This window comes from Molothrus aeneus, chromosome 2 (genome assembly GCF_037042795.1).
Source record: "Molothrus aeneus isolate 106 chromosome 2, BPBGC_Maene_1.0, whole genome shotgun sequence".
In the NCBI taxonomy this organism is placed as follows: domain Eukaryota; kingdom Metazoa; phylum Chordata; class Aves; order Passeriformes; family Icteridae; genus Molothrus; species Molothrus aeneus.
Window position 1 is genome coordinate 53,562,919 of NC_089647.1, and position 144,179 is coordinate 53,707,097.

The 144,179-nt window shown below is 39.1% G+C and overlaps 2 protein-coding genes across 4 annotated transcripts; both read right to left on the reverse strand.

Annotated features, from left to right (window-relative positions):
* Positions 1–5,710: 5,710 nt before the first annotated feature.
* On the reverse strand, positions 5,711–8,717 carry MLNR (motilin receptor). Its single transcript, XM_066571229.1, has 2 exons — positions 7,943–8,717; positions 5,711–6,116 (listed from the first exon to the last, which is right to left on the reverse strand). The coding sequence occupies exons 1-2, from the start codon at positions 8,715–8,717 to the stop codon at positions 5,809–5,811; spliced, it is 1,083 nt and encodes a 360-aa protein (XP_066427326.1). The 3' UTR covers positions 5,711–5,808.
* A 208-nt stretch (positions 8,718–8,925) lies between these two features.
* FNDC3A (fibronectin type III domain containing 3A) lies at positions 8,926–120,133 on the reverse strand. Of its 3 annotated transcripts, none has more exons than XM_066544990.1 (26): positions 120,098–120,133; positions 103,065–103,193; positions 83,101–83,176; positions 58,277–58,353; positions 53,284–53,521; positions 50,570–50,842; positions 48,466–48,524; positions 42,675–42,832; positions 41,442–41,501; positions 37,343–37,481; positions 36,839–36,892; positions 36,101–36,225; positions 32,698–32,872; positions 32,007–32,093; positions 26,762–26,900; positions 25,066–25,134; positions 23,653–23,771; positions 21,516–21,621; positions 21,249–21,424; positions 20,070–20,183; positions 18,712–18,861; positions 18,344–18,627; positions 16,224–16,433; positions 14,687–14,853; positions 13,988–14,115; positions 8,926–11,446 (listed from the first exon to the last, which is right to left on the reverse strand). In XM_066544990.1, the coding sequence occupies exons 2-26, from the start codon at positions 103,164–103,166 to the stop codon at positions 11,132–11,134; spliced, it is 3,600 nt and encodes a 1,199-aa protein (XP_066401087.1). In that variant the 5' UTR covers positions 103,167–103,193; positions 120,098–120,133; the 3' UTR covers positions 8,926–11,131. The 3 variants fall into 3 exon arrangements, with proteins under 3 accessions (XP_066401087.1, XP_066401086.1, XP_066401088.1); XM_066544989.1 differs by lacking the exon at positions 120,098–120,133 and adding an exon at positions 119,944–120,021; XM_066544991.1 differs by lacking the exons at positions 103,065–103,193; positions 120,098–120,133 and adding an exon at positions 92,432–92,718.
* Between the last annotated feature and the right edge of the window lie 24,046 nt (positions 120,134–144,179).

Here is a 144,179-nt window from a genome sequence, read left to right on the forward strand (position 1 = left end):
GCTGTGGACAGCTTGTGCTTCCACAGTTGTTCAAAACACAACTTGTCTTTGGGGTGTATTTGCACAGCACAGACAAAAAGCAGACCTATACTCAAATTAAGGAACTGATTTCCTTGTTAAGATGGGGAAAATTTGTTGCACAGGAGCCACACATTTGTTGGGCATATGCTTCCCTTTATAATCAGTTTAGCTGCAAGCTGGGCAGTGGTGGTATCCTTGATTTATAGCAGACATCAGATCATTTTTGTTCCTTTCAAGGTTTCCTGACATTGCTTTGCAACCTCTGCAAAGCTTCAGAGTGCAGAAACATTACACAGAATTACACAGAGTACTCTGAGCTGGCCCACAAGGATCATTGAGTCTAACCCTTAAGGGAATGGCGCAAACAGGGATTGAACCCACTTGCAGAGTCCTGCTGTGTTTGGATCCCCCTGATACAGCAACAGGCTTATGGAACTGTCAGGGGCTCTGTGAGATGACACCACACCTGAGTTTCTAAGAGCACTCTGAGACACAGAGCTGACTTGCTTTTGCTGTGGTGAAATGCTGCTCCTTGTCATGGGGGATGATGTTAAATAAGTTCTGGAGGGGGGAAAAGGTTACTTTTATTCTTTCTCTGCCTTTTCTCTCTTACTCTGGCCAGAGCAGCTGTCACCTCTGATACAGCAACTGCACCAACCTCCGCAGGGATTTGAGTGCCTCATGTTGCAACAACACACTGGTTGTGGTTCTTCCATTCCAGGTAAATACACCCTCCCATGTGGCTTGCACTCCTGTCACTTTATACTGGTTTTAGTGATTGCCAGTGGTTTAGTGATGCATCTAAAACCATCTCAGGCTGGTTCACTGTGCTGAATTTGGGCTCTTTGCTAAGGACAGTGGTATTTGATGGAGTCTCAGGTTTAGGACACCTGACTTCAGCCCACACTGAAGGCTGACCTTGTGGATACATCCCTGGTTGCCTGCAGGGGACATGCTGGGGTTGAGGGAAAACACTCTGAATTTCCTCTCCTGCCCTGCCTGTGGGCCCTAAGACAGTGTCCATGAGGGGCTATGGGGAGCAATGGAACCTGTGCAAGGGCTTTACATGGCCTTCATATCTTGGGAAAAAATTGACCCAGCTGTTCTTAAGGGTTAATCTTTTTTTAAGATTAGCTCACACACAGAGGTGCTGTTAAAACTTTAAACAACTTCAATGTGAGCTCATACAGGCTCATGGCTGACAGGGACAGGCTGTGGTTGAAGCATCTGGCTCCCTACCAATCCCTGGCAGCCTGGATGAGCCCCTTGGCAAAGATGTTCATCACAGACAGCTTCTGAAAGAGAAATAAATGAATCCATCTGGTGAATTCTGGCTGGGAGAAGGAAAGGGAAAAGGAGGGAAAGCAGACAGCATTATCTGTCCTCCACAGCAGGGGAAGGAAGATGAAGTCCAAAAGTGGAGATAGAAGGAGCAGGGACTCATCTTCGAAAAGGGGCAGCATGCAAATGGGGTGATCTGAGGGGAAGATGAGGCAAGTGAGAGGCAGGACAGAGCAGTCAGCCCCACTGTCCTCTCTGAGGACATATACCACCCCTATCCTGGGTATATACCCTTGGAGTTCTGCTGTTCCAGGGGACCTGGAAGCCCCCAGCCACTGGGAAGGAGACTGAGATAATGTGTAGGGCAGCTCTGATCCTGGCTATGGGGAACTGAAGACATGGACCCTTGGATGTGTGCAGCCCCAGGAAAAACAAAGCAGTGTTGCTGCTTGGAGCTGCTGCAGGAGGAGATTCCAGACTCATCTCTGTTAGGTACTTCCCAACCTGGACAGCCATTTTCTGATCCAAAACTGGCTTTCCTAAACACTCTGGAAAACTTAGGCTTTGGTGGCATGCTTGAAGATGTGTGTGGCCCACAGAAGCACTGGATGACATCAGCCTTAACATTTTGGGTCACCAGAGTAGGGTTCCCACAGTAGGGACACTGAGCAGAAGACAGCACTGCTTTTGCTTCCCAGTGTTTTGAGGCTCAGTTTGAGGTTCCATCAGTGATGTCTGGGCAGGCACCAGAGATCTTTGGTGCCTTGATATTCATCCAAATGTTGCAAGCCCTCATCTGCCTTGTCATGAGAAGCACCAAGCCTGCCTCAGCAGTAAACAACAATGCAACAACTGGACTTGAGGCTGTGGAAAATGCTGTGCTTTGCCTGATGGGAAAATCTTTTAGCATCTACTGGTACCAAGTGAACAGGTGGTTAAATTTTATGTCTGCCCCCCAACTCCTCAAATGCAAACCTTTTCCCCACTTGCAGTGTTTTCCCCCAATTTTCTTCTGAGTTCCAGGAAATCCCCACCAAAGCTCAAGTGCAGCATCACAGGTAACCAGGAGCATATAGCAACAGTAAACCAGTTTGTACATAGTTCCCTAAAGCAGTGAAATATACTTCTGGATACTAATTTTATAATAGAATTGGCCTATTTTGGCAATGTTAAGCCTGCTCCTAAATCATATAGGAAGTGGCACCCCAGGGATGCTGGGGCTTGTTCCCATCAGACTCGATTGATCCAAGACCAAGACCATGTTTGTTGGTTTAACTAATTCAGAGCACTTTGGGCCATTTTATACCTATTTGCTTTCCCTCTTACTTTGTATAATCCCTTTGTTTGCTGAGACAGCCTTAGGCTTTGTGTTTCCTGTGGGAGTGATGGAGCACAGTGACAAATGGAATTTTAAGGGGATGACTGTGGGAAGGGAACGTGTCCCTGCACCTCTCTGTTTGCCAGGCCAGCTGCACATGGCCCTTGGAGACACCATCACTCCAGCAAGTACAAGAGCAGCTTTAAACTTGAGAGGTCTTTGTTCACATGAGTGCAGCAAACCTGTCTAAAACATCTTTTCCTCCCTCCCTCCCTCCCATCCATCCATCTATCTCAGAGCTCTGTCAAATTTCTGATTTTCTATCCTGTGATTTTCAATGTAACTACATACATGCTTTAAAAAAGAGAGTATCTCACCATGCTTCCCTTTTTATCATCTGGTTTCTGTGCTTTTCTTTTACATCCCTGCCTCATTTTCTCTCTCCTTCTGGTCTGCTTTCTTTTGTATCTTATAGGCTTTGTGGTGTGGAAACTACTTCTGAAATACTTGGTATTTCATTTACAGCATCCCTGCTTACACATTCCAGTACTGAATGCCAGAGACAGCAGTGCCAGGCCTGGTTAATGCTAAACACTCAACCTTCATCTATTTCTTAAACCTTTGTTCTGGTGGGGAGGGAGCATTAACAAGAAGGCACTGCAAGCTCACAGGTGGGATTTTGCTGCCTGTGTTACTCTACCAAGCGTGCAAGGGGGATACCTTTTAACAGGGATACGACGACTTTCCCAAAAAACCTGATCACTTCAATGGGGTCTGCCAGCAGAGCAGAAGCCTACTGCTGCAGCATCTGATGCAGGAGCAGCCCAAGCCTGGAGCTCCCTGCAGAAATGCAGTCACTCCAGGAGCAGCCTGGGAGCAGCGAGCTGAAGTCCTGGCTGAGAAGGACCTGCCTTGGACACCCAGCACACACACAGAGCAGAGCACAGCATTGCCAGGGCTGTCTGTGGCAGGGAGGGCACCCTAGAAAAGCAGGCTCAGGGCAGCAGCCCACCAGGGCATTTCCCTCCTTCCTCCACCAATCCTGTGCTTCGGGTACCTATGCGATTGCTTTTGGGGAAATTTCTGATGAGCAAGTATTTCACTCCCAGTGCAATTTAGCAGCAACTGATAAAGGAAAAGCCATTATCAGGAGACTGCAGGCATGCAGAAGCAGCTCCATGGCCACATAACTATGTGATAAAGCTTTTTTCCCTGCTTTGGTCTACATACACGTACAAAGATTACTGTTTATTATTACTTGTCCAACCCCCCCCCCCCCCCAAAAAAAAACCCAGCTGTTTCTTTATGATAACTGAACATCTTAATGTCACCTCCCAGCAAAAGCAACCTAACCCAAGCCTTGCAGACAACTGCTCTCCACCGGTATGAAGCTGATAGAAAAAGAAAACTTTATGTGTATGCAGTAAAATAGATTTTTTTCTGTCTTTAGATTTTTTTTTTAGTTTTTATTCAGTGACTCAGAGTTACAGACTCTTTAATGGATAACTGGTCATATTTTTAAAACTTGGTGAAGACTTGGGTTCAACTTTGCTGCCCTGAGATCTCTGAGCTACCTGTTGAATTCTTTTGAATTTATCTGCACAGGCTGGCTTGATGGGCTGAGGCTCAATAAGGCCAAGTGCTGGGTCCTGTATTTTGGCCACAACAGCCCCAGGCAGTGACACAGGCTTAGGGAAGAGTGGCTGCAAAGTGGCCCAGCAGAAAATGACCTGGGGGTGCTGGTCAGCAGCAGCTGAACATGAGCCAGAGTGTGCCCAGGGGGCCAAGAAGGCCAATGGCATCCTGGCCTGGATCAGCCATAGTGTGTCAATCAGGACCAGGGCAGGGATTGTCCCCTCATACTCAGCCACTTCATACGGTGAAGCCACACCTCAAATCCTGTGTCTAGTTCTGGGCCACTCACTACAAGAAGGACGTTGTGTTGCTGGAGCATGTCCAGAGAAAGGCAGTGGAGCTGATAAAGGCTCTGGAACAAAACTCAGGAGCGGCTGAGGGAGACGGGGGTGTTTAGCCTATACAAAAGGAGGCTCAGAGGGGATTGTATCACTCTCTACAACTGCCTGAAAGGAGAAGCTAACAGAGAACTAAGGGCAAGCATGGACAGTGATGGCAAGCATCAGTGATGCTCTTGTAAGTGCAGTGCCACATCACTGATTTTGGTCCAGATTTACACCACTAGAGCCAATAATGTAACAAGTAAAATGTACAGAGGCAATGATCCTCCACAGAAAACACTGCTGCATCTTCTTCTAGCTCTTCCTCACAACTAGCCTCCTTCTTAAGTTGTACAGTTGAAATTTCCAATTAAAATCTTTTGGAGCAGAATTAGTGAGTTGGTTTTTGACTTGCAGTGCAGCGTTATGCAGCATGAAGTCCTGGGCATAGTCCAGCACATTCAGTGATGGGTCTTGTTTGTGGCAAGGTGGGTTAATTTGGTGTATCATTTGCAAATGTAATACACAATGTGTAGACACACTGCTACCAATTGCCAAACACTGCTCATCTATTCTAAGGGAAGTGATCTGGGATATCTCAAGTTTTACAAGTTGTTAATATATAAGTAAAAGACCTTATTTGAACCTGTGGGATCAAATAGGGTTAAGCCCAGAGACTGCTGTGTGCAGCAGATGCTTTCCAAAGGGAAATTAGTGAAACTGCCCAGGAAAGTCCCCTTCATGATTACAAGACCAGGTACTAAAAGCATGTGCCTCTTCTTCCAGGGCTGTTAAGGTTGGTGGGTGATTTTTTTTGCGTCCATCTCCTTGCAAGACTGTGTTTTGTAAAATCTCGTTTATGAGAAAACCATTTTAAAATGGTGAAGGCTGTCTGGGAATTTTACCCATTACAGCTCCCAAGAAGTGCTCCTTTGCAGACCTTGGTATGATTTGAAATAGTGCAATGAACACTATGTAATAAAGCAAACCTGTGGTTTTACTGGGATGTTACTCCAGCTTTTCCTATTGACTTAACATCTTCCATGAGTTGCACTTCATTCTTCATACTTTGTGGCGCCTGCTTGCTCTGTTACCAAAAATACAGGTATCCCACAATAAGACAGTTATGAAACACCACATGCCCTAACAAATGTCCAACCTTTTGTGACTCTCCTGTGAGAAGGAAGTTCTCTTCCTTAGGCAAGAATGCCTGAAGAAGTGCGGGCTGCAGTCTCAGAAGCTGGTGGTGTACTCGTGCCTTGTGCTGGTCTCTGTGTAGCCCCCAGCATCTTTTGTTCCTGTGAGAGCCCTTTCTGCAGCTCGGTGTGGCAGCAGCAGCTTGCAGGCTGCTGCCCTGTACTTCTTGGAAACGAGGTTGTAGAGGACAGGGTTGATGGATGCGCTCAGGTAGAAAAGCTGCAGGGCGAATATATTAAAGTACTGGGAGAACAGCATTGTCCTCATGTCCCGGGTGTTTATAAATATGATCCTGCCAATGTGGAAAGGCAACCAGCAAATTACAAAGGCCAGAACCACCACAGCTATAAGACAAAATAACACATGCGGCAGTTAAGGAGTGAATTAACTTTTCAACCATCCAGTAAACTAAACTATATGTGGCTGATTTTGCAGGTTCTTCTAACTGATACAAATGATATATACAAATAATGGCATTAAATTGTTGGAAAAACCATGAAAATGGGAATAGCATCAAGTCTGACTGTTAGTCTTTGAAGTAAAAGGTAAAATTTTAAGCTAAACTGTGAGATGAGGTTTGCTGAGAAAAATGTGAACAACAGTGGAGTAACATCTGTATAATAACATCAGGCACTACAGAAATTGCCCCTGGTTATGTCTGTAATGCCACATATGAGACAGGAAAACAAAAGTCAGAAAGCAGAGTTTTTGTGGAAGCTCCACAGCAGCTCCAATTGCTGCAGAGCTGTTGTTTAACTTGCCTGCATCACCGAAAAAGACCCAGGCTGCACCTCAGTCACCCAAGCTCCCACAGCATTTGCTCTATTGTGATGGGCTGGTATCTAACATAAAGACTTTAAAGTGTAGTTGAGCTATTGATTTTTTTCCACTAAAGCTTTTTCATGCATCCCCAGACCATTACTGCTGGAGACAGCTATTTGCCTGGATGGATCTCTAGCCTGAGTCACTTCAGCTGTTCGCCTGGTGCTGTGTTGCATTTTAGGATAATGAGAACAAATACAAACCCTCTTGCAATGGCAACACAGCAGGAGCAGATGAGGAACAATTACATAAGTGTATTATTGCATCCATACTTTTAATTATTTTTGTTTATAAATGCATGTAACTAAAAAAATCATTTGCAGAGCATCCTCCGTGTTTCTCACAGCTTAAATAAAAGGGATGCAGCCAAAGAAAGTTTTCTTCTGAAAAACACCACAGACGTAGTGGTGCAGGATCTTTGAGATAAGGGGGCACTGGTCTCATTCAGTGGGTTCTGAGATCATGGATATGGGTGTTTCTGTTGGAAAACCTTGTGCCTACTTCAGTGTAAGTACCTTCCTCAAATAAGTTGGTGAAATTCTCTCAGGCTTATTCGTTTCTTTCCTTTGCGCTATGCTATTTCCATCCAGATGATTACACTCTCAGTATAAGAAGTCTCCCATGTGACATGTAAAAACTATACTAAAGGTAGGCAATAATAATTGAGGCATTTTGTTTTATGTTCCTTAGTCTATAGCTGGATTCCTTTTTTCTTTCCCTTCAGATTGGTCACTACTTACAAACATTAAAGCCCCAAAGCAGACTAAGAACTAATTTTCCGGAGTCTGATGCTGGGTTACTGAATGTATGACTAGGAAAATGAACTAAAATTTATCAGCATCTTACACCTGTAGGAAGTGCTTTGGTATTATGGGATTTGTCTCCAAACAGCTCGTAGGGGCTAAGTTATTGTTTTTCAGCCTCCTTGTCCAACCAGTGGATTTACTCCTTGGAGAGCTACAAATGACCACTAAGAACTTAGTTTTCAGAAGCAGAAATTTTCTATGCATAGTTGTTGCTGCCGACTGGAAGAGACTGCTGATGTTACCACAGTTTTTCTGAAATTGCAGGCTGGTAGCCTGTACTTGATTCTGCTTGGTAAAATTCAGGAAACGGGTATTTCTATGGAAGGCAGTCCTGCTGATGGATGTGCAATGCCACGAGGGTGAAGCCTCAGTTGGGAGGGAGTGAAATCCCTGCCGTGGCATTCCCGGGAGCGTGCCTGGGATGTCCCCCTGTGCTATTCCCTATCCTGAACTGGAGCTGCGGGTGCTTCAGCCCTGCCATGGCCCCCCAGCCCCGGTCCTTGCCCCAGCCACAGTCCGTGGGGGATGGTAGGGGGACTCACCCAAGATCCTGACAGTCTGGCGGTGCCCCTTCTCCCGGAGGAGCGAGCTGGGGCCCCGCAGGCGGGTGTTGCTCCGCCACAGCTCGCGGCCAATGCAGCCGTAGAGGACGCTGAGGCAGGTGACGGGCAGCACGAAGTAGCAGGTGGTGACCCAGAACATGGTGGCCAGCAGGCCGGACTGCAACGCCTGCGGGGTGGGCTTGCACTCGCGGCTGAAGTCAGTGTGGTTCTCGGGCTGCTCCACGCCGACCAGGAAGAAGAAGGGGCTGGCGGAGAGCAAGGCGAAGGCCCAAAGGACGCCGATGGTGGCTTTCACCCGGCGCTTGGTGACGACCACCTTGGCCTTGAGGGGGAAGCAGATGGCGAGGTAGCGCTCCACGGTGAGGGCGGTGATGTGGAGGATGGTGCAGTAGGTGCAGCCCTCGCTCAGGTAGTGCGAGAGGCGGCACAGCAGCTGCCCGAAGATCCAGGGTCGGGAGCGCCAGAGGCGGTAGAGGTCGAAGGGCAGCCCCATGAGGATGAGCAGGTCCGAGACGGCCATGCTGCTCAGGTAGAGGTTGGTGGTGGTCTTCATGTCGCGGTAGCTGCGGATGACCAGCACCGTGAGGACATTGCCCGCCACGCCGACCACGAAGAGCCCCAGGCAGACGGCCGTGATGGGAACGAGCACCCGCATGGGCAGCGCCAAGCACAGCCGCTCGTCGCAGGGCGGCCACGGCCACGGCCACTCGGGCTCGCCCTCGCTGCCGTTCCCGCCGCCGCCGCCGCGCCGCATCCCGCCGGGGGCCGCGCCGTGCCCGGGGCAGCGCCGCTCCTTCCTCCGGGCCCGCCCCGCCCCGCCCCGCCCGCGGCTGCCCCGCCCGCGCAGGTACCGCGCCCCCGGCCCGCCCCGCGGAACCGGCCGGCACTCAGGGAGCCAGCAAGGGGAGGAGGGAGGGGAGAGGGGCGGCGGCGGTGCGCGCACAGGACTGACCACCAGCAGCGAAAAAGAAGGTACTTTTATTGTCCACAGACTCTTAAAGGTACTTTGCTACATCGTTTTATGTATTTTCTATCAGACTATACAGGTTCGTCTTCATGGAGCCCGACGTTGTACAACCGTAAAGTGATATGTTTGGTAGTGTATCTATAGCGTTTTAAAAACTTTAGAGTTTCTCTTTTTCTTTTATTTATTTATTTTTGGAATGTACAGTATATGAGGTAAAATTAAGATTACATTAAAAACTGTCTTCAATGCAGTAATATGCACTGAGGCTCAAATGGCAAATACACTATTAAATGACTATCAAAAATAGGAGCTCATTTGAATTTTACTATGAAAAACGTAAGTCACTGCAGGTTGCCTGCAGTAACAAATCTTACCGTTTTAGACATTCAACCATAAGAAATCTCTGGGCTGTGACACGCAACCTCATTTGCACTGCCAAACATGGCACTTTTAAGAAGGTTCTAGAAAACATCAGTTATCGCGGTATCCTGCGGGAAGGTATCAGCCTATACGTACAAATGACAAATTAGAAATAAAATGTAAACATACAGTACATTTTAAAGACAGATCGTTCTTGCCACGTGGAGGCCAAGTTCTTCGCCATTTCTCCTTTTTTTTTCTTTAAAAAAACGAAACTCAGCAACATTATTCTACAGCACAGATCATTGGACGTATAAACAATTACAATACATGCCCGTTCTAATATAAGAGAAATTCTTCAGAGATCTTCAAAGCACAAGACAGAGGTTCCTTTTTTTATTATTATTAAGACTGACAGAAGTGTTTAATACTATTAAAAATGCTAAACTGAACACAACTAGAAGTCATTAATGATCCACTATCTTGTAACTCAAATAAATTAAAAGTAGCTAATTACAAAGTGTATAACAAATAACATAAGTGTGATGAGACAAGGATTTTTTTTAAAGATAGTTTCACTACAAGCTTTGTGTCACTGGCAATCATTGACATCTAGCAAGATGTTCAATGGGATACTTGTTAAAATTCAGTCTGGTCATTCAAGAACTCACAAATGCAAGCTCACAAAACATTGATGAGTTATGCAATTGCAAAGTGCTCTAATGCAACATTAACTACATGCAATCAACAATTTGGTACAGTATCCAAAGAGACATTACATTAAACATTAGGATCTCAAGAAAAAAGCAGCTTTAAGTTTTCTGGTGCAAATTACTACACTTCGTCTTCTGATTTGGTGCCCCAAAGAAAGAGAGAAGGAAAGAAAAAAAGGAAGAGGAAAAAGAGAAAGAAAGATAGAAACAAAACAAACAAAAAAAGGCAGTGCTTATTTCTGGTGGATATGGCAAGTGAATGTTGGGGAAACAGCAAAAATTCAATAATGAATTTTATCTCAAAATTCTGTTGACTAGCCAAAATCAGAGGGCACAGACATCTGTATAAACTGCATCCAATCAAAGGTCAACTTTGGAAATGTGTTTTTCAATTTAAGTAACAAATCTAAGAAGGTCTCTCACACTCTCCCTTCTATATTCAGAAGAAGTAAAAGAGGCATTTTTTTAAGTAAACACCAAATCCTGGGGGTAAGATAAACCACTTGTGCCATCTCCTTGTAGTCTTTCGAAAACATCTACTTGCAGTGAAGAACTCCACATTTATCAGATAAGAAGCTTCCTTCATGCATACTCTTCCATCCAGTTTATTATTTGCTGCCTGAGAAAAGCCCCTTCTGTTTTTCAGCATAAATCCTGCTTCCCAAATAATTAAGACAAATGAGGAGGTAGAAATACAGCGCTAAATTGCTTTCACAGCATCAGATTAATATTGTGTACAGCACAAGTTTGTTAGTGTAAGTTTTAAATGCGATCTACACATTCTTCCCTGTTATGTTAGCAAACCTTAGAAGTGTGGGCCAGGAAATCACCTTTACACTTGTGTTTACTGGTCAAACCCTTTTCCTTAAACACTGCGTGCCTGCCCCATATTGAGTTTGTACTGCATGAAGGCATATAAAGAAAAGATTATATTTCTGTGGCTTGCATTTAATAACATGTGTCAGCCTATACCTACGAGTAAGCATTTTAAAGTGGCTGAGAAAGTTTGCATCAGTCCCAATGCCGGTGCAAAATGCCTGGTTTTGTAAAAGCAAGAGAACAGAATTACTTTTAGATTATGAGAAAGTAAAATGTAATGGGCAGCATTATAAAATAGATCTCTTTTCTTCACTTTATGACGAAGTACTGAATGATAACAGCAATCAGAATGGAAAAGATAGCAAAAAGTGCAAGGATGACAGCAGCACACACTTGGTCACTCTGTGACCATTGTGTCCTTGTGGTTTGCACAGTGTCCTTGTTGGTGCTTGCTGGAGGCTCAGTCCTCTGAGAGATGAATAGCACTGGGGAGCTGTAGGGGCCCACCAGGTCCTGGTGACCCGTGGCCTCTTGGCACTGGCGAATGGCACACGCGCGGAATCGGTATTCACAGTTCAGCTGCAGGCCTGTGTATCGGAACGAGCAGTCCGGGCCCTTGTAAATCTGGAAATAAGGGGAGAAAAAGGGATACTTCAAGTAAAAAACTACTGTAGACACACATGTATCTTAGTATGGTTTTGTTTATGGTGAAGGTAACTAAAAAGGATGACAACTCACCAGTGTTTTCACCCATGCAAAGAAAAATGGACAAAAAGCTCAAACACACTGATTTAAATACCAGATGAAGTCTCCAGTTATTTTGGTGAAACACAAGAACTATGCTTGCTTGTGTGGAGTGATGAGTACACATCAAATAAACTCTGTCACAAGCCCCAGCCTTCAGGTGTTTTAGTTACCACTCACAATGTGATGCAATATACAATATTGTATCATGGGATTTTAGGCAGTTAACTCCATGTCAAGCCAATTCATTAAGTCTAATCCAATCCAATGTACTTTGTTGTAGTTATCTGTACTTAAAATATTATGATTTATCCCAATAAACACTGGATCGGGAAAGCCACAGAGTCCTCTTTGTGATTTTTAATTTCATCATATTCGCAAGACAGAGATAACTTGTGAGGGTGCTCTTCAGAAGTGTCTCAGTTGGCAGGTTAACATGAGTTCACAATGCTTCTGCATGGAGCCCCTATTTCAGTGAAATCTAAACTCCAGATTTTAAACTCCTAATTAATTTCTCAAATTAATTAAATTTGCAGCTATGTAAAGGTTCTGTGAAAGCCAACAAAACCTCACAGGGGTGCAGTTATAGGTACTTCAATAGTTAGGGAGGTATTAGGTGAGTAGCACAGTGCAATTTGATTTCTCTCTTTAAACCCCTTCACCCTCCCACCTCCAAATATCTGGATTTGCTTTATTTAACTGGAAGCACGATACAGAAATATCACATCATCAGGAGCTTTCCTACAGTTACCATACTGTTAGACAGTATCCTGAAAATGCACCCTAGAAATGTAAAGAAACAGGAAATCCCTTCTGATTCTGCTGTTTGAAGAGCTCTTGTTGTGCCTGAGGCACAGAGTTCTCTGACAAGCTGAGCTTTACTGGAATCTACAACCTAGAGACTTTTCTCTCTGAGGCAGGGCAGGCCATCAGAAGTGCAGCTTCCTCAAAATTCTGCTAATGTGGATCATGCATTTGGGAGTGAGCAAACAGGCCACTGACAAACACCCTACTCCAGCTCCAGCTATGCCAGCTAGCAGGGGTTACCATCCTCAGCTGCTTGTCCCCAGTGCCTTGCCAGAAGTTGCCTTCCCCTCCAGTGTGTTTCCTGGGGTATTTATATGGTTGCTTCCTAAGCCCTTTAAGATCTTTGACGGATGTATACAGCTCAAACAGCACATTATTAACTTATTTTGTCTGTAGCATGGAGGGAACAATGACATGAGCAATTTGGATGACAGATCAGGAAGAAGGAGGAGAGGAGAGTGAAGTTTTGGCAGTGAAATAGCAGGGAACAGCTCAGAGCAGACTTCCAGGCAGTTTATTTTTTGTCCATGTCAAATAAAATTGCCACCATCATGTCTAAGTGTCTTAAAGGCTGTTTTCATACTGTTTACTTCTTGATTGTTCTAATTTTAGTTTCTGCAAATTAGTCTTTTCATTTTATTCTAATTTGCTATGATAGACTGCTCTGCAGAGGCAAAAGCAATCACACACCTCAGCCTACTTTGTTACTGCCATATTCAAAGAGCCAACTTTATTATCTTGCCCAGGCCATTTGGCAACACACACTGATAATCAAAGTGTGATTTGACTTGGTGTCTAAAAGCAACACAGACCACACCTCAGGTACCTAATGTTGCATTTACAATGTGGAAGTTACAAAAAAGACCATCCACATGGCAAGACATCTCGGTTTATGGTTCATCTTTTATTGAAAAATTTAACAAATGGCCATAATAAACACAGTGTTGCGTTAAAAGTTATGAAAATATTAAGGCCTATAATCTACCAAAACACAGGTGAAACTTATTTAATATTGAACTATAATAAAATGATAACATACTAGAATTAACTGTTTCTGTCCTGGAAGGAAAGTTCCTTAGCTTAATAATATGAAACAGTTTTCAAGCCTAATTTCATGTCAAATATCAGGCAGTTTAAACTGTGAAGCAAAAAAAAAAAAAAAAAAAAAACCAAACTGGGAAGCAAAATTAGCACTGAATGCAGGATAATTTGTACCTTGGCATTTCAAACTGCTTCTTTACTCTTAGTGTAAAGAGAACCCTTTGCCCCTTTTCTCCCCAGTCTCAATTCTGTACCATTAGGTAAAAGATTTCTTTTTGTCAGTTGTTCCATCAGTGGATGGCTTTCTCACCACTTGATGTGTCAAGCTGTATTTAGTGAACATCAGTGTAACCCAGAGAGGCTGTAATTTAGTGCAGAACCTCCTTCTGAAATGAAGGAGATGGGTTTAGGAGATATAACCTTATATTATTTAGTAACAAAAAAGTTTACACTGTGACTAAAACCATGCTGGAACACAATAAGCTTTCCTAAATCTGATCTCAACTAGTTTTACTAAACTAGTTATCACAAAGAATAATCAAAGAAAACTACAATAACTTAAACACATCATACCTGTTTGAATTCTGAGTCTTTTCCCACCATGACCTGAAGACAGTAGATAACTGGATCACCCTTCATGGGCTGCAGAACCTCCCATGTGATTTCACAAGTGTGATCATTTATTCTCTCTATCCTTGGTGCTGAAGGAAGGAAGGAAGGAAGCATAAAAATGACAGCTAGCTCTGCTTTCCCCATCACATCTTGTCATATTCTAATATCTTTAAAATTATATATTCTACCTCCTATCTTATCTCAGAGAAACAAAAGATTCATATTCAAGTTTATTCTTCCTCCAGTGTTTTCTGGAGCAGCAACTAATAATTCATATAGGCCTCTCTTCCTAGTTTAGGTAACACCCAAGAGAAAGCAAATAAAATGTACTAACTGTAAGTCTGCATCATATACCAGAAAAAACCCAAACAATGCTTAAAATTATTCTAAACATGCTAGAAAGCATTTTCACCTTAACTTGCCACTCTCCTGGTAAGCAGAAGAACAAACTACAAACTTCTTAGGTCAAAGAATGCATAAACCTCAAGTTTTCCATTTTTGGAGTGAATATTTTAGGCAACTACATGAAAGGAGCCTTCTCCCACTATCCCCACCTGCACTTGAAAAGGGCTTAATATTCTCAATATCCCAAATACAACATAATACCAAAATCAACCTGCTATCCTCCCACCACTCAAATGAAAAAAGAAGAACTCTTACCTTTCAAGGCAGCTGGAACAGATTTGGGAGTAGTGAAAATATATTCTTGAGAAAGGGGACCTTCACCAGCTTCATTACATGCCTGAATACAAAATTTGTATGATGTTGACTCACTGAGTCTTTGAACTTTGTATGTATGACACGGTCCTCTGTATAAGGATACAAACCTGAAAATGGAACAAGCAGCTTATTTTGAACACAGACAAGGACTTCCGAAGCAGTATTGTCTTGAAATGTGTTCCCATAATTTCCCAGAATCTAATGAAAAGCCCAGAAACACTTATTTCACAGTTAAACAGTGTTCTGGCTGCTATAAAACAGTAAGCTCATTTTCCAGGGGCAAGTTTTTATTTCTTATGTCTTTGAAATAAAAATCTCTTGCACAAAGAACACTACAGATTCTCTCTTACCAAAAATGTTCTTAAGCATTTTAAGAAACTATTTTGCATTTGAAACAATAAGAAAAGACAGCAGTTGTGTTTCTCAATGAACTGCATTTTTTTTCTGCTTGGCCATCTACTCCTCCAACATCTTTAGCTTTTCAAAATTAGGTAACTAGATTTTAGCTTTTTGCCCCTTTTCAACTCTCCCTTACTACACCTAAAAAATGTGCCATGGATCCAGTTGCTTTTGTACATCATTGTTGGAGATGGTCTCAAGCAGACCTGCACAGGAGGGCAGAGTGACACTTTTAGTGCACACCAAATCTGTTTCTGGGAGTTTTGTACAGTGGCCACAGTCCTTCATGTGACAATTCTTGCACAAACTGATCATGGCAACTCTTGTTCGATTTTCAGTCTTGGTGTCCCCAGGATACAGCACAAATTTCTCTCTTCCTGCAGGGGTTGTCATCTACTTTTGGCTTTTTCTTGTCTTTCAGATTGAAACAGATGGTACCTGCACATGACCTAGTCTTTAAGAATGGCAATGAATTTCCTTCCACTTAAAGAGTCTAATTTATTTTCCTTCTTACAGCACAGCAATTTCACATAGTGGATCTCTGTTATCTTTCTTTTCAAGCTAAAGCTGCTCATCAGACATGAAACACTTTGTAGCAGTACTGCTTATTTTACCATTTGGGCAAGGGTTCTTGCTGTACCACCTCAGATGACATTCTGTTTAACATGAGAGAAGGAATCCCTCAAAGTAAATGGTATTAATTTCCACTAAAATAACTGCATATAAGGCAACAGGGAGTAAAGCATTCATCCCTTCTGATATTAAGTTTATAAAATTTACAACACTGATTGGACTTGTTACTTTGACAAATATTCAACCAAAAGTGAGGGAGAAAAGCGTGCTGGTACGAAACACAGCATTAAACTCTTCATGTTGAACTGTAAGTAAAAAACAATGAAGTTTTTTGTCTTGCACTTCTCTGCACAGACCTTAGAGCCCTTCTTGCCTTGCCAGAAGAGATGACCTCCTACATCTGCTGTAAATTCACCAAAGCATAAAGGAATTTTCCCTTTGCTGCCATCTCCCAAGCATCAGACCACAGCAACACTGGGCAGATTAAAGCAATGCCAAAACCAACCTTCCATTTTTATCCTCCATTTGAAGGTGGTACTGGATGGAGTCAGTTAATGCTTTTGCAGTTCCCTCTCCCCACTTCAGCTTGAGAGTCTGAGAACTGTATGCAGCACATTCCAGGCGAGGTGGATCTGGGGGGAGAGGCTTTGTTTTCAGTTTTATGGTGTGGCTGAAAGGACCTGCTCCAAGACTATTTAGGGCTTGAATTCGTACCCTAGCATTTGGAAAAAGAGAAAATAAATTAACTTGAAATTAGATTCTAAAAATAACTGTCATTATATAGAGAATAATGGTACTATCTACAATAAAGACTTTTATCAATATTATGCTTTGATAGACTGTCAAGAATATGCAGGTGCATCACTTTCCGTACATTTTAAGGAGCTGGCTTGATTAGAAATAGAAAATACTCAAAGTAAATTCACATTACATGAAAAGATGTAAAAGCTCTGTGAGTTACTTCAAGAGTGGTCCATCTTTCTGACTGTGCAGGCCTCAAACCAAAATTTTGATAGCCACACTGCAGTGATGAGGGAAGGTCAAAAAACCCACCCCAAAGAGGGGATACCATATCTGTGACTGCTTTATCAAGTGAGTTCAAGGATGACTATCAGCCATTTTTATGGACTTTTTTTAACAGATCCTATTCGTGTGAAAATAAAGCAATGGTACCCAGCCACCTCTCTTGCTGTTTCCACCAGTAACACATCTCTGGGCACTTGCAAACACAAGCCCCCTTGGGTCTGCCTGCAAAGTGAGACATGAAAACCAGAAGTCGCCAAAGGACACAAAGCTGAGGAAACTGTAGAACTTGATATTTGGGGATAAGGTAGGGTTTTGGTTTTTTCTTCTTTGATACTCCAAGGAAGACAATGTACATTAGATTTGTAAGTAAGAATTAAAAGACTTAGCTAAGAAATTTATTTCTGAAAAGGAAAAAGCAGAAAACAGAGGCTCTTTACATATTTCACAGGTAGCCACAGGGAGCAAACTGTGTCTAATTTAATTTTGCTGACTTAACATTTGCTTGTCCAAAATAGTATCTAGGTAACTGGAAAAAAGTAATCACACTAATTAAATTTTGAAACAGTCAACCATTCAACTGCAAAATGTGGAAACACAAATGTGTATGCAGGCTAGAGAATAAATATTTCTCCTTCACTGCAGTAATTTTTAACATTATGGTAATTTATTACAGCCCAGGACTAAGGTTAATACATGCAATTTTTCATTTGCACAAGGAGTTGACAATGTATTCTATTAAAAAAAAACTTATGTGGGCAGAGTATTGACCTATCTCTGCAATGGGAATGACTCTTTCTTTCAGTCTACTGACACACAGAGCAACAGCTCTTCAGATTGCCAGCATTATTGTTAAATAATTATAAGGCACAAAGAAACACTGTATTCTCACATATAACCATAAAACAGTAATTAAGGATTCAGAAAACTGCATAGCCACATGATATCCCAATTATACTGAAATCAGAGGGTGTTAAAAGTCTGACTTCAGTGGGACTGCCATTCTCCTTTTACACTGAGGACATGTATTTGTAACAGAGATGTAGTGCCTTCAGGAAAAACTACTGATTTTTGCATTTATATTTTTCAGTAACCCTTGGACTGAACATAAGGGATGATTTCAGCAATCATCCCTTGATGATTTTTCAAAAGAGATGCATAGCTGGTTGATTTTTCAAACTGATACTGTTCATGCTGACTTCCACTTTCTCTGAGATAAGGCACTGCAAGTTGCCATGAGCTGTCATTAGATCAGACTGGGCATAGTCCTTCCTTGGATGGATTTTACCTTTTCAAACAAAGAAGCAACCAATCCAAAATCAGTTATGCATCTGAATATGTGATGTGAATTCAGTTAAATTGACACATTAACCAGACAGATACAACAATACCGCAATAAACTAACATAAATTAGTTTTTGGAAGAAAATAAAAATAGCATGTCTATTTATGATGATCATCATTACAAAACTTCTTTTTGCTCCATGGCTGTGCACTAATGTGTCTCTGAGAGTAATAATGAAGACAATAAAAAACCAAGGAAACAAAGCATCTGCTCTTGTGGAAGAAACAGTAGGCTGTCAAGTAGCTGTGCATCACATACCTGTAGGTAGTATCTGGCTGTAAGCCATCTAGCAAATAGGTCAGATCCTTCCCAACAGTTATTGGCTGCTTATCTCCAAAGTCTATGCTGTAGCCAAGGATTTCAGATCCATGGTCACATGGTTCTTCCCAGCTTATAGCAAGGCATGTGGAAGGAGAATAGTGTGGACTTTCAACTTCATCTTCACTTAGTCCACGAAGACAGGTCACAACTGCAGGTACAGAGGCTGGAGTCATACATGCCACTACTTCACTGAAAGGGCCTGCACCCGCAACATTCACTGCCTGCAAATCCAAAGCAGACCATGTTTATATGGCAGAGTCAATTCCCGTTTCCAGATTTCATTAACAACAGTTTTACATCTTTACCTGAACCCTGCAATAGTATATAGTGGCAGGCAAAAGCCCTTTCACTTCACAGCTGAGCCCAGGCCCACAATAGGAGATTTGCATGCATCCTTCCACACCGCCCCACTCCAGTCGATACTCCGTGACATCAGCTCCATTACTCACTGGCACCTTTAAAATGGACAGCAACAATTAGAAGCTAAATATACTGACATAAGAGTAAAAATTAACAAAACTCACCACATCTATATTTTGGTTTTGTTCCAGAGGAGTCTTACACTCCCATTTCTTTGCTGATTTTTAATTTAGTACAATACAAATAACAGGCAGAATCTGATACAAACTTCAGGAAGTTCAACTAAGACAATTGCAAACACAAAGTCCTGGACTGCTACAAAAAAGTACAGGCTGAGGAGCAACCTATAACAAAAAAAACCCCTGTGTGTCCTGGAGAGAAAGTTGAATAACAATCAGCACTGTATGTCTGATGAAGGTTAACTACATATTGGTTGTATTACCAAATGAGCAGCAAGAAGGGTAAAAGGAATAATGGTTCCCCCCTACTCAGCACTTGTGAGGTTGCATCTCCAGTACCATGTCCTGTCTTGGGATCCCCAAAAGGAGATGGACATTGACAATTACTGTGTGACTCTGTAAAACAGACATCTAACATCACTCAAATTAACTCTACCTGAATGTTTTATGGTATTTTTTAAAAAAGGTTTTGCCTTGTAGGTATTTAAGGAGTGCTCCTCTGACATTCCTCCAGTAGGAAGCACGAACACTCCTTTCCAGTTTAATTTTTTTCTGTACAGTTCTGTAACTCAGATACTTCACCCCATCTCTAAGCCACTGAAAAGCTGTGTTTAAAGAGTATTCCCAGATAGAATCTTTCTTTTTACAAGCTTAATTTTTATCTATTGCATTTTTTAAAATCAGATATCTAAATACTATGGGTTTATAGGAAGTCTGTGAGGCTTTTGCTACATTATTACTGATGTAATTATATAAAATTAAATCAGATTATAAAACCAAGAAGCGCACAATAATCCATTGTATTATGTGGATACATTGTCTCTGAGGAACTATAACTATGTTAAAGAAAAATTTTAAGAGAGACTGCATCACTCAGAAATGCAGAGCAGCAGCTGTGGCAAAACTTTTAAACAAAAGAACACAGTAAGATCCAGTACCTGCAGCCTGCCAACTTACTGCTGCCTTATATGGGCATGATGAATGACCAAAGTTTTACCTATTGGATAATCAGGTAAGTTTGCTTACAAATAAAGTGATTAAAACACAGTACTAGACTTTTCAAGCTGAACTCAAAAATGCAGAAGACCATTAAGTTAAGACAAGTGTTAGCATGGCACTCTTACCTCCCATGACACCTGAGCACAGGCAGCAGATCTGCATGCCACTTGAGGGGGCTTGCACTGATCCGGGGGTCCAGGTGCTGTAGTTATTTCACATTTTTCTGAGTAAGGTCCAAACTGTTAAAAAGGGAGTTGATACAACTACATTGTAAAAATGAAAATACTACTTTAAAAAAAAAACAGTTTACCACAGTAGGGACATGTAACTGCAACCTGAAACGTATTATTTCTTTATAAAATAAATTTCTGTGGATTGTGGACTCCAGATTTATTTCAGTATCTGACTATTGTCCAAAACAGCTATAAATTTTTCTTCACTCCAGCAAATGCAATGTGAATAAATTTGACACTTCAAAGGTCTCTTGGGAAAACCAGGGAAGTACTATCCAAAGCCTTATTCTGAAGTTACATCATGGCTGCACTGGAACATAAACCAATTGGTACTGCCTATTTATACCTATGTAAAAGAAATAAAGGATTCAAAAACTGCTGAACAATGAACCATTCTTTGCAGGGTGGAGGGAAGATAAAAGTTAGGATAGTGCTTTAATGGCTTAAGCTGCAGATCTCTCCACAAAGTGTCAACGCACCCTGACAGTTTTCAATGAAGTGTACATTATTGAACAAATCAGGACATTGGGTACATAACGAAAAAGCTTGTTCTACAGCAACAATTGATTTAAACACATTTAATACTCCAAAAAGGGAAAATAGTCTTGTATCTGATAGAACATGTACTCAGAAGTTAAACTAAATATAAAAATGGAGAGTCAGGAAACACTAATTATTATGTTCTGGACATCACCAGCTGTAAAAATAAAGGTCAATCAATTTAAAAAGCTGCATACAAAAATAATATGCTACCTTACTTTACCTGAGAATAGTGAAGTTGTAACAGTGCTTTAATAAAGTACTTAGCATTTCCTAATGATTTCCTAATATTATTTTTCAGATAAAAGACATAATTAGCTATTTTCTCTTCCCTTCATCTAAAAATCCCCTTCATTATAAACTGATGTTTAACTGTCTGTTCCCACACAACAATAAGCTACATGACCCAAATGACTCCACATTTGGAAATCCTAATTTTAAAATTACTGTTAAATGCTTCATTTGAAATTAAAAATCCTTAATAGTGATTGCAGTCTCAGTAACGAATTTCATTTCAGACTGCCTCCTTACCCCAGCCTTGTTAGCTGCTCTCAATCTGAAGCTGTACATCCTCCCTGGAAGAAGGCTGCCCACAGTGCATTCAACATCAGAACCCTGGTAAACCTCTCTGTGTTCATCGTTTTCTGCCTGAAACATTTCCAGACCATAACAGGTAATGGGTGAACCACCATCTACCTGAGGCGGTCCTAGAAATAAGAGAGAAAGAAAAGCTCATTCAATTTTAACATGTAATACATTTGGATCCCTTACAATCTCTAACACTTGTAATAAAATTACCCCAACGCAGCTGAATTTCTCTTGCTCTTGGTCTACCCTGTAGCCTTGGAGGCTGGCATGGACCAGGAACCACTGCTGGTGTCTGCACCAGTAAGGAATCAGTTACCTAAAAAAGAAAGATAGATTAATGAAGTTATCCAGGCCAAACCAAGAACTATCAGCTATGTCATAAGTTAAGGCAAACACCTCAGTCAGAAACAAGATCATCCCCTTTTTTAATGACATCTTCAAATATGTGAAGATATTGAAGTGATCTAGTATGTATTTCTCATAATATAAACCATGCTAAAATAATCACACAATATGCAAAATTTGCTTTTGTATTTGGGTACATATGCAAGGCGTAGAATTAAAAACAATGGCTAATTATCAGTACAACCTAGTACAGATGCTTGAAATATGACTTATTCAATGTAAATTCAATCTATTTTGCATCAGACTGCAGTTTAGTGAGTTCTAAACCCTTACTCTAAGGGTTATGTACTTTCCATGGAAAAACCTCTCAGAAAGCAAAGTGGGCAGAAGTGTCAACCAGAAGAGATTAAAAAAAAAGATATTTCAATTTTTTCATTGCTTAGCAATACCTAATGAGCAACAAGTTTCCACCTCTGATTTGAAGTTTGGGCAAAAATTACCTAAGAACATAACACATGCAGCAGATGGCACTGACTGTTCTGGATGCAGACAGAAGTGAGCAGAGACATTGAGGGGTTATTAGCTTCAGCTTGATATAGAAGAAACAGGAAGTTGGAAAGCCTTCAGGTTTACAGAAGAAATTAATCTCAGAATCTCATTTCACAGCTGGATTCTATGTGTGTTCAAGAAAGAGTGGACTGGATGATCTGCTGCTTTTCAGCTCCTTTGAATATACTGTTGCACTGAACAACTGCTGCTACTTAAAAGTTTTGCATATGTTAATGAGAAGCTGCAGAAGAGTTAATTACATCTTCATAGATCTTCTGTTGATTTCTGACACCTTCAGAAAGTATAAGAACTTTCTGGAAATTATTTTTCTCTTTGGTACTTAAGGTTAATTCTAAAATCATGGGGTTGGGCTGTAGGGAAGTACAGAACAAAAGGCAGAACAAAAGTCTCCAAAGACTTGTGGACTGATGACCGGGAAAGCCCTGCAAGCCAAGCCAGCATTGAAGGAGTCCAGATTTATTCTTAAGGCAAGGTGGCTGTAGTCAAGGTTATCCTTGCAGGAGACTTCTATGTAGAGGAAGAGCACATACATTTCATGTCACAAGGCAGGGCTGGGTAGAAATCACACACACCAAGAATGGAAGACATTAAGGTTTTTTTGAGAGCAGCTTGCCGGGAAAGCCCTGCTGGAAGTCGGCAGAGAGCCAGGGCTGGCTTTGTTGCACTTGTTGCTGAGAACGCAGAGCAAATACAGCAAGACATTTTGGCACTGGCAGTTGAATTACACCACAGAACTTACAGTGCATGTGTGTGTGTGTGCAATGTGTGTGTATAAAGGAGAATAGTATGGCACAGCAAATTGTGTGGGAATACTGAAAAGCAGGGCAATCTAAACATTTTAACTGTGCTTGAGAGAGCAAGGGAAGCACAACCTTGTAAAGCTTGAGTGAAGACATCTTCCCCTGCCTGCTGGGGTAACTTGGCTACTCAGACAAGTAGGAAATACATTAAATTCATAGAATCACAGAATCTTCTGAGCTGGAAGGGATCTACAAGGATCATCAAAGTCGAGCTCCTGGCCCCAAGAATCACACTATGTGAGAAACCATTGTCCAAATGCTTCGTGAACTCTGTTATGCTTGGTGCTGTGACCAATTCCATGGGGAGCCTTTTCAAGTACCCTTCTTAACTGCTGTACTGGGATAGGCCTTAATAAATAACATTGTATAAATGTATCACATAGGAAAAGTATCTGTTTCTGTAAATAAGACTATCATGTCGAACACAATATATCAGGAAAGAATACTTAGATATTTTTCTTTAACAAATGAGCAGAAACTCGAACCACTGTGCAGCAATACTGGAACTTCTCTGATGTTCTAATTATGGCTATTTTGTTAGGCACTTCTGCACAATATTTGCTTAAATATCTACTGGACCAGATTTTCTTACAGAGAGAATTTTATTTAATAAAAATATTAGCTGATATTACCGTGCTTTGTCCTCCTTCTCCAACGCAATATACACGTAACCGGTAGGAAGAGCCCGGATTTAGACGGTCACACACATGTTCCCTAGCGGCTCCGCTGTATATTGTATCCCACTTGTTTCCTGAAAGGTTAGGAATAAGCGGGCAATGAGCCAAAGTGGAATTTGCCACACTTCAGTACCAGCCACAGCAGGTATCCAAATTTCACTAAAATAAATGTGTGCCTGATGTTTATGAAAAAAATGGAAATTGAGACTGGTTTGAATTTCCTGGAAGATTCTATAATTTCATAACGTTTCTTACATGTAGATCTGCTGAAGTGAAATAGCTTCCTTATTTGGGATTTACCTTAACTAGAAAAGAACTTACTGGGTCAGCAAGCACATTCAACATCATTACCAAATAAACAGGAAAGATACAAAAGTAATATTTTTCATGGAAAACAAGCTTCAAATTACATTATAATTTTGCAGGCTGTAACTACAGTTTACAATTGGTGAAGTTCGTTCCTTGGGTTCCTGAATGGTTCAGAACCATGTGAAATTCTGATTCCATTATTTGCTACTCTTAAATCAGAAACTCTTGAGCATTCTGTCTTTCTTTTTAAGATATTAAGCAGGGAACCTGGGGACTTTTAATTAAATCTCCAACAACTCGATATACCACAGAATTTAGAAGGCTGGGAATGAAACGTAATGCACAGCTCACTAAATTTGCATGAAAGGCTTAGGTGCATCATTCCAAAGTGGCTTAATGTGGACATGTGACAGAGAGAGGAAAGCAATAGACTAACAGCCTGAGAGGGCTCCCATCATATCTAGGGGCAGTGCTCTGTCTTAATCTGACACAGCACTGAAGAAGTTTAAACTTTCATTTTTGATGTAACTGTGTTTCTGAACTCAATATGGCTACTTAACTAGATTTTTAAATAATTTAGCAAGATAGGTTTATGTCCAGTTTAGAAATACTGTCAGTTTCCTTTCTGTATGAAAGAACAGAAAAGCAAATAGCAGAAAGTTACCCCAGATGCGTCATTGTTCTCTTTTAATAGTGATAAATGGAGTACAAGCTTTTCTTTCATCAGCCATGCAGACAACAAAGCTATATGTCCCTGTCTTCTTGCCCTAAAATGTCTCAAGTGTGTCATTTCATTTCCAAAACTGAATAGACCTAATTAGTAAGTTTAACAAAAAGCATCTCTTGCGTCACAGAATTTTGTGGCATCTCTCTTTTCTAAATCAGAGAAAAAGAACTTCTTGTGTACAAGCATCAATGTGCCTCTATTTTCTTTTTGATGTCAGTCCTGGGCATTAACTTTCCCAGTAATAATACACATTTTATTCTTCCCACATGCACACAGAGACAGGAAAAAAATCCCCAGACAAGTGAATGCCAATGTATGATCCTAATACTTACCACTTAAGCCTTCAGACATTTCCACAACGTATGTATGTATTGCTGCTCCTCCATTGTCTTTTGGTGGATCTGTAAAAAACAGCAATATTCCCACTAAGTGAGGTAAGTGAAATGGCTTTATAGCTTTTGGGGAGAATTTCCCAATGGCAAAATCAACAGACAGCTGGAGATGGGTGCTTATTTAGACAGAGAGCATACTAGTCCAGGGCAGCAGCAAATGATTCCAAGTCCTGTTGTGTGAAAGCCAGCCCTCAGCCCTTCTGAACACTCTACACAGGAGAAGGGACAAGGGAATCACCCCTGGGAGATGCCACAACAAACATTTCAGTCCTAAGTGCCTGAGTATGGATTCAGGGTCACAGACTCTAATGTAATTTGGACCATTATCATATGGATTTATATATAAAAATATTTTGAAATTTAAGGGCAGAATTTCAAAAACCTAACTATTTTGGGACAGAATAAAATAGTCAAGAGCTCTACACTTAAGACTTATCACTTCTAATATATCACTAGAAATTGAGTGTACTATCCTCCCTGGTACAGTATTCAAGTACAAGATACAAATCTACAGACCTTTCTTTGACATATTATCCTAATACTGTTTCTCAAAGATGACTTAGAAAAAGCAAAATTAAAGTAATGTGAAACAACATTTTGAACAAATATAAAGACAGCATTATACTTCAACACAGAAGGGTACTCCTGCCTAAACATCACATTATGCTTGTGCTGGATGAAATTATGTTGGCTCTTAGGCAAGGGTTATGTATCATAAAATGCCAGCTGAATAAAATGAGATTTAGATGGCAGATAGCACTTTTTTGGTTGGAAGGAAATTATTCCAAATGGAAAATAAAATTGTCATGATAATTACCACATAGAAAGAGCATCACTTTTCCAAATAAAGACAATTAACAGTTTTATATATAAATTGATATTTTAGATCATTTTTGATATACAAATCAGGTATTTTCAATAACCTAATACATTATGCATCGTACATAAAAGATCAAGTATCAAGTCCTGAGGTAGCAAAGCACTCTGGGAAGATACAAGGCTGGACCTGCTGAGTACTATTTGTACTCTACAAGTAAATTTCTTATTACTGATGCTAAAAAATTAAAAGCATTATTAAATGGAAATAGGTAAAAAGTGACAATAAATGTAGTATTTTACTGTTTGATTTTCTGCTAAAGCACTGCATGGCACAGTACTGTTTAACCTTCTCCTATTTTACAGGATAAGGCTAAAAATTCCTGAGCTTAAGGAAAAGTTTCTCAACATCCTTAGCAAATAAAAATTTATCTCTCAAAACCAAATAGTTTGAAGATACAGGTTGAACTTCAATCTTCTCTTTCAATAAGAATCCAGAATGACATGCACCTACTTTTTGTGCCAGAGAAACAGAACTTCTTAGTACGTCAATTAACCACACTTTTTGAAGAGTTGCAGTCCTCTGCAGTAACAGTCCCTATCACAGTAAGCGTATTATTTTTCCCATATAATTAGCTGTACTGTCCCCACTTAGTATTTCGAGACAGTATTTCTCAATATAAATGGATCATAATGGCTCAGTTGACTGAAGTGTTACTAAAGTAAAACCTGACCTTCTGTATAAAAAATATCTTACATATATAATATATAATAAAAATACAGAAGAAATACTCCAATTAGAGCTGGAAAACATTCTCACCCCAGATTATTTTAAAACACTGTGCATGAATTTTTCCTTTCACTGTGGGTTTTGAAGGTACTCCAGGTTTGTCTGGACAAGTAATGTACTCCACTGTCTCACTTGGACTGCTTTTCCCTTCTGAGTTATAAGCAATGACCTGCAAATATATATGAAATACTATAAACACATTGGATAGTGGTATGCTATTCACTGTTTATGGTAAGGACAAATTAATTTATATTGTATATATTGACAGACACATAACAAATTAACACAAAAACTAAAGTTATTATACACATTCATTTTACATTTTCCTTAGTCTCATAGTTAAACAACCACTATACTGAAAATATAAATGCATGCAAGTTGCCAGAAAAAACCAAATCCTTAAAAAAATTCCTTCCATGCTAGTATAGCACCTTCTTTTACAAAAATACTGAGATAGAAAAGGTATTTATATGGGTAAGTTGTATTAACAACAGCAAAGGGATTTTATAAACTCTTCAGTCCTGAGGATCATTATGGCAAAGGTTGTCATGAAAGTCATGTGAAGGACAAGGAATTATATTTGTCAAGGGTAAATAGTGTTTAACCAACCTGAGTGCTTCCATGATGAAACAACTTGCTTAACAAATGGGGGAGAGCTGGGGACATCATCTAGCCTAATTTTAGTTTGATCTCCACAACATCTATGTAGACAAGCTGGTTAAGATAGAACAGATGGACCACAAGATGGCTGTAGAAAACCTGACAGAATGCCAGGCTCAAAGAGTGTTGACTAATGGTTTGAAGAAAAATTAGCAGCAGCTCATGAGTGGGCAATCAAATGTCAGCAGCCAATCCAGTGTCAGATTCTGTTCATTATCCTTAGAAGTGATCCCGATGACAGGAGTGAGTGATGCTCCCAGATTTGCATATAGCACCAAACTAGGAGAAGACAAACATATGCTGGAGGGAAGAGCCATCATACAGACTTTAATAGGCTGAAATATTGCATGAACAAGAACTGGATGAGCTTTGGACAAAGAAAGGTCTTGCACTTGGGATGGAATAATCCCAGCACCAGTGCAGTCTGGGGTCTGACTCTACCCAGTTCTTTTTTCAGCTCTGCTAAGAAGGACATTGGCATTTGAGTAGGAGCAAGCCAAATTAATCAGCAAAGCATACTGGCAGTAGCAAAACCAAATTGTTTCATGGGCTGCATCAGTAAGAATTTACCCAGCAGAACAAAGGATTTAATTATGTCATTTTACTCAGCACTTTTAAAACCATGCTTGGAATGCTGTGTCCAGTTTTGGTCCTCCCAGTTCAAGAGACACTGGGAAACTGGAAAGAGTTCAGAATAGGGCCAGCATGATGATCAGAGGATTAGAGAACCTGACATTGGAAAAAAGCTTTGTTTTATTCTGCCTGAGTAAAATGAAGTTTTATTGGGAAGGATCTAATCACAGCCTTCCAATATCTAAGAGACATTTACAGAAAAGATGAAGACATTGCTTTCCAAAGGATCTGCAATGACAGGACAAGGGCCAGCAGACACAAAGTGTGTTAGAGGAAATTCTAGCTGGATATAAGAAAAGAAATTAATTACCATTAGAACAGACAGCCCAAAGAAGTGGTTGAATCATCCTTGCTGGAGTACTGAAATCTCAGCTCAGCAGGGCTGGGACAGGGTTGAACTGCCTAAGATAAGGCCTGGCTTTCTACACAAATTTGACCTAGATGATCACTAAGAGTCCCCTCCGACCTAGACTTTTCTGTGATTCTAGGAAAACAAATTCTTGCTACTCTTTACTTTGTAGTTTAGTTTAGTAAAAAGCTAAACCACCTAGGAAAAAATAAAAAAGGGGAAAAGAAAGAGGTTTTTTCAGCTTTTATATCTATTTTAAAAATGAGCAGAATCTAAATGATAGCAGTGATGTTAGTAGACTAGATGAGGAAATGCAAGCTAACATGTCTCTCAGACATTAAGTCTCCCAATACAGTTTACAGGATTAATAATCATCTGGTTGTCTTTGTGCCCTTACAAATCAAGTTAAACAGGCAGTTAGCATTTACGTATTATAATAAGGTTTCCAATGGTTATAAAGCTTCTTTCAAAAGCCTTAAGGAATATTACTACTAATTAAGTCTTTCCCCTGTATAATAAAAATTAAAGACCTAATCAACATAACATTTGCTTCTCCTTTATGTTCCATGAATGCGTGAACAGACTTCTGTTTATTGTTTTGCTAATAAAAATAGGGTATAAACATTGGTGTTTATTATAATGAGAAACTTAGGATGTTTAAGTAACTATACATTTACTAGTAATGAGTATAAATCATGTGTAGTATTACTTTCAAAGGAAGACTATGTTCATGTCCTGCAAAAGCTAGTTTCAAGAGAATTAGCTATTCTTTAGTTCATGTGTAGCCATAATAGTGCTAGAAACTTACTGTATATTTGAAATTATTTAAATACTAAGTTATGCAAAAATCCCAACAAAATCATATTCAGAAGTGCAAAATATCATCTGAAAAGGAGTACTTACATGCTTTAGTGTTAACTCAAAACAAATCAACCAACACTTAAACGATTGCCATTCATATTGCAAAGAGAAGCTGTTCTTCAACAGTTCCCAATTCTTCCTTAAGTATTTTACTTAGTATTCTTCCTTAGTATTTTAGGTGTATGTGTGACAACAGCTATCAATATTTTTCACTGCAGACAGATGAGGTTATTCTGACTCTGCCTCAAATTCCACCAGAAGAAGTGTAAATTGAATATTAGGAAAAATTCCTTCACAGAAAGAGCAGTCAATCATTGGCAAGGCTGCCCAGGGAAGTGGTTGAGTCACCACCCCTGGAGGTATTTCAAAGATGTGCAGATATGTCGCTTAGGGACATGGTTTAGTGCTGGGTTAAGAGGTGGACTTGATCTTAAAGGTCTTTTCCAACCTAAATGATTCTGCGATTCATACTGTCAGACATGTCTTTAGCTTTGTTCCAAAACCCAAGCAACTATTCAAGAGTAACTGAGAACATAGAATAGCCCAGGCTGGAAGGGACCTGAAAGATCATCTGGTTCAACCCTTAGGGGAAAGTGAGCCTAGACGAGATTATCTAACACACTCTCCAGTCACATCTTGAAATCATCCAGTAATGGAGATTCCACTACATTTCTAGGGAGGTTGTTCCAGTGATTACTTGATCTCACTGGAAAATTTCTTTCCTATACCAAGATGAAACCCCTTCCAGTGCACCTTGCAACTACTGCCCCTTGCCATCTCAAGGGGGCTTCCTGTGAAGGGAGAACATCCCTCCTCCCTGTAGGTCAGGCTTTAGGTACTGGCAAACTGTGATGAGGTCTCTCTCAGCCTTCTCCAATGAGAAAATAGGTAATTCCTTTAGACTTTCATTAAAGGGCAGGTTCTCCAGCCCTTTTATAATTTTTGTGACTCTCCTTTGGACCAACTCCCACTCTGCCCGTCTTTTGTGAATTGGGTGGATCAGAACTGGACACAGTTCTCCAGGTGTGATCTGACACAAGCTGAATACAGGGAAGATCTCTTATCTCTGCTAGCAATGCCACTACTGAGTCAGCCCAGGATCCAGTTTGCCTGAAGGTCCCTTTCAGCAAGGTTGCTCCAAGGTTGCCCTATAGTGGGCTCCTTGGTTATTCCAGCCCAAGTGCAGAACTTGGCACTTGTCTTTATTGAACTTCATACTGTTTTTGCTACCTCACTCTTCTAGCCTGTCCAGGTGTTTCTGTAAGATAGCTTTGCCTTCTGATGTGTTCATCTGACCACTCTGTGTGGTGGCACCAGCAAACTTGGTGAGGGTGTTTTCAATCCCCTCCTCAAGATCAGTTGTGAAAATGAACAGCATGGGGCCTCCTATCCCTAGGAGTTCCTAATTCAGACAGACTGCCAGACTGACTAGAAACCATTGATCACCACCCTCTGAGTGTGGCCTGTTGGCCAGTTTTCTATTCGTCTCACATACCACCCGTCCAGTTTGTGTCTTGCCAATTTGGCCAGGGAGAAGGCTGTAGGAAACTGCTGAATGCTTGCTGAAGTTCAGGTAAAGAACATCCACTGATCTCCTTGGACCAACTGGAAGTGTTACCTTGATGTAGGACATGATCAGTCTAGTCAGACATCTTTTACTTTTGGTGTAGGCTATTCCCAACTGCCTGCTTTGTCTGGTTTGTAGTATTTCCTAGGAAGACTCTTCCACTTATTTTCCAGGGACCGAAGTAAGATTAATGGGTCTGTAGCTCCCTGAGTCCTCTTTTGGGCCCCTCTTGTAGATGGGGTGTTACTACATTTGCCCTCTTTCAGACATGAGGGATATCCCTTGACCTGCATAACTTTTCAAATGTTATAGATAGGGGTCTTGCAGCAATGTCAGCCACTTCTCTTAAGATCCAGATATGGACTGTGCCCTTCCAAGACAGCAAACTCCAGCCTTGTCACAGCTACCTTATCCTGTGATCTGGGGTCCAGTTATGCTGGTAAGGCAGAGGCAAAAAAGGTACTGAGAACTTCTGCTTTATTGGCATTATTAGTAACTTGCCTCTTTGCTCTGTTTAGGAATGGCCTCTGTATGTATTCCTTGCGCTTCTACTTCTCACATATCTGAAGAAGCATTTTATGCCATTCTTCTTATCTTTGGCCAATTTCAGTTCTAGTTGACCCTAAGCTTTCTTTACTTTAACTCTGCCTGTCCTGGCAAAGTTCTCATAGTCCTTGGTGGCTATTTGATCATCTTCCTAGGGCCAGTATGCTTCTTTCTACCTTTTAACCAAACCAAAAAGCTCATAGTTTGGCTAGAATTCTTCCTGAACTAAAAGTTCAGCCCTCAAGCTTATTAGAACAGGCTCTGCACCGTGGTAATATGGATGACTTCCTAACAATTTTTTTTTCAATCAAGGCTGCTCCTTACCCAAACACCTCCATTGTGTTTACTATCAAAGAACCCATAGCTACAGTAAGTAATATCACCCATGGACATGAAACAAACCAGCCAAATAAAAAACCCTGGCTGTTAAGAACATGTACTTTTGACTTGGAATTTCAAGACACCTGCAACTGTGTTATACCCTTGCAGAGGTTCTTATTGCTTCTGCAGAAAAAATAATCAGGTGTTCAGCCAACAGTTTTAAGAGATTGAAATTGTGAGAAACTGTCATCAAATTCTGTTTTCCTTAAAAAAGGCCCTCCCCACTTCTGAGTCATCTCAAACTTGTCTGGTCCCCAAACATATGAAAAAAATCTTACCCTAAATTTATATTTTGTACTACGCCTCAAATTCTTCACCGTGTAGGTAAGATCATCACCATCATATTTTGGCTTGAAACCATATCCCTGCAGAATTAAATAGGATTATTTGAAACATTATCTTTGCACACCAGAGGATCTAACATACTTCATACAAATAAATTACTATTTCAAACTGTAATTATTATGCTTCTCTGACAAAATAATAAGAGTGCCTTCATTGTGCAAACACAATTTTTTTTAAAGCGGTGCAAATTCATTAACCATTTTCCAATCAGAAGAGGACAAAACATCAGTAAGAAAGACATATACAGTGCCACTGGAAATTTTAGCTAACACTTTCAAAGGGTAGAACAGTACTGATTTTAAAGCAAATGTTTTTAGTCTGAAATGAATCTAGAAGGACCACACTTCATGATGCAATTGCTTTGCTCCAGCTCTTACAAGGCTTAACTTGCACACACAGATTCACAAAGTTATAACCAATTTAAAAGTCTTTGCTGAAATGGGGCTTAATAACACTAAACACAATTAAAAGAAGAAAGCTAGGTGGCCTGGTCACAGCAATGACAAGTCATTAGCTTAATTTCAGAAAACACAATTCCTTGTAGAATATTCTAACAAAAATAATCATTGCTACACTAATACAATAATGTATCAAACATAGTGAGAATAAGTATTCTAAACTTACTGAGTTCTCATCCTCCATCTCTAATATATATGAGATTCCTTCATCTGATGGTGTTCCTGAGGGTTTTGTCCATTGAAGGGATAACCAAGTAACTCCAGCATTAATCAGCAAAGGACTTGCTGGTGTGGTTGGGGCAGTGCCTGAGGTATGATACAGGACTTCTTCACTAAAATCACTGTTTAAAACAGACAGTATGTAAACTAACTAGACACAATAATTAATAGCTAAAAACCAAAATTCTTACTAAAAACAGCTATGACAGTTTCTTGGAGATATGCACAATGAAAATTGCAAGCTCTTACACGCAAACAACTTAACTTGCCCATGAGTCTGTCAGTAACAAAATATCTGAACAAGGTTAACATGTTCATAATTGAAAGATTCCTTTGTATGATGTAATTAAAATGTTTTGCTAACCAAAACGTTTTGCTTTTTCATATTAACTCACTATTCTAAAACACTAAAGCTCTATATGCAATAATATACTAACACCACAGTGTCCTTCCTTTACAAAGTGAAAACATGAAGGCATAAAAACATTTAGGCAAGACTTCAAAACAAACTTTGCTGATGTGTTCTGAGCTTACTTTGAAGTACTGGTTTCTCTAGAGATCCAGAAAAAAATAGAATAGTCTCATTCAGTGGTGAGCTACTTTAAGAGATGATAAAAATGAAAGTCCTATTGCAGAAAAAGAAGTAGAGTGTATACCAGTAAATCTCCTAACACAACTGCTACCCTTATCTGATTTAGATTAGAATCACCTTGTGGTGAAAATACAAACAAATTACATATAAAGAGCTACTGTAAAACAGGGGGATGCAAAAGTCAGTGAACAGGTAGCACGCTTGCACAGATAGCCTGACATGCATCCAGCTATACTAAAAACGCCCACCTGCTCTGAGCTGGCTTTGCTGCTTTACATCAGATCTGAAGAATCACAAGCCTAAAGCTAGTCTAGTTTTTTTAATCATATGAAACTAATTTTAAAGATGTAATTTTAAGGACTACCTAAGTGACTATCAGGAAGCCCTGAAAATAAAACCCTCAGTATAGCTTAAACAAAGATACCAGTAAAATATCTCACGTGTTTTGAACTCCACTTGCCTGAATAATCTCAATAAAAAGATAACTCCATTTCACTTTCTCTCTTACTCAACCTATATTATAGTGATGCACATGTTATCATTTTGGTCTGCTTTGAGGTATTTTTTGGCATTTAAAGGAAAAAAAATCTTACAGACAGCATATTATCAAGAGTGTTGACAGCACAGAAAACAAACATATTGTCTGTGAGGACTGCCAAAGAGATGTGCAGCAAGAAGGGAAAAAGTAAAAAACAAGAGAAAACTTCCAAATTTGTGGGAATAGTAGTGTATTTTCTTGTAAGAAGCCACAAACAAGAAAATTTCTGGAATGAAAATCAGGTGATACCTGCAATATATTTACTAAAAAAATTAAAATTTTATAGGGAGCCTGAAGAAAGCATGAAGAGAGGTTAGATACAAGTAGTATGTGTAACTCTTTTCAAAACAAACTATTGAAGGAGTCATCTTACAAGCAGATATAAGGTAAAAAACCCCACATCTTAAAAAGATTTCATCTCTGAACTTGCTTGAACTGCTCCAAAATACACCGAAATGAACTAAGAGTTCCAGCCATAGCCATATTTGAACAATTAAATGACTATTAAACAATGCCCTCAGAAGTACAGTACTATCTTTGAAAATAGATTTTATTTTTCCAGTTTTCTTTAACCATTATTTCATGTGGGTTAGAATTAAATTTAAACATTATTAACTTAGAGATAAAATATCTGTTCTTCTTGGTAAAATTATTTAGACAAAATTCTGTCTCCAGATGCCTAATGTTCTCAACACTCTTCATAAGGGATAAACAGGCACTCTACGCTAATAAATATTATTTCAAGAGACTTAATTAAATAATATCACAAAGACAATAAAGCACATCTTCACAACACTATGAAATACTGATTTAAAAATCTATTCAGTGTGATTAGTTTAAGAAGGGTACTTAACCGATCAGTGTCTTCAAAGCTTATGCTGGAGGAATCTGTAATATGTGCAGCTATTCCTACAGGGTACAGCTACACTCAGATGTAAAAGGGGAACAGAAAGAGAGCCCAAGCACTGGACCTGCTTAACTGCCAGCTCCCTTCCTGTCTTTATTTTTAACAGTTCCAACTGAATCTCAACAAGACAAAGTCCAGGAGCAACTCAAGAGAATAATTAATTCCAGGAACATCATCCAGAAGGCAGTAATGTAATAAAGACTATTGGAGCACACCAAAAGTCATTCTAGTCCACTACAGTGTCCTCTGACAGTAGCACAAAGCAGGTACTTAAGAAAAGACATAGGAACAGGCACCTTATGCAATGCATTCCCTGAGTACTCTCCAAAGCCTCCCTACACATGCTTCAGATCCCCTGAGCCAGCTGTATTTTTCACATACTTAATAGTCTGCAGTAGATTCCTTCTGCCCTGCATGAATTATGACCCTGGGTGTGGCTCCCTACTCTTTACAGTGTCCTTTAACACTGGCCAATCAGGCAGCGTTCCTTCAAGCACCTCCTTCTGCCAGATAAAGGACACACAGCACACATCCTCTATTTCATGCTATAAGACCACTTTAGTGAGCTGCAGCACAGTGTTCATAATATTTGAATTTAAAAAAGAAACACAAAAAGCAATTTTATGTTGATGGTGAGAGAAGCTCCATTCTTGCCCCACAGGAGCTCAAGGTCCAAGTACTACTAGGTAGCATGGACACCAGGAGTCTGCTGTAGAGGAGATGAGCTCTGGCACTGTGATTGTTAGCCAGATGCATCTACTTTGCCTGATGACCAAGAAGCCCACTCAAGAACTAATGCACCCAGTAATGCAAGCATAACTTCACAAAATATTTTTTTCCAAGTTCTTACTTATATTCTCCACTGAAGTAGCATGTCATTAATTCAAGAATTCAAAACAAAGTTTGGTGCTCTATAACATCTGAAAAGTAGTAATTAAAAGCATGAACCACATATCCTAAGCATTGATAATAAGGGCTAAAACTTCCAAAGAATTCTTTGATATGGTAATGTCATATTCTGTCTATTTCCCAGGGTAACAGGAGACTAAAACACAGATGAAGGGACAATATCCCAATAGCACAAAGGCTATCTGCAAAAAGAATAATCCAATCACATACTGTGATTTAACTAAGCAGTTGGACTAGATGATCACTCTAGGTCTCTTCCAACTGAAATATTATATATTTTATATTCCTTTTCAGACCATTTGGACAAAAGACCTTTTTCTTTAAATGCCACCACATTTTATTCCTAAAGTAGCACACACATGGATGCATATGCTTCTCATATTTAGGTAAGTAATAGCATTTACCTCATTCCCATGTCATTTTTGGCTGCTAGCCTAAAGGTGTACCCCATTGCTGGTGATAGTTTAGTGATCCTGTACTGCTTCTGTTGACCGTAATAACACTGGCAAAACTCTCCATTTCCTTTTCCCTAAAAAGTAATAAGTTAATCATATTATTGACCTTAATACATATGCATCCATCAATTAAAGTACATACAAACATGAAGTAAAATCTTTTCTGAAATTAAATATAACTCAAGAATCTCCATATGGTGAGGCACTAGCATATGAAACTTTGTATTAAATTAGCAGTTTTTTTCCTTCCTTTCCATTTCCCAGCTCCTTGGGGCTGAAAGAATAAAAGCCATGAAGATACTGCACCTCTACCATCTCAGGATAGCTGTCCAGATAGAGACTGCAAGATCATTGCAGGGCCATAGTTGCTCCACCCACTTATTAAAAAAGAAAGACTGCTAGAGGAGAATGACCCTTCCATGTCAGCTCTTGAACATGGTATTGGACTATGAGTGAAAAAGCCACTATTAAGAATGGCAGAATCATGCAATTAAGATCCTTTTATTTTATATCCCCCGAAAAAAACCACTGAGCAGTAACTGAATTTTAGTAATTGCTTCAGGAATTACATTATTGTCACATGCCTCTAATCAGAAATCTTAATTTTCACATAACTTAATGTGCACAGTCACATACAGCTGCTTAAAAAAATAGAAGACTAAAAATACAATAGAATAACTTGCTTACTTCATCCCATTCTAAAAGGTAACTGTGGATTTTGGAACCATTATCACAAGATGCCTGTAACAGGAAAACAGGGAAATTAGAATTCTAACTCGACACAAGAACTCTTAAAATGCATGTATGGACCAAACCATAAGAAGAACAGTGGAAGACAAGTAATGCTCCCCTTATATAATTCACTTGCCAAGACATTCCTAGTTTAGTCGCCATACAACAAATGCCTGTTCCATGTTTATGGTTGTTTTCCTAATTTAGTCCTTGAAATGCATTGGGTACTGCACTCAGTAATTTTAACTTGAAAGACTCCTGCTTTTCTGTGAATTCTTCTCTTTTTACTGAAGCCCACATTTAACCCAGTAAATCTATTTCTAATCACGGAACTGTGACTCAAATTAATAAGTTTGACAAAAATTTTCAGTTTCAATAAACTGGTATTTTATTGATAAATCCACAGCAATTCTGAAGAGTTTAAAGTATTTCTTTTAAAGGCTGTAAAGCAATCCTTACCTTCCACTGAAGAGTAAGAGAATTTTTGGTCCGATTAGTTATCCTGGGCAGATTTGGAGCATCAGGTTCACAACTCGCTGTGGTAAAACTCTCTGTTTCTGAAGGGCTCCCCTTTACACAGTTGCATTCTACTTGGACTCTAAAGTGGAAGAGAGTCAATAACATTTTGCTTCAAAATCTGTATAGTTTCCAAAGAAAATCAAGCATTTGAAATTAAGTTGCTGCCTTGCTGCTTCATTATTAAAATATCACTGTTATAAATAAATACCTGGGGGAAACATCTTGGTCAATAAAGGCAATAAGAAAGAAAAGAGTCCTTTACTTCGGATGTACATCATTACCATTGGTCAGCTTTAGTCTCACAATTATATTTGAAATATGTCTGTTATTAGCTGTACTTTGGTTGGAAAATAATTGTAGCATTTTGCAGGCTCATTATCTATTGTAGAGACATAAACTTATATAATGAATAATTCTTCTGCAAGTGCTTTCGTCAGATGAGCACAACGAAGCTGCTGATGTATTTTCAGAGTATCCTCTGCACTCAAATGAGTGTCCTGCTGAGTGTGTTCACCTTGTCCTTTCCTTTAGTAAGGCTATGAATTAGCTCTCCACATACTTCAAAAGAGTGAATTTTGCTTCTGTCTCAAAGAGAAATGGCTTGTTTTTCAAAAGGCTTGTCTCCAAAAGGAAATACATGATAATCGTCTGGTTCTGCCCCTGTCCCCCAAGCTGTGCAGCTACGTCTTGCCTCTTCTTTGGGTCAATGGCACATTACTCTCTTCTTAATCATCTGTTCCTTTGGAAAAAAAACCCCAAACCAAAACTCTCCAAAAACCCCTTTCCTCTGATTACCAATGTAAGATCTGAGTTGCCAGCTGAAGAAGATACAAAAATCCTGATAAATTTTTGATGCATGAACAGCAAATCACAGTAAATTTGGCTTTACAGATTTCACAAACAGAGAGAAGACATTCAAACAGTGACTAAAGTTGAACACAAAGTTGTTGGTGCTTGCATACAATTGCAAGTATGTAATATGTCGGTTATCTTGGTGGTTGAGTCATTCCAGTCTTTGTTGATTTTCTGCAGTGTTCATACTGGCAGAATTCTGTTTAGGAAGAGCTTGGATGGCCAAGCCACTGATTCCCATGTTCTCTCTACAAACAACCAGAATTATGCAAGAAAAAATATGAATGCAGCCTGACAGAAGAGCACTCAGACAGAAAAAAAAATAATTCTAGGCACTAACCCGAAAAATATACCTAAAACCACTAAAAACAGGAACAAAATCACAGGTAAACACTTTCATAGGAAAGAGTTTAGAGCCAACTTATCATTCATCCTTCTCCTGACCTTGTGCTCCAGGCAATATAGGGGCTCAAATTAAATGAGGGGTGTGATAAAAACAGACCAACCTCTTTTGCTTTAAGTTTAACAACCAAGACAACACACTGGAAAACAGCTCTGGAGGTGTAGATCTCTTCACACCTTCAAGTGGGAACCTAGCTCTCCCACTTGAGCAAATGTCAAAAAGGCTATTGTACAAGGCAAATCCTACCCTAAACTCGAAGTGGAAGGAGGCAGAACATTGTTAACTGGGACCTTTCTGTTCCCTGTGCTTCCTGCTAGCTGCCTCTAAATTGCTTCCCTTGGTCAGTACACAGGGATCCTGGGGTTCTCCACACAGTCAAGAGAGGCAGGACATTCAGTCATGCCTAAGAAGGTACTCTACACTTGCCATTACCTCCTGAAAAGGCACTTCTTTTAAGGAGGCCTTCATTTCTGCCTTCACAATGTTATTTCTTTGTAAACTGCTGTATTCACACTATTTTTTTTTCAACCAAGAATCACAGAGTAGTTTGGGCTGGAAGAGACCTTTAAAGGTCAACTTGTCCAAACTCCCCTGCAATAAACAGCAACATCTTTAACTAGATCAGGCTGCTAAGAGCCCTGCCCAATCTCTCCCTGAACGGTTTCCAGGGATGGGGCATCCACCACCTCTCTGGGCAAGCTGTTCCAGTATTTTACCACCCTCAGTGCAAAAAATTTCTTCCATATATCTAGTCTAAATCTACCCTCTTCTAGTTCTAAACCACTATCTCTTGTGCTATCACAACAGGCCCTACTAAAAAGTCTGTCTCCATCTTTCTTACAGGCCCCCTTTAAGTACTGAGATTTCTCCAGGCTGAATAACTTTTGTGGCCCTCCTCCAGAGCTACTCTAGCAGGTGACCATCCTTCTCATGATGGGGATCCCAGAGCTGAACACAGGACTCTGGGTGGGGTCTCACCAGAGTGGAGCAGAAGGGCAGAACCACCTCCCTCACCCTGCTGGCCATGCTGTTTTTGATGCTGCCCAGGACACAACTGGCTTTTTGGGCTGCAAATGCACATTGTCAGGTCATGTGCAGCTCTCTATCCACCAGTACCACCACATACTTCTTGGCAGGGCTGCTCTCAATTCCTTCATCCTGTAGCCTGTGTTGATAACAGGGCTGCCCAGACTCAAGGGCAGCACCTTGCATTTGGCCTTGTTGAACCTCATGAGGTTCCCGTGGCCTCACTGCTCAAGCTTGTCCAGGTCTCTTGGGATGGCATCCCATCCTCCAGGTGTGTCAACTGCACCACTTGGTGGCTGACACTGCAACTGCTTGGTGTTTTCTGCTGGAAGCTCACTCAATCCCACTGTCCATGTCACTGATGAAGATATTCGACAGTACCAGTCCAAGACAGGCCCCTGTGGGACACCACTTGTTACTAATCTCCATCTGGACATTGGACCATTGACCACTATTCTGTGAATGTGACTGACCAAACAACTCCTCATCCACCGTGAAGGATACTGTGGGCGACTATCTCAAAGGTCTTACAGAAGTCCAGGCAGCTAACATCTGCAGACTCCTTGTCCACTGAATACAAGTCACTTGTTCAATAGGCCACTTGATTCTTCAGGCAAGACTTGCCCTTGGTGAAGCTGTGCTGGCTGTCCCAAATCACCTCCTTGTCCTTCATGTGCCTCAGCATGGCTTTTAGAAGGATCTGTTCCATGATCTTGCACATGGAACATGTTCTATGTTCTTGATCACGCACAGAAGTGAGGCTGACAGGTTGGTAGCTCCCACAGTCTTCCTTCCTAATCTTTAAAAATATTGGTGCAGTGTTTTCCTTTTTCAAGGCACACAGGACTTCACCTGGTTGCCATGATGGAGAGGCTTGGCAACTACATTAGCTAAGTCCCTCAGGACTCTGGGATGAATCTCATCGGATGCAGACTTATGCAGGTTCCTCAGATGGTCTCAAACCTGATCTTCTCTCACTGTGGGAGGGACTTTCCTCCCTCAGTCCCTGTCCTGCTGCCCATCCACTGGAGAGGTGTGAGAAAAGTTGCCAGTGAAGACTAAGGCAAAAAGGTTAAGTACCTCAGCCTCTTCCTCATTCATAGTTACCAGTTTTCCAGTTGTGTTCGTTTGGGAGGATACACTTTCTCTGACCTTTGTTTCTGGCTGACAAAGCTATAGAAGCCTTGAGTCTTTGCATCCCTTGCCAAGTTCAGCTCCAGATGACCCTCTAATACTTAAAAAAAAAGAGGGAAGAATGACACCTAACCACATCTTCCCAATCCTCTGCTATTTCTTCTGACCTACTGAAGTAGTCAATTCTGCTAGCAGGGTAGAATTACACTGAGCTGGGGGCACATTTTGTCATGCATATGGGGTCAGGTTCTCTGATCTACTGGAGCCAAGCAAAAGAGCAAGATATGACTTTCAGGTCGCCAATGAGGGAGCATCTTCCAGGGCAAGGTACATTCCTCTGCTGCTTGTGGAAAATTGAAAAGCAGCATCTGTGCCTGGCTCCAAGGACAGAAAAGGTGACTGTGCTAGCATAAAGAAAAGACCATGAATGTAGGATGAATGTGCACCAATCTTGTCTTATGTTGTCCAAAATGGACTGAGTGGTCAGCTAAGTCAAAAATGTTGATTGTGACTCAAAAGATGGTGAGAAGTTGTTAAGACCATCTCTAAAGACTTAGGCAAATACACAATGAAACTTCTAAAACACTTCCACTGAATTTAATGAAGAGAAAGTGAGATACTCACTTTGCATGGTAATCAGTTGCTGGCCTGAGATCATTTACAGTAACATTATTTTCTTCTCCACTGGAAAGAGATACAAGTTTGTTTTAAAGACTGTTTCAGAATTCCGCACATTTATAAAAAAAGACATGTATCATCTAACTTAACATACCTTCTATGGAATGTATTTGCTAAGAGTTTGTCTTTTGCTGAATATAGCAATGTGTAAAAGCATTTATCTCTGAATTTTAGAGGTTTCTTGTGTTATTCCTGTTCTTTTGCCCTGGTGGTTTCGAGGCACTTTTTGGTTTGCTGTTTTCTAAAGAGTAGCAATTATTTTCTTCTTTACTTAGTAAGACAAGCTGCATGTGCATGCTTGTATGTTATTACTCAAAAAAACATTGAAGTACTGGAGCACACAGCAGCTCAGTCCAGCCTTGCAAAAACCATTATCTAAAACTGTACCTGACTGCACATACCTACTTGTTAGAGCCTAGGAAACAAAAAAGGCACCAAAATCTGTTAGTCTGCTTTTGCTGACATCAGCTTATCTTAGTACAGATAATTTCTCTGCTGCTAGTTTCTTGGATAGGGATACTCAACTTTCAATTGCATGAAATCCATGGAGGGTGACTAAGATAAAACTAGCTAGATACACAGGTTTATAACTGTTAGAGAACTCTACACCCTTAATTCTATATTTTACTGTCATATTTCTCCAAATTGCAAAAAACTGACTGAAAACCATTGTGTTAGGAATGAAACAAGTGAAGAGTTTTGTTTGCTTTGCTGCTGCTATGAGCTGTGCTCTGTGTGAATTTGCCTATTTTTTTTTTTAATATCATAAGACTGTCTCCTACCAAGATCAATGTTAGTGAAGGGAGGGATAACCTTACTGGGAGGAGGAGCATGTGCTGACATAAAAAGTAATAAATACAATTTATTTTTCTCACTACCTGTATGTCTCACTATGTGAGAACTCATGGATGTCTAGTGCAGCTGGTTGAAATACAGCAAAAGTGGCACTAAAATATGCCTCCAACATGTAAGAACAAAATCTTTACATTCCAGTTGATGGCAGCGACTTCAGTATGAATGAAACAAATTGTACTAAAAAAAAAGGTAGCTAATTTCAAAACAGAAGTTACACAAAACTCCTGATTATTTAACTTTCTGGACAAAAGGCAGATTTTTAATGAGGTTTTAAGCCACATATTTCAATGCAGCAGTGTCTAAATTAAAATAGCCAACACCTACATGTACACAGTTTTGTACTTTCCATCTTTTCCAGTACTTGAAATCATCACTTCATATGTATAAACCTCTGGTGTGTCATTCTTGTCTGTGTCTTCTCCAGTATCACTGGATGGAGGGGACCACATCAGCAGTGCTGTTCTTGCCTGAATATCTGATACCTGTAGAAACATAAAGTTTTGAGATATCTGCCATTTAAATTCTGTTGTATCTAAATGTTACTTTGCAACAAATGATCAAAGAAGAGAAAGCAAAGTCACATACTGTTAGCAAATCAGAGTATTTATACTGACACAATAGCTACTAACTAGTTTTTACAGATGAAATCAGGTTGGAAATGCAAGGAATGCAATGAGAAAAATGCAAAGCCAGGTAGGGGGCTGAGGGCAGAGACACCTGTTGGTACGTAACGCCACCCAGTGGGCTGCTGAAACATGGACCAGAGCGTTGGCCGGGCACAGGGACGGCAAAGCACATCCCGGGACATCAGGCACTCCATTAAACCATGCTTCAGGCACCTTTTTCTTGGAAGTGACCAGTACTACGACTTTTTTAACACTTTCTTGTTTCTTATGAAATCCAAGGAGATGAAGGGATGTTCACAAGGTCCCCGTACGTACACATAGAGACAATATCCTGAAGAATTTCTGTGGTCCTGTTTGCCTGAGCATCCCACCCATTGCAAAAAGGCCTGGATAAGACCAGTTGGTGTGACAGAAATAGCAATATAACCAGCGTGTGTGACCTCCAACTATCCAACAAGTGGTCCCAGTAGACTAATCATGCTTAAAGTGCAGTGACCCTCAAGTGGGCTAAATGGAAACAGAGAATCACAAGGCGCTCCTGAAACAGAGAAGTCATTATCTTTAGAAGTGCAGAGGTAGCATGAAAATTGGTAATGGGAGAGGTGGGTAAGAGATGCTGGAGAGGAACAGAGCCATAATCAAAAATGGCCTAAAAAAAAATCTGGCCTAACAGTGTGAGAAATTGCCCTGCCAAGCACTGCTGCCTCCATCCAGGCCTGATGGACATTGTGCACCCCAGCTGGTGCAACAGCATTTTAAGGCACAGCAGGCATGGATTTGCAGCTCAGGTGAGTGCATGTGACCTGGTGGAGAGCCTTCTCAATGGCCTGTGGATTAGCAGACTGTAGGGAACAACAGATTCTAGGGAACAATGCAGTCACACACAAAGCTATTAAAGCAGCCACGTCTTCCAAAGGAGATACACGACTAGGGGCACCCATACTCCCAAAAGAGTGAGTACTGTCTGAAACCCATATGTGCTGCAAGGGGCGGAGGATGCTTGTAGGTGAGTGCACAGGTGCATGCAGGTTTAGGATCTGTTATGGAAGAATGCCTAGAGATTTGTGGCTGTTCATTGCACATCTGCTATTGTGGTTTATATGTTGCACCCTCCTACTGTTTCCAATAATTTATAAGAGAACTCAAAACACATTTCATTACATGAAATTACTAGTTTTACAATATGATCATAGTGTATGTGTATTTTGGGAATAATTGCTTTTGAAAATCTATTACCAGAGTATCAGAATCAAAAAGCTATCTTCACAACTGGTGCTCTCAAATTGCTACAGTCTACTAAAACTAAAAAACTGAATAGGTCAGCTTCAAGACCGAAGCAGAGAGGACATGACTTATTGACAGCAAAGAGAAAGGAAGAAAAATCACACTATGTGAGCCTCAGTGTCTTGGAAATAATGTCACTAAACCGTTATGCACCAGCAGAACTGTACATGATATCCTAAAAGGGATCAAATGTTGGTATGACTAAACACTGAAGTTTCTGTTTAAAATCTGGTAAGAAAAATTCCACTACTATCTTGATGCAATCACCAACTAGATTAACACTATCTATAACTGCTGCAGTAAAATTCTAGCATTTCTGGAAGTCTCTGGAGTTGTGGGAAGCATCTGATAAAGCTCCCTCCTGGACAATCTTTACCCCACCCTCCTGAGTTGCAGCAAGTGGCAGGAGATCCTGAGGGAAAGAAATACAGGTTCTCCAAGGACCTACTGTACTACAGGACTATTAGATCTATTTTAAGATGATCTGTTCCTAGGTTTAGCTACTTTAACAGCTGAATTTTTTCCCTTAGTGTCCAGGCAGTGTCTCTCTTACTACCAGCTAAGCTTACTAATCCTAGCCACCATGGAATTGAACAGTAAATCCCTTCCTTTTGCAGTTGTTTCTCATGCATTTGAAGACTGTAAGCATTTGAGTTTCTCCTCACCTATAAAATCTGATAATTCTCACTGTTCTCCTTATCTCCTACTGATTCACTTTCTTTAGTGCTTTGCCCAGAATCACCCAGAACAGCCCATCTAACACTTTGCTAATGCCAAACTGCCACATGACAGATTAGATTTCCTTCATACATGGGTTATTTTCTACCTCTCTGAGACATAAGGAAAAATAAGTATTTTTGAAGAGCCAAGATTTAAGATCAGAAGAATCCACTACTATTATGTGCTCTAAGACACTTGGGAGTGGCTTTTTCAAAAAACTTGGCATTACTGATTATTTTGTATGCTTATGCAAACAGCTGCAATGGATTCTGGTTGCAACTCTGAACACTATGTGCTTCTGCAAAGCAGAGTATAATACTTGGGTCAGGCTCTAGCACTGTGGAAACAAGAGGTGAGCACGTCTTCATTAGCAATCCAGTTTGCCAAAGTGCATCTCCTCATTAAATATGTTACACATGCCATTTGGGTCAAACAAAAAAAACACTTTTAGCATGTGCAATCTGGACTGCATTCACAGTAACCCAAGATACTTAACTGTGAGTGAGGTGCATCACATGCCATAAGTCCACAAACATACACAGAACAAGAAAATACGATGTTCTCCAAAGGGATTTACATGCTATATAACCAACCCTCAAATTCACAGCTTTTATTGCCTCTTATTATATATATTCAGCCTTCTGCATCATTCTTTATTTGGCTTTTGCCTTTCCAGGTCTTCTTTTCTGCTTTGTTATTTGGTTAAGAGACATGACAGCTGGTGAAGACTTTGCTCCAACACCAAGGTGCAATCTGCTAAACCACTCCAATTTACATCTGGGTATAAATAATTCAAGATCCCTAAGGAGAAGGCTCATCTGGTGTCAGTATCACATAATCAACTTGACTTAACACTGCAATGTATGGAAGGATGAGGGATCCATATGGGGGAAAGTTAAAGCAAGTCAGAATCCAACAGGAGTTTGGAGGTAGTAAAATTGATGCATCCCACACTGCGTAGAACTGAAAAGTATTTGTGAATGAAAGATCATGACAGAGAACACCACCTGATTTAGATGTGCATGCCCTGGACCCGGGCATTGAGACATGGGACAGCTCAGGACAGGTCACAGCCTTCAGCACTGCTCCTGGCTGTCTGGAGTAGGACATGGTGCAATGGACACTGTACTGGACAGCACCCTGTATGATCATCCAACTGTATGGCCACCAGCACAGCCAGTACTGCCCAAGCCAGCACGGTTCACCCTGGGAACAGAGTACTGATGATCCATCAGAAACCACAATCCTCATAGTGCTTCAACCAAAACATTAGTAAAAAACCTGCAGGAATATTTCTAATGAGAATTATGAGGAGAAGGTGTGATAAAAACAATGTCCTGGTCCATTTGAGGGAAAGTGAGGAAAACATTTCCTTGATGAAACTGCAGGAGGGTGGCTTGAAATCCTGCAAGGCCCAAGTAGGTAACACAGACTCGTATCACATCACACCACACTCCCCCAAGCTGCAACATCAGCTAGACGTCCACCCTCTCACAGCCCTGACAGTGCCTTGCCTTCCTAAAGCATAAGCCTCCCCAAGTGCTGGAAGCCTGGCTTTCTGCCTTGTGCTCACTCTGAATCTGTAGCAGAGTACCTCTGCCTGTGATGCCTTCTGAGGCCTGCAGAGATCACTCGTGGCACACAGCTATGTGCAACGATGTTCAAGCAAGAACACAGTGGGGAGAGGAACCAGGGCGCTTGTCTAAAAGGCACGGGTGGCCGAGGGCAGAAGGAAGTGAAAGAAAACATGGTAAGTACTGGCACTGCTCTGCTTCTTCCTATGTCATCAGCAACACAGCACAAGAACATACCTGTTGATCTGTTCTTCTCACAGGCTCATTCAGATAGAGTTCAGAGCCCTCCTTGGCAATGTAGTCATTGCTAATAACCCAATTTCAGACAGCTCCCACTTCCATGCTGCTTAGCCACCAATGACACAGGAGCACTAAAGACATGTCAACCCATCCTGATACTTGGACACAGCAGGATACCAGGTGTTCAGGACACCAGGTGTTCCTCTATGCAATCCCTGCTCAGTGCTTTGACAACAACAGAATCACAGAATGGTTGAAGTTGGAAGGGACCCCTGGGGGTCATCTGCTCCAACTCCCATGTTTAAGCAGGGCCACGTAAAGCCTGCTGCCCAGAACAATGTCCAGACAGTTTTTCAGCATCTCCAAAGAGGGAGTCCCCACAAACTCTCTGGCCAAGTTCTGCCAGAGCTGACATCCTCACAGTATGAAAATGTTTCCTGATGTTCAGAGGGAACCTCCTGTGTTTCTGTTTAGGCCCACTGCCTCTGGTTCTGACGCTGGGCACACTGAAAAGAGCCTGGCTCCATCCTCTGTGCACTTGCCTTGCAGATATCTATATACATTGATAAGATCCCCTCTGAGCCTTCACTTCTCCAGGCTAAACAGCCCCAGCTTTCTTGGCCTCTCCCCATCAGGCTGTAAAGAAATATATGAAAGAAGAATCAAGACTAGGGCACTAAACTGCGGCGAGGTTGCCTGGAAAGTGAAGGGAAGAAGGTAGGTAGCAGATGACTGGAGGAAGTAGCTGACTGACTGGACAAACCCATGCCAAGCACTTCTTGGAGTTTCAGTTGGATGGACTACACTACAACGGGGAACACAGACTGTTTTCACTCAGGCAAGATGGTGGAGTCATGATTGTGGTGAAGATTTTTGGAAAAGATGTGCAAATCTTCATAGCGAGGCTGGGACCAGGGAAGGTCCAGACAATGAAAGAAAAAACCACTGGCCTGCTCTAAAATTCAAGAAACTACTGAATTTGGCAACAATGTTTTAAAGAGTATCTAAACAAAAATATGTATCAGTTTTATAAACTGAAAATATGTTGGTAAATTTTCAAGCAGGTAGGTCAGGAGTCCACTGCTGACAGTCACCTTCTGTGGTGAATTTTATTTCTCTCTTCCCTGAAGCTGCCAAAAACTCTTAAAAGAGAAATAGGGCACATTTTTTCTCTGCTTTGCAAATAAGGTTTTACAAAACCTCATTTTTGGTGATGCTTGCAAAACCTTGCCAGGTATCTCTCATGCCTAGAGATATGTGGTGCATAAAATTGCTTCCTGAACAGTTAAGACTAAACAAAGTTGCAGGAAATTGAGAACAGATTCTGCAGTATAATATTATGTTAAGCATCATATTCCATTAAGCAGCATCATTATGCTACTGGCAATGTTACAATCTCTATGTTTTTTAAATAATTCTGTTAAAACTGAGATTCACAGAATAGCCAGGAAGAATTCTGCAGTGTTAAGTATCAAGATAATTTTAGTTTCATAAATGTTAATACACTAAAAATTGCTTTGGTTGTTTACAGTACAGTGATGGAAGTTAAGTGAATTTGCTTTAGTATGGAAAATTAAAGACCCTTTAAACTTAAGAGAAAGAAACGGAGGTGCAACTGTGTAAAATAGCAACAGATATATTCTGATTTTATAGAAAGCTTTTGTTACTTACCACTGGCTTGGCTATATTAGAAAGAAGTGCTTCCAGTGCTTTTGTTTCTTCATCCTTTTCTTAAAAAACAAAATCAAAGCAAAAGAGAAGTACCCATGAATATTGTGCAGTAACTTTACAGTGAAATAGCTCTTCAAATTCAACAATTGCACACAGGAGAAAGCATTTATAAAGTAGAACATCTTGCTAACTTGCATTCATCTAGAACAACATGAAACCAAAAAAGCTTCCGAAGAAGTTGTTAATATAAAACTATTTCTAAAGCCCTTCTGTGCTTTATGGAATACAGAAAGCCTGGTTATCATTTATTAATGTACAACTTTAAAACAACTGCTGCTCTGGAGAATTTAAGATCTTGGGTATTTCCCACAGATTTCTCTTTGGATGTAGATGCAGTCAGGTTACAGTAGTTTAAATATGTTATTGCTCATCAGCTGGAAGCCTACTGGCAACACTGCTGGCCTTTCTCAATTGCAAGGGAAACAATCTAGGTGTTTTCTGCCAGCTGAAGGTATAGCTGAGCTTTATAAAGGATTTATAGTTTACAGAAAGCATTTTATCTGCTCTTCTCACATAATATTTAAATTTTATTACCCCAATAGGGTAAGTGAACAGGCCACTCAGTTTTGAAGGTGCAGCCAGGCATTTAAAATTCATTTAACCTGCCTTAAACTAAACACAAAAGAAAAACAAAGCCTGACAAAATTCTTCAAAAAACATAGATCAAATCTATTTACAGCTGTTTCTAAGATGATTTATGCTGTTGACACAAATAAAATGCTTTTCTGACTTGTATGACAACTCTAAGTCACTGCCTTCTGTTGCTCAAGCCTAAATCTCAGTACATAATTTTCCCCAATGTCTCCTAAAATAATTTTGAGAAGTGGACGTTCCCATTTTTCATATAAAATACTTCTAAGAAAACACCATGATAATTTTTGTAATGTGTAAATAACAGTACATTTCATCACTTGTGCCTTGTTAAAGTTAGCTCACAGATAAGCACCAACAAACAAAGTAAACTGAAGCTGAAGAGAAAGTAAACTGCTATTCTGGAACTATAGTGACAAATATTCAGGTTTGGAGCAACAGTTGCCATCTTCTGATTTTTGGTTGTATCTCAAATGTGACCTTTGGTACTAAGTTTGCCCAGGATATCACCTACACATGTTTTTAAACAGCTCTTATAGGTTGAGATTTCCTGGTTCTGATGAGATGTACTTTCTTCACAATTCATTTTGTTTACAGCAATCTAACATACATTGGCACAAAATTATTATCTCAAAGCAAACTTTAGAGAACTGAGAATAATCATGGTTTATTTCCCTTAACATCACCAATTACAGTTCCTTATTCTGAAAACACTGCTCCTGGCTGATGACAAGTCTTTGATGTTATGTTCACAATCTGAAGGACTATGGCAGAGACCCCAAAGTTGCATAGTGACACATCATTAGATTTGACGATGACTGCATGACTGAGTGAATTCAGTCCATCTGTGAGATCACAAGCTTTCCAGTGAAATAAAGATATTAATAATAAGCACACTCCCTATGGTGGTGTCTTAGAAAACATGAACAGCCTTTTTCTACAAGGGTCTTTCAACAGTGAGTGGGTAGGGATAGATCAATTTTATGTAACAGCGGTACCTCTTTTACAAAATAATCTTTATCAAGTTGGATGTATATTTTCTGTTTCAGACACTCGATTCTTTCCATGTTTTCTACAGTATTAAGCAGGCCATCAATATTCAGTGATTCCTTAAAATGCAAGCACTCCAAACAAAGCTTTTTGAGATTTTTCTTTAAACAGTGTCATGAAGTATGACTTTACATGGAGACTCCTGTATCAGTAGTTTTTGTTTTCTTAGGCTCACATTCCCATGTGATGAGCAGGTTGATCACCCTTAACTCCACTCTACGTAAGTCAGGGCACTTAGAGGCTGCTACTCAACTTCAAGACTGTCAAAGTGTGGTGTTTTATTACAAATGTTATGTTCAGCCACTATAATAATAATATATGATTATTTGTCCAGTACAGACACTGGACTTGCATCATTTATTATTAATATGTGGGTGTATGCAGTATTTTTGATAAAACCTACCTTCTACTTCTGTGTCTGTCTGAGAATTGCTTTTTCCTTTACCCAAAGACTTGCATTTGGTAGAACCTGTGCTTATTCCAGCTGCATCCTGTCCTTTTGTAAGTCCATTAGGTTCACTTGTAGGAGAAGGACATTTCTGAGGAGATGATGGAGGACTGTTTAACTTTTCCTTCTGAGTTCCATGTCGATCTTTTAACTTTTTTTGTAACCTTTCGTATGTTTTACTAGACCTTTCATCTCTAAAGTTGGATCTTCCATGAGCAGGCAGAGTATCTAAATGAAGGAAGGAAAAACAAACCATTAAGAATTGAATCTAATTTTAAAATCTACCTAAAAATGCTATGTAAGTTAAATGTGCACCAGTGAGTAAAATGATATCTCTACTCCTATTTGAAAACTGAAGTGTCTAGCAGGTAAACTGATACACATTAAACAGAATTTAACAATATGTCAAGGAAGAGAGTGTAATCTTTCCCTTCCCCTTATTTTCTCCACTTAAAATTATTCTTGAAATGTTTCCATAATCTTCCTTGAGCTGTGAGGTACAGGATGAAATCTATACAGAAAAAACGTGCTCCTTTACTACACTGGAGGAGGTTTGATCTAATGTTGAATAAAAAAATACATTAAGTTTTGGAATGCAGCTAGAGCTCTAATACTTTAATGATGCTTCAGCAGTTATCAACAGGGAAAACAACCATAAAAGCGTAGAAACATAGAACCTGTGTTCTGTGGGGCAGTGGAAAGACACTAAAACACAGAAGACAGCTTGGCCAGGCCTTGTAACAGTAACCCCAGGCACTGCTGCAGTAGCACCAAAGTCTCATCTGTAAGTCAGAATTGACTTTGGAAAAAAGTCAGTACCAGACTACTGACAGCATTAAACTGCAAACTGGTGAACTCCTCTGTCCAGTTTTAACATTTGTATTAATTTCATCTTTAGATTTAGAAACACTTTACAGACTCAAGACTTTATATACCAAGTCTTTCCTCAGTGTAACCCTGCCTATTATAAATGCTGAAAGCTTAAAAAAAAAAAATACATCTTTCAAAATCAATCACAGAATTTCCACATTTTCAGGTAAGTTGGATAAGTCAGTCTGAGCAATATATTATTTGTTATTCCTTAAGAGATAAGAAGTACTGAAAATAACGTCAAATAAGAACTTCCTTTCAAGGATAAAAAGAAAAAAATTAGAGAACTTCTCCATTTCTGTTGTTTTTTTAAGTCAGCTTAATTCACAGAAAGTTTGACAGAGGACTTCTAGATAAGCTAGTGTCTATTTAGAAATGTGATTTTTCACTACCTTTTGAGAGTTCAGTGCTTGTGTCAGGGAACTACTGTGCTCTATGAGCATCTGATTTTTTTCTGTGGGTTTTTTTTTGTTTGCTTGTTTTGCCTTAAATTTAGATTCCTGAAATAGGAGCCTAACTGTGGGTTTTGACTTTTGAAAGCTACGGTCAAAGTAAGAGATCCAGAATTAAATATGAAATCTGTAGCAAATAAATTAAAAATTACAGTATTAATACTTAACTTTCCTAAAGCCAAAGGCATTTTACATATACAATGAAAATAAAGCAAAGAATCCCACTTTATCATTATTTTACATTAGCAGTTCAGCAAATTATCACTGAATTCATATTTAAAGTGATATAATCTGGCAGCAAAAATCTAAAAAAATATTATTCCATTAAGAAGCATCATTTTATGTGTTTAATTTCTTAATTTAGCAAACTAAAAGCAAACAACTGCCATCTACAAGAAATCAGGAAATAGAACTACAAATAAGCACCCAAAAAGCATCTAGTAATGTACCATTATCGAAGTGCAAAAAGAAATAAAGTACAACATAAAACTACACAAACACTAAGAATTCCAGGAAGATCAAACATTACCACTTTGCTCATCCTAACTATTTAAGCTCAGCAAATTGATGAAGGCCATTTTTAGGCTATTTTTGTAATATCATAGAATGTTGAAAACTGTGTTTAACCTCCCTCCTCATACCTTCTAGCTTTCTCTAAAAACAGAAACCTAGAACTGCTTTCTGACAGTCTTTCAAGGTTGGCACCTGCCTTATCTAAAGAAAAGTAAGTCTACCAGAAATGTAAATATTAATCTAACAAACCAGCCCCTCAGTTAGAACACAAATACACTTTGCCTCCAAACCACAGTAAAGGCAGATGTCCACAGCACTACCAAAGATGGCTTTAACCACTTTATTTAATTTAGGTTAGTGGCACCTCATTACTCCAACTGGACTTCAAAGGGAAATTCAATTAAATGCATATAGTTTCATGAAAAATGGACCACTTTTTTCCTTAATACTAAGAATTCCTATTTCATGTTTCAAACAGGATGTTTGCAAGACATGAAATCTCAGAACAGTGCTCAGGCATGGATTTAAATGCTGAATCACTATAAACACTTTCTGTATCACTTTCCTGAGAAAATCTGTAACTTTTACATGCAAGAAGTAATCTCTAAGTTTAGTGGATCACTGAACAGACAACCAAATAAATTAAAAGAACTTCTGGAATAATAAGCTTCAGCCAAATCAAGGTTGGTATCCACATACATTTTTTTACGCATGACTCCCACTGAAGCTGTAAGTCTTGCTTAACAAAGCCCACACAACAACATAACAGATGCTGGAAATGAGCAGAACATTATTGCCTTTGCCAAAACTTGCAATATTTGATGAACTACTTACCCACATCCCCATAGACTTGTGAAGTGTGATACTGTGGAATGTACTGCGTTGCCATGTCACCGGCTCCAGTCACAGGTGAGTATATGTGACGGGGTGGAGGGGGTATCATGGCTGGAAGAGGAAGGAAGCCGGGCAGTGGGGGATGTGGAGGCCTGTGTATCACTGTGTGACCACCAGGATGAAACTCTGGAGCCTGGGGAACCACCACAACCCTTCGAACACCGTTATCCTCAATAACCTGTACAGTGAGAGACACCACGCACCAAAAGAGAAATGACAGTCTGGTAAATATGCTTCTATAGATTCTTAAACAAAATCAGGAATAGTAAACTCTTTACATCCAATGAAAATAAAACAGGAAATATCAAGGAGAAAAAAAGGGACATTAAAGAACTATCTATGTTAAGTGTATTAACTGCAGCAATGCCATTAATTTCTTAACATGGTGGGGAAGAAAACTTAAAAAAAACCCTGACTGTAAGAGTATCTAACAAACAACCTGGTATATTTATGGCATGAGCCAAGCTTCTCCTATGGGTCCCATTTCCATCCTCATTCTGCCTCATTCCTCATACACTGCCTGTATGCTACACTGCTGTAGGATTTGTTCTACAGCTTAACAACTAGATTGCTCCCTAGAAATGAACTGGTGAACTGACAGACCTCACTCTGCATCAATAGCGAGAGAAAAGCTAAGAAGTGTCTGGTTTTTGCTCTGTCCCCAACTCAGCCCACCAACACTAACCCAGGAGACACCAGCCATAGCAGCCCTGCAGCAACCACCATCTGCATCAAGCCGTTAGCATCAAACTACCAGGATGGTAGTGAGCCCTCTCAAAACTCCTTCACAAACCAAGTAGTTCTAAAATTTTTCTGTCTTTCTCCTCCCCATATCCTTCTACCTGTAAAGAGGTCTTGAATCCTGAAGAAGTCCCATGCTACTCAGAAAACGGGGACCTTTGTGGCAGCCATTGGCAGACTGTAGTGCAAGGGATTGTGAAAAATTAGCAAATGGGAGATGTGACAGCAGCCTTTGTGTGAGGTACCCAAGTGTGGCCCTTTGCAATGTTGGCAGAAATTCCAAGCAATGGCAGTAGCACGTGCAATCCCATGGTGAGAATCTGTAAGACACAGGGAGCTGAAGTGTGCTATGCATGGTACCTGTAGCACATCTGGGCTGTGCAGCACATGGGACTCTGGTGAAGAGCAGGCACAAGGGCACAAACTGTACCAAGGACTGAAGCAGAAAATGTTCAGTAAATGAGGGTGGGTCATCAGCTAGACCAGGAACAAGGGTCTGCCCCTGAAGAACCTCACATCATTACCCTCTCTAAATGTTTATAAATTCACATAAATATATGACTGTTGGTGACACCTAGAGATGATCTTGGCATATTTTGATTTGAGTGTATCGTGGTGTCAGTAACTTTAGTGTATGGGATGCCAACAAATAAACTGTTCTTCACTTCCTGGTAAAATGCTGTAGAATAAAGTCACAGCAGAAACTGCAATGGAAGGTTTTAGATGGAACATTTATCCAGAAAAAGAGGAGAAGAATGGAGTATCATGACTACATTAAATAGCAGGGGAAAAAGCAACCCTACGCCATAAGTTTTCACTGACATTTGAAATGAGATGGGGACATGTACACACACACCAATAAACATCCTGGTGCAACAGGAACAGATCAATAGATCAAAACACTTAGTGCCAAGCTGCTTTCAGCTCCACTGTTTAAGGTTAATGGAATCATGCTTGGCTAGATTTAGCCCTGTACCCTAGAGTGAATGCTTCCATCAAGTCCATGACAGAAAGCTGCTTGGAGGATCATTGGTTTTACCATGTCCCCATTAGGGGTTGATGTGCATCCGGTACATCTGGAACAGAGCTTCTGATTTTGTTTTCTCTGCCAGCAATCTAATTTGTACAGCCCCAAATTATCCTGCTAGCTGAACCAATGCAAGGTAAGTGAGATTGGTACAGGAAATTGTTTCAAAACTTCACCACTGTGCTGAGAGAAACTGTGCTGGGGATAGAGTTGCATGCTTCTGGTACTGTAGGATATGCATATGCAACAACATTCAGAAGACACAGAAGTGTGTACACAATAGAGCTGACCCCACTTTACTCAATAGACAGTCGGAAATTAATGTTACCTAAGTGAACACAGCTTTAAAAAACATGCATACAATATGACTGTAAGAAATGGGTTATTTTCAGTACACAGAAATTGTTCCTTCTTGGGAAAGAGTAATTAAAGACAATACAATTCAAATCTATGTAACCATAGCTGTGTGGTATTCTAAAGGCAGAATATATTAGCAGAAAATACAACTAGAACTTCTCCTGTCCTATGAAATTCTCTAAACACTGAAATGTAGTTTTAATTATTTAAGTCCCTTTTGGTTACAAAACCCCGAAAATACTGCAACTTATTATGATTTTATGAGTAGACTCAGATTATGTAGGAAGCAGCTCCCATTAAAAAGCAAATGAGCTGCTTAGTTTACAACTTTTTTCCTTGGGTCTGCTAATAGCCTAAGTAACTTAGAAATAGCCACCCAATCCATAACAGCAGGGACCTTATGTTTAACAAGCCTGTAACTGTGCTTCCAGATCTAACATCTGCTCAATGGTAGGCCTCTAGCAGACAACTACATAGATAAATACACTCCAAAAAAAAAAAAAAAAGCCAGAGCATCATGGTAAGTCTATAATTTTAAGTTTAAAAAGCAAACAAGCTATTATCCCAGTTGTGCGAGCAAAATGTGGTTCTGGCACAGGCCTGTTCAGTTGAGTGAACCAACCAAACATCATTGGAAAACTCACTGCAGACAGTGAATATAGATGGTTTAAGAGAGGATGAATACAGATGGGCTTTCTTTCAGTTTTACAACTACAGTTCCAAAAGAAGAGGAAGGGAAAAGGAAATCAGCTGATGAATTGCTTTTTAGTTATGTGATATAAGAAAAGTAAATCTTTTATTCAGTGGTTATCCCCAACTTCTAACAGAGGACAGTACACTGTATCACTGCCAAACAGGAACTGAAGCAAGCAGAGGCATAACAGAACTAAATGAAAATGAAGAGACAAAAGATGGTTATGTTGAAATTCTTCCAGGCTGACAGCTTAGGACATTTAGCTGGTTTCCTATTCAACACAAAATATAGCTGCAGCTGCTGACCTTTAAAAATATACTATACCTGAAAAAACCATAGAAGTTTGCTAGGACTGCAGTAAGTCTGGGAAAACTCTTAGCTCTATAATGCTAGACTTTCCTGTTTTGCAAGACTGCTATCAAACCTTCTGGCTTGTAAGAGAAACTCCCATCATAAACCTCAAAGTCTGGTATGTTTTGTCAGTAATAAACACTTCAGAAGGCTTATAAACTACAGGTTGTCCTGGACTACGGCACTTCTACTCATGAAAATAGCAGATGAGCTCATTCCACCTGCACTCTGAGCTGCCTAGATGTGAGGCTCCTTCAGCCCAAAGGTCAGAGTGCTGTGCTAAAACAACACCTGCTTGGACTAACAAACTCCATAAAAGGCTTATGAATGGGCCTCAGCAAGGCCCAGTCCTTCAGCATCTTTGACTCAAATTGTCCTCAAAGGAAGGATAAACTAATTCAAAAATATTTTTCAGATTGGTACATGTCACATAACTTTTAAAATATGTACTTCATCATATGAAAACAATAAGAAATATAGTAAAATTCCAATTTTCACTTAGCTCTAAACTTCTTTCAGTTCTTTAAAATGAATTCTAATAGGAATCAGGACTTTTTACTACGACCTGAAGATATATGGACTTTTGGAGATTATTTATAAATAAATATTAATATCATAAATATAATAATATAAATAATATAAATAATATAAATACAAAAATATATAAATATAATATCATTTTTCTTCTTGTTTGGGAACTCAACTACAAAGGATGCACAGAATCAACTTTATCAGTCAACTTCCAAGAGATGAAAAATAAAATCAGAGTAATAGTCTGCCGGCCCTAACAGCCTTTTCTTTTGCTAGAGGACGATTTTTAAATGTTGTTGAAATAATTTGTCCAACATCTGCTGACACCATGGGCTTTTTTGCCGTACTTTATGCATTGTCCCTTCCCAGTGTACACCACTGGATGCACACTAAGTCAGAGGTAGACTGTTCACAACAACAGAATGTCTTGAGATAAGACTTCCATCACGGGGAGTGGCATTCAACTGCTCTAACTGCCAGATCTGACCTACTAAGCCCTAGACTTGTTCTACAGGCAAGGGAAAGAAAAAGGCACCATCTAAAAGGCCACACATCTCACTACAACTCACATGTCAGAAATAGCCCAGAGAAATCATCCTTTTAATCTACTTCAAAGGATGTCCAGGTTATCTAGCTCACATTTAATTTCCAGCCATCTAAATTAGGAATCAAACAGCAGTGAAAAATGAGAGCCCCATTTTAAGATAAGTGGTGGAAACACTTATTATATGATAACCTAGTCCCAATGGACAGCTGACATTTTTTCCATGTTGTTTGCTGTACTTTTTCAACTGACCTGTTTTTCTCCTTATCTACAGGGAATTTCCCAGACATGAACTATGTACATGTATAAATTATATATTTTATATATATATATTGCTGCCAAGAGAAAATATCCACTAACACAGGAATCAGTACTGGTCCTGCACAAGCAGATATTTGGGTCATGATTGCATTTTATATTCAGAAGGCATCTAGTACATTAGGATTCTGAACTCAGCAAGGAACTATGCTTGCTACTGTCATGTACATAGTTAATATATAACTGAACAGGCACAGACAACAGCATGAGAAGTCTCCCATCTCAGAAATACTGAGAGACATCTCTTATCTCCTTGCTTGATCATACTGACTGAAATCTAACAAATTATTTTACTGAATTAGCAGTTATGGTTCCAGTTGCAAAATTTGCATGAAAATAAATAAATTAAGAAGAAAGTGAAGTGACATACCTGTGGGGCATATCCAGGAGGCACATAAATAGTAGGCACTGAACCATTTGGGGACATCATTGGAACCTGAGCAGGACCTAAGTGGGTTACAGAAATATTCAGTACAGCACCATTTAATAATTTGAGAGAGCTGAAAGAACATACTGAATTGCAAAGTCTTTGTAAAGAATATACAAGATAACATGGATAAACAAAGGCAATGAACTTTACAGATAAAATTATAGCAAAGGGCACTCTTTGAAATCTAAAAAACAGTTGAACAAAACCAGAAACAAGCTAAAAAAAATCCCCAGCAGATATTTCTTCCATCTCTTCTTCCATCTCTGAGCACAGAAGAGCTCATGTAAAAACTAAAAACTCAACAGATGACAAAAGAAATACTCCAAGATGAAAAGACAATAGAAGAGACTATAAAACAGAAACCAAAAAAATATTTGAAACAAGCTGCTGAAAGCAGATAATATTCAGTTAAGAGTTACAAAGAAAATTACTTACAAAATGGCTCTTTTTTACTATGGTCTTATCAACTAAAGTAGTGTCAGTACCACAGTAAATGGTGAGACATGAACTTAAGGTCCCAGGGAAAGGTCAGTGTATTTACCAACTAGTAAGTCTGCTCCAACTAAGGGGAAAGTCAGGACACCATGGTGATCCTTATACCATGCAAACCATAAAAGAAGGAGTTTACACACACTTAGATAAATATGACACAATGGGAATGTGGTAGGGTCGCATTTGTAGATAAAGTATTGCCTAGAAAATCAGATACCTTCAAAGAGCACAGGGATGCTGTCACATACTTGGCATTTTCAAAAAGCTCTTGACAATGTCTCTCAAAGACTCTTAAAGAAGTAATGCTGCCTTTGTTTAAAAAGGGAAAAGGTCTTTCCATTAACAACTGATTGGAGAACAGGAAACTAAGAGAAGTAAATTATCATCTTTCGAAGTTCTTTGAGTAACCAAGAAAAGAGTCCCACAGGCACCCAAAGAACCTGTTCTGCGTATTAGACAAAGCTTCCGGAAAAGAAAATGAACAGCAAGGTGATAAATTGTTGCTATGTTCTCAGAGAGCTGTAAAGGATCTCACAGTACTCACTGATCAGATGACAAAAACCCAGAAGGAATAATGTTATTAAGTGCAAAGTGATGCATCTGGATAAAACCAGAAGTGTTTCTTTACAGCGGTAAGCCATAAATCAGATGTAAACAAACATACGATGCAGCTGCTACATGGATTTCTAAAGAAATACCAGCCAAGGGCTGTTTAGTGGTATTCGCAGAAAGAAAGAGAACATTAAAAATCATTACTAACAGAACAGGGAACAAGCAGAAAACATCATTATGCTGTGGTATAAATTCATGCTGTACCTCCAATCCTTGAGCAATGTTTTTGACTCCACCTTTCAAAAAGAACACACAGGACCAGAAAAGGACAAAAAAAAAATGTTTACAGTGGCTTTCTGCCTGTTTATCAGGAAAGATTCAAGAGACCAGGAATTCAGGATTCTTCCACCAGAAGATGGTTTAAGGGCTGGCAGCAGAGAAACAGTAAAAGACCTATTTATAAAAACCCTAAAAATGGAAAGATAGATAATTTATAGTTTCTCATTTGCAAGAAGCACAGATAGTAAACTAATTCACCAGGTAAGTTTTAAAACATATAAGGGAATTTTTCATAAAATGCACAGCTAAATTGTGTAACTCCTTGCTTTAAGAACAGTGTAGAAATTAAAGATTAGTTTCAGTTTGGGAGAAGTAATCCATTAAGAGTTGTAAAAAATGTAAGTACTACTTTTGTTTAATGAACAAGGAAATTTCTTCTGTGTGCCTGCCCTATCCCTGTGCTGTCCTCTTTAGTATTTGATACTGGCCTCTACCACAGTGAGCACATTAGTAAAGGCTCAAGAGGGATGTCCTTACATTACTGTGTTTTAAATACACAGGGGAACAAACACTGAATTTTAATAGTGAAAGAAATACTGAAACACAGTATAATTTGAACAAGTTTTGTGACAAGACAAAAATGTTGGAATTCACTGCAGGCTGCACTCTGCAAACTTCCAATTCAGTATAGTGAAGCTAGCAAAAGTACCAATCCAACTTATGCAATTTCAGTAATACTTTTGAAAGGGCATTCATAGCTCCTCCTTAATGTTTTTTAAAACTCTGTTAGGATCTGCAAATGGAAAGTACTAAGTAAATGCAAATTACAGTAAATAAGATTAGCACACCTCACTGATACATATGGACTTGACAGAAAAATAGAGGTACCTCTGTCTGAAAGCAAAGAGCAGGGAAAAGCAATGAAAAGCGCTCCTTAGAAAAGCAGCATGCAATCCAACTTGATTGCATGTATTATAGGAACTTCTTTACAATAAGAAACAGAAGTTTGCAAATATGCTATCTAAAAAGAATCAAAGCTTTATTAATTAAAATACTAACCCACAACAGGGGGAGGGGGTGAAGAGACTTTTTAGGAACAAGGTCTTCAATGAATTATTCACTGAACTGTGCAACAGCAAAGAATATAAAGACTACAGTGGGCTATAAATTGAAAACTGAACATTCTTCCAGTATTTTTGCTCAACTGAAACTCAAAAATGTTTCAGCAAAAGTTTCTCCTGAATATGAAGTGCTAAAAAAAATGAAAGTGAAGCAAAAATCAGCAAGAGAAGCTTAAAATAGTGCATTACCTTACTACAATAAATTCAAAAAGGTCAAAAATAATGGAAGAACATTTCTTTTAAGTTGCCATTGAAATAAATAATGGTTTAAATTCTTACATGTGGATTTTATACAACTTGTATCTTGCATTGCTTACCTGCAGTTTTTCTATAATATGTACAAAACGCTGACACTTCCATTAAACTCACAATTTAAAACTATGTAATTTCCAAGTAAATGGAAAATTAAGACCACATTTACTTCAACTTCTTAGAGAACACCATGTCCTTGGGGGATGACGAAACTCACACAGGCAAGCGGTTTCTTTGAGAACTGGTGATTATCTGTATTTGGCTTTTTTGTTTTGTTTTGCTTTAAACATCTAGAGGATATTGTTTAACAACCTTTTTAAGGTTTACTTATTTAGCACTTTAATCTCTCTAACAAACACAGAGCAGTTATCTCCCATCCAGTACAAAGGTTGATTCACAAAGCCATTTTCAGTATACCATAATCTAGCAGTCACAAAAGTAAAGGCATAAACTGAGTGCATGAACCTGAAAAAGTATTGCAATGTTAGAATAGAGTCAAATCAGTCCTTTCAAAATTTGCATCCCATCTTTTGCACTTTAAAGTACCAGAATTAGCAAAAACATATTTGAATATTCAAGAACTCTAATTTACTTCTGATTAGATTTCCAAGTGGCTGTGAAATGAAATTTCTAGGCGGATATCCAAGAAAATGATAAGCATGGGACAAAAAGTCGGCAGACTTCACAGGTGTTTTAAATGAACATTGTGTTTTACAGCAAGATTACTGATTTCCTGATAGGAAGCATATTACAACCTGCAAAATCTTATCTGAAGATGAAATTATAATAGGCTATAAAAACGTGTATTTTTTCTTCACTAATGTGAATATCTCAGCTCTCTTGTGGTGTAATACACTATAAGAGGAATTTTCATGTTTTTAGGTATTGGCTGAACTGCTGCAGGACAAAACCAGTGTGTTTTACCATGAGGTGAGAGTTATTATAAAGTATCAGCAAACAACAGCATCAGGAATTCATGTAAAGGAAACACTTAATTTTCCATTGCACATAAAGAGAACTGATTTAATCCAAATCACTGTATAATGAATGTTGATGACTTTGTTGTTGGTAAGGGGAGGTGTCAAATCTTTGATACATTTTCAGGTGTACAAGTTCTCTTACATAGTAAGTGGAAAAGAAACATTGTGGGAGTGGAAACAAGCACATAACTGGTTTACTTTATTACTGAAAAATATCTCATCAAACTCACTAAGGGTTGATTTAATGGAACTGAACCCAAGACACAGATGTTTCACCACAGTCTCGATTTATTATTGTCCTAAAATCCCACCAAGAAGGAATACCTCCTTCCCCTAGCAATAGCTGATGAACTTCTCCAACCTGTCTATTTGAGCAGACTATAAAAACCTCATTATGCTCACTACAGCCACCATAAACATGCAGCAAAATTACCAGCACTGCATCATCGCTAGGATCGTGACAAGCTGATCTAAACATAGCAACACCTGAAAACCTGAGGATACCGCCACCGCTCGCCTAGCACATACATCATTTCTTTTTATTTCAACCATGAAGCATCGCTCCATTTTAAGCGACTCATGAAAGCCCAGGCAAAGGTGCACACACCGGATTCCCAGCGCCGGGCAGGGAATGCTCTTCCGGGGCACTCCGCGCCCGGCCCTGCGCTTCAGCAGCGGGCTCCTGCGGCCTCCCAGGGCTGGCCGTCCTGCTCCCCTCACGGCTCCGGGGCCACCGCGGCCCCCGGCACCGCAGCCACACCCCTCCGAGAGCGCACCACCGACAGAGGGGCCTGGCAGCGCTCCCACTCCTGCCCCACAGATATGGATATTTTTTTCCTGACCATTGCAGCTGTCCCCCATCCGCCACTGCCTCACAACCGCGGAGGCCGCCGGCCCGCAGGTGTCGTGTTTCAGCGCGGCGGCCGAACCGGGCAGGCGGGAGTCCTTACCGCTCATTTCGGGCCGGGCCGGGCGGGCGGCTGCTCCCGGCGCGCCGCGGCTGCGGGCGGGGCGGGGCGGGGAGGCTCCCTCAGGTGCGCGGCTGGGCCCGCTCCGCTCCGCTCCGCCCCGCGGCCTCTCCGCGCCCTGCACCCCGCCCTGCCCGCGCCGCCGCTTCAAGGGCCAGCGCCCCCGCCGAGAGCCGCGTCCTCTGCCAGCCCGCGGGGTCCCCGCTCCGCTCTGTACTGTAATCTACCGACTGTCACTGCCTGCCGTGATCCCAGTCATTCAGCTGAAAGCTTTTACATTAATGAGCATAATTAAGTGCTAAAGAATTACTTAGGCCCAGTCCTCCCAGAGGATTTTCCTTGAGCTGACCTGCTAATCAGTTTACACTTAAGAAAGGGGGTGCACAAACAGATCTGGTTGCAAACAAACACTTTCCGGCCCAGCGTTTGGAGAGCTGCAATGACTTTGATAGTAATCTATGTGGATACTGCGGCTCATGAACACTGCTATACTTAGCATTAGTCTAATGTGAACGGTGATGAATCACTGCTATCCCCAGGAGGAAATAGCATTCAGGATTTACTGCAGCACATTAGGTTAACTATGGCTCTATAACCGAACACCCACACTTTGACATCACACAGGCGATGATATGCATCACTGACGCAAGCACTGACAGGATCAAACACAAAGGCCACAGCAGCAGAAACAATAGAGCGCCAGCTGACGTAGCAGCACACCCCTCTAACACTGATGGGCTGCAGTAAATCAATAGTCCCAGATGCCACAAACAGTTGCACCGCTCTATCTTTTACATAAGGACTAAGACTTCAAAGTTTTATTTTGGGTTCCCAACAGCTACAACTAATTAAAAAATCCAGCAGTAACAACCACCACCAATTGGTCTACATTTGTCTTGTAAGCCGTGCCCGGAAAATACTTCCAAATTAATACTTTAAGTTAACCTCAACATCTTTACACATATTAGGTGCAACACAATAAAAGCTAGTAATAAGAAAACAAGAAAGCAAGTGCAGAACTTACTGTTTGGCCTAAGCTGGAGAAGAAGCACAAGAAGGAACTGGGATCACTGCAAGGACACAGGTGATCAGAAGACTTCAGCTGGCAGTGCTCTCAATTTAACGTATCCCTTATGCTCTAAATTCATCCTGACAAAACAATCCCTTCCCTTCCCCCATCCATCTGTCTACTTTTGCCATCAAGGCTGGGGAACAGCAGCTGACAAAGCCTCAACATCAATTGAAATGTATTAACTGACTAGAAAAAAAAAAAAAAAGGAAACCTATCAGTAGACAGCAGGCTGGCAAACAAAAGGAAAAACGGAAGGTAAAACATTATCATAGTTCCTTGCAAAAAGTGGGGGGGGGTGCAGGGGAGGATCAGTTTCTTTTACAGAGACTTTGGAATAATGGATAAAAGAGCAGAAAGCTATGAAACCTAACTTGAGTATTTCTAAAGATTACATCCTAATGAGATCCTGATCTTTCCCATGAAACCACACATACATATTCACAAGAATCCCTTCTCAGGCAAAATGCAGAGATGACAGGTTCCTATAGCACTTTCTCACTAATGCAGCTATCAGTTTTCTTTTATAATGGCCTGATATACTTTCAAAGGAAAAAGGTGACAATGGTTTCTATGTTCAAATGTTAAAAGTACTTTTATTTCACCTGTTTGTAAACAATGACTATGATGCAATTTTGTAATTAAAAAAAGACTGGAAGTCCATGCCTTTGAATAGCACAAACTTCATAAGACAAAGTTACACTTGGGAATGTGCAGAAGAATTACTGTAGTCGTTTGAGATACTACAATAATAAGACTTTTTATACCTACTTTCTGAAGCAACTGTGTGCCACAGTGAAGAATTCTACTTCACTAAAAAAAGGTAACATTGATTCCAAGATGTTAATGTGGAAATACAACACATGCTTTCTACTGTGCAGCCCAGGCTGTTAAATTACTCTCTTTATTTTGCCAGCTTAGGGCAATGATTTAGTAACTATATGGAAGAGTTACATCAAAAAATTGTTCACTCCTTCACACAGTTCCAATTTAAATATTGGGTGAACCATAAATTGCTGCATTTCAGAGGGAGTCAAATGTGTTACACCATACAGAGAGGCTTTGATAAAAATGTTATTATTCTTAGCAGGAAAAATAATCTGCACTCATTCTAATCTATCTGCACTGCATATAGCTTAGCTTTTTCTTCAAGGAGAGCCTAATTTCCTAGCCCTGATGCTGAGCAGTACAGATCGGCAACTTTTTCAGACTAAAATTTAGTATTTGTACATGCTGCTTAATCATGTTGCACTTGATGCACAACATTCAGAATAATCTACAATTTAATCATCTAACAGTTGTTACCACTAGAATTGGTGTTTTTCTAATCAGGTGGGTTTGGTTTTTTTTTCTCATATAGCACTGCAGACCAGGAAGTTAAAAAGTTAAGCACTGCTACTGACAGCTGCTTGTGGTTAAGAGTGAAAAGAACAAGTGAGTCTCAACAGTTCGCAGCTCTTGGTGTGTAGACAGTGTCTTCTACAAAAGACTGTGTTGATCCAGAGGAGACAGATCTTGGAAGGAACAAGCATTAACTTCAACTTCCTCCCCCTGCCTGCCTGATTGTTCTAAGAATAGCATTACATAGTATAATTACTTGTAAAAGCCTTTTTATCATCCTGGTATTCAACTTTTTACACTAATGAGGTATTTTATTTACTTACCTGGCTACATTGGCTTGAAACTAGAATGCAGAATTATCTGGCACATTCTGCTGTCTCAACTGGCACCCAAAGAAGTCTCCTTCCTATGTGCAAATTTCTTAACATTACTCCTTCCCAAATTATTATGCACACACACACACATCTATGTATATATATATATATATACACATATACATAAAATTACTTGAATATGACTTACTGAATATTACTTATACAAATCTTATGTATTGATTAAGAAAATCAACAGCATTCATATAAATGCTAGAACAATTTTACCAGATTCTAAGGTAAGGTCTTTTAAACTTATGGACAAGAGAGAAGAGTCCATGGATATAAAACAAACAAAAAAAAATCATCCATTTGTGCAACCTGGGATTAATACATCATATACAATATGAGAAAAGACAGCAAAAAGTCATATCAGAAAAGGCTGTCAAGAAGAAATTCAGTGCCCAAGTCAAATTTTTATTTCTAACCAAGGCAGACATCTCTAAAGGCATCCTACTCTGAGCCTCTGGAATCTACTAATAACAAGTACTTTCATTTGAAAACCTTTGGGTTGTCTAGGTTTCAATCTAATTATATAAATGAAGACAATGCAGATTCATATTGCCCATTTAAAATAAAACCACAGCAGAACAAAAGTTATTATTATTATAAACAGCTGAAATCCTCTTAATGTGTAAAATAAATACAAACCACAACTTTCTTTAAAGAGATCAGTTTGGGAGTAATCATTCCAACTAGAAGATATAAAACTAAGTTAGTAGGATGTGGGGTATTTCAGCTTTCCAGAAATCCCATAATCCTGGATTCTGTATGATTTAGCAGAAGAGGGAAAAATAGGTAAATCTAGAAAGACATTGGCTCCGCCACTAGAGTTCAAGGGTGCAAAACCAAGGCTAAATCTTTTTCTCAGTATAAGGTAAAAAGTTAATGTCAACTGCTGATTTCTAAAAACCCTCCCACCCAACAGCTGTCTCACTGAAATTTTACTCTCAGATGTGGTTCTTTAATTAGGTGAGTCTGCTCTTCTGATCAGATGAAAAGATTATTTGTAACAATACTAAGCAGTGGAAAGAGTTTGGTCCTACAGGCCTACCTCTCTTCACACTCACTGCATACAATTATTTTTATGTGCCCATGTGAGGTGTTCACTTGAGTTCACCAACAAAGTTTCTGGCAACTCTGCAGTTCCACAAACAAATGTTCAGATGTAGGTTTCTTAACCATGAAATAGATTTTGAAGTAACACTTTATTACACAGTTTTGTTTCAAATCATGAGTGGAGAAAACAATCCATGAAGCTGACAATTCAAAAGATGACATTTGTGATGAGAAATCATTCTATCATGCCACAAACTGTGGCATGGGAACAAGACCCAGGCAAATGATACAGAATCATATGGCAAAAGAGAGATTTAAGACCAAACTGAAAACATCTGATGTCATACGCCTTACACTTTGCAGCATCTAAAGCAAACACTTGGCTTCAGCAGCCTGATTCACTGACTGCCTCCAGAGGACAAGTCTCTGCTTCTGCACATTCACCACAGCTCGCTCCTCTTTAGGAAAGTGCTATGAACACCAAATGAAGAAATAACCTGGGTCACTTCTGCTGGAGATGGACCACTAGAAACTGGAATGGAACACACTTAACTCATTTAATCCAAGAGCTTCTAAGTGGAAAATTCAGAGCCAGCCTTTAAAACAGGAAGAACCCAGGACTTCACTTAAATCATAGAGGAATCCCCATTACATCAACAGAAAAAGGCAGCTTGCTTTCCCGTGTATTTTTGCTATAACTAGAATCTTTTTTTCTGAGGTGAAGATGCCCACCTCCAAAAGACAACAAAAGAAAAGGCCAACTCAGAATTTCCCAGAGCCTCATGGCCAAGGGACACTGCTGGAATCGGGGAGCTACAGGTTTAGATTCTGTGGTACTTGCAGAGCTCAGATTTGTTTTTGGTCGTGGGCAAGTGCTTTAAACAATTTCCTGCTGATGTTTTCATTTCAGAACAAACTTAATACAACCCAAGTAGACAAGCAGCCTTTCTTTTTGGAGACACAGAAAGGCATCATTTATATACTGTTTCTACACTGTCTCTGCCTTTGATGTCTGTCTCCTGACTGTCCCCTGCAGCCTCATGTTTTGAAGCATTAGAGGCATGTAGGGAATTCCATGCTCAAAACAGGAGAAGCAATGGATTCAGCATGCTTCCTTGGATTAAATCATTATTTAGTGGGTGACCTGGGCTGCATCTGAGACTTCTGCAGCTAAATCTAAATTACAACTAAGGTGGATTCCAATCATCTTAAACATCACCCCTTGCAATCACAATTCTTCCCACAGACACATTTTTCTCTGTCTTTTCACTAGTAACAAGCCTATAAATGCAGATACAATAGGGGATGCTCTGAAGACAGTGGAAATAAGTTTGACTGAAAAACTACTGTTCTTGAACACTGTTATCATTGCAACTGACATGATAAGTACTTAAACATTCAGATTAAGATTCCTGGTTCTGCTAATGACTTAAGGTCCATATACAAGAATTTTCATGTCCATAAAGCTTTGCAGAAATTTGATCGCAAATTAATTAACCCCAAACCAGGATACACATTAAAAAAAGCTAAGTCTGACTGACACAATATTGTCAGTCAGACTTAGCAACACAGAAAGGTGCCATGCTTGCTGCAAACATCTGCAGCCTCTTCTGCAGTGAAATGCTTCTACTATTGACAAATCCCTTAACACTATCAGCCAATTTGCACTGCAAATCTCACAATTTACTGCTCAAAGTGATGTGAAAATGGTTTTCAGGGTCTGCAAACTAACTAATAAAGACTTTAAAATCTGTATGTTTTAAACTTGTTTTGGAATTTGAAGTTTAAAATTTTTGGTATTTTATATGACAGATTCCTTGATTCTCTACAATGAACTCTTTACATATCACTTAAAAGAGGCATTATTTTCTACAAATCTCAAGCAAGTTACACATATGGGAAGTATTTGAGCTCAAATACTAAGAACATCTATAGCAAAGGCTTCTCTTGATAAAAAGCTTTCAGCAATGTTAATAAACATGCATTACCAGAAAGAAAGTATCTGGGAAAGCAGTAAGCTGGAAACAAAGCAGAAACAAAGACAAGCCTATATCATTGTAGTGTTCTCTTCAAATTCAACTTGCTTTGTAACCAAATACGTTTTGGAAAGTAACACACCCACTGCTTTGGCATCCAAAATGAACCTGGAGCCAGAAAGAACTGTGTAAGGAATCTACTTACCTGTGCCAAACAAGAGGCCAGGGATGAAACAACTAACTTGGCTCAGACATATAGCTGTTGTCATTCCAAACCAGAAGAAAGAAAAAACGACACATGCATACAGTGGACTTCCTTACCATTCATTATGTATGGATCAATATATCCCTCCATGAAGGAGCTGAGACAAGAAAATTGCTAAATAGCTGCAAAGTAAATGTGCCCTTTGTGCAGAAATCTTTTTATTGCTTCACTATTTTCTGGATGCAGGAGATGAAAATTTTCTGTTGTTGAACCATGAGGGCTCATGGCCTGAAAAACACTTCATGAATCAAGTCAATTCACCTGCAATAGCAGTTTCATTTCTCTCCCCCATTATCATACATCAAGATCCACCATGAATGGATCCTATGTAGAAGCATGAAAACCAGTAGCAAAGAAGTTCTTTGATCCATACGTTTCCCTACTGGACTGCTCTTCTGCTCTTCTCCTATGTAGCCAAGTTTCCTGTAATTATATAAAAGTATTTCACAGCCACTTGATAGCCAACTGGACTCTAGACTAGCTCTGGCATTAATTATTTTTTTTAAATCCCTGTTGATTTCTAGCCAAGTCATTTTTTAGCCAAGCAAACCAAGCTATTCTACTTTCTTTTTATATTTTCTCCTGAATATCCTAACACTTTGTATTCACAACACCTGGAGTCAGCTTCATTTCATCTTTTGTAAACATGAGTTATCAAATTATAGTTGAAATCTCAGCAGAATCCTGTAAACATCCTTAGCTATACTAACAACAACTGTCCTGATGCATTTTATGATCACACTAAGCTTTACAGATACATTATACTGGAGATAATATTTATCTTGTGAGTCAAATAGATGGCTGGCCTGCTTCTTTTTCCTCCTTATCAAGTTTCAAGTGAGATCCCCATCCATAATTTATTAATCTTATGCACAACCTTGCATAGTATATAACTGCATTTCACCCAGTTCAGGGTACCATTCAAGCAACACACCTTTGGACAACTACTGCATGTTCTTGTTAATCTTTTACCACTTCTGGAATACAGATCTCCTGTGTCATAGAGCTGTCTGGATGATCAGCTTTGCTGAAATACCAAGTATTTCTAGAATGTCTTGTTAGCTGAAAGACACCCGAGTGCATTGATTACTGAGTGATTAAGGAGGAATATATTTACATCCTAGACTGGCTGTGCATCATGATTTAGCATTCAGTCCTTTCCCATTTCATGCACAATTTAGAACTGTTAACAAAAAAAAAGGTTATACTGACTCTGCTGAGGTTCTTTGGAAATAGCGATCAAAAACATTCTGTGCTATGCTTTCAATGGAACAGGCAACATGCAGGTATCTGGCCTCAAGCCTCCATTACATACCTGCAATTCATTACACCTGCATTTTCTAGTCCTGTCTGCTTCCCACTGGCCCTCATATCCACCAAAATGACATCCTAAATAGATGTAACCTTACCCAACATTAAGCCTCTTTTTCTATGTGGAATGTTCCCAGGCACCTCAGACCCTTTTTCCATCTCTCTGAAACTGCACAGAAATGTTTACTGTACTACTTGCCCAGACCCAGCAGCACAGTAGCACCATACAAGAAGATGGTCCCGCAATGTACATTTATGTGCTTCTGAAAAGAACTCCAAACCCAATATCCTTCTGTTCAACTACTGCCACCAATAAGAGACTAGATTCTTTCCCATCAAAAATAATGGATCTGTTTTTCAGTTGAGAGGACAAGGCTCAGTAACGAAAAAAAAAATGACAACACACTGAAATTCTATGAACATAATGCACAATTGGAAAGCTATTGTAGAGAAATCAGTGCTCTGTATGGCATTTGAAAGACCTGACAGAGGATGAACAAAGAAAGCTGTGTGGGCATAATAACAATCTACTATGTGTCATATCTTTGCTGGAAAGTGATGCAAGGAAACTTTGAACTGTATACAACTGCAATTAAAAGAAAAGATAGGGTATTTCCAAGGTACATTTTCCTCCTGTTCAAGCAATTTTCATTTTCAGAAGCATTAAAAGGGTGTAGTAAGCATAAAAAAGTATCTTTTACAAATATTTTATTGAAAATGCTACATACATATCATGTCAGATTTACAACCTGTGTAGAAATGCACTAACACACATAGGCCACAAGTGAAAAAGTGATCAAACCATCAATAATTAATCTCAAAACCCTCACGCTTGACAGTGCTCTTGTATCCCTCTGCAGTACAAATCAGGGAAATGAATGGAAGTTAGTAGTAGGACTAGCCAGTCCTCTGCACCTCTGATCAATATTTGTTGATATTCACTCTTATTTTTCAGCTCTCTCAGCAGGTGATTTTTAAAACTCATTCACGTCAGAAGAACTTTAACTGGTTCCAGTTGTTTAGACTGCCCTTGTAACTTACTAAATATTTTTACTCATTAATGCATTGCATAACCACCAGATGCTCCCCAAAACTGCACCACCAGCAGTGTCAAACTCTAATGGGACATAGTTACTCTGCTTTTGACCCCAATTCAGAAAAAAAATTCTCTTTCAGAAAAAAAAAAGTTTAGCTTCTCAAATTCCCAAACTCACCTTGGGCTTTATTTAGGCACTCCAAGGATCTGTCTGTAAGCTTTATTTGTATGTGCTATCACTTAAAAAATAAGAATAAAAAGTCAGATAAGAGTTCAGATTTAACTAAATTTTAAATCTAGGTAAGAGTCAAAGTCCCTTTTTTTTGGTATATCTAATCTGAGCCAAAATTTTTGCCTGATCACAAAACAAGAAACAAAATACAAAGTATATGGAAAGCATAACAAAAAGAATAAATGCATACTTCATTATGTGTCATATAATTTTCCAAATCTGCCTGCTGCTTAAGAGCTTTACTGAGATGTCTCTTGGCTGCATAAACCAAAAGAGTTAACTGTCCACAGAGTGATGCCTTTCAGAGTACAAACTCTTCAAGTCTAAAGCAGCTGAGGATGCAATACAATAGCACTTCACTTAAATGCTATGTTTCAAGAGAAAACTTTTTGGCAAAACAGAGAAGAAAAGAAAGGCTGACCACTCTCTGTATATTAACTCCTTTTAAGAATTAATGAGCAATAATATTTACTACTGGTTTTGCATTTATAGTTCTTACTGCAGCTCTTTCTTCAGCTGCCTTGAAAGGCACATCCATCCAACCTCTGAACTGTAAAGATCATCCAAGGGAAACACATTATACATAGTATTTATGCAAATGGCCCCTATATAGAGCATCAAAGCAAAAGGGTAAGTGGAACCATTGAGGAATGGTCTACTGGAAAAACAAATGGAGAACAAGCAAAGGAGATAATTCATATCCTCACTGAAGAGCTGATTAATCAAAAGGGAAGGAAGGTGTCATAAGCTTCTCTAGAAGCTCCAGTACCATTACCCGAGACCCATCTACCAATTACTGGATGCTATACAGTCACTTGAAAAAATCTCAAGCTCTTTGAATGATGTCCTAGAGCACCTGCCCTAGACAATTGATTCTTCTAGGACAACTAGAAGGCCCTCTGTAGTGTGAGAAAGAGCTTCTCTCTGGCATAAAGAAACAAGAACAGCAGTGTCAATAGCTGTATTCACTTCCAGTGAATTTGGCCCTTCCAACTTTGAAACCTCTTATGATTACACTGTTTCTTAATGGCTTTAAGTGGCTGAACTTACTTGTAACCAGTCTTTAACTCACATTACACAGGAGCTGTTTATATTTGTGCACAGCTAGCCTATATGTAATGACCTCGGTAATCTTCTGTCTCTTCTTCCTTTCCCTCATTTGGATAATAAACTGCTTTAGATGTAAAACAGATTGCTGCATGTCTGCAAAAGGAAGAAGGGGAACTTATATTACCATGATTTTAAATCAAGTTGAAGAAGAGTGACATGATCATGTAAGTCATGCAAGCTGACAAAACCTCAGCCATTTCACAGACAGTCAAAAAAAGACAGCTATTAATTTACTATTAATAACACATGCACAGCCACATCTATCAAGCCATGTGCTGCTGATTCATCTATTACTACAAAACAAAACATAAAAGCAAAACCAAGAACAGAGTTAAAAATCCCTGGATTCAAAGTTGCAGCATTTAGTTAGATATTACATTCTTGCAAGAACAAACAAAACATTAGCCTTGCACAGGTGAAAATGAAAGAAAGGTAGACTAACTTCCTGGCTACCCAACAACTTTTGGCATCAGAGAAGGCACCAAGGCAGAGCAATGCCAGCTTGTAAGCTTGTTGGCATGGGTGTGAGTCTGGGCATGTATGAGGAACTGGCTTTGTTTTGAGGAATTCTGGAAAAACAATGGCCATGAGAGCTGCTCCACAACTATGAAGACTCTTCCTTCCCAGTGTGTCTGCAACCCTTCACAACTACCAAGGGCCTGACAGTGGCAGTGACACAAGATAATGCAGCCATGACTACAAGTGGGCAAGAGTAAACCAAAGTCAATTCAAAGCTATTTCTTACTAACAGTAATTCTGTGATAGAAGTCTGAATAGTTTAACAACTACAACTATACTTCAAGAATTAAGAAGTACAACTTGAATTGCACAGGGTGGAACTATAAGGAACTCTCCTGAGGTCTCATCTAACAATGCACAGCATTTTCCAACAGATGACACACCAGCCTGTATTCGTACTGTACATAGTTGCAAAAGAGGATCCAGCAAATGTCCTTTATGCACAAAGTTCTGGCCTTTCCATTTTCATGAAACCCAGTACAAAGTCCATTTATAAGCACTGTTTGAGGTTCTACAAAATAAAAGCACCATTTGTTTTTAAACAATTAGATAATGAAATTAAGGAACTTCTTCCACTCTTTAATGTTAGCAATTTTCATGATTATTATTTTAGTTAATCAGATTGCATCCAATTAAGATAAAGACAAGTTTAAGCTATCAGTTTAAGTTATGCTAAATGTTTGTACATTAAGTGAAAATACTAAGCAAAATGCCCACAGCTCTAGTTTTTTCAATTTAATTCAAACTGCTTACATTAGACAAACTTTCTGCTCAGAGAAAACTACTAACTACTTCTACTTACTCTTACAAGAACAGATCCTACCAGCTTCTTCCCCTTCTTTCCCCCTCATAAAGCAAGTAATATAGGGCTATTTCTTTCCCATCAACATCATAGTCAGAGAAGAAATCAGATTAACTGATTGCAGTGCCCTGGGAATATTCTAATATTGCTAGACACAAACCTGTCAAGCCTAACATGCTTCATACAAGGCTCATCCAACAGATTCGACACTGAGGCAATAACAGCACCTGTATCTCAGCAGCTTGAGTTAATACTTCACAGCCTTGGGGGCTAGACATGTCTGACTAGAGTAATGGAAACCAAGTTTTAGGGGCATTCTCCAGCTGCAATGTAGGGCTGTAAATTCATTCCCAACATGCACCTCCAGCAACCAGTACCATTCCTGTAAAATGTGATGTGAGATGCTCATGGAAATGGATGAGTTCAAAGAGTTCAGGTGCTTGAGGACAAAGACATTCACTGAGGGTACAATTGTGAATCAACACACCTAAATGAGGCACTTTCAGGATGTAGCCTTATTTATTTCAGCCTATAATAGCCAAGCTTTAGTTACAAAATGGAGACATCTCATTTAGGTACCTAAAATTATATATCTCTGTGCAAGTTAGGACTTCAAACTCCCATTATAGCAAGTGGAGACCTACTTGGTACAGACAGTGGAGCCTGGAGAGCTATTGAGTGCAAACTGATGTCAGCTGAAAAGCACTGAGTGCACTATACCTAGTGACTAAATCTTCACTAGTTTCAATGGGAGCTTAGATCCAAGGCCACATATAGAAACACACATTTAGACACCTAAAATTAGATGACTTCACTATGCAGCTGAAGCACTGATATTTCAAACAAAATGTCTCCAGAACCTTCCTACAGTCAGGCTGACTTTGCAGTGTGGAGATTGCAGTGGAGTCAAAAAAAGGAATAAAGGAGAAGATTAAAGAAGATACAAGGGAAGATTAACTGATCTGAATATACTGGAAAATCAAACAGGAAAAGGAGAACCTGACTGAACACTTTACAATTAATATAGTACTTTATGAGCTTACATATCATGAATGAAATAAGATAGAACAAAAGTTAAAAATATCTATTAGAAGAAAGAGAAATAACCAAGGCAATAAATATTAGCCATGTTTTGTCCATATAAAGATATTGACTCTCTTTAACACATTTTAAACAGAAATCAATGCAGAAAACTATGTTTTTCCTAAGACACACTACAATCAACATCTGAGAGATATGAATTAATGCATTCCCTTTTTTTCTTTCATTTGCTACTGCAGAAGAGGATAAAACAAGTCTAGTTTGCTTTTCAATCAAACTTTTACCAAATTCAATTTGTTCTGGGAATAGAATGTTTTAGAAGTCTAGTATTTATAACACTAACAAAGTAGGCATAACAGTAATGTGAGCTGCTCTGGCAGAAAAGCAGCATGATAAAGTAAGTTTTTCCAATAACAGCTTCTTGTGTCATCCCTGCCTGCTTCTTTAATGGCTCAATGAGACTGGGACCACAAAGACCTGGTCAGTCATCAGAATTAATGAAGGACAAGGTCAGGCAGTTCCCAGAGAAGGCTGAGGGAGCTCTGTTACAAGGTTAAATCTCATGGTCACTCTTAGAGCAGAGAGAGGCCAATCTAAAGAAGAGAATTCTGGATTGCTGTGTTTTATTCTTGTCTGGAGAATGACCTTGTTTTGTGCTACTTTGAAATTTTCATTGAGTTAGCAGAACAAATTTGAAAGATGGTCATGACTCTAGAAGACTGCCTCTGCCCTGCTGCAAGAGGGCCTACAGAACCAAGGAGATATGTCTGAACCCAGCTTTAATTCAGCACCTGTACTAGAAGAGCTACAGCAGCAGGGCTTTCAGGCAAGTTTTACCTGCCAATAGTACTTGACTTATGAACTGAACTTGTGCTATGTGTCAAAGCCAACACATGAGCATTCCACATGTGCTGCAGTGAGGGCTTAAATACATCATTTCTTTATGTCACCAGAAGGGTGTCACAGACATATTTTATGAAAAATCCTTTTGTTAGGATCTTTTCTCCTGAGAAGCTTCAGCTTCTCCATGTTTTGCTGCTTTAGAATGTGATTTGGAGAATTGTTTACCCAGCATGTGAAATTGTTTTTACTTGATGACCAATGACAGCCACCTGTGTTGAGGCTGTGAGCAGTCACAAGATTTTATTATCATTCCATTCCCTTTCCTTGCTATCCTTCTAATGAAATCCTTTCTTCTATTTCTTTAGTATAGTTTTAATATATCATTTTCTTTTAATACAATATATATAATAAAATAATAAATCAGCCCTCTGAAATATGGAGTCAAAATTCTCATCTCTTCCCTTGTCCTGGGACCCCTGCAAACACCGCTACATTTAGTGAGCCCCAAGTGAAGAACATTGCCACAGAAGGGTATTTGCCATATCTCAATCCATCTTTTAGGCTAACCTACCAGTAAAAGGTAGAATGGTTAAGTCTTCAACAATATTTGCAAGGGCATTCATGCACCCTGTTTATCAATCTAAGCTATAAAAAGACAGCTCCTACTTAAAATTATTTTGGAATGAGACAGCTCCAAATCAAGCTGCTCCAACCACGCTTTGTGACCACTTTCCCTCATCATCTTGTTTCAATACAAAATGGAATTATGTATCCTCTGCAGTCATACTCCCACATGGCTGGCCAATACTAATATTATTTTTAGTTTGAGTGCAGATATCTAGAAATAGAAAAACTTTAATTAAAAAAAAAAAGTGTATATTGAAGGTCATTCCCAAAAAGAGGTGTTTTAGAGTTAGTACTCCTATAGACTCAGCTCTGACCCTCTGCACAGACATCCTTAACCAAGAATTAATTAGCTGCAAATCACTGCAGCTTGCTCTGACCCCATATTTTCAGCTGATTTGTCTTAGCTTCCCTCAATGCCTTTTATAAAGGCCCTCTAAATACTTCCAGTGGAGATCCTAAAATTAATATGTAGAAAAGGAACTTAATCTAAGTATATATATCCAGTTTCAGGCTTACATAATATCCTTAGTCTTCTACATAGAAGGAATGGAGATGACAACTGAAATAATTTACCATTTAGGGTGAGGTTGTTTTGAGGTTTTTTTTAGATTTTTTTTTAATTAACTGATACATAAAACCTTATGTCTATTTTCAGAAAGCTACTGTGGAGAAAAGCTGAAAATCATCATTAAAGATGAAAAGGAAAGCAAATAAACTTACACATGTTTTCATGCAACATTTCAGTATTTAGAAATGAGAAACACATAAATGGAAACAAGGATGAAAAATTAGTTTCTTCTCAGCCTGCAGAAAGAAAAAGAGCACCCAGAGCAGCTTCTCTGGCTGGCTTCGGTAAGCTGTTCTTAATGGAAGCAAGAAAACTAATGCACTAGATCTCTGTAATACACACCTGGGTTTACTTGTAAGGGGTCCATTACTCAGGCTATTAAGCTACCTAGAAGACTAGATGTGCTCTAGGAGAGAACTCTTGTTAATAGTGTTTTACTGCTTTTGCTAGTTTGTTCCATTACTAGAGAGCTGTGTATTTAAATAAACGTTATTTTATTCCTAAACTTTGCCCAGTGCTAATGTGGATACCGAGTAATTTCACAAACAAGATAGGGTATTTCTAGAGGTGATGTCACCCTTTAAGTCTATAAATGTGACCACTACTGTAGTGCCAGGTATATTTGCATTATAAAATCACCACAGAATGACAGCACACACTTCCTCCACTTACCACAGTAGTTTAGGATTTGATAATAAGCTGTGGTGGTCTTGTGAGGGAAGCATCTCCCAATGACCATTAGCAACTAACAAAGTCCCATTCTCAGGGGTCTGTGGCAACTCATACAGAATTTATGATAGGTCTTTAACCCCTTCCAATATAAAAATTAAACTCAACACCAAAGCACAAGATGATATTTGAACAAGATAAATGTAGGGGGCTTTGCTTCAAATGTACTTCAATAGCAGTTACTTTCAGATTTTAAGATGCTCAGTCTGGTTGCTGTAACAGTATCTGTAAACAATCAAAACCACACCAAGCCTGACAGCAGAAAAGAGTAGAAAATAGATTAAAAGCTGCCCTGCAGAAAACTTGGGGATGCTGGTGGATGAAAAACTAGACACAAGCTGGCAATGTGTACTCACAGCCCAGACAGCCAACTGTATCTTGGGCTGCATCAAAGGCAGTGTGTCCAGCAGGATGAGGGAGGGGATTCTCCTCCCACCTGGAGTCCTGGGCTCCTCAGCACAAGACAGACATGGACTTGAAGAGGGTCCAGAGGAGGGCCAAAAAAATGGTCAGAAGGTTGGAGCGTTTCTCCAGTGAAGACAGACTGAGAGAGTTGGACTTGTTCAGCCTAAAGAAGAGAAAATGCTGGGGATACCTTATTGCAGCCTTTGATTATATAAAGGGTTGATAAAGTAGATGGAGAAAGACTTTTTTATCAGGGTGTATTGTTATAGGTCAAGAGGCAGCATTTTAAACTGAAAGAGAGGAGGTTTAGATTGGATATAAGAAAGAAATTTTCATGAAGGTGGTGAGGCACTGTCAGGGGTTGCTCAGAGAATTGTGGATGCCCCATCCCTGGAAGTGTTCCAGGCCAGACAGGATGGGGCTCTCAGCAACTTGGTCTAGTGGAAGGTGTCCCTCCCCATGGGAGAGGAGTTGAAAGTAGATGACCACTGAAGGTCTCTTCCAACCCAAACCATTCTGTGATTCTGTGTGAGTTTTATTCTCAAAATATTCTGGGTAATGGACAGGTTTGGTTTTGCAAAGCTCAAGATGATCTTAGAATGAACTGAAGTTTGTGTCTCACTACTGTAGTCTCAGAATTGATGTATCTTCTTTTCCTCTTGAATTCCTTGAAAACACTTTTCAGAAGAATTTTATTTCTTATTTCAAAGACAAAAAATTAGGTTAAGCTTGCTTAACTTTTATCCCAGAGCCTAACCTTAATAACAATACTTCATTTAATTTCAAAGCATGAAGTATTTATGACTCATTCTAATTTACATAAGTCTTCTTATTCTATTATGAAAATGGCAATTTTCCTTTGCAGAGACATATAGAACATGGTCTCTCTTATTGTGTCAAGTAACATTTAATAGCCTTTAGCTGTAACTTGGGACTGTTACAAAATGTCCTCGAGATGAGTCATCTTCATTCATTTATTCTGCAATAGGAAGAATTCATGAATGAGTGATCTGCAGTAATTCACTTCTACAAAGAGAACCCATTCATACATTTCAAACCTGGTTTTCTGAATCACTGTAATGTAGCTGATTACTTCATATTAACAGAAGAAAATTTTGGCTTAAGGAAAGTTTCCACAGAAGTCTAGTATATGAGAAATTTCTAGTATATGAGAAAATTTTCATCTATTTAAAATATTTCTAGTATATGAGAAAATTTTCATATATTTAAAAGACCTCTTTTGAAAATAAACATTTTGGTCTAACACATGGTTACACAGACAGATGTTCCTATCTACCTAGTAAGGAATGCATGGTATTTTTGTAAAGTTAGAGACTGACAAATGGTTTAAATTGAAGCTGCATCAAGGGGGAGCACGAGTTGTCACTATCAGACAAATCACTAGGCAGGCAAAGAAAATATTTTATAATATCTGAAAAATATGGTCATTGTCACACAGAAGTACTCAATCAAAGCTGTATTTAAGTCAAAATACAGACAACAGAAACCCAACTATGATTCAAGACTCCTTACTACAGAAATACAAAGTAACCATTCTTCTTATTCTACCGAAATAAAGAATAAAATACGTGTTATTTTAATTCATTAAAAGGTCACCAGAATAAAGGAATGGAATTCACTAAAGATCAAGGGTCCCTTAACCATCACTGCTCTCCTGCCATCCTTAGGAGATTTCAAACCAGGAATTATTCTTAAGAGTCTTTTCACTTAATATTATTCACTCAATATTCCACTGCCATGGAAGAGGACCGCAGTAAGAAGCTGCTTCTCACTTAATGTGGTTCCAAACCAGTCAAAGCTTTACAGACCACCTGTAGAAGCAGACATGTGGTAAGTCAGTACAAAGACCCGCATGCAAATGCAGCATTTTCTTCAGAAGCATAGTTCACAGAAAACGCATCGCATGCTTCTCCATTAATTAGTGCTTTAAGTTTTCATTACTTCATTTACGCAAGGACAGCTCTAAACAGCCACTTTATTCCTTTCCTTTCTCCTGAAGAGACACTAACTCTCATCATTGTTAGGTTGAGAAATTTTACCCTGTGTACAGTTTTGCCAAAGCAAGGACAGTTCTCTTTAAAAATAGAATAGATGACAAGAACAGCACAAAGATTGACAGTGCATCTGAATGTTTCCAACAGGCAAATATTTGATGCAAAAAACCACAATTAACATTATGGTTATATTTATTAACAATCCACATTGACTTCAGCAGATAGCATAGTATCAAGGTGAACTGACCAGTAATAAAGCCCAAGAGAGATTTACAATTATCCAAGGAAGCATGACTTACCAAATCATTCAAACTAATGTATCTGGCTACCTGCACTGTTATCTGGGATCCATAAGCAGCTCGCTACTTCTCAACTTCCACTCTTTCATTTTAGTACTGTATTTACATAATTTCAATTTTTTATATCATACATCACTGAAAAAACTGCATATGTGTTCTTTGCAGAGACTTTTAAGTCAGAGAATTTAGGAGACTTTTAAGTCAGAGCCATCTTCATGCTTGCTTTCTAAATATAAACATCTTTGTACATTTATCCAAAGCATTCTCATTATATATTTCCACATCTATAACTATGATTTCACCTAACAACTGAGTGCATACAGTGAAGAAAAAATCAAGGAACTGATGTGAGCTTGCTTTCTTTCTTACTTTCAAGACAATGCACTAGACTCCTGCAGCTGTAACCCATTTTGCCGACTGATAATCCATTTTGTAGACAAGTCAAGGGCAAACTATGTTTGAGAAGTTGTGGCAGAACAAAAAAGGACCAATACAAAATTACTCTCTATAGTTTACACCATCTAAAATAGTTTGTTTTATACAAATCTCTGCACAGACAACCAACCAGCAGACACTCCTCATGAGCTGCAATACATATAATGAGAAAGGAAAAGCATCAATTACTAAGGGAATTTCTTCTTTAAAGAAGATAGACCAAACAACCCAAAAGGTAGAAAGATCCATTGGCACAGCACTCAAAACCACAGATATGTCTCAGAAGTGGCAAGAATAGACCAGAAAAGCAGTATTCAAAAGATCAGGTGCAACTCAGGTTCTGTATGAATATTACTGAATTCACAGATATGAAAAATAACTTTATGCCCCCTATTTTACTATGAACTATAATCCACAATTTCATCTTCAGGAAGGGGGAAAGACAAGAAGAATATCGATGTAACAGGAGGTTTGCAAAAGCTGTGGTACTGATTTGGGATGTAGTTTTCCAGATTGCAGTGCCATTTTTCAGGGAAGTTGTAAAGACTGTACCTCAGCTTACCCTTAGTGAGTCCCAGAAACAATCATCTAGTAACTTGCCCATGCTCACTTTCACATATAGAAGATGAAGAAATCCACAGCTGAATCAAATCACAATAGCAAGCTGCCTGCTCCAAAAGCAAGAAGCACCAGACAGGGATAAAAGCTATACCATGGAAGGTTAGAACCATATCTGTAAGGATGATGTTAGTATTTTTGTAGTTCATTAAACAATTCCTGTTTTGAAGATAATCATGCCGGGAAAGTGTCAATTCATTCTCCACCAATAAGACCGTTTGGTAAATCAAAAATTAGAACCAAACATGCAATACATGCTACGTCTCCCAGTATTTTATGCAATAGAAGCAAAATATATCTTATCTGTTCTTTGACTTGAATTGCAAGACAAAAATAATTTTATTTCCCTCAGTACTGTCAAGTAATTATTACATACCATTTTTCAAGTAAGCTGTATAGAATCGTGAGCTGCAACACTGATCCATTGGTGGATCAAAGGATGCAAGAATACCATGGAACCAGCACAAAGTCTTGAAATATGGTGCTAACAGACATGTAAACTTTAAGAACTGCCAATATAAACTTAATTACCATCTAAGGCCTCCTTTGAATGAGTTGTTTTGTAGCCAAAGGACCTGCCTATGACACTGGAAAGCAGACCTTTCAGCTCTTCTCAGACTGGAGATAAGAGGGAGAGGAGCTGGAAAATGTTTGCTTCAAATTCCCAGAACAGTATCTGTTGGAGCTGGGCCAACAACCAGGGGGGGAAAAAAAAAAAAAAAAGGTAGGATGCACTGGCCCAGATGATGACAAGGAAAAATGTGACCCCATAGCTGAATCTGTGGATACTCTCTTACATGACAGTAAAATGGTGTTCTGTGCAGCAGCAATAGCTGATTGCTCATTTCTCACAGTACCTTCTCACAGTACCTTCTAGATATGCTTAACTGGTAGTTCTGGTCATTCAGAATAGAAAACAACATCCAAACTGACCATTGCGTAAGGGGATGCTATGGTTAGATGAAACATTTGTATTTTGAAACTGCACTTGCTAGAACTCAGAAATAATGCCATTTGGCTCCTAGAGATAATGAGAAACTGGGTGGGATAACTGACAGGGAAACAACATCCACATGATAGCAAAGAATAAAAAAACCTAAACTCAAGCCATATCAACAGTTTAAGCTTTTAATTTGAAGTCTGTGATATAAATGAGCTTAGTCAAAAGTTGCTACAACAGCCTTTCCGAGCTTGCTTTGCAATCTGAAAATGTTTCTCCCTTCTCCTCCTCACGAAATTTAATTTCATGTAATATAACATAAGAAAAAGTACTTGGTTTATGGTAGTGAAAGCTAAATCCCAATGATCCTTAGCACATAATCTTTTAGGTCTTTAAACAGCTCTTGTATTTTAAATAAATTCTGTCATTCTTTTACTTTCACCACAAATTGCCTTTTATTAATCCTGATTCAGACTCAGAAAATATGAAAATAAATTTATCAACTTTACCTGTAATGCACTGAAACTGTCCATCTTCTCTTCTTATTGTAAATGCTTCCCCTGGATTAACTTGCACAAGAATAACCTTAAAAATAAAAGAGTGTTTACAACCATTACAAAGGAATATGTTACAGAAGTTTGGTATGTGCAAAAAAACCAAAAAAGTTTTACTGGGAAAAAAAGCAGGTTTTTTTTTCTGGTTAGTAAATACATTATTTTTCACTTCACACTTCTTGCTGTCTTCATCCCACAGAGAAATAGATAAGAGCAAGAACAAGCATAGATATTTTTTAACAAGCATTTTTCAAAGAATGAAGGAGAGAATAACAACTAAGTAAAACAGTACCTGTACAAATTTTATTTTCTCAACTGCTTGGTATAATTAAAAAACTATTTGTACAGCTTAAATTATTTCAACAAATTGCATTAACTTCAACATTAATCAAACCATTACATAAACTTTCAGAAGGAAGCCTAGAATTCCCAGAGCTTGACATCAACCACTTGACAAACAGTTTTCAACACAAGGAAAATACTGTGTCATGTCCCTCTTTATATGAGCCAAGCATATTTGTACATTCATTAATGATAAAAAAATTAGAAGTCATGACAAAGTAAGTGTACCAGATGCCCAGCATGAAACAGTATGTATAATTTTATTTGTGGAAAGCTGGTTATCCCAATTTTGTAAACCCAAGCAATGCAGAAATGATACCAAAGCACACAGCAGCCAAAATAAACAGAGAAAGTTTGTACCAAAGCAGAAGCCTGTCACCATTTTAGATTTCTGTACTTTTATTTGAAACCTGCCCTTCTGTGAGGAAAAGAAGTTTGTTAACATGAAAAACCTAGCTAAAATTATGAACAAAGGAGAAAAAAAACTTTAAAAAGTAGAAAAGCAGGTGCATTTTTTAATTTCCTTTCTGGATAGAACGTTCTTCAGTCTTGCTTGCACACATCTAAATAGAGCCTATGTCCTCCTCCCTCTACAAATCAGTAGGAAAGAAATCTTTAGAAACACAACTCCTGAGTATTATGGCCAAAAATTTACTTTGTTAAATTCCTAAAAGAAAATAATATCTTTCATGTTTACAAAAACACAACCAACCAACCAAAACCCTCCAGAACCGGAAACTTGAGTGTTACTCATTTTAGGAATACCAGAGACAAAGGAAAGGATAAGAAAATAGCAGAAATCATATTAATTCCTCCCTTTCTGGTGGAGCAATTTCAGAAATTCAAGAAAAGATGGCAAATTCTAACACTAACATATTGATGAGATAAGACAGACATTCACATTTTCAAGCTTGGGCTGTGTTAGTCAACACTGATTAGCTCAGCTTCGAGCAAGCAATTTAAAAATACTATCTTGTTTCACATGTTTTTTCTAGAAGCTTTGGCTGTTTGAGAAAAAATAATGAACTGTATCAATATTTACATTTTTATCAAGCTATTACATCTTCCAGATCTTCTGAAGCGTGGCTCAATGTAAAATTCAGTTAGCATTCATAATATAATCTAAACAAGATGATTTTAGTAATGAATTTCAAAGAAGACCTAAAGGTCTTCAGAAAATACTGTATTGCCAGAGTTTATTTTGAAGTGTTTGAAGGTAGCATTTTAACAACTGGCTATCATCATCTTCAGAATGTGATGAAGAAGAGAAATATGAATAGATGAGTTCTTACATTTTCTTTTTTGGACTCCCCAAGCAGGCATAACTTTTTCAAGACATATTTCATTGATATACTCTTCCCTCTGCTACAATTGAAAATTTTAGCTTGACGTTTAGACTGGTATAAAAGTACCTAAAAGATTCATGGTACATGAGAATCTTTCTCCATCTGTTATGTGTGGGCTGGATAGCTACATTTGCCCATCTCTTTGGGCTGATTTAGGTGCCCAAACTCCTAGGACGAACCATTCTGGCTACAGCTGACATGTCAATCTGTACCATTCCCAGCTCAATATTCCTGGTTGCCATCATATGAACTGTGAGAAGCAGAAATGCTTTATGGTGATGCCTGGCCCTTGATTCCTGCTTTTAAAGTAACAGGGAATGTGGGTTGACTGTATTCCCAGTTGTCCCTATTTACCCTGTGTGAGTGCCTGAGGTTGGTAATCTGGGTAATAATGCTGCTGTAGGAACTTGCTGGCTTTCCTCCCCCAGACCTCTTGCTGCAGGCCATCCAAACCTGAGGTCCAGCTGGCAGAGAGGATTTGAGCATGGGAACACACATACTGGCCCAACTGCAGCAAGTGGGCCCTGTGCCTCCTGGTCCTGTGTTAAATCAGCTTCTCCTGTGTGAGAGGAGGAAAAAAAAAATCTTTGTTGCTCACTTCACAGCTGCTCTGAGAAGCTAAAGGCTCAGCATGGCAGCCATGGTCCAACAGCGAGACAGGCACTGCTCAGCAGCAGCAACAGGTCAACTGATGGAGTCCAGCACCATTCTGACACTCAGGATGCCATCAGATTTTCACATCTCTGATGACATCCAACTGCCAATCCAAAGGGTGGGAGTCTCACCAACTTCATGCAGTTTAATTGGATCTCAGTTCCCAGAAACAGGAAACAGAACGTCTTTTGTCAATGGACAATTAGCCTACTTGATGCCTGATTGTATTTCACTGACTCCCACTTTCAGCTTTGTTTTTATGTAGTGCATTCACATTTTTATTTTACAACTATTACAAGGTAGGCTGTCTATCCTGTCAAGTGTGCCAAAAGAGATTCTGAGTCAGGGTTGAAATTTCAGAAGTTTCAAGAACTGCTGGCTTGAACAGTCTTTGTGTGGGGCAGTGTATGACCAAAAGGGGTTTCTGGACCAACCTTATCACAGTTCAACCCATAGAGTGATCACAGCTTTGAGAAGGGAATTTCTGACACTCTGCACCTCAGCAGACATGATTTGAAGTAAGAAAAATCAAAGTTATGCATGGAGAGAGATTGGTAACCTTCTGGTCAGAAGAGATAGTACAAAAGACTGACAGTCACTCACAGGAATTCCCCCTTATCTAACTGAAGTCTGCAGCACATAATCAAGGATGCAAGAAAATTTGTCTAAAGGAAAATGTAACATGGATTTTACATAGCATCATGTTCTAGGTAAAAAAAAAAAAAAGAAAGAGAGAAAAATAAATCTATGAGTTATGAGTTGCTTATTTATAGCTCTTTCATCTCGTTTGAGGTGCCCTTGTGCAGGCTTGCACACCCCATCAGCCAACATGTTATTTCATACACCCTGACATCAGTACTTCTGAAAACTGAATATTCTGGATCTTGACCTCCTTCATCTTCTGAGCAAAACATTCAAATTGGCTTGAACTAAGAGAAAAGCTTCGTAAAAATCTGATGGTCCAGCCTTTCTTCCTGTCCCTCAGTCTTTTTGTGACAAATTCTGTTGCTTTACTCACAGCACCCAAAGTTCTGCTACCCAAAGGCTGACATGCATTCTACCCTTCGCCTGCTCCTCTAAGGTAACTATGATACTCAGATAAAAACCTCATTTGTGATGAGTCAGTCTCAGTGGGAGGCACCTTTAGCATGGGCACTTTTCAAGGGCTATTTCTCTTACTAAATCAACAAAACACTAATTGAGAACTTCACAATCTTAACAAAATAATGTGAACTTAGGATACTGAACCCTTGATACAAATTCTAGGATTATACAAGCACTTTTAAAGCACAACCAACTATAATGGAACCTAATACAATTTACAAGTGTAATTTCTGAATGCTGTCAGAATTCTGACAGTGTATTTTTGTCTCAAATCATGTTAAGTCATTGTCATTAAGAAATAGGACTATTAGGTCAACTAGTTCTATGTTATTTCCACTGTACCTATAAATTCTTTCCTTTAAACAGTTGTTTAATGATGATCCACATGACCTCAATACAGTTCCTGATGAAAAACAATACAAAATCTCTTTCCAGAGATTAGATACAAGTTGACAATACAAGAGTGCAGATACACACTTATGTTAAAAGCAGCTCTTGCATAAATAAAGAAGTGGCCACTGAATGGCTGAAGTTTGAAATACCTGAAACATCAGTTGTCAAAACTGTTAGTTTTAGAAGTAAAATTTCACACTTTTCAATGGTACTTAATTTTTTTCTATATAGGCTACTTTAGAAAATAAATCCAAACCAAATGAACAACATAGTAAGCTTTGTAGTAGTTTAATTTAATTGCCCAGATTGGCACAGACCTCCTAACAAAAAGCCTTCTAACAAAACTAATAATGCTATGTATTAGAAAGTTCAGTGTGTATTTCCTGAAACTGCTGTTTGAACTCAAGCAGAAGCTGAAGCCAAGCAAGAACATAGGAAATGACCTGATGGTCTGGGTCAGCAGCCCATCTAGCCAAGCACTTTGACTCGAATATACCAACTGAGAAGCTGTTTAACGAGAGTGTGTGAGCCAGGCCACTTTCTGCAGTCCACCTCTCCTACTGTCCATATGTTTGCCTAAACTCTTTGAGTTCACTTACAATTTGAATTGCCTCCACTACCTCCTATGGCAGTAAGAAAATTTCAGGAACTTTCTAGACATTTTAAAATCATCTCCTACTAATGACATATTCCCTAGCTTCTCTGCTATGGGATTTGCTGAAAAACAGTTCTGAATAAATTTCATCCACCTCCTTCAATATTTTTAAAGTCTTGGCATTTCCCATCTACTTGTACCTAGTCTGCAAACCAAGGAGCTTTAATATTCCTGATCTCTCCTGGGAGAACTGCTACATTGCCTTGACCACATCAGTGATACTTAAAGCCACGTTCACATTAGCAAAGCAAGAAGTATTTGGGAGCATTCCCAGATGCTGGAACAGTCACCTGCAATAATGAACATGCTATAGTAGTCCTGAGCATAACACAGGTCCATAAAGATCTGAAAACTGTTCCTGAGATCACTCTTACCTGGAAGTTTGCAAGAAAAGATTTACTAAAATTGACTTGTTTCATGACACAGTCTCAGTCTACATGAACATTCAGAGCACATTTAAAGTACTGATATGTAAACAATTACAGTCAGTATCCTGAAGAAGAACTACAATATGATGCCTTTTTGAAGGACTACATAAGGGACACACTCTAGAGTGGTTTTGAAAATCTATTCTTCACCTTAAGTCACAATTTGAGCTTGGCAGATGTGGCAAATAGATTTTTAGAATACAATAATTCTCTCCCTAAAGAATTCCAAATTGAATATAATTTTGTTGCAACTCAAGTAGCATAATCACATCCTACAGAGATATGTAACACTGACTTCCACATACTACCATTAACAGATATAATTATTTTTAAATTATTATATCTTAAGATCTCATATAGGATTTATTACTACATCAGTGTGAGCAGGATAGAAAGTATTTAGATCTTGCATCTAAAGAATCAATGGAAGTACAAATGTTCAAAGAGAAGAATGCTCAATGTTACTTATTTTTATTCAGTAAAACTCTTCACTGTCTGCAAGAGAAAATACAGGATGTTTCTGCAGACTGAAGCAGGAAAGGAGTTTAATGTCTTTTTTCAAGTCCTCAGCTTGTTTCTAACACAAAAGAAATGAATTTGATAAAAATGGCTGGAGTCATAAAGAAACCCCTGTAAGAATGCCAGTAACAAAAGGTGGAAGAGAAAGCTGTGCAAGGCAGAGCTGCAGCCACCTTGACTCAGCAGGCTGCTCCAAAGAAAGGAAGAACTTAAAGCCAAATGTTAACACTTACGTCCATAAAGGTCTAGAAGTAATTTTTATCAGCAAGAAGCAGAGGCTGCAGAAGCCAAAATAGGATCCTTCGAGGTATTTCACTCTGCCAATATGGTCATGGCAGTGTCTTTCAAAAGCAAAAAAGCAACAATAGAAAACACAGCTGATTTCTACCTTACTAATCTTTGTCACTAGGTATACAGACTACTTTCATAAGCACCCTATGATTTTGCTCGTGCTGGATGAATACACAGTTAACTTATTTCTTCATTGGAGCACAGTGAGGGCAGAATGGAATTTAAAATACAGAGTTAGCTAATCTTGTTTTGGATATGTTTGTTTGCACAATAATTAAACCCATTACCTCCACTGAAATAACAATTAAAACCAATCCTTTATTCTGTAAGATAAGCACTTCTACAAGCTTCTGTACTTGAACATCCATCCTCCTAACAGAAGTAGTGATGTACCAGGAGACTGACAGGTTTCAAAATAATTTCAGCCTGACAGAAAAGAAAGGCAGCATTAGACTTGTGGCACCATCACTAATATGTATTTACACTGCAACATGAAGGAAAAAGCTTCCCTGCTACTTTCAGTGGAAAAAAAAGTGACTAACTATAAATAGCCTTGCACAATTAATAACTGGTCTCTGTCAGGTGGTTAGTAAGAAAGATGGAAACATAAACCTATGGACATTATTGTGAAATACTAATATCAAAATTGGATTAATTCTGAAAAGCACCCTAGATGAGGTGAAAGACTTGCAGAGCAGAAAAACAAAACCAGATTAGGACTAATCCCTAAGCGTTAACATCTTCACTGTTTTAAGGCAACATCTTTCCATAGCAGAAAACTGTAAATACAATTAGAAGTCCAAACTATTTCTGTCCCCGTGGAAGAAAAAAAAAATCTGATAAGTAAATAATGAAATAAATCAAAGAGCTCTAAAAGCTAACTTCAAAAGATCTCACAGCAAGTTTGACACATTTCTCTTTTGCTCACCATTATATGTGCAAAAGCAGGTCTCAAATAAAATTTAAAAGGCTAAAGAGCAAAGCTTCCTCCCCAAATAAACACACACCATACAGCCAATCAAAAACTAGTGCCTCAAAATTATTTTGTCATTTCTATCAATTACATACATGCAGTGGACCTATAAGGCAAAAGAAATTGTATTTGATAAAAAAATCTACATATTCAAAATATTAATAATACTCTTAGTTTATTGTTTAGGTTCTAAAAATTTGAATTTAGTTCAAAGTAAAAAAAAAAACCAAAACCACCAATACCCAGAAAAATCCACAACAAAACAACTCAACACCCCCAAAAAAATGATTGTGTTTAGAAGTATACTAGATACTCTTTTACAGAGACACAAAACAAAGCAAATCCAGAATTAGGACATGTGTTAACCTTCTCCTTCACACTGCTCTATACAGTTATGAGGATCTTCCTGATTGGGAGAATTTTCTGCAGATCAGATTTGAGTATGGTTTATGGAAGAGTGTTTAACTTACCCTTACCAAATCATAATGATATTAAATATTACACATTTTAGAGCCTATGTTCAAATAATACCTGTATTTCTGACAGGACAGGACTGACTGAAACAGTTTCTGATTCTTTTAAGCCAGCACAAATATCAAGATAATCAAGTCAGATACAATAAAACTTTGTTTGCAAGTTTGGTATTTAGAGCCAAATTTTCAAATCGTTCCTAGCACGTAACAATCTGTCTTGTCAAAATAAATGCTTTTAAAGCATTAAAAGATTCTCTATCAGTAAAAGAAGCTATTAGCTACTGAATGTAAAACATCATTAAAAAAAATTAGCTTTCCTAATAATTATGGGTTTATTGCAAGACAGCTAAGTGTTAGCTGAAAAACTGAAACTATAATTTAGAGTTACTGGGATATGGGAGAAAGGTATTTGTATCTGCAATAAAGGAAAATAAATAATCAAGCTTGTTCTGTCTCCAGAATATCTTGGCTCTTAAACCCATCCTTCAGTACCAAGGACTATCAGCTTCCCGAAGAGGAAAAGAAAAAGGTTAATTTTTAAAATCCTGACTGAGACTAAAGAAACCAAAATACATTAAACATTTGTGTCATGTGTCAAGTTGTGGGATAAGCCCACATGATAACTGTTCTCTCCATAGGTTAGCACTGTCTACAGCCACAAAGGCAAGAAAACTAAAGGCACCAAACTGAATTTCAGTGTAAAAGTGCATTTTGAATGCTTCTCTCTCCCCAGCCACCCACAACCTCACTCTGAAGGGGGAAGAAACTGAAAGAGTTACTTTGTATCTTCCTCTAAAATAAGTTAGATATGCTTTGTGAATTTACATATTTTTCCAGAATGAGTGAAAACTGGGACAAATTTTCCGACCAAGCACAAAGCCTCTGAACATATATAACTAGAATGCTAATATATCATAACAAACTAAATATATCATAAAAAACAAAGCAATCCTTTAGAAACAAAGCTGATTCCTAGCCTGGCATACACGTTAAAATACCAAAAAATGTGGGAAGTAAGATGTGAAGGAAAAAGTGGAAGAGGGAGGCAAGCTAGAACATGGTACAATAATTTTAGTCATTATTAATATTATATCTATAACATGAAGAAGTAAGAATGTGTTACATTACAAACTGTGGTTAAAGCACACTTAAATGTAACTACATAGTATGAGACTGCTCCTGTACACCAAGGAAGATTACAAGTTGGAGCAAAACAATATTACTAAAAAGCAGAGTTCTGTTTCTTCCTCATTCTGGAGTGGTTTGGGGGAATGTGTGTGTTTTTTGGGGCTATGGGGAGTTTTGGGGATTTTTTTCTACAAACAAACTTCCTAAAAAGCAAGATGATAAGTGTTCCAAAATGTTTGCTCGGACATTTAAAACTGTAATTTAAAGATAATAGAATCACAAACCATTTCTATACTAGCAGAAACAATACTATTTTGTGAGATGTTTTACTAGGAAAGAGAAGAGGGTTTCAGGCTTGGGTTTGTTTTTTTTGTTTTGTTTTGTTTATTATTAAAACATCTTAAAACATCTATATTTAGCATTAATGGTTATAGATGCTGAGTCAGTAGCAAAAGATTGTCAGCAATCACAAATAATGGAAAGACTTCACCAAAATCGTATTTCTAAATGCACTGCTAAAGCAAATCAACAGGGAAAAAAAAAAAAGACAGCAGTGGTTTGTCTAAAAATACTGCAACTGAAATTAGCTCAGCAGTACTCATGAGAAGATTTTTACCCAAAAGGACAAAGGTAGATTAATTCTTGAATATTTTTCAAATTTAGGAAAACATTATAGCTATACTCTTGGTCATTCTGACTTCAAAAAATTTTAAAACACTAAACCTGTTAAGAGGGTGGTACAGCCAAGCTCTTTGTAAGATGTACACTGTATCTTTAACAATCTACCTGCAACAAGATTATAAAAGGGTGTATTTCTAGAAAAGACACAACTTCCAGGCAGAGCTACATTTATGCTCTGTCATTAGGGCATGTATTCAGAACAATTACATTTTTCTCCACTAACAGTTGCAATCAAGATGTTAATTAGTGACATGCTTTATCTCATAACCCATTTGAAAAGCCTTAACACTTTGACTTACTGTTGCTCGCATCCTTTTATTTCTCTCATTCAACTGGTGCTACCACAGTGACAAAGGATGAAGGAAGATTCAACAGGCACCACTCCGGCTGCTCCAATCTGTTCCATTCACTCAGTACTGAGGTAATCTTCGGGGATGTGTGGAACACTGCCCCCCCTCCTGTCAACAGGGCACCTAAACCTGAACGCCATGCAGCAGGATCTCCCTTCACCTTCCTCTATAGCTGTGCATCCGCCAAGCATGTGGAGGCAGGATGTGAAAGGTAGGATCAATTAACAATATAGTCAGCAATACCTACCTCAAGCCTTCCTTCCTATCAAATTAGCCAATGTACAGTGAGCTTCCTGCTGTACATGAATGTATCATGTCACCATAGCAACTAAATCAACAAATAGCTGCTGCAGCATCTGCTTCTGGATCATCTAACGTCAGTCAACAGAAGGTTCGGGTTTAAGAGAACAAAGCTTCCAAATATATGCTGTTTTATAAGAGCATTTTTAATTTAGCCTCCTGATTCCCAGATAGGCTATACTAACTCAGGATGAACCAACTTCTGACTTTATAATCTGCGATACAGTTTATGACTTCATTTCTCAAGTAAGCCAGAAAGAAGAGAGGAAAAAAATACTCTGTAAAAGAATAAAAAGAAATAGCAAAGAAATAATCAGCTGGATTCTAATGCACTCCCTCAAACACTGTGCTACTTTATACCGTGCATTTACTAAGAGACATGAAAAGAAAGAAATATGTTTCTGAAGTTTGCTATATAATTTACATAGGTCTGCCCTAAATAATACTATAGACAGAAATACCTTTATTAAATATTCATATTAAAGATATTTCAGATAGCTGACAAATATGGTTTCCCTCTATTAGTCTCCACTTCAGAGCTAAACTGAAAACATCCAGTATTGTTTTCTGGCAACCTCACATCTGTGGTTTTTAATCCCAACAACAGCAGGGGACCACTGGCACACCCTCACCTGAAGAAAGACAGTTACACAGAGAAAAACACACATCTCTCTCTTCTTGTGAGAAATTACTTCAAATACCACTTGTGCACCATTGGTTTAAGTCCGAACCATAGGCAGACAAGACATAGAAAACTGCTTTGAAATTGTCTTGCTATTCAGAATGCAACAACCTGAGATTACAGATTAAATGTCATCTAAGGTATAAAAAATTCTAACATTACTAACATCTAATGTCTTCAAATGTAATAAGTAAGTGTACAAAGACACAGACACCTTTATGTAAAAAGACTCAAACCCACAGCCTATTTAAAATAAAGTAACTTTCCTTTCTTTTAACTTCAAGTCATATTCCTAACATTTGATCAGCATGAAATTATTTACCAAGTAAAAGCTTTCCAGGCAAAAAGTACCAGTTATTCATATCCAGTATCATTTTATTATTAAAACCACCTACTTTTAGTTTTCAAAGCAGATGTTTTTCCACCCATCTTTTGTTACAATGAAAATCATTACATCTACGTTGGCTCCACAGAGTGTGATCCAGTGAGCAAGGAAAACTAGATGCAGACTCAAGATACTAACACTGCTGTGGCTCCCACACCAATTTACTGTGATTTGTGCCTTTGTCACCTCACCTATGCCGGAATCCCCATTTGTAGGGCTTGTCCAATAGTATTTATAAGTTCCTGCATGCTACTAGGTCAAAAAATACTGCAAGACTTGAGTGTTTTTATTCATTAGTAGCACAGAAATTGCCAGATGGAATCACATCTGTGGTCGAGCTAAGGTGATGTCAGTTACAAATACAGCACAAGTTGTTTTTCCATTGACTGTATGTTCAAAATCTGCTGCTTATATCATAACAAGGCTAATGAGGCTATGAACTACTCTTTTCCATAATCAAGCCCACTATCACTTAAAAAACATATTAAATGGAAAAATGCAAAAGATCTAACAGGCCTTACAGAGAGTATATGATTATTAAATAGGAACTTCTGACATCAGTAATAAAAGCTAAATTAAAACAGTACCTTAAATTGTTTTAAATTGCCAAAGGCTTAAGAATTTCATGAAGTGTTACTTCCAAGTACTTCTTTCTTGAAGTCATCTTTCAAAAGATCTTTCTGCCTCCCATCTTCTTTTAAACTTAATAAAAGCTTCCTCTCTCCACATGTACACTGGCTAATAACCAATAAAGAATTTTGAAAAATTTAGATTAAGCTTTGTACCACACCAATTCATAGCAGACTCAGCACACAACATCTCCATGTTATCTATAAGGAAATACTAGAATTTTCTTTTTTACTTTAAATGATCTTCTGGTTTTAGTATCAATGACAGACAAAAACATCACTATTTATAGAAGTAAATAGCCCTATAGACTTTGATCTTTGTCCAAGTAATGTGAAGCAACACTCTTAAACACCAAAGTTGTAAATCTATTTTCCACTGTATTTTTTTGAGCAAATTCCATTTTACAGGTTTCCCATGACTAGACAATTCTCTACCCTAGCATCTGCTATTACTGACTATAAGGATCTAACTGCTCTAGATATGGAGTTTAAAACCTTCTTCATGAAGAAGAGTAAAGATATGGGCAGTAAAGGGCATCAACAAATCTTGGATTTCAGGATGAGGGAGGAAAGCCATACAGAATTAGTTGTTACATAATATGTTGCAATAGCAATTTACATGCTTGGGATTTAAAAAAAAAACAAATATAATCCAAACGATTTCAGCTTACATAGAAAGTAGCTGTATATTTGGAAAAAAGGGAGTGAAAGAAGCCATCTTTCCAGTGACATGCTTCTAAGGCCTGTATTTTCTGAGGACAGATCAAGTAATTCTGCATCATTTTTCTAAAAGGCAGCTGACAGATAATAAAAGCAGTAAACATTTATTCTTTAACCATTGCTACAAGATATTGTCAGCACCACTGATTGTGCTAAGATGACAGAATATCCCTAGGAGCAACTGGAAACAGGGAGATTGGAAAGATGCTGAGACTGTTCATTGGCACTGGCATTCAAAAACTACAGATGTCAATAAACTTTCATTGCTCTTTGTAGAAAGGCAGGCTGGAAAGATCCAAGAATTGGGGATTTTTTTTTCCTATAAAACAAATTTATTCATGAAAAGTTTTTTAAATTCTTACTGTAGCTGTGCTTCTCCTCCTGCTTTTCACGTAGATGATGATCAGTGAAAAAGGTGACCACTGAGAAGGGGAGACGAAGATGATTTCTAGCCTTGTTTTGTAAAAATACAAAGTTTTTTGAAAAGAACCAGTGAAAGATAAATGTTAAGTTCTGCACTGAATGTCAGTGATAAACATTCAAAACTTGTTAGTGTCCACATATAACAGTGCCAATCAGTGAACATTCCACAGCCTCTGTCTCATTCTTTAGTATTAAGAAATAATTACAATTTTGATCTACTTGCTTCTTCTCTGTCTCTTCTCTTTCACATTCTCAGTTCTCACAGCTTGCCTAAGCAAAGTTTTATTTGCCTCATTTACAGCAAACCCAATCTGTCTCATTAGCATTTCCACAGTCTGTGGTTAGCAGATAGTGCACAGAAAATTTGCTGCTTAAAATAATACCACTATTATATCTTTAAATCAGCAAAAGTATAAACATAAAGATAACAGCAGTGTTTCAAGGAATCTGGATAATGCAACAGACAAACATTTGGGCTTCAAAGTTTTAAGCTAATCCATGTTTACAGGGAATTAGAAGGAAGCAGTGTTAGGGCAGTCACTGAACTCTGGAACTTTCTGAGGCATCTGGTCACGGCTTGTGGTTAGACACATCAACCTCTAAAAATAAAAACTGTAATACTTCAATCAGATCATTCTCATTTCATGATTTGCTGTTTGAAGCCCCTAGGAATTCAGCTTCATGATGCTAAGCGGAAGTGGATGAGAAACAGAGCTCACACTGCACAGTAAATGGGTAGCAACAGCTAACTAAGGTTTCAGCTAATACTTCACAGGGGCTAGTCCCCTCTCGAGGCATCCTCCCTGATCAATCTGCCTATTTGCAACAGTCCAAATGTATTATGGACTGGAAAAATATTTTATATTTCCCAGCATTGCTTCTGACAGCTCAGAATCCTGTTTGCTGATACAGCAAGTTAAAAGTCCATAACATTTAAGACTGATGGATATGTTTATTTTTTTTATCCTAAATACAGTATAAAAGGAAGCACCAAAGGAAGAACAGTGTTTTCTAGTTATTAAAAATAGCATTTACTTAAAAAAAAATCAAATGTTAAGAAATCCAATACCATTTCTAAAGAAGCCTTTTTTACCATGAAAAAGTAGCCTATATACCCAGTTTTGTGTAAATATGGCCACCACTGTCTATCAAAACAGTGTGACAATACAAACTTGAGCTGGAAGAGAAATTAAAAGTTATATCTCAATTAGATCAGATTGGAATGACTTAGTCAGTAATGGACCAAGGACTTGGTGGAAGAAATCTCTACAACCCCAATCCTTTCCCATGTATTTTATCCTCTACTTTAAAAAGAGAGGGAGAAAAAACAAAGCCAACTGCCATTTTTTGCTATAGAATGTAAACTACAGTCTGAGTCTGTTTCTAGAGAATGTCATTCTGCCTGCTCTATAAAGTTAATAATTCTGTAACATACAGAGGGCTCATAGACTTTACCCACTTACGGCCAAGTCTCAATCTCTAGGAAATAGAATATGACAGACTACTTTATTGGGAAGGGACCTGTGATGATAATCTAGTCCAACTGCCTGACTGATTGAGGGCTGACCAAGTTAAGGGCATTGTCCAAATGCCTCTTAAAATACTGATAGGTTTGGGACTTTGGCTACAACTCTAGAAAGCCTGTTCCAGCATTTGACCACTGTCTCAGTTAAGAAATGCTTCCTAGGGAAAAAACAAGTTTCAGCTAGCAGAGGGTGCACCTCAGATAACTTATTTGCCAAGAGTGCAATTCTCACGTATTTTAAGAGTGGATTTGAAGAAACATAGGTAAGTGCTTGGGGTGACTTTGTAGGTCTTGGAGTCTGCCATTCAGGTCATGGCTTACTCGGCATTAAGAGTCCCATATCACAGGGGAAGGCAGAGATGGGGACATGCCTGGACACTATTCAGGCATAACTATATCCTTCCAAACCCTATTGATGGATGAGCACACAGACCCAACAACCAGACCCATTTGCAGCAGACTGCACAGAAAAAATGAAGCTACTTCAATGCTTATAGCTCAAGGCAATTTGCACCTTCTCACCTCATAAAAAGAGGGAGAGAGAACAAAAAAGTACAGATCTTTAGTCACCTTTGTACACCACGAAAGGCATCATCTTCTGGACATGCTTATTTCTCCCCATTGACTGTATTAGCAACCTGCAGTGACTAACTGACTCCAAATTCAATTTTCATGTGTCATCCAATTCTCCCAAATGTCAGTTTCTGAACAGTTTAATTCAACAGGGGCTGAATGCCTCAAGTATCTTGGGAGGAATCCCCTGTATCAGAGACCAAAATTAATCTAGAATTCATATCATGCACATGAAAACAGACATTTTAGAGAGAAAGGACAATTACTGAAAAGTTTTATGAGGATGCTTCATTCCACGAATGTTCATACCAAATAGAAACAGAAAAGGCTATGAACTACACAGCCTTCACTCTTGTTTCTACATGTATTTTCAAACAGAAAATATTAAAATAAACATATCTGAATGGTAGTATAAATTGTGCAATAAATCTGTTGCTGCTTTCTTCTCAACAAAAGCAGCATAGTATTCATACATTACTACACATCAAAGAATTTTGAATCCTCACTTTCTGCTGAGGATTCTGGCTTCTTCTAGGAAATTTAATGCAAGTTTTCAATGCACCTGCAATCAAGGATACAGTTTAAATAAACTGGAAAAAAATCTGATCTCTAAGGCACAAAAAAAATTTTACACTTAACTAAGAAAAACTTCACCCTTCCTAACTAAAAAACATGATTAAGTCAGATAGAGAAGGTCTCTACTAACCCTGAGTCATCAAAACTCACATATTTTTAGCTTTTCTTTGTGATAATTTTTTTTTTTTAATCATAGCCAACAAGCAGTTAAAAAAACTTCCATGGAAAAGATTTTTCTGCATAAGGAATGTCTCATATACGTTTGATTATGTATTTTGCAGTGATGGTTGCTACACAAAAGTACTAATCAATCCTGAGGAAAAATACAGCTTGATAATGAGGTTCCATAAGCTGGCACTGAAGCACTGCATGCCTGAGAGTTCCAATGGTTCCACTGAACACACTTCTGCTGCGCTTCAGTGCTATGAAGTCACTGAACAATGGAAGAAAAATTGTCAACCAAAACAAACTTCAATGAACCTCCAAAATGAGAAATTAGACATATCTGCTAATTCAATAGAGCCAAAAGGGAAGTACAAAAGAAAAAAAAAACAACAAAAGGCAAAAACGACAGAAGCAGCCATGCCCATACTCTGTTCTGTGAAATCAAAGCAGAGATAAAAGGAAGGAAAAGAGCACAATATGGAAAGTGAGAACAGTTATAATGCTATATTTTGTTAAACAACTTTTAACACTTTTTTTTTTTTTCTTATTGAGAAAAAAGATCATGAAACATATTGCAGTTCTCGGCTTGATTTTCAGCAGCAAGATGAAACCAAAGCAAGCTGGAACTTGATAATGTACCATATGGTTCTCAGAAGCAGAAGTGCCAGAACAAAAACCTAGCAACTCATTTAGCAATCTAGTCTAGATTTATATTTCCCAATACCATCTTCACCATTATATTTTGCTGTAATGCCACATATGTAAACAATCTGAAAGCCAAAAAAGGGGATTACTTAATTTGTTTTATAGCCATCTATTACTCTGCTGACTGAAGGCATCCTCCTATGACAACAGGTGAATAGTAACAACTTTAATATCAGAGGTTTAAATATTTAAAGAAGAAATTGGTTTTAGGAACACTAACCTGTAGATTTGATGTTAAATACCTACTTTAACCCACACACAATATACACACACACACAACACATATAGACACACAGAGTGGGATTTTTGGAAAACTCACCAAAACATCTAAATTTCTCAATAAAATTTGGAGGATAAGCATCCAACCTCCCAAGCTAAAAGTGTTACTTTACCCCTATACCTTGCCAAGAAATAAAGTCAACTAAAGGTCAAACACTGTGTCCCATTCCCCAGAGAAAAGGAAATGGTTAACAAGCACTTTGAGAGTGCTATCTATATTTTCTGGTAATAAAGGACACATAGGTCATACAGGAATGTCTCACTTTGCAACTGTTAGCTTTAGTGGGAAGGTACTCTGAGGGTCCAGAACTCCTTGGCTGCTGCACACTTGTGTCAGCAATTTACTGATTTGTTTTGGAATAGCACTGGGTGCTGTAGCAACTTTCCAAAACAATTTAACATAAGTGTGTTAAAGTAGTTTGAACTCTTGCCTCTTATTTTCCTCTCCTTCCACCAAATCAGGACTCACATAATCAAGCACATCCTTCCTGTCCAGCCTCAGCAAAAATCACTAAAGCATCACTGCACTAGTTACTCTTATGTGAAAAACCCTTAAGCATTTCTGCCTCATACCATGTCTTCCCAGTTTCACTTGGTTTCTATCATAGATCCTATAGATCTGCTCCATTCTCCATCTACAACCTTACTCACCATCAAGACATAAGAAGTACCTTATCCCCTCATGCTGAACACAGTGATAGGAAGGAGTAAAATCAAGCAGTACTTCTGTGCTTAACAGAGGAGGAAGAGCCAGCAGGCTTGGTCTCTGCCTTTTCTTTTCACTGGTTTTATCCTATGAAACTAACAGTAGTCCCTTGTTCTGTGGGACAGGGAACCAGGCAATCTCCCACAACAGCACTGAGTGACATACAAACATCCACACAGTTTAAGTTTCCCATGTTTTCTGACTGAACACTCACACAACCCTCTAACTTCGTGGATTGTTTTGTTTTAAAACATGGTGGAAAGTTACAGCTTTAACCTGATCAGACACTTCCGCTGTTTGAAGCATATGACCTTTCATCTTAACATGTTCAAATATTTGTACTGCTATTTCACATTTACACTGCTAGCAGAACTTCAAGTATTTGAAATAGATTATCTTGAAGATATGAACTGTTCCAGAAAAGTACGGAATGGTCTGTATCCGTCTGGTAACTCAGTTATGCAGTATAAACAACCTAAGTCACCATAATTACAAGAGTTATTTCTGGTAAAATGTAAGAAGGGGTAAATTGATTTAAAAAATCCTCAGATGCTTTACAGCTGAATAAAAACTTTCAAGATTAGTATACAGTTAGCTAGTCTAACATAGAAAATACCAACATAGAAGCAAAATAGTTAAATAAGGAATCTCCTACTGGTTTTCAGAAGCAAAATACCTAAATAACCAATTTTCTACTGGTTTTCAATACCTTTTCAGTCAGGACTGACTAAAACAAATTAGTTCAGTTACAGACCAACTTACACGCTATGAACACAGAAGAAAATATCCGTTTCTTTACATGGACAATGCAGCTTTGAATTTTGATTGCAGGAGTACAAATTTTGTGAGCTCTACAGGTTAAGTTATATTTTATGCAATCCAACACCAATGCTGTTACAAAATACACTGGAGAAGTACTTTTCATACATCAAGGAAGTAACCACTACAAAATGTGTGTACGGTAGCTAAGTAAAAAGACTTACAGAAAAATTAGTAACTCCATCATAAAGGCAAAAGTCCTCTTCCTTCTTATAGTTTCAAAGTTCAAGGGAAAACAAGGGAATACAATGAACTAATATTCAAGTTTAACATTTAAAAAAAGACTCAACAGTACAGTGTTTTGTACTTGAATACATCATATATTCAAATGCAGTATCTACCCCTTTCATAAGTACTATATAAAACAAGCATACATGATTTTAAGACTCTTTTAAATAAATAAGCAGCTGCCTGACCTTTCTGTGGCCTAAGTCTTAACTGGGCAACCTTGACACACAACACAGTCCCTGCCATTCTGGATTTCCCATATTTCAGATATACAAAGTATTTTCTACCTGCAATAAGGGTTTCCACAGAAGTTTCCTGCCACTGAACAAACACACATTGTGGTGTATAACTGCCAGTTATCACGAAATGGGGAAAGAAAAGAAAATTACTTTCTTTATTGATGACCAATGCCCAGTGAAAATTCTCTTTTTAAAAATACACGCGATTATTACCAGTCCCACTTTAGAAAGTAGTCGTAATGAGCTGCCTTTTGTTTTAAATGAAACAGGACGGACAACAACAGCATATATGTTGTTTTTTCCATTAGAAGATTAACACAAACTCCCACAGATTCATTTATTTGAAGAAATACTTTGCTTTTTTTCCAGTTTTAATCTTCCTTGGCAGGAGAAAGAGACAACATTTTAAAGAAAATGTATATCCAAAAGAACATTTAAACTCACATAAGACTCAAAATCTTGCATGATTACAGCATAAGCTTGACAGAACAGCCTGAGAGACCTATCTTTACAGAGGGCAGAACAAGTAACTCAGTATCAACTATGTTTGAAAGGTCATGGTGAACAGGGGAAGTTCCCAAGGATTAGAAAAAAGCAAACACCAGTGCAATCTTCCAAAAAGGGCAAGGAGGAGGACCCAGGGAGCTAAAAACTGGTCAAGATCACCTTTAGCTCTGGGAAGATGAGTGGACAAGGCTTTCTAGAAGTCATTTCCAAATGTGTTAAAGACAAAAAAGTGATTTGGGGTAGTCACTATGGATTCACAAAGGGTAAATCATGCCAGACAAAGCTGGATGGCCTTCCAGAGTGAAATTACTAGGTTGATGAATGAGGGGAGAGCATAGCTAATGTTTACCATGACTTCAGCAAGGCTTTTGACACTTTTGAATACCACAGAAACTGATGAAGCACAGACAGAGCATAGGCACCAAGGCAGACTGAAAACTGGACCAAACGCCAGTCTTGAAATGCTGTAATCAGCAGTGCAAAGTCTAGCAGGCAGCCATCCACTGGTCACCTACTGCAGTGGCTGACACTGGGCCAGACAAGTACTACAATCTTCTTTAAAGATCTGGATGATTGGACAAAGTACATCATGAACAAGTGACACAAATCTGAGTGAAGCACCTGATGCACTAGATGGTTGAACTGCTGTTGAGAAATACAAACTCAACAGGTGTCCAGGCAGACATCAACATACAAAAGCAAGTCCCACCATTCAAGCTACCCAGCTGTAAGCAAGTGTCAGTCTGGAGATCATAGTTATTAGCATATGTTGTGCCTCAGCTATTATGTTCTACCATAGGGAAAGGTTTATTCGCCTAAATAAGATCATGCAGTAATATAAATACATAACTTCCAAACTAAGACATAATCATGGCTTGACAACTTGGCAGCTGTTTGGTCCCATTCTTCCACGAAGAAGTTCTTCCACAACACAGCTTTTCTGCTTCATACTTCTTACAAATCTTATCTCTGCACCAGTTCTGCCCTCATCTCAATCACTAACACACGTGTACACCTAAAGCTGCACAAATATACTCCAGATGAAGGATTACTATCTTTTACAATGTCAACATGTCAGTGATGTGTTGGAAGGAAAAAAATAAGTACTGAAGTTTCCTTACCTGTTGTGCTCCATCTCCACTAACAATAGGGGAAGTCAGAAGAGGGATTTCACTACTTATAATTGAAGTGGTATCCAGTAACGGTGGATGTTCTGCCATCATTGATGGTACACTAATTCACAAGATCACCTGCAAAGGAAAGTTACTCAGATGGTTAAACTATATCAATATTTCTGAATAATTATCCTTAAACCTTGTCTCACTTTAGAAATAACAACAACAAAACCAGAAGATTATGAAATGAGACACCTTAACAAAGTATGTTTCCACAACAAGCAGCAGCCACACAAGCCTGAAGACGAGTTTTTGTCAGCTGGTACAAGCCTTAGTTACATAGAGAGGGTGGTTTACACCCCCTCTAGTGGCTGAACCTCAGAAGAAGATAGATCACTACCCTGGAGCTAACAAACCTGAATCTTTAAACTTTGTATCAAACCAAGGCTTCAGCAAACTGGCACTGCTGACAAAATGCCTACCGAGTTAAAAAGAAAAAAAAAAAAAAAAAAAGAAAAACCTCATTTGCTTTAGAAGCTACATGTATAGTGTTCTTGTTTATGTGACTGGTAAAAAACCAAGATATATTAACAGGGACACTTATTTTTTTTCCTTTTTTAATAATCAACTCACTTTTCCTATTATTATAATAGATAAATACTTTAGGGACAATTCGTTACTAGGAAATGTCGTAGTGAGGCACAAATAAATGAATAATAATAATAAAATATTATTAATTCTGCACAATCTGACATATCATCATTTTAAAATGTATTAGATCCAGAAATAAAGCTGTGTCACTTTGATAACCAGTGGCCCTTTAATCAGCAGCTAAAACTTGGGGAGAAAGGGAAGAGATAATGCCCACACACACAATTGTAATCCTCATAACCATACTACAAAATACCCTCACTTGCATGCATTGAAAAGTTACAAGAAACCTGATAACAAGAAAAAAAGCCAGAGGCAAGAGGCCCATGAAAGCAGTGATACACTTTAACTGAGGAATATCACATAACAAGGTTACAGAAAGCAGGATTCAGCCGAGCATTCCTTTCAATTATATTAACAAGTCACAAGGAACATGTTTTCTGATATTTTACATCTTAGTGCTATATGAAGACTGGATGGAAGAATTAAGATTACCATTTTTCCATGTTGAAAATAAGTACTGCAAGTCTAAGAAGCTGCTTTTGAAATTGCATTTAATTTTGTTTAAAAAAATATCACTAAATTACATTAGTTTACTGTAGTGGTCTTAACTCAATCCCAGCTAGACCTAGTACACTTAGCTTTTGAAATAAAAAAAGAATTAGAGCAACAAGAACTGAGAAACTGATATTTCTTAACAAAACAGAAAGACAGATGGAAAGAATTCACTAGGGGTGAATGGCACATTCAGAATTCCCACAAGTTAATCCCATTTTGCATCTGGAAACAGTGCTTTACATCAAATATAGACATAAGGATTAGGCTAAGAAGAAGCTTGTACAGTTTTTCTAAAGCAGAGTTGCCTCTCTCAGCCAGTACTTACAGTAGCCTGGTAAAAAGAAGTAAATACAATTTTAGAGTTATACAGCCTGACAGCCAGCAGTGTTACGGGCTCTTATAAGTTTTGTCTTGGTATCATCTGGCTACTGAAACTCCCTACAAACTTCCAGTTCAGATATACTGTCTACTCATAAACAGAGACATTTACTAGTTATAGCATTAACTTCAAATGAAAAAATACCTGATGGTAATGGAAAAATGGAAGAAGTGATAATGGAATAAAGCCAGCTTAATGACCTAACTTCAGTACCAAACTCTAGAGATATTTGGTTAACCAGTACAGCTTACTACTCAAAAGCACAGCCTAAAACTTCATCCCACCCAATGGGCTGCTTTCAGTTGCTTGCCCCTCAAGGGTAGATGTTGTAGCTCTGCTGTGGGTTGAAAGCTGTAGTACAACGCTCTCAGTACGAGAGGACTCACACATTAACAAAGCACTACAGGCCTCTTGTACAGAATTTTTTCCTACTATCCAGCCTAAACTTCTCCAAGTGCAACCTGAGGACATTTTCTTCTTGTGCTATCACCTGTTACCTGGGAGAAGGGACTGACCCCAACCTGGCTCCACCCTCTTTTAGGCAGTTGTAGAGGGTGATAATGTCTTCCCTGAGCCTCCTTTTCTCCAGACTAAACAGCCCCAACTCTCTCAGCAGACCCTTCCCCAGCTCCTTGCCCTTCTCTGAACATGCTCCAGCACCTCAGAGTCCTTGTAGTGAGGGACCAAGAACTGGACACACGGCTGAGGTGTGCCTCACCAGTGCCAAGTACAGGGGCGCAATCCCTGCCCTGGTCCTGCTGGCCACATTGCTGATCCAGGCCAGGATGCCATTGGCCTTCTTGGCCACCTTTGTACTCTGGCTCAGTTGCTGTTGACCAGTACCCCCGGGTTCTCTTCCACCAGGCAGCTTTCCATTCCCTGCACAGCTGTTAAATGTTTTTATTTGTATGAAATTAGCTTCCCACAGGCATCCAAGTGCTTAGGTCAGTACTCCACCTTCAGCACCCAGTCTTTAGTGCCTTAACTGGGACACAGCTAAATTCCATGCCTGAATTCAAGCATTTGATTTATTCTGGAGACAGAACACACTGCTCACTGATAAACCCTGACAGGAGGTACTATGTAGAATGTTATTCCTGACACCCTCTACAACAATAATAGAAGTGCTACCTGTCAGTCTGTGTAATCAATCTCGGAAAAAAAATGTTTCCTTGACAATACAATATTAGATTTCTCTGCAATGTCACTGAACTAGTCTCAAAGACTAAAGGTTTAAACTTCACACCAATGTGGGTCTATACTACACATTCATCAAAGCCTTTCCCCCCATCAGTAGTCAGGAGGCAGCAATCCATACAAGCCAGTGCATATAATACAGTCACACAGTAAGATGTGGCATGTTCACCCACTGCAGGTGCCTTCTTGTTTTGCTGTGAGGACAAAGAAAGATACCAATTTGAAAAGACAGAATGTGTGGCAGAAGGAGAAGTCTGCTAAAATGGACAAAAGGTTGGCATCAAGACAAACAGAAGTGCTCAATAAACGTATCTTGGAAATAAATTATATCATATTCAATGCAAGGACCTCAAGTGTGTGCAGACAGAGCCTTTAGACCAGCAGATCCCAGTAGCTTGCATTCAAGACCTCTTGAAGACATTTACCTAGACCTTTGAAAAAGACTTGCAAATAACTTGGGTCCTGGGAAAGTCTCAGAGGTCTGGAAGAAAAGTAGAAGTTTGAAGTTTGCATTAAATACTGTGTTGTAAAAGGAACAATCTAGTCCTGTTAGCAAACAATAATTTGAGGCCAACACTGGATGTTATTTGTAAAGAAATAAAATACAATTAAGATTGATTGAAAAAATCTTGTCCAATTAACTTCATACAAACCTTCTGCTGATGGATATTGCTGAAAAAGGTACTAATAAGTGGACTGGAAAAACAACCTTAAAATCTTACTTGGCATTAGAGAGCATTTCTCTTCAATAGAAAAACAGAACAGATGGATTAAAACTGAATGGACAGTCCTTAAACATTAACAGTAAATACAGAATTGTTGAGCCATGTGAGTTTCCAATAGCAAGGGAAGGTATCAGTTCTCAGCTTCTCATTTGAAACATGTTTTTAACTTGCCTCCCAGAAAAAAATTTAAAAAAGGAAGTCGAAAGGAAGTCTGGAAATGACAAGCAATGACAATGATAAGAGACTGAGTCATTTCAGTCAACTAAAATGGCATGAATAGCTTAAAAAGTTAGGCATAGCAAAAAGTATTAATGTATAAAGGTAAAACTGCTCTTTCTAAAACAAAAAAGAATGAACACAATCCTGTGAAGGGTTGATTCCGACAAGGACAGAATAATAGAAGTGGACAGTCAAACACAAACTTGCCAAAAGGCTTTATCAGTTATATCAACAGGTCTACCTCCCTTAGCAACATGGAGGGGAGGATGTTTTTCCTGCCTCTGGCTACAAATACCTACCATCTCTACTGGAATAACTTCACAAGCTTTGTCTCCAATTTTCTGACTTGAAATTGCTGCTAACTGTTCCAAGTGGGAGCAACAGCTTCTTGAACATATTGTTCCATACTGAAAATACTGAAAGCAAAGTATGTGCATACTGTAATTTCAGCCTTAATCCTCATAAAACTGCCCCAGATGATGTAACTGTCCTCCAATTCCATCTAGTTTCTAGATATACTCAGGACTTAATGAGAGCTCAAGAAAAACAACTTGCATTCGGACAACAGGTAAGGTTCAGCCTGCAGAACCACTACAAACAATTCACTAGCCTATCATCAGATTTCCTGCACTACTGAAAACTTTGATGCAGCAGCCTTCAGAAGGGGTAAAATAACATGTGGGATGAACCAAAGGATTTATTTAAGGCCTACTCACTGCACCATTCTTGTGGACATTAAAAGGGACCAGACAAGGAAGAGGACACATTAGATGAATAGAGAGATAATTCTCAGTTGCTAAGCACAGAAGCAGCTGAGAAGTAATTTGCTACTGGTGGAGCATTAAATGCATGCTTATTTACAAATCTACACTGTTTCATGCACAGCAACAACTGCTGCATGAACAACTATTTCATTTCTTGTCTTGCTACTGCATGTACTGAACTAGTAGCAGACATTCAAAGCCAATTCAGGACTGCAAACTCAGTGTACACTGAATCTGCCCCGAGTCTGTTCTACAATTCAAGGAAAGTACAGGGTCTCTTGAGATTACAACCAAATTGTGCAGGTTAATGCTTTGTACTAGACTTATATTTTAAGTGGGCTATTGCCCACGACCCCCACCTGAACTGCTATTTGAAAATATCTTGAAAGAGTTTTCTGAAGCCTATCAAAGCCAAAACAAAGTAAGGGTATATAAACTTACTGGATGTGATTTGTTTAGACTCCAGGACTTATGCCTGAGGAACGTTTAAGGAATGAATTATACTAACAAGGCAAAAGGCTAAATTATGTTAAAGCTCACAAACTGTGTTCCACTCCATAGTTCAGTAAGGAAGTTTGCCTTCCTGAACTGTAACGACAATTTAACTCAATCCTTAAATGCCTTCAGATTTGGTCCTTTATTGTTTCTGTGGCAGTACCCTCAAGTTGTAAAGCACAATACAACACTACTTTTTACACTGTCACTTGTTCATTGAGGGTTAAGGAGTGTTGTAAGGCTGAGATCATTGGGCAGTGCATTCAGTGCATTTCCTCTGCACATGCAAAGGATCAGCATTTCTCCAAGAGACTAGCAGCTGACCTCAAGGATAGGCTCTGAAAAACACATCAGCATTGTATCAGTTGGATCACCAAGGTAAAACAACATGAGTCAGCAGCACATGTCCTGTAGCAATGAAGGCATATGAGGCTGTATTAGCAGACAAGTACAGCCAATGGGCTGAAGGAGGTGATTATTCCCTGCTATTCAGTGGTAACGAGCTGGAACCTGGAATAGCACGTTCGGTTTTCTCTTCTCAGCCTCCTCCTCCCAGTACAAGAGAGATGCCACAAAAACTGTTCCTGGGCTTGGGCCCATGAAAGACAGGGAGAAGCTAAGAGCACTAGATTTGCTAGGGGTCACCTGCTAGCTGGATACCACTGCCTGAAGGATGGTGGTTAAGAGCCTTAAATCAAACTCTTCCTGGAGGTGTGCTGCAAAAGCACAAGTGTTTGGACAATGCTCTCAGACACAAGGCGTAACTCCTGAGGAGTCCTGGGCAGTGCCAGGAGTTGGACTCTATGATCATGACAGGTCCCTTCCAACTCAGCATATTCTATGATTCTGTGATGGGCATGCACTGCACCATTGGAAATGCTGTCTGTCCATAAAGATTAAAAAAAAGGTATAGTGACAATGAGAGTGGTGTAGCACTAGCATACCTTGCTCTGAGAGGCTGCAAAATTCTTAATCCTGTAGATCAGTAGTCTCCAAAGAGGGGTAAACACACTCCAGTACAAGACAAACTCTTAGCATACAAGAAGAAAATATTTTTTGTAAATTAAAAAAAAAACCTTTTAAACACTGGTTCTCATCTCTACCTTATCCTTTTTTTTCATATGCTTTATAGTATAAATATATCAATAAAGTAGCATATGCATATAATTCAAAAGATTACATATATTGGAGGTGCGTACTTAATATATTCTTTACTTACAAGGGTGCATGACCAAAAAATTTGGAGACCAGGGCTGTAGAAAATCAAAACCTGACCATGTAAAGTCCTAACAAAGGGCTGCAAAAGGCAATCTCCAAAGTCCCTGACAAGTAGAATTCTCCTATGAATTCCAGAATATTAGTCAAACAAAATGCAACACTTAACACCAAAGTTGAATGGTTCACAGTAGGTCAGAACCCAGAGAGAGTACCACAGCTTGACTCCAAGCTCTTAAAAGCTATCAGATTCTCAATTCAAATTTCAAAGCAACTATGACAATGCTAATCAAAACTCAAACTTGGACACCTAAGGCTCAAACTTTGGAAGACATACACGAAACGGTCCATAACAGAACTGCTTTATAATCCGGCCTTTCTCCTAAAAGAGGAAGGCTGCATTAGAGGAAAGTTTCAAATTAAAAAGTTACACTTTCACATGGACATCCTACACAAACAAGCTTTCCAGTTCAGCTGGATATAGGCATTACCATGACAAGTGTAGTTATATCTAGTAACAGTGCTGTGTACAAGAAAAACATATGGACCATTCCTTTCCTAGAGATTCACTGCTGCTGGTTATTGAGTTTGATACGAAATATAATTAACTGATTTATTCACAACTAGAGGACTTATAAGGCCACTCTCCACACTGGTATCACTGATGCCTACTGAAGGAGAAACTTGTATTGCTGTTTTTTTCCTCCGTTTTCATGATTTACAGAGTACTGCTTCTTTTCCTACCTATGTATCATCACAATGCTTACAGCAACTTAATACTCTTTCACATCCTAATTCTGTCAAATATAGTGAACAACAGACACAAACTTTTATTATTCCAGGGAGCTGTTCAGAAGAGATGTGAATTCTACACAACACAAGGACAGAAGTTTAAGCAGGGACAATACAAAAGCACCTAACACAAAAGAGTGCAGTGTAAGAAACTGGCTTAATGAAATCAATACTAAATGTTTCCAAACTGCATGTTGCTCTTACACAAGAAGTAACAAACTCAGGGCTTTTCCACGATTTCTTTGTCAGTAATGCAGTTTCATACATGCTTCAAGCAGTATCGTATTACAGCTGCCAATTCCAGGTTGCTGTAAGGTGTGCTTTCCCAGTGGGTTCAGCACAGCAGAGCAGGTGTGCATTCCTTCTTCAGCTGGGTCTTCACGCAGCTACACTCCCCCAGGAACCACAGGCAGGGCCCATCCTCCAGCCCAGATAACTTCCAGTAAGAAATAAAAGCTTCTCTGAATAGGAGGCAACACTTAGGTTTTGCCAAAGACCAAGGAATGAATTTACAGAACCTAAAAAACCATAAAACATCACCCAATCCTAATGCATTCAGTGCTTTAATTCTGCCTTCTCCAACATGGAGACAGCAGATGCACTTGAAAAACAAACATCTTTCAAGAGGCTGAAGCAAAAAAGCCAATTCCTTCCAATCTGTCAAACTGGCCATACAGTTCAGAACTTATAAGACAAGAGTGGACAAATAGAAGTGCCCAAGATGTACAAATATGCTAAAATGAGGAAAATTCTAGAATATTCCAATGCAGCTCTAGGGTGAAGAGGAAAGAACAAAGAATATACAACAGATGTTAGTAATATCACTTAATGCACTACTGGAAAAAGCTCAGATAGAGTGATGCAGCTGGTGTAGAAACGTATTAGAATATAATTACCCAGAGATCCATAAGGTTGTAGCTGAGCTATTAAAGTTATGAAGCATGCTGAAGAGTTTTGTGTTTGTTTTTAAGAATCAGAACTGAGCAGAAGGATTTTAATTTCTCTCCCTCCCTGTACATTTACCACATTTTCCAGTCAAAGAGTTTCAGATGTGGCAATTACAGTACACCAACTTTTAAACTTCTGAACTAAATATTTCAATTAATATGCAATTTATTTAAAATATACACTTTGTTCCTGATAAAGTATTTTTCCTGTTTCAAAAATGTTTTCCTGGGACACTTGATAAAATACTTTCCGACGCAACAGAGGAGGGATTTTTTTTGTTAGAAGGGTGTTGTGGGGAACATTTTTCTTTCACTAATTTGTCAACCTCCTTTTAAGTACAGTCAAAGTGAAATGGCTATTCCCTTCAGTGCTGGTCAAAATACTAAAATCGCAGATAGGCAATACAGGAAAACTATAAAAAGAGTATTGTTGCATGAAATGAATCAACAATGTCAAAGTCTGACACTCACTTAAGAGTGAAGATATGCTAAAGGTTTTAATAAGCACTGGAAGTTCCTATCAAAAAAAAAAAAAGAATATACAACATCTACCATCAATATGGAAATACTTCAAGTGCTGTCACAGATGCTCACTCAACATAATTCTCAAAGACTGAGAAACACGATCCACAACTCTGTTCATACATATGTTCATATGTTACCACCAGAAGATGAACACTGAAAGGTGTAAAATTAATGCAGTACTCTTGTGAAGGAAACACTGATTGCTGAGCAAATGCAAGTGCACATCAACAGCCAAACAGTTACCAGATCTGACTCATGCTCTACAGTCACCCCCTGATCTACTCAGAGCGAGAATGGCCAAGCCCCACAACAGCAAACCTTAGCATTGTAGGCGTTTGCTATAGTAAATGAATACTTATGTCAGGTTACCTTCATACCTCAGACTAAAAACTGCAATGATTTAGGAGCAGCTTCAAATGCAGTTCATGCATTCATGCCATGGGTACTCTAACCTGTATAAGAATGCATAGTAGATAATTGGAAATACCCCAGCTGTTCAAGTTTAATGCATTTGTATTCATAAGCCAGCAGTTTTTGAATCTGAGCCAAAGAGGCTAAGTTTTTAATAGTAGCTGATGTAGGAAACTAAACTTTTGAAGGTGAAGACTACATAGAGGAAAACTAGACAGTTATAAACCAGTCATCCATAAAAGCACAATATGTTCATGGATACTGACTAGCTCAGCTTGCCCAGCACAACTGCCGAACTGTACACAGCAAGACCAGAGCAACCAAAACTACTTCAAAGCACCACATTCTGGTATTAAATGTTGTTGTTATTATTATGTTATTAAAAAAACCATCCACAATCCTTATCTGGATGAAGTACATGTAACTTGAAGCTGTTGCCTATGAAAAATTCAGTACTTCCCACTTATTTGCCCATTCCTCCTATACCTTCAAAGAAGTCTAAGCTTCTAGTAAGGGGTAAGTGCAAAACTAACACAAATTGGAATTATCTGTTAATTTTATTTGGAACTACTTTGATAGTGTGCACTTTACAATCAAAGAGCAAATTGTCAGCAGCCAGGTGCAAACCCATACCTAGTCTTTACCAGGCACATAAATCCAATGCACTGACACACAGAGGGTAAAATACTGTGACCTCCTTTGTCTTGGAGAACATCTTCCATTTAGATACTCATGGGAATCATCCCCAAAAAGAAATGAGGAGAATGAACTGCATATTGTATTTTTTGTACCACTTGTAAAAAATCAGCAATGCAATTCTACTTTATTTATGCAACACTGATCTAAACTATGTTTTGTTTTACACTCTTGTAACTCTCAAGAATTTCCTTAAACCCTCCTAGTTTTACTTTTAAACCAGCAAAATTAGATTCTTCTAAGCTTCTGCCAGGACTGGATTTCCTTCAGTTTGTTTTCTGAAAATCACATGGCTTCAAAACCAACTTGGCCTTTTCCAATTAACTGTTACTTTTGCCTCTATTTCTGTTTAATAACATGCTTAGTTTTTGAGAAAACAAGAAAATTCAATGCCAAGAATCAAGCTACTTCCTCATTTGTCATTGACTCCCTTTTCTCAGAGGCTGTGAGTAGCAACAAGAAATTTCCAAAATAATTTTTCATATGATACCTTTAAGGCAAACTAAAAACATGGATATATTTTTATTAATAAAATAATAAGACCTGCAACTGGTCAGTGAGATAAATTTATTGCATAGACAGCTGCTGGTGTTGGAGCTACAAAGAGTGCATGACTCAAGCAGAATGAACAGCTTTTAAAGAACTCTTATGAAACAGCTTTTCCCTGCTCATTCTGAAAAATGAAAACTGCTATCCGAATGTAAGGTGACGTAGGATCAATGAGGCTACAAGTCTAAGAGACTTTAAAACTTCTCTCCACTGATTATTTTGGAAAAGCTGTAGATTTCTGCTTCCATAAGGAACAGGACAATAACAGAACATGATAAATCAAGACAGACATACGAAAACTACCTCCCAAGAGCAAAAATTCACCAAAAAAGGTCTTTTGAGGCCTAACAATCACATTTGAAGGGCATTCTCTTATCAAGAATTTAAACTCCTCTACGTCAGTTCTGCTAAATCATTCTAGCAGATCCCACTTGAACCACTGCAAGCAACTGGTCAACAAAGTGAGTTAGACTGTAGGACAGATAGAGTTTAAAATTAATCATATAAAAACTGATCAGTTTTAACACAGAAGCTTCCTGATTGACTTTACACAAAAAATGTACAAATACACAAGTGAACGTGAAATGTAAGAATAAACAGAGAGGAATTGCTTGTACCCCATAGGAAAAAAAAAAAAAAAAGCACAATAGTCAATCAGGACCTCAACTGAATCTCTTGAAGTCTGAATGTGCTACTCATTCAAGAGTTCTCCAACAGAGGAGTATCTGTAACTACTGAAGGGGAAGACCAGCAAAACAATAGCAGGTTTCTCAGGTGATATTAGCAACCCCTTCTCCCAAGTTCCACACCATCCTCCTAGAAAAGTTTTAGCTAATCAAAACACCATGGGACCAACTAGTTTGATTGCCCAATCAAGTCAAGAGGACAAAGCTGCTCTTAGCTTCCTCTTTTGCATATGAAGTTGCAACATTGAATAGCTGTCAATTTGTTATCAACCATACAGTCACAAAGTCAAAAACAGATTTGTTTTGAACTGTATTGCCATGATGTACATACTTAAATGCACGGGGGTACTTTTAAGATCTATTACTTTATTTATGGTAACTTATCCTCACCATTGAAATGCCACCACTGAGCAGAATGTACAGATAAACTAATATTCTTAAATGGGGGCAGTCAAGTTATTAGCAAGCCTAAACAAATTAAAACAAAATACATTTCAGCTGCATCTATGATTAATCATTGCCAACAGTCACTGCTCACTTCCACAGTTTCTTTTAGTCCTAACTTCTTAGTACTTCATTTCAATATCTTCAATCCACTTTCATACTAGACTAAATGGGTGAATACTTGTCTTACAGTGTTCTCCTCCCAATTTACATTTTTGATAGACTCGACAGGATTTGCAGAAGCATGGTAACTCCTGTGTTATGTGACATTTATTCTTACTGCAGAAATTCCCCTAACGATCCATCAATATGTATTTTGAAATATTACTGCACAGTTACAGTCACAGCTCTCTCTCATTGCCAGGATATTGCAAGTCACCAAAGTTTGCGCTGAACCTTCTTATCCATTCAGTTTCTGCTTACAGATTAGTTTCCAGATACCTGCACACTTTTTGCAGACCATTACTACTTGTTTTGCTATCCCTACCTAAAATGTGTTCTTCTGCCACAGAGTAAAATTACTCAACTTGCTATTCTGTTGTCTCCATTTCCTTCTGTGAAGTTAACTAGTAAAGTTCTTCCAGTTAAAAGGACAACAAACTACAAAAACCCAAAACCTTGCAGTTTAAAAACTGGAACTTAGAGAAGAAGGATTTCTTTTATAATCAAAGAAGTAATACCTGGAATGGAGTATGCTACATTAGTGAGGGGAAATGGGACAACAGCTGGACAGCAGCCCATGCTTGTAGGATCCTGTATGCCACAGACACTGGGTCGGTACACTGGGGAAACTCAACCCCATTTACAAGGGACCATTTACACTTGTGAACTACAGAGTTTTTTTACTTTTTACTGCTGGTAACAGTAAAGCTCAAGGCTTGCTAGGTTCTTTTCCACTTCAAGTTATTCAAAATCAAAAGCAAATAAGAACTGAACTTCACAGACTTAAATTCAACCAAGGTATAAAAAACTCAAAGCAGATTCAAGAAGAACTGTTACGCAGAAGGTAAAGTTAACATTCGTGCCCTGCATATTCCTTTTCACTTTCAGCTACCTATCCATACCTGTCACAGTATGAATCCTTTTGGACCTTATTGAAGACATTTATTACATCTTAGAAAGTGCTGTGCTCTTCTTAAAGCCTATTAATGGCTAATAAAAATTACTTCTACTGGTCAAACTGGGATTGCAAATTTGTAGATAATTTAATTTTTGACAACTTGCTATGTCAAAAGTCATTCAATATATAGTAAGGTACAATATTTTCTACTGTCTATAAATGCAGAATTTTGCAGTGTATCTGCTCACGTGTCCTAAATGCTTTGGAACAACTCTGGCAGCAAAACTGGGGGGAGGTACACCATAGGCATATTCAGTGCTCCTGATTAACTTCTGTGGACTGGCGTTGGGGTGGTGTTTGATGCCCAAGGTACTAAACCAAAAGAGAGGATACCAATACCATAGGGGATGTTTTGACTGCAGAACAACATGAGCAGAAGGTCCACATATCCTGAAAAAGTAAAAACTTAAAGGGAGACAAAAATATAAATTCTGTTAAGAACACTGGTTCAATATTGGTAGGTCTGATGAGACTGAAGCCAACAAATGTGCTTGCCTAGACATAAACAGTGAAAGTTTACTTGGAGCCATAAACAAATAGGGCTAAGGAGGTCCAGTCTAACTCAGTTTGAAATGTGCTGTGAAGATATCACAAATGAGCATGGTGCTGAAGTTTTTAATCAAGTATTTAGAAAATAAAAGGATATTTCATTCTTGAGCTACTGCAATTCTGAATACAAAAGCTAAAACAATACATTCAAGAAGAGTAATAACACAGTGCTCTACACAACTGTGCCACCAAAGTGAAGACCAACAGTTTCTGCAGCATGTGTTGTAACCAATACAGATTATCAATACAATCAAGAAAAAGTGCATAACCTAACAAGTGACATGGTGGACATGAAGAGTCCACCAGGAAAGGAACAGCCAAAAATTCTGTTTCACTATTGACAAAAGAGCATAGCAAATGCTATTTTAATTTACATTTCATTAAAGTCATCTAGGACAGGTTAGCAAAAAGTCTGCAGATTTTCAGTGGTTACAGGCTCAAGAGTGTGTCAGCAGCTGGAATAGGACCAGATTCCTGGGGGGCAAACAAAATTACTTCAAAAATATTTGTTCCATCTGAAACCAAAAGCAAATTAATTGGAAAAATTAAAGATGACAGCCTACAAGAAACATGTATTAGTATTAAGTGTTACAGACATTTCTTAAATATCCTGCTACCTCATCAGCCCTACAAAATACACACCTGAGGATGACAGTCCAAAATACTACTGGACATAAACACAACCATTAAACTTCATGAATAGAGAAGATTAAGAAAAAGGCTGATAGTGTTTTTCTATTAACATCAAGTGAACACCAGCATTAAGAAAGCTCAAAGTTTACTGTATATAGCAAAGAACAAGTAAAAAAACAGTCATTTCTGTAGCTCGGGAAACATTGGCCCCATGAGCAAAATAAACATTGTTCATGTTTGCTGAACAGAAAAAGCAGTGTACTCATTCCAAACTATTATTGCTTTCCTGAGATACAGACAGTATCTTTTAGTTAAACTAAAAACTTGACAGTCCAAGTCAAATCCATTTTTACTGAGATCTGGTCCTACAGGAGAAACATCAGCTCTCAATTCAACTCATGCACTCTAAATTGTAGTGAAGTTGAATTTTACTACAAAATTGCCTGGGAATTTCCCCAAGCCAACAGTCTTAAAGAAATCAATGATAAAATATAGAAGTGTTATTGACACCTATAACAGAGAGAATCCAATGCATATCCTAGATAACAGAAACGCATTGATGGAACATGACATTATCTGTAGACATTTTAGCAGAGATTGAACTAGAAATCCCACAGCAATTAGACAGTGGAGGTGAAAAAAAGATACAAAATTGCTAGAAGAAGATAAGAATTCCTGAGGTTCCAGAAGGCACTGACAAGGAGCATCAATGGTGCAGAAAACTGTCTAGGAAGTAGGCCTGCATCCTCAAAAACTGTCTTCTCTGGTATCTGCCTGTCTGGGAATGAGCGAGACTGCATGTTTGCCAGTTCAACCCAAAAAGGGGGACGGGGCTGGGTTACAGGATTTGCCGCTGACAGATCCATGAAGCGGCACACAACACCTTCTCAGCATTCTGTATTTCTAGAGACCAACACATGTACAACAGCATACACTATTGCAGAAGTGACCTGCTAGCAAGGGAAGTTGTAGCATCGTCTAAAAGCATTTAGATGTTAAAACCATCTAGGAGAAAGTACTGACAAGGATGAAAATTTGAACCTCTTGTGAAGTCAGGCCTTAAGAGTTTTTTACATGTTGAATTAAGCACTTAAAGCTGCAATAACCATTCTAAGGATCTCTTTGAGATCTTCAGCCAAAATGACCATCAGCACAACACTGAGTTAGCCGATGGAGGTACAAATTCAAGTAAAATTAAATGGCCACGAGGCAAAGGTTAACAAAGAAAAGCATCCCCAGATGCACAGGACTCACAGCCCAAAGCAACTGAGTTACTAGTCCAAATCATAATCCAAGTTTCTGCAGCTCCATTACATCACTGCCTATAAAAATCTAAAGCTTCTGAATTTCAAGTTCACAAACTAGTAGAAACCTCAACTTGAAAAAGGTAGAAATGCCATTAATGGACTGAAATTAGGTAATTGGTGCTGGGTGTAATGACCTGACCCTCATGAAACTCATACACCCAGAGCTTGTCATACAGCAAAAAGCCTCAGAAGAGCTCCATTTGCCCTGAGAAAAACCTGAGACACTCACCTAATTCTGCTGTAATATTATCATTACAGTAGCCAGCCTGTGACTCTGCTCAAAGCTGATGGCTCACCCCCTGATCAAGTGAGCTAAGCAACAGATCACTGAGTCCTGGCCTTTCTGAGGACAACGATCTCTGTCTCTCTTAACCAGGGCTTCATCTGCTAAAAATCCAGTGCCCCTGTGGAACTCATACAGCACATCAACTTCCTCCCCCAAAGTCACCAGAAAAATCATTCTGGTGAATGATTTTGAATCAATCACTTGTAGTTTGCACAAACAACTCCCAGATTCAGTACATGTGTGACAAGATAACTTGTGTACACAGAGTGAATCTTAGATTAGATGCCATGTTTTCAAACTCAACCAGCACCCTTCTTGCTCCCTCATGCTTAGTAGAAACACTGGCTGTCAAGAACTCTATCCAATTTGCCAACATTGAGTGCTAGAGATACTCAGCTACTTCTGACTTTCACATGTGTGTACAGCTTTCTCCCTACCTGACAGCTTGCTACTTCCCCATTCATCATGTGATTAAATTTCATAATTATTTGAGATCATTTCCTTAAAAAAAGGCAGAAAAAAATGTAACTGATCATCCTCTCTGAATTTTAAGGACCACTGATTTGCTGTGACTCATACTATTTCACAACACAGAAAATAAACACATCTACGGATGCAGATTCACATCAGTTAAATTTCTACACTGTATAAAGCAGAAAGTTTCCCATTGCCATAACAACAAAATAGCTTCTGAAAAGCAGAAAGCTTAGCAGGACTGGCTCCTACAGCTTCTAAGACAGAAGCTGCCAAGTACTCAGCAGCAAAAAATCTGGAGATTTTAAGTCTCCTTGAAAATGTAAGGCATTTCTAATCAGGTATGTATTTGATCAAAAGCAGACTGAAATTCTAAAAACAAAGAGCATTTCACAGAAATTACTTTGTAATGCGAAATGTTCTAGAATAACACTTGACATGCAAGGTGGCGAATAAAATGCCTTTGACAGGGTTAAACAAATGACTAACACGTCTTGAGGTGCCATTTATAACATTTTCTCCTACCAAACACATTTTCTCTTGTTTCTGCTTCTTAATTTCTTTACTTCGCACAATAAAAAACAGCTGAAAAGTTTCATTTTTGCTTTTAGTTGGTTTCACTTTCTAAGTTGCCTGGAAGCAACGAAAAGTTTCTGTTTATCTTGGGCGATATTCAGGGAGGGGGGAATCGGGAGCAAATCTGGATGAAAGAATAATGGCTCTGCTAGGAGTCGGCAATACAATTATTACCGTGTTTTCGGGAAGACTGTTTTATCTACATAGAGACGCTCAATCCCTTTAGCTGGGCGTTATGAGGGAACCTTTTACGGCTTAGGCGGAGGGCAACAACAACAATAACAACAACAACAACGAGAAAGAGGCGTCGAGCACCACCACTGCCTTCTCCTCCCCGCCTGTCACAGCCCGCTCAGCTGTTCTGGTCGCGCTCCGCATCTGCTTCTTTCTCCGGCTCAACCTCCGCCTCCTCCCGCGGCCGCCGCGCCGCAGCCCGGCGCTGACAGCGGGCGGATCCCCGCGCCCCGGCCGGCAGAGGCACCTCCGAGCCGCGGAGGGGAGGGAGGGAGGGAGACACAAAGTTTCTTTCGCGGGGCTCCGTCGGAGGCGCCGGCTCCCGGTCCTGCCCGGCGGGGAGCGCCGCTCCTCAGGCACCGGGGCAGGCAGCGGCGCCGCCCCCGTCCCCTCGCACCCCTCTGGCCGCCCCGCGGAGGGGAAGGCGGCGGTTCGCCATCAGCGCCTACTCACCGCCATGGCCCCGCGGCTCTCCCGGCTAACGGTCCGCGCTCCGCCGCCAGCGGGCAGCGGCGCCGAGGCGGGGAGCGCCAGGGGGAGTTCCCGATGGCGCAGCTCGGGCAGGGGCGGCGCTTCCCCCACCCCTTTGCCCGCCCACTCGAGGTACCTGCCCTCCGGCCGCCGCCGCTCCGCCGCCTCTTCCTACCCTCCCCGCGGCTGTCACTGCCCCCCGCTCCCACCGCCGCCCCCGCCCCGTCGCCTCAGCGCTGCCCGCCGCCTCGCCCGCCGCCGCGCGGCCGCCATCTTTGGGGAGAGCTGGGGGGGCCGCGAGGGGGCAGTTGGGTCTGGCACGCAGTGCGCCTGCGCGGAGTCCTCCCGTGCGGGTGGGCGGGGACGTAGGCCGGAGGGATGGGCGGGGCCATGGCGTGTGGGCGTGACTTGTGTATGGAGAGGGCGTGGTCTGATTGAGGGCGTGGCCGGCGGAGGCACGAGGGGGGCACGTGGGGGGCACGAGGGGGTCGTGGGGTTGGTGTCGGTCGTTCCGGAGCCTTGACCTCAGCCTGTACTGGCGTCTGGGGTCGGGCTTGCTTGCGTAAACTCTGCTTGGAAATAACAAAAACGTCTCTACATTATCAGCCCTGTGTTCAGCACAAACCCAAAGCACAGCCCCACACCAGCCACTGTTTAGAAATTTTACTCTATCCCAGCCACACCCAGCACATATTCCACCCCTTGTTCCGTACTATTCACACCATGGCCAGATCTCACACTATTCAATACAACTTCACTAGCCACCATCCTACTTCTCACAGTTTGATACAATACACAGATGTCATTCTGTTAGTCAATGGACCACCTTTGCAAAATGTCCATAAAATGTCTTTTGAGTTCATGTAGTCCATGACTCTGGGTTCCATCAGTTATGGTAGTCAGTTGGGGTGGCAGAAGTGTGTTTTGTGGAGATACTGGGCACCAAAGCCAACTCACTGGTGCACGTGCACTGCTTCTTGTAAGGCTTCTTCTCCATTGTTTTATGTGGTTTCTGCAGTAGTAATTCCTGTAATGTGCAACTCGAGCCATGGGGTTTGCCCAGGCTGGGCTCTTGCTGGGTGGAGTGAAGGGTAGGAAGGGTTGCCTGTTTCCTATACAGGTATTATCACAGTGAAAGTCAAAGGGCAGACACTGAGCAGGGCAGGACTGTGGACACCTGAGGTATCCCCTGCCTGCTGCCTAAGCATGTTGTGTCCAACATTAGAGAGGAAAGGGGAAGAAATGTGCTTTTCCAGGCACTTGTGCAGGGAGGAACTATCTTCCCTCAACACCTGCAACGGTCAGCTGATGTCCTGAATGCTAATTTGTGATTATCCTTTGCTTAATGTTTGTCCTTTCTGCTGTTACAGATCAAAATTATTTTACTACAGTGTTTGGCTTAATGACCTTCTGCAGCAGTGGACCAAACTGAATGAGATATTTTATAAAGTGGTTTTGTTAATTTGCTTTAAAGCTCTCTGTTATTAACTTACTAAGTTCCTATTTCTCTTGCATTTCAGCAGTGTTTATATAATTTTGATAGCTTCACAGCAGGCAGAAGGTAGCTCCTATCAACAAAGGATGCACCAAGCAATGTTTGGTCATTGCCTGGTTCCTCCCTTTCCCAAATGCAGAATTTTAATGGTGAATAGCATACTAGACTGTGATATCTCAGATCTCAAAAACTAGAGAGACTTGGGACTGATCAATATTTGGATGAGCTACCTCGTTAGATACTGCGGAAAATGCTGCTGGTGATTCATTCAGCACCATTCTTCTGTCTATGAGTCAGGGCTGAACAAATGCCACTGCACAGCATTAGTGGGTCCTACCATTCAGGGGCACAAACTGGAGATTTTTGCCAGTTACAGCTGTTGGAAAATCCCTGATTTTCCTGCCTTATTCCAGTTTCAGTATGGCTTTCCAGAACTGGCCAGCAGTTGTGGCAGAATACAGCATAGGGTTTCTACAGTTCCTTTTGTCAGGCACCACTCACTGATGGCAGAGGGGCCAAGAACAGCAGTGGCAGCCGTGGCCATGGGCACCACTGTAGGCAGCCACAGATCCTGGCTTTGTGTCAGCATCCAGTTTGAACTGATGATGCAGCACCAATTGTACGTGCCCCACTGCTGAGAGCCCTGGGAGGGAGTGTCCTTCATTCCTCCTCCTGGCTTCCCAGCCATTCATCCCTTCATTCCTCCTCCTGGCTTCCCAGCCATTCATTCCTTCATTCCTCCTCCTCCTTCCCAGCCATTCATCCCTTCATTCCTCCTCCTGGCTTCTCAGGGCTGCTTCCCCTGCACTTCCCTTGCAGGTAAAATCAAGAAATCTCTGCTGTGTTTTGGGTGCAGGCACAGAGCTGGAACAGGGGATGGATGAGAGTGTTTAGGGTTCTTCTCCCCATCCAAATGCTGGTCCTGATGGTGTGTAAGTTTGCACTACATGGCACAGTCCTTCACCTTTTCCTTCCTTTTTAGCTCACAGGTGTATAAATAAGTGTATATGAAATTCCATTTTCTGCTGGAAAACTGGTTAAAGTCACCTAGAAATCATTCTGAATAATATTAAAAGTGGATGGAAGGCATTTGGAAACAGTATAAGGACCTCTTTGTCTCTCTATAGGGGCCTGTGAATAAATGGATTTTTCTAAACTAAAACTAAACAAGATTGGAATTATTTACAAACCTAAGTTGCCTATATGGCTCTCAGGGACTTTAGATGATTGACCAAACGTTTTTGCTTTCCCCCACTCTAGAACTTCCCAGAAGGACTCAATCAAGACAGAATTTCTTTACAGTAATGTACCAGATACACGTCCAAGTGCTAATGATGGGCATTTTTGAAATTGGTATTGTAGCTAAATCCAGCAGAGGAGAGGTGAGGAAATACAAAAATGTATTGCAGAGTACCCTCTTAACATACAGTTGTGTGTATCGTAATGCTCTTCTTCTCTGGCTTTCACTTTTTCAGTCAAACCAAGTTACTGTCTCCAGAAAACTAAGAATTGGTGCTACAACAGCCATTATTTCAGGTTTACATTGAGTTGTATTTATCCAGCAAAACAGGTAGCAATCTGGTGCTGGGACCAGAACTGAGCAACTCATGATAGTTTTAAGACCTATGTCACTTGATCCAATCCTCCAATTCTCTCCCTCCATGCAAAGAGCCTCATCCCTGGAAACATTTAAGTCTAGGTTGGATAGAGCTCTAATAAGCCTGATCTAGTTGAAGATGTCCCTGCTCATTGCAGGGGAGTGGACTAAATGTTTAAAGATCCCTTCAAAACCAAACTATTCTATGAAGCATTCAATAGTTAAATGGGGAAAACCATCAGTTCTAAAGTTAAAATAATGCGGCTTAAGTTGGAGAGTTCAGCAAGTTTCTCACACACAGCATGTGCCTCCATAGTGAACAGCCCATTTTCACACTTGGGCTGAATCTATAATCACCTGTAGCACCTCTGCCAGGGGGGAGAATGGTGACCTCTTAGTAGTGGCAGCTCTGCTGCTGTCACAGCTTCCTGAGCCTGTAAGGTCAGTGGTAGCCAAATGTAGATCAGCAGACTTGCAGTCAGACTTCACAGTGTCTTTACAATCAGGTTTGTCACTTAAACTTCACCTGAAGACACTAGTGGGAACATTTATCCTGGTCCCACAGGCCAGAGGAGAGCAGTTTAGATGGACTGTGGGCTGGGAAAGCCATGAGTTCAGAAGCACTGCTTCCTTCTACCAGACAAGTAGCATCAGTGCTACACAACATTTAAAGAAATACAGCTGGTGCTTATTTTCTAAAACAAGTAACTAATGTATGACTATAACTCCCTGAAAGTAAACTTGTTGTAGATAACAGCAAGGTGAATGAGGTTTAATTTTGATGTGTTGGCAAAAAAATTGCAGAAAATTTCATTATCACAAATTGAGTTACCGATTCCTCTGTGTCATCGGGCATACTGTGTCTTCACCTGAGTTGCATAGCATTCTTCTGTTTGTCCAGATTGCTTTCAGAGAGGCTGCCAATCAGTATAAACTCTTTGCTGGTTTCTGATTTGTATGAAAGGTTTTGAACTGTAAAAAAATCCAACTTTAATATCAGAATGTTTTATCAAAGTAAAGGTTTGCTGACAGCAGTTTAATGCTAAGCATGATTCACCTCAATGGTAAAATAAGTGTTTGTGGGGAAAAGGGAATCTCAGATTTAATTGAAGTGATCAGCTGTGTTTTTTACACAATTTGGTGAATTAGTAGAACTCAAAACACATTGAAGAATGGCATATAATAGGATGTTGATCATGTCTATAACTGTTTTTCGACACTTGTTATAGGGTAAGTCTTGTATGATATATTTTACCGTGCTTTTCTCAAAACACTGATGGACACAAATCCACAACTCATTGTCTTCTTTACCTGCTTTTCAGGATATGAATGATGAACTAAATAATTTTATGACAGGATTGAACCAGCTGAAACTTTAGAATGATGATAGCAAAATGAAAGGGAGGATTAAATGGATGAAAAATACTAATTCCATCAGAGGCAACAAAATTCAACCATTCAACTCCACATTACCGAAGTAACTCCAACACAGTATCAGGAATTTGAGGGAAATTGCAGTTTCTTAACTTCAGAGGTTAGCTGGAATGTGCCATTTCCTTCCTACTGATTAATTTCATTTTCTGGATGAAATTCCCTTGATTTCAATGGGATTACTCTTAGAACTGGTGTTGAAAAACAATAAAAGGTATGGAAATTGTGCACTTAAGGTGTTCGAGTGCTAAACCAAACCAAATTCTTAAAGAAAAATTATGAGTCAAAATTTTTCAACCCTAGTACAATGATTTAGACTTCAAAAACAGTCACTGGAGCACATATGGCACAGCAACCTAATTGTGTGGCACTTGTTTTTCTGGTATGTACATTTGCCAACAGGAAAAGCAAAGTACATACATACAAAGATTAAATACATGGTTTAGAACTCAAATTAATTTATCTTACTTTATTAAAATGGAAAAAATACATGGTGTAAACCTACATGTTATAATGTTATTTTTCAAACTCGAGTTAAAAAACTAAAATTCAAACAGTGAAAAATGCCTCACAGTTATGTAGACCTTGGCATTCTTGCAACTGATTATTTTGTACCTTGCAAATCTTTATTTGTTGAAATCAGCCACTTAGTTGAACTGTGATTTTTCCCATCATGAATTAAAGCTACATTTTCTTATTATTTTTTTTTGCCTTGAAGTGATATTTAAAGCAGTGGTTGTGGACACCAACAAAACAATATTTATTGTCCTCATCACTTTTAGAAAACACTGATGTTTGTTTTGGCTCTATGAATGGAGGTATTTCTGAGCTGTCTTTAGTGATCTCCTAGTAACAGTTGGCTTGTGGTAAATAAAGTTGAATAATCAGCCAGCCCTGGTTGTAATCAAAGTGTTTACCAGAAGCATACTTTGAGTTTGTGCTTCTGCTTGCTGTTGGTTGGAAATAATTTTGTAGCTTTCCTTTTCAAACTGTGGTGAAAAGTTAGACATTAAAAGCTCCATTGTATGGAAACAAATACTTAGAAAATTCAGGTGCAGAATTCAAGTGGATATGTTACTGAACTACATTTATTTAGGACCTTTTTCCTTATTGAATTATCAGAAATTTCTTAGGCTAGTTTAGATTTTTCCAGGAGATTTGCTCTTGGGATAAATAATAGCTTTCATCTGACGGACCACTGAGAGTCAAATGCGAATTTCTTTCTTTTGGTGAAGAGCTGTATCAGGCAGAGTTTAGGAGGGACTGATTGTGCTTAGGACTTTTTGACCTAGTTGAGTAGGGAGGAAGTTACCTGTCCTATTTGAGCAGCTATGCCTCTATATTGAAGAGTTCTAAAAAGCACAAGATTTCCATTATCTCATCCTGAAATGCTGGATTTGGGGGTTGTGCTGTGACTCTTTTTTGCCAGCCCTTTGAAATACCAGACTCATGTTGTGCTTGAAAACAAAGAAGTTGAAGAAAGTTTTCATCAACCTCTTCACATAAGAGTGTATTTCAAGCTTGTTCAATAAAAGATCTTGCAGCGCAAGTCCTCGTCTGGCAAGATAACAGCCTGAGTTCAATGTGCTCAGGGAATACTAATTAGTCTCTTCATACAGATTTTTCCTGGTTTGGTTTTTTTTGTTTCTTTGGTTTTTCCCCAAGGAGTCTGAATATTTAGCATGTCTCCAACATTCTTTGTGGTTTTCCAGAAGAATTTAACTGCTTCATGGTGGCTTGGAGGTTCCTCTCATATTTATTTCAAGTATTTTTCTTCCAAATGAAGGATCCAGATGATGTGAAAGCATAATCTGTGTGTTTAGACAAATGCTGTTCACACCTAAAAACTCCATGACAGTGGAAATCAAGTATACTTCACCAGTTTCAGAATAATGAAGCCATTGAAAAATCTTCAAACCAGGATGAGTACGAAGAACAGTCTTGTCTTCTGAAGTTCTGTGCAGTGAAAAGCTCAAGTCATGGTTGATGAGGTGTCTCAGAGATATTAGCAGTGTCAAGCAACTGGCAATTGGTTCCTGTGACAGGAAATAGCTAAGGCAGCTCAGTGCTACAGGCAGTAGAAATTGTCCATATTGTTATTGGAATTGTAGTTTCCTCCTTTTTAATCATCATGTGTTGTAAGAGAATTTGTTTTAGCCCCCAGAAAAAAACATGTCTTGCTTTTATGTGGTCTCTGTTAATTTGGGAAGAATGGTGCTGGTTAATGTGCACAGAGTTTCCCAGCAAACTGAAATATTTAGCTGCTCACTTGGGTAATGCAATTGCATTAGCTGCAGAAAAGTTTGCAGCATGGCAGGATAAAAACCTTGCCATGAAGGGCTATTAAAAAGAGACACCACCCCTGGCTTAGGAGTCTTTGAGATGCTAATTTCTAAAGGATGGGAAAATATTGGTAAGTATTGTTGTGCAGCTGCCCATTGCATTGCTGTTGGCCATTGCTGGAGGCAGGGCTGCAGCCAAGCTTTTACAAAGAGCTGCTCTTTGGTCTGATCTACTGTGCCTTTTCATCTACATCTGCTTTTATATTTTATTTTGTGCAAAATGATTGTAACAAAAAGTAGGCTATCAATAAATTAAATTACACTGTGTTAATCTGTAAGGAAAAATAACCCTTGAAATGAGAGGCCCCAGCCAAGGTTTTGTCCAGCTCTGTATGTTGGTGTAGTTGGTGATGAACATTAGTGTATCTGAGGCATGAGCAGAAAACATAAGTACCTGCTATTAATCTTAGATTCTTGCCAGGAAAATTTGCTTAATGAAATTTAATCCTTCTGTTTACCTTGAAGCATCTCTTTGGTTCCAGCTGATTTTGTTTTATCTCTGTAAACTATTCTCTTCTGCTTTAATTTTCTCCCAAGCAGCCTGCAATCTTTCCATGCACTTTAAGCAGAGACAGTAGGTAGTTAAAACTTGTCTGTGTCTGATTTGGAAGGCTACTGCAGACACTTCTGTGCAGACTAAAAGACTCCACTGAGTCTCCACTGTAGAAGTGTGCAGCTTCTGTTTATTTTTGCATGTTTTCACAAATAGGCAATTGACAAGTGGTTCCTAATAAAATGTTAAGAATAATAAACAAAAAAAGAATATAAACAAACAGTCTGAGCTTCTATTTGATATTTTTTTACTTCAGTGTTCTTTGAATCCAAGCAATAGATATGTTCAGTGATGGTAACTCAAGAAGGTTTCTTGTATGCTAACTTTCCAAATGATGACAGCCCTAGAATTCTTGGATCTGTCTTTGGAAACAAGGATCACACAACTTGAAATTTCGCTGATGGTGTAAAAAAGAGCTAGCTATATTCCTTCTTCATTGTCTTTGATCTTGTAGGAATCACTCCTCATTTATTCCAGGGTAGATGAGCACCACCCCAAAGGCCCTGGCGAGTGAGAAGAGTCCAGAGATACAATCTACATAGCATAAACCCTCATGCCTCAGTAGACAACTCTTAAGCTCTGTATTATACTGGGAAATTCCAGAACTGTCTCATCCTCCATTGTGCAAAAAGTACTGGTCCATGTTTGCAGATCAGATTCTCTCTCTGAAAGATGATACCCAGGATATAGTGAATTTCTCTGTGAGCAAAAGTGCAATTTGAAACTTGTCTGAGAAAGAGGCATCAAGTTCCTGAGAAACAGCAGCCATCTTGTACATATTTTCTTCACAAATATTTTCTTTACAAATATTTTCTTTCTGTTGTAAGTACTTCAGTATTCTGACCATTTATTAAAATATAGACAAAGGAATTTCAAAAATATAGGAGCATCATCATTATTATAACATCTCTTAATTAATTCTCCCCCTCTCCGTCTTTCATCAGCTTTCCAATTTAGGTGTAAGTCTGTTCTTCATACCAGTAACTGAAGTGAATGAAGCATGAATGTCACAGTTCAAAAGAAAAACATTTGCTTCAGACCTTTTTTCATGTAGTGTTTTGTGGTTTCATGTTGCAGAAAACATTCAAGCATGGTCCTTACACAGTACCATTTATTCTGGAGTGAGCAATTTGTTTCATGCAAAATTTGAGATGTCTGGGGAAATGTTAATTTTGGGTTTCCTAGTAAAAGGCATGCAAATTATATGATTTTCCCCCATTTTAGATTCTAGTCACAGTGCAGCCTGTCATTGAAGCCTTGGTTAACTCTTTCTCCTTTTTTCATGCAATATACTGGGTCTTCACTCTTAGATCAGTCACAGATCCTTTCAATTTGGTATAATTTTTCATACCTTTGATTTAGACACTAGTCTTCTATTTTATTTTTTGTGGTGCAGCCCACAATCCTTTTTTCTTTTCCATGTTTTGTCTTCCCTCTGACTTTAGGTGAAAAATGAGTAGAGAACAACTGCTCAAATTGTCTGGTGTCAGACATAAATGTCTCTTAAAATCTTCCTTTCCACTGGCAATTAGTGATGGAAGATATAGAGTGATGCAATGCATAGATTTTTTTGTTGTTGTTGCCTTCCCTGTATATCTGTAGGGATTCAGCTCCTCTGGCCCTTTCACTAGTTTAACTTCAATTTAAGATTATTTGCTTTAATTTATTTCTGCTGCTGACACAATGGCATGCTCATTAACCGCTACAACACAAGGTACTTGAAAGAGAATTCCCTTTATCTGGTAACACAGTTCCAACAGTTTTTGTCTAACAGAACATGGACTTTTACAGAGCTCCTCTGGATATTTTTGTGTTTCTGGACAGAGACACTCAAAGTTATGACTGACTGCTACAGGGAGAACAGTTTGGCTGCAAAATAAGGAAATCAGTCTAGACAGATCTGTCTGTGCACATAGGATAAGATTATTTTGCCTATCTATAAAGTCCTGTTCCAATCATTTAGGGCATATTTATATTTCAGTGATGGCATCTTATTTCTTCAAGGATTTTTATGAGAAGCAGTAAGACTCCTCTAGCCTCACGACCTCCTGCAATTCATAGGATGTTTGAGATTTTAGGTCCTGTGTTCAGAACTGTGCGTCTTACCAAAGTAATTTGCTTTCAGTGGAGGAAGAATTTCCATATTCTCAATAAAGAATTTTGATGTGCAGTAGCTGAAGAATTTATGGCTGTTCTAGGATTAGGTGTTTTAACATTTCATACTGTCGGGGCATTTGATGCAAGGTATGTCAAAAAGATGTGGGACTATTTGGGAAATACTAAAGGCTAATGTGGACCATGTTAAGATCCAACATTTTTGCAGAATCTATCAGTACAAGATGACATACTAATTTGTCATTAGTATGACAAATCTATTCTTGGAATAGATTTGTGTATACCATGAGAGTATAACCCCCAAATGTCTGCAAGACTCAATTTGTGGGCTGTTAGGCAGAGTCTAGTCTTGCACACATCTCTTGGACCACTTTTTGAATTTTCCAGGAAATATTTGTTGCCTGTAGACAGCTTGCCAAGGAATCTCACGTTAGTGGAAAGCAAGGCTATGTCCAATAGCATTTTAGAAAACCTTGTTGGAAAGTGGTATTTCTGGAGTCACTGTGTTGAAGTCAGATCCTCTCTGAAATAAGAATACAGGAGGAAAAGGTTCAGAGGAAGGAACAAAAATAGACTGCTGTGTGAGGCAGAGACAGAAAGGTCAGGCTATTAGATGCTGTGCAGGAACAAACAAGGGATGACACAGTAGGTATAAGCAAAATTTTCCTTAGGTTCTGCGAAAGAATGAGCTCAAGGAAGTTCCTGGTGAGGTTAAAATGGCAATATCCCTCAAACTGATGAAATGTATCTCTCCAAAAAGTACACAGACTTTCAGAACTCATTACTCAAGCATATGTTTTAGCAGAAGTTGAATAAGAATTTCTGCTGCTGCCTTAAACAGAAAACTACATGCAAAAAGTTATAAAACTTAATGTTCCAGGATGAAAGTTAGGCACTTCCTATTTAGGGTCAGGAAGACACTTCCTTTGGAAGCACAGTAATAAGAATTGCCCATTACACAACTTTTTAGCTTTCTATCTCAATCCAAATGTCATCATTTGTGACAGTGTTTCTCTAGATGAACTCCCATTTGGCAACTGCTAGTCTGCTCTCTTCTAAATTTAAATACCCTTCTCAAATGTCTTAGACCTTAGTGCCCTAAAACTCATATTTTAATTTTTTCATACACAAGCATAAGAAATAACAGGAAACAGTTTCCCTGCTGATCTGAATACATGCCCACTGACTTGTTTAATTAGGATTATGTGTGTAGATGTTTCTGATAGTTTATTTCCCTAAAATACTGTAGGCTGAATTCCATTCACCCCAGGTAACAAAAGTTAGATTGAAGCACTGGTCCCTAGTTTAATACCAGGATATTTGTACATGTGAGAACAATTAAATATGCCTACATTTTTTGCTCTGGTACTTACCATGAGGGAGCAAGCTACCTGTTAAAGGCATCACTGATGCATCTTATTATCTGTCCCACTTGAGGAGATAGAAAGTGGATGGGACACTGTCAAAATGGACAACAGCAAGGTAATGGGTCATAGAGCAGTCATCAGTGCAGAAAGCAGAAAAATGCAATTAGTCCTTGGAGAAGGAAAAAAATCTGCTCTCATTTTCCACAAAATAACCTCAATCAACTGAAAAATTGTTTCAGCCAGTTTTTTAACTGGTAAAATATGAAGCAAGCATGGTCTTTCAGAGACACTGATTTCTGATCTGCTTCAAGAGGTGAATATGAAAGCTATGTTTGGCACCCTCCCTGAAATACTTGTAAAGAAGGATCTTGTTCACAAGGTAAGCATCCTCTTTTCCTTGATCCTCCACATCAGATGATTTCTGCGATCTCTCTGTGATCTCTCCATCACAATATGTGGCAAGGGCACACATATTTTGGGATGTATGCCAAAACCTGATTCATGAAAGTTGAGGTGTGTAGAAAAAAGCTTTGGTGCACCAATAAAGCTGTATCTCTGAGTGGTTAAACTGTAAATGTCTTGTTTTATTAGGTAGATTAATTACAGGGTTGTAGCTATCATCCTGCAGTTAAATCATAGGAGTATTTATTATAATTTACTCTTTTACTTAAATTGATCTCTCAAAAGAGAACTTATTTTGCACACAGAAAACTAAAATGAACTTTGCCAAACCATTATGTCACTTGAAGAAGTGGCATTTCTTCAAAAATACAGATATATTCCGATGGGTTTATGCAGTCAATAGCTCAAAATAGCTTGTGTTTACTACAGCACAGCCATCACAGACATAGCCCTTCCCACAGAGGATCTTATGTTTGAAAAACACCAATTTTGAAATCAAAGGATCTGGTTCTTGTTTACATGGCTGTGCCAAGAGGCCTTATAGTGGTTGCGGAGGACATTGCACACACCTTCTGGTCTTAAGCACTGAAGCATGAGACCTTCACAGTGTCTGACCTGTCTTCTGGCCTGGGTGCAGCAGAGCCCTGTGATCCTTTCCTGGCAGCGTGCTGTGGAGCCCAACCCTGGTCTTTGGACCCTTTGATGGAATATTTCAGCTAGCTTCTCCTGGCAGAACCACGCGGATTTCTTTGCATTCTTATTATTGTCTCACCTCCATGTTACTATCTAAGTGAATTTTTTTCCCAGGATCTGGCTAGGTCATGATTTCATATGTGTAGGCGCATTTGTAGTACTTCATCACTCAATATGCTGAATAAAATTGCCTTTTACCACAGTCAGAGAAGTGTGCTTACCTGGTTTGTATGCACTGCGGTTGTACATATTTCAAAGCAATGTCTCTTCTGTGTGAACTAGAACTTCTCCAAAAAATGTTGAGCAAGGTTGCTACTGTAACAGCAATTTTCATTCCCTGTTGGGAGGGTTCAATGCTCCAGCAATAACCTATGAGTAGAGGTGCTTCTAATTTGCAGCTCCCTGGAGCAGGAATTTTCATCTTTTACCTCTGATATCTACTTAGGACTACTTCAGATTAGTAAATTTCATTTATTAGGTACTCCTTATATATATATATACATATATATATATGTGTATATATATATATATATATATATATATATATATATAAGAATTAATGTGCTAAGTTATTTAATCTGGCTTTTGGCTTAATTTCTGTTTATATGGTGGTGATTTCCATCTCCCCTCTATCATTTTTCAGCTGTAATATCTCCTTCACTTAGAAGCCAATTTATTCAAGTAATTTGCCATGGAAGGTTCTGAAACATATTATTTATGAGTGCATTCTGTCACCCTCAGACAATATTCTGAGATGACACAATACAGCTGTACTCAGTATTCCTATATTTTCCTATGCTTTTTTAAAATATTTTTCCTTTTAAAAATATAAAGTATAATCATTATTTTATTTTGTGCTAGAATTCTGGAAGAAGACACATAAAAGCTCTGCTTCATTTTGAAGTTCTTGGATTAATTCCTATAGTGCAAAAGGTCTAGGTAAGTTCTGATCAGTTCAATTGAGAGTATAAGCCAACTAAATTCTTCTTAAGGTTTGTTATATCTGGATTTGTCATTTCAAAGTGGTTTAGAGACTATTTTCATTGTTGGGAAAAGAAGTGACATTTTTAGAATTCTTCAATGGCTGAGTTCACAGTTAGCATGACATAAGAGACTCATTTCCTCATTTGTTACTATTTAAAATGTATACTTATCCTCCCACTCTTCCTCAAAAATTCTGTTTCTTGTAGAGTCTCTGCCCAAAAACCTCTATAAAAGCTAACTTAGCTCCTTCATCTGACAGAGAGTGTGGAGTCCCTTTGAATAATGAATAGGAGTAGTTGATGCCTGTGAAGGTCGTGTCTCCATGGACATTGATAGGGGTTCCTGTGGCAATGCTGTGAATTTTCTGTGCACCTGCCAGGCACTCTAGGGTTCCTTATAGTCATGGAGAGGAATGGGAACTCCTTGGCTGCATTTCATCTGCACTGAAAGCAGACATGTTAAAGATGTGGATGGGTTGCTCTCTCTGCCCGTGAGTTTCTCGTGTTCCCTGGTCCTGAAGACAATCCCTGCCTGGTTCCAGGTGTAGCACAAAACTGCTCAGAGCTGCAGTGCCTACCTACAACTTTGGTGCAGCTTGCAGAAGTGACTGGGGTGCAATGCCCAGACACCCTACTTGGTGGGAATAGGTATTATTCACTTTATGGGACTGCATTTCCTGGGTTCAGGGGTTCCTCCTTCACCCCCAGATTTGCACCATGAGTGTTCTCAATTGTAAAGCTCACTCTGCATTCAGAATATTTGTAAAATATGCTGCATTACACTGCTTAGAAGTTCAGTGTTTTTCATCCCAGCTGCCTCTTCTTTTCTTACATCAGTGCTATTGTGTGATTTCCTGGACTTTTGAGATTTTTATATGTAAGAACTCTTACCTTGGGTTTAGTTATTCTTACAAAACTGCAAGCAGACACAGTGTATGAAGAATAAGGATACTGATTTGCAGGGTGCTATTTAATGAAAATTTGCCAAGAGTATCTTCTTCTAGGGATTTATGAAATTCAAAGTTGTTTGTGATGAGCCGATAATTAAAAGGAAAATGTTCTCTCCTCTTGTGGTCACTCATGTATTGATGTGTTCAGTTGCAACAAATTAATTTGCATCTGAAATTTTGTTTCCTTCATCATGTTTGCTGGAAGATCCAGACAGAGTCTTTTAATGTGTTTCCACATCTTAGCTTTCATTGAGTTCCTTTGATTTCTATGACCTGAGGTTTGTAAAATTATTCTGATTTTTTGCTTGTTTTGCTTTGAATTCCAACCTATATTCCACAACATTTTATTGTTCTTACTTCACATGTAAATCTTTGTTGTCTCCAATTGTCCCTTAAGGAAAACATCAGGAAAATAATGCTCAACCTTTGTAGAAACCTGTCTCCTAAATTAACTATTTTCAGTCTTGCAGACAAAATAGCTACTCTCCAGTTGCTTTAGGGCAGATGTAATTATACATTTTTTTTCTTGTTTGTTTGTTTGGTTTTGTTTTGTTTTGCCTTTTTTTTCCTTGATTTTGTGTTTTTGCCTGATAGACTCATAGGTGAAATAGTGGATTTGGTGCCCAAAAATTTTTAAATGTGTCCATGATTTTTTTCCCCTTCTTTACAGCTTTTATGAAGAAAAATTTCTCCCAGCAGGGGAAAAAAAAGAAAAAGGGCAAAATTTTCATACTTCTTCTGTGCTTCTTCACTGCTTCAAGCAATGCTTCTGCTCATAGTCTCCCATATTGACTTTATAGTCCAGACTCTGTCTGTAGATAAAGTAGATAAATTTACTTGATAGAGTTATTTGGCTAAAATATAGGAATTAACAGGCAAATGGTGTTAAGATTTAGCAATTGGTTAATCAAACACAGTTGTCCACTAGCCAAGTCATACATTATTTTAATATAACCTCTGTTTTTTTCTATTTGAATATTTAATTAAAGCAATCAATTTTGGGTATAAATGGGGCATAAGTTATGAGGAATGCATGAGTCCAAGCTAAGCTCTGCTGCACCATGTTGAGAGCATAGGACATGGTCAAGGCTCTCCAGTGATTCTTACTGCCCGGAGAAAGGTTTGGGGATTTTTCAGATGTGTGCTTTGCTGGTCGGCAAGAGCTGCTAAAGACATTAATGGAAGCATCAGTACTGACAACAGTTTGGATCTGAACTGTAAAATACTATTTCCTCTTTAAAATAATCTTACTTTAAAATAATCTTTAAGTGCTGGTGGTTTAGAGCAGACAGGTTGTCAGGTTATTGGTGTTGCAGGGACTTCAGAAAACAGACTGGGAGCAGGGGCAAGAAAGGTACAAAACCTGAGTGGGGGTGTCTGGGCAAGAGCTTCATCTTCCTACACAAGCAGTGGATGAGAACACACCTGAGTATTAGTGCCCACTCTGAGTTGTCCTTGGGAGTGACCTTCCCCTTCCCACTGACTGCCAAGGGAGGTAGCAAGGGTGGTTTTCCAATCTAGGCACCTAAGTCTGGTACTGACCATTGGTAAGACATGAATGGTGACATAGTATTGGGTTTGTCTTTCTGATTTTTCCTCCGAGATGTGCTGGCCAGTGAATACTTGCTGATGGTGGTGTTGATGAGGACCCACCAAATTTAGAGCAGGAAATTGGAGATGACGTCTTGGTGCCACCAAACTGTGCAATACTGAGTCCCTTGGATTTGGTATTTCACCCATTGCTATGCAAGGCAGCAAAATACACACTCATCCTGTCCTAGCCTTCGTGATTGGTGCTCTCTGTGAGCACTTTGGGATGTGTAGGGAAAAGTTGCTCAGATCCACAATTTCAGTTTACCCCCCTTGCACAGAAGGAATTCAATTATCTCCATTATTGCAGGGAAACACAGAGGTGAATGGGAGATGTTAGTAAGAAATGAATGTGGAAAGCAATTTGTCGTTTTCATGTCCAAATCTGTATGACAGTGATACTCTCTTAATTGAAAACGGTGTTTTTCTGAAAAAGAAAAAGAAAACCTATCTTTTCTACCTCACAAAGTTAATTTTGGTTGTTAAAAAGAGCTTTTGAAGAGACTTTAGTGATTATTTAAGCCTGCTTTTACAGAGAGTTTCCCCTGGATCTCTCACAATAGAATTAAATGGTGGTCTGAGTAACTGATTATTAGCTATTACTGGACATATCCTTATATTTTCCTTGAGATTAGAGATCACACAAATGGATTTACCAGAATTCTCCACTCAGAGGAAGAGAGCGTGCCAAGGTGCACATCTGAGGGTATGTCTGGGCTATGCATGGTGTTGAGAATCCTTGCCTTAGGTCCAGATATGTGCCTGTTCCAGGCTCCAGATCTGGTGTTTTCAGGGCTTGTTTGGTGATCCTCCAGAATCATTTGTGCCAATGCCCTATTATGCAGATATATTGCCCCCAGGTTTTTATGGAAAACTGTTGGGTAGGGGCTAATAGAAAGTGGCTCATCAGGTTTGGAGTGATGTCTTATTCCTGAAGAGAGCAAAATAAATTTTAATGGAGTGATCCAGCAGCTTAAGTATTCACACTTTTCACAGAGCTTGCCAGAAAGAATCAGACAGCTGTCATTAAACAGTACACAGCAGATGGTCTACAAACTCCCCTAAACTTTTACTCAACTCACCTTCTAATCCTACTGCCACCACTGAACCCTCACTGCCATCTTAAAACAAAAACCATCAAGGAAAAGGGACCAACTACTGACCAAGGATTTCTTTCCCTAATTTTGCATTTGTACTTGCAAGTGCTGTTCTGGCTGTCCTAGAAAGGTGAGATCAAAGAAGAACCTTCCCCATATCCAGGGGAGATTAGTTGCTGAGGGGTTATACTTTCTTAAAGTGATTCTTTTCCCTGCAGTTGACTTGTATGACTCAGCCAGACACAGAAAAGGGAGAGTATATGGGTGTGAGAGGCTTGCACAAAATTATTGCAGTGTCTCAATATTCTGTGTTTCTTGTCACCTGTCTGTAATTTCAGAGAATCCAAAAATTACCCCAGATGGAAAGCAAAGTATAGTTTTTAAATAATTATTTTCCTTTAATTTCATTTTCTGAGATGCTTTTCTGGAAGTATATTTAACTGACTCCAAAAAACATTTGAGATGTGATTTACACAGAGAGGATGACATGAGGCCCTCCCTCAAAGCAACATGTGTGGAAGTGCCAGCAAAACAGAGAGATTGATGTTTGTGTCTTCTGTCTGGGGCAAAACACTCCTGAAGATACTGTTACTGTATTTTTGGGAGGGGTTTACTGTGTGGTTTGCTCAGGAGTCTTTGGGAAGGCACTATTTAAGATGATTAATTATTTTTCATAGGTAGCCCCTCAGAACATGTGAGAGCAGCTTCTAAATGAAGGAGACAGATGCAGAAACTATTTGGTTATCTGACGAGACCAGTGTAGGTAGAAGAGGAGAAATGAAAAAATAAAGAAGAGGAGAAATAAAGTTGGAGTGTATTTCCCTGAAGGGTAAAAACTTGAGGAGTTTAACAACTTCACTCATAATCTGAGAGTATTTTGGTGGCAAGAGAATAATGTCATATGGCCAACACCAACAGCAGGGGAAAAGGCCATTTATTTAGCAACAGAGTGAGTGGCATGGAAAATGAACTGGGAAACAATAGCAGAGAAACAACCTGGAGTATAGAGTGGTGAGAGCATAGAGTGGTGAGAAGCCAGCTTATATAAAAAAGGGTTTACAGCGCAAAAGAAGACAGAAAACACAGGTGAGAAAATATGAGAGGATGGAGAAGCTAGGAAAAAGGACTTAAGAGCTGTTTTTTTGACTTCAGAAAGGAAGAAGACAAGAAAGAGTAAGAGAGGTAATTGTAGCAGTGGAGAAGGAGGTTAAACGAGAAATAGAAGAAAGGAGATTTTGTAAGAAAAGTAGATTTAAAGAAATATTTTTGGAGAACAAACAATAAGTAAATTCGGTAAAATGTTAGAAAGAAAAATGGAAGAGTGAAAAGTAATGTTGTATAAGGCAGAATTAATAAGTAGAGTGAATGAGTAAAGGAGAACAAAGCCAAAGGAGAGAATCTCTGTGGTCTAGGAAGCTTGATTCAGAACTATTTTGATATAAAGTGTCTTTAATATACTGAAAAGACAATACCAAAGGGGTTTGAGGGAGCCAGTCTGGCTGAATCTAAAAGACAGTGATGCTGCCTGAAGCTCTGCAATGGGGAGGGCAAAGGATGATTCTGAATTGTCAACCCCAGCAAGTGAGCCTCACTGACCTTTGCAAACTTCCACAGGGATTTCTACCAGCCCCTCTCTGCCTGGTAACAGGGAGACAGAGAGTCAGGTTTCAGTTTTTAAGGTAAAAAAACCAAAACACTCTCTCAAACCACACCTAGAAAGCTGGTGGGGTCAAATCACTTCCTGGACTATACATCCTTATTTGCCAAAATAAGATGAAGTAAATTAGGCTTACCAGGACGGTACTGAACACAGAGAAGGAAAAAGAAGGGGAAAGAGTAGAATAGTAAAATAATTTAAATGAAAAGGATCCTGTGCACCCCTCCAAAATTCAACTAGTACTGCAACTCCAGGCACCTTGGTGGTGCCCTGCAGGGCTCATTCCAGTATTCCAGAGTCTGTCATGGACTGAGGAGCCTGAAATCACACACAGTATTCCACGTGAGATTTTGCATCAGAGGAAAAGGCTTTGGGGCTTATATGCCAAAAAACCCCTGAAGGTTATAAAGAGAGAGCAAATGTTAGAAAATATCTGTAGCTGCTCTGTTATTAAATTTTCAAAATATAGGCATTTCCATTTTAGTATAATTGCATTCAGTGTTGTAACTCTGATTCAAGAAAAATAATCTTCCAATAGACTAAAAGCATGTAGTTTAAAAACTATGCCCACTTCAGAAATAATTTCTTTAATTTGATATTTAACTTCTTCCATCTCTCAGATTCCAGAGGGCTTTTTGTAGGGAAAGGAAGTTTTGCCATATCACATGTCTGATATTACAGAGATTAAAAATAGCAAAAAGCACCAGGCAAATTTAGCATTAACTTGTGCTCAACCATGTTTCTGCTTATCTACTATGAAATAATACAGGTCAGTGTCATATATTTATGGTTCACCCACTTTTGATCAAACAAACCCCTCTTACTTGAGGCAAGAGAAAACTCTATTAAACACAGATATAGACAAAAAAAATGACTTGTGAAATTTTTCTTTTTCAGGGATAATGTTAAGAGTGTGGAGCCAAAACTTCATTCAGAGGCTGCCCTGAGGCCCTTTGGGGTTACATTTTTTTAAAAAGCAGCCAATAACTGTCGCCTCCAGAATGGCAAAATTCATTTCACTGACTCATCTTTCCAATAACAGTCACGTCATCCCTTTGAAAACAAGCAAACCCAACGACCAAATCCAAACAATTTCCTTGAATGGAGTGTCAAGGAGAGACTGAGCTTTTGTTTTACCTACTAGCTCTACAGTGACAGTCAGAGGTGCCTGGTGGGCACCTCAGGGGGTGAGGGAATACACATGAAATAAAATCATTGTAGGTACTACTTTAGGACATTAGTATCCCTATACCCTTAAGGAAACCCTGCTGTTATCACAGGGAACTTTTGCTCTGTATTACTCAATGCATACCATTTGCATTCCAAATACCCATTGCATAAATACTTGTCATCCTCACTTGTTTTGCTACAGCTGGGTGAGCTCTTTAGGGCTGTGCCTCATGATCTGGACACTGGGTTCATTTAGCCGTGTTCTGGTCCACTTCCCTATGATTTCTCCCATGACTTCTGGCTTTTGGGGAAATTTCTCCGTACTACAGCTCATCACTTATAAAATAGGATCCAGGGCTCTTGCTGGCCAAAGAAAAGCCATTAACCCTTATGAGGCTCTTGCACTCCCAGGCAAGAGGCTGTATCCAGAGCATTTCCGAAGACCAGTAGATCTGTTAGAATAAAGCACAGATAATGTTGTGTAAGGGCAGACACAGCCCTCTCTGGCTGGGTGTGTCCCCTTCACCAGGCACACACATACCCACCATGCAATGAGGCAAAGGATCTTCAGTTTCTCCCTACAAACATATGTACATTAATACTAACCTTTATTACATTTAATAATAATTCATACACATGATTACAGTTAATACACATAATTACAATTACATACCTGCCTGATCTAGTGAAAGGTGTCCCTGCCCATGACAGGGGGTTTGGAACCAGGTGATCTTTATTAAGGTTCTTTCCAACCCAAACCATGATTCTATGATTTATCAGCTGTCTTTAAAAAAGTTATAGAAATAGACACTTTCTATGGTTCTTGTGGTCCAGTTAATAAGGTTCTGAACACTATAAAATGCTCACAGTTATAAAATGCTCCAGATAGAGATACTGCAAGTTAGATACAGGGTATGATAGGTATGAGATGGCATGCAATTTTTTTTGCATAGTCCAGTGTACCCAAAAGAGCATCTTTAACCAAACAAAAGGTTCACATTTACCACAGGCAGATCAGTAGATGTGTGGCTGACATATACACATAAGGACAAGCTGCTACATCACAGGAAAGATTTAAGGCTCTTTGTAATCTGGTCATGTTAGTATAATTTGCTCTTGGCCTTGTGGAACTGAATAATAACTTGCCTTACAGAAAGGATGCTGTGAAGATACACTGTTTTTTAACCACCTTCACTAATGCATATGAAAGATAAGATGATATCTCACACTATCATTGTAGCAGAAATCAGTGAACTTACATTTCTTCACTGTGGTATCTGCTAGCACCAAAACACAGAACACAATTGTTACCCTCTCCTGAGCTGTGTGGCCATTTTCACAGTGATATTCCTTGAGAAGTAGAGAAATGATTTTCAGGGTATTGAGGTCTTTGTCATCATTCTTCTTTTCTTACAGATTTTTCTTTGAATTTTAAGTTCACAAAGTGAGGTATGAGAAGCACCACTGACACATGGAGAGAGCAAAGGCATTACTTTTTCAGTCTCAGGGTCTTTCTCAAGGTATTTCAAGATCAAGATATTTTCAGTACATGGCAAAATAATTGGAGGTGACGTTTATCCTTTTAAAAAATTTTTAATGGGCCCTGGCTATTTCCATAATGCTTACTTTAGAACTGAGCCAGTTCCATGCAGAAGAAAATTTAAAATAAATGTTTGTCTCTTTTCTCAGTGCCTAATCTTTTTTTATAGACTTCAGGAGGGTTTGCTTGAAACATAACGATTTTGCAAATGGCATGAACATTATGTCAGCGTCGGCAACAACATATGATATCATTGTTCCTTGTAAGGGGATTTTTGGGGGCTGTTTGTGTTGTCTTGTGGTGCCCCTTAGTCCCCACCCACACCTGGTGCTGTGTCTTCTCTGAGGGATGGAAAGATTGATTTTGTCTAATTTTACCACCCACTCTGAAGTTGTCATAACCTCTGCCGAGTCTCTCTACTTCATGCCAGATTTTGTGAATGGCAAAGAAGCCTAAAAGCCAGCTTTTATAGTGTTAAGCCCCTTTGTAGGAAATTCCTTACAGAAAATCAAACCAATCAGCCCCTGAACTCACTATATGTATGGTGGTGGCCTATAGGGGTTTTTTTAGTTTTTCTTTTTTTTCTATCCCTGCTCACACATTTGTATATATGCACATGCACATATGCATGCACACACTCATACATTTTGAGGACTAGCAAAGCAATTCAATGTTCCCATTCTTATCCCCTCTCTAAGCTGTGAAATTGTTAACAGCACTGACAATTAAATCAATATCACAGGCATCTGACTGGGAACCACTGAAACTAAAACTCAAAAACTGTAGTTTGGTGCTTTACAAGCTCCTTCTGCTTCTGCATCAGGCATCCACATGTCATACTTTGAGGTCATTCCAGAGGCACTGCAAAGACAGGCCTTGCTTTTTAGAAAAGAAAATAATGCAAGAGTTTTTTGAAAAAAACATTCAGTTTACATGCTAATGAAATAAAAAGACAGAGGCTGGAGAATCTCTGTAGGATTTATCCACATCCAGGTCCTGTTCTGTGTCCCTCGGGAAACAGAGGTCATGCTGTTTCCTGAAAGCCATGCACCACACTGAGTACCATAACATTTCAGCCTGGTAGGAGCTGCCTGTGTGTGTCTGTGCAGCACAGAAAGACTCACAAGCCCAGCAGCCCTGCTCCCAGTGCCCTGCCAGGGCAGGCTGCCTCTGGCTCCCTGCTGCTGCCCTGCTGACATCACTGCAGGAAGCCCCACTCTGCCAGACCTATGTAACCCTAGAATTGAATGAGAAGGGAACAGAACAAATCCAGAGCTTTGTAATCTGGGTCCTATTCAGTCTTGCCTTTCCCCAGCTGAATTTGGTCAGTTCCAAACAAGTTTATTACAAGTGCCACAGGATGTTTAAAGGGCAAGCATTAGTCATACTGGTGCAGAGCAGTGTGGTGAGACTAATGTGAGGCTTGATTCATAACCTGGATTAACTGAGGATACTTTTCAATGGGAAGGTAAAAGGGGCAGCTCTAACATGAAAGAGTACATAACACTTAACAACTCTTCCTCTCCTGCAGAGAAATCAATTTGTGGTATATGAAACTGGATTAAGACAAGAGTGCCTGTCCTCAGGTGAAATAAGATGTGACTTGGTGTTGACAGTTATCTCCATCAAGGACAGAGATACAGATGTTCTCTGGTTTATGGAAATCTTAAAGCACGTGAAGTCAGGGAAGATGTATAAAAGTCTCTGCAACTCAATTTGCTTTGCAGAGGAAAGTTTCATGCTAGAGCTGTTGGCCTAAATAAGAGGCAAAAATAAAAATTACTTGTTTCAAAGCTCTAGTGTGAAAAATGCAGTAACAGCTTTGCCCTCTGCTTTGACCAGTTCTACAATGAATGGTGACATTTGACAGTCTTCTCACTGTGAAGGGAAATTTAACACAACTGTGCTGGCATCTTAAAGGTCAACTGTCCCTCTCCAACATTCCATTCTTTAGTAAGAGAGCTGGCATCACTGCATGTGGGAACAGTCATGTTCATCTCAGGGTCTGCCCCTAAACAGCCTGCACTATCGTGCACAGTTGCATGAGTCCATTAACACACCTCCCTCAAATGCCCATCATTTTTATTTCAAGATCATTCGAAGATTAAGTATATTTTAGTCCCATACAAATCTTCATTCCCTTTCATTTTTAATGTGGAAAATTATTTTCATTGGAAATATACTGAGATTCTAGGGAAGAGCTCACAGGATCATAGAAATGTTGGTTGCAAAGGGCTTTAGTCTGCCCTCCCAATTAAAGCAGGAATATCACTGGTGCTGGGTCACATGAGAAGTAGTTTTGCACAGTCAAGTCTTGAAAACCTTCCAGGCTGGAGATGCCACTGTGTGTCTGGATCCTTATTCCAATAGTGCACTACCCTCCAAAGGAAGAAGTTCTTTATGCCAGAGGCAAGAAATTCCATAGCAATAGAAGTTTCCCTTGTTAATGGTGTTTTTGATTTGTCACATGGCTAGAGTCCTCCATTTGGCACACACTCAGCTGACTGGTATGAGTCGATGTTGCCCTTCAACAGTGTGAATTACAAACCTGTTATGAACTTAGATGGCAAAATTCATGCCTGCAATGATTTGTAGCAAATTAGCTGTGCAATGACGTCATTAAGCCACACTGAGAACTTCTGTTTCCTTTTCACTGCATAAATAGGTGGAAGTCCTTGGAAGAGAGCATGGAATGAAGTAACTTTGTACAGTGTGGAAAGCTTAGACTGCTGCTGTTTCTGATGCATGGGGGAGAGGAAGGCACCTGACTCCCTGTCTCTTCCTCAGACCTTTCACCGGGCCAGTGTGTCCCTACAGAGCTTCTTCACACAGGTATCTAACCAGGACCCTGCACCTAAGCTCCCTTGATGGCTTCACCACATACCAGCTGGGCTGCCATCATCTGTGCACATGGCTACATGCATGATGTTGCCACCTTCAGCCACCACAAGATGGGATCCAGTGGGAGCTACTGCTGGGTGGCATTATTTGCCGTGGGGGTAGGCTGTGAGCGCTCTGTGGTGTCACAGCTCTCCTGCTGCATTGTGGTGTGGGGAGGTGCTGGTAGATCTACTGGAGATGCTGGTGGGTCTACTGGTAGGTTTACATGTCTTGTCTGTGGTTTTGGAGGAATGCTGCTTGCACTCTTCAGGAGCTGCAATGCAAGAGGGCTGCGTGTCAGTGGTGAGTGAGAGGATCTCTTTGTGCAGCTAAATCTTGCCAAATGCTGTGGAGTT

Coding starts and splice junctions, on each gene's coding strand:
- MLNR (XM_066571229.1), bottom strand. CDS start 8,717: ATGCGGCGCGGCGGCGGCGGCGGGAACGGCAGCGAGGGCGAGCCCGAG. Junction 6,117..7,942: donor CCAGACTGTCAGGATCTTGG/GTGAGTCCCCCT, acceptor TTTGTCTTATAG/CTGTGGTGGTTCTGGCCTTT.
- FNDC3A (XM_066544990.1), bottom strand. CDS start 103,166: ATGATGGCAGAACATCCACCGTTACTGGATACCACTTCAATTATAAGT. Junction 53,522..58,276: donor CTCCTGGATATGCCCCACAG/GTATGTCACTTC, acceptor CTCACTGTACAG/GTTATTGAGGATAACGGTGT. Junction 48,525..50,569: donor GACAGACACAGAAGTAGAAG/GTAGGTTTTATC, acceptor TTGTTTTTTAAG/AAAAGGATGAAGAAACAAAA.